This window comes from Chiloscyllium punctatum, chromosome 22 (genome assembly GCF_047496795.1).
Source record: "Chiloscyllium punctatum isolate Juve2018m chromosome 22, sChiPun1.3, whole genome shotgun sequence".
In the NCBI taxonomy this organism is placed as follows: domain Eukaryota; kingdom Metazoa; phylum Chordata; class Chondrichthyes; order Orectolobiformes; family Hemiscylliidae; genus Chiloscyllium; species Chiloscyllium punctatum.
In genome coordinates, this window is record NC_092760.1 from 68,704,210 (window position 1) to 68,848,388 (window position 144,179).

Below are 144,179 nucleotides of genomic sequence, written 5' to 3' on the forward strand. Positions count from 1 at the left end.
TAGGGATTCTATGTATCCTGCTGCCCCTGGTCTGCAGCATTGACCTTGTCATAGGGAAACAAAATAAACCAGTTGATCTTGCATGGAAGGCATTGGTCACTGTCTTGGTACATTTGTGGATGACTGACAGTGATATCCAACACAGGTCACCCATTGCTCCCTGCAAATAACCAGTTGCAAAGATGATCAAAAGGGCTATTACCTTCACAGACACTGGAAGCAATGTTTCCTCTAAGTTGCCCACACGTGCAGAGGTTCCATGTACACTGATCGGAATGATTGACGTACCACGTGTTGACATCCAGTTTTAGAGTTTGCTGCTCCACACTGACCTCGGAGTTGCTCACACTGAGAAAACAAATGAGGAATATTGACTAGGAGAAGATTGCCTCCCACTCCTGCAGCCCTCAGGCTCTGCTGTAGCATGTGACATAGCTCCATCACAGTGTCCTGGGATATGTATAGCCTCTTTCAACACTGCACCCCAACCATCCCCAGGAAATGGAGGGAGAAAATCTCAGGTCATTGTGTACACACTATGCATCCTGATGGACCCTGTGGATACACTTCTCCCTGAGCTCGGTGCCCCTTGTCCTCCATAACTGCCGACTGCTGCTTCTGGGCTTTGCAGGTTGCCCTGATCATTCTGCATTGCTTTCACCTTATTCAGAATGCAGCCACAGTGACCGATGTCCCACCAGCAGCTGAGTGCATGACTCTTGTTGGCAATGTCATAAGGAATAAATCAGGTTCTTAGCACTGAGAACAGTCAGTAGCGGTATGCCCTATAAATAAAGGCTGAACATACTCCTCCATACAGGCAGAATTTCAGCACCCTCATTATGAGAGCCATGACTCTGTCATTCATTAACTGCAATCTCAGCACATGCAACAATTTGGTGACAGTACTGGGCTGGCTAAGGAACCAACATACCATCATAAAGGAAATATCTGCTGTGTTCTGACTCCTTCGACCCACATTGACTGTGAAATATATCATTGAATTCAGAACAGTCCATTGTAAAACTTGGAGGACAGATGAAGAAGTGATTGCATCTGCCTCCCACAGCATCCTTGTAGGTCTCACAAGTTGTGCTTCACTATAGGACAGCATTCACCTTTTTCTAAGTCAATGCCACTAACTCCTACATCATTGGGTTCAATTTGCATAATGGCATTGTGCAAATAGACTTTGACAGCATTTGAACTCTAAGCACATTCACTCTGCATGCATTGTAAATTGACAATGAAATGATTGGAAATTATATTTGGCTGCAGTTTGCAAGAGTATGCTTCATATATTTGGTCTGTGTGCAGTACTATTGGGAGCAGCATCTCCTGACTGACAGTCGCCTCCCAACCTCCCTTGTCTGGACGAAGGACCAGCCCCTGTCTTGCTTCAGACGTAGCCATTTGGCTGAATGGATGTATAATGTGTTTGTCACACAGGCAGCTAGCACATTATCAATGTCAGATTGTTGTCTCGGTGTGCTATACAACAAGATGTCCTCCTCTCGCGTTCTTCCTCCAGGTGTCTGGTGGTGAGGGAGCGGCGGTGAAGGAGGCCCAGGACCTCCATGTCCTTGGCAGAGTGGGAAGGGGAGTTGAAATGTTGGGCCACGGGGCGGTTTGGTTGATTGGTGCGGGTGTCTCGGAGATGTTCCCTAAAGCACTCTGCTAGGAGGCGCCCAGTCTCCCCAATGTAGAGGAGACCACATCGGGAGCAACGGATACAATAAATGATATTAGTGGATGTGCAGGTAAAACTTTGATGGATGTGGAAGGCTCCTTTCCGCCTTGGAACACTTCAACCCCAGGGCATCAATGTGGACTTCAACAGCTTCCTCATTTCCCCTTCCTCCACCTCATCCTAGTTCTAAACTTCCAGCTCAGCACTGTCCCCATGACTTGTCCGGACTTGTCCGACCTGTCTAGCTCCTTTTCCACCTATCCACTCCACCCTCCCCTCCCTGACCTATCACCTTCATCTCCTCCCCCACTCACCCATTGTACTCTATGCTACTCTCTCCCCACCCCCACCCTCCTCTAGCTTATCTCTCCACGCTTCAGGCTCTCTGCCTTTATTCCTGATTAAGGGCTTTTGCCCGAAACGTCGATTTTGCTGCTCGTTGGATGCTGCCTGAACTGCTGTGCTCTTCCAGCACCACTAATCCAGAATTTGGTTTCCAGCATCTGCAGTTATTGTTTTTACCAAGTATGATAAGCAGCCTATCTGTGTGTCTTCCCAAAAGAGCAGATAAATATGGCAGCACTGACAGTCTTAGGCTCTAGCAGAAACATCAAAGTACTAATAGACGTTGCATGCCTGGCAAGACACGGATGCTGCAAGCATGCAGGTAGATGCTAAGTCAATGATCGCAAGGAGACCAAGTAAGCAGCTATGAGACACAGCCTGGTTAAATATGTGAGTTGGGTGCCTGACCCCATGTGCAAAGTTTTCTTACATGATCATTTCAATGCAAGTTGACAATGAGCCCTAAAATACAGGTTTTGATGGAGTCCAGAAGTGTATGTCCATGTGGATCCTGAGGGATTGGCAGTTGTCGGATGCCAATGTTTATATACAAGGGATGCACACACCTGGTGCCCATGGATTGTGGCCTAATATGCTATGGCATTATAACCAACATGGATGGTCTTTGCAGCCAGAGACAAGCTGATGTTACTAAGTATGCACTCTGATTTTGATAAGAGAATTCTGGGTTTTTAGTTTGCTCTTGGCAGGTGGCAGGGTAAGAAGTTGCACATTAATGAGGTGAGATGTGCAGTTAATATGGTCGTTAACATACAATAACCTCCATTAATAGGAAACTCACTGCTGCCTATTGAGAATTTTGCCTCGACACTTGAATCTTAGTTAAAAGGTGAGTTGCTCCTGATGTTGGGATAAGACCTCAGGTAATTCTGCCACATTTCTCATCATAGCTCACATCATTCATGCTCCTACATTATTCTACGTTTATGTCATCTTCACCACTTGATTTCAATCTAATTTTATGTCTCCTGCAAACACAGTGATAGTACATTTGCTCATCCAACTCTATAATATATATTGTTAATAACTGTGGCCCCAATATTGACCACTGTGGCTGTCCATAAATTAAAGGTTGGGACTCTGAAAATGACCCCTTATTTCAATTTTAGGGCGGCACGGTGGCACAGTGGTTAGCACTGCTGCCTCACAGCGCCAGAGACCTGGGTTCAATTCCCGCCTCAGGCAACTTACTGTGTGGAGTTTGCACGTTCTCCCTGTGTCTGCGTGGGTTTCCTCCGGGTGCTCCGGTTTCCTCCCACAGTCCAAAGATGTGCAGGTCAGGTGAATTGGCCATGCTAAATTGCCCGTAGTGTTAGGTAAGGGGTAAATGTAGGGCTATGGGTGGGTTGCGCTTCGGCGGGTCGGTGTGGACTTGTTGGGCCGAAGGGCCTGTTTCCACACTGTAAGTAATCTAATCTAATTCTTTGTCTTCTATTGGTTAGCCAAACCTCTATCCTTGCTAATATGCTACCCCAATTTATTATCTTATTTTATCTTATTAAGGAGCTTTATGTGCATTGGTTTTTCCCCATTATCTATCCTATTTGTTACCACTTTAAACAATTCTAATAATTTGTCATGCATGGTTTCCCTTTAATGGAGCCATGCTGACACTGTTTGGTTATAACAGTTTTTCTATATGCTCTGTTATGATGTACTTTATAAAAGACTCTGACAATGTTCCATTAACAAGCTGACTGGTCTGTTGTTGTTTGTTCTTTTAGGAGAAAGTGAGGACTGCAGAACCCTCCAACCACATGGGATGAATGCAGATTTCTCCAGCTTCCTCATTTCCCCTCCCCCCACCTTATCTCAGTACCAACCCTCGGACTCAGCACCACCTACCACCTTCTTGATCTGCAATCTTCTTCCTGACCTCTCCGCCCCCACTCCCTCTCCGGCATATCACCCTCACCTTAACCTCCTTCCACCTATCACATTCCCAACGCCCCTCTCCCAAGTCCCTCCTCCCTACCTTTTATCTTAGACTGCTTGGCACACCTTCCTCATTCCTGAAGAAGAGCTTATGCCCAAAATGTTGATTCTCCTGCTCCTTGGATGCTGCCTGACTTGCTGTGCTTTTCCAGCAACACATTTTTCAGCTTATTTGATCTTTTGTCTCCTTTTGTTTTTTAATATGCGAGTTGCATTGACACATTCCCTGTCCTCAAGGACTTTCCCAGAACCTATAGATCCTTGGAACATTACTACCACAACATTCAGTATCTGTAGCTATTTCCTTTAATACTCTAGGACGCAACTCATTAGGTCCAAGGTGTTTTTCAGTCTTTAGCTCCATTAGTTTCCCTAGTAATATTTTTCTATTGATGGCTATTGCATTGACTTCTACTCCTCGTTCTGGCACTTTGATTATTTAGTGTTTTTGAGATGAAAGTAGTGTCTTCTACCATGAAGAACGATGAAAAATATTTATTCAATTTCTCTCCAATTTCCCATGTTTTCTTTCTTCATTCATGGGATGCAGGTATCACTGGATGGCTTTGCCGAACCCTAGTTGCTCTTGAGTGGGTGGTGGTGAGTGACCTTCTTGGTGATGAATCACTATACTTCAGTGCTCTAGTGCTGTGGGTAGATAGTGAAGCAGGGAGTTCCAGTATTTTGACCCAGCTACACTGAAGGAACAATGCTATATTTCAAAGTCAAGATGGTGAGTGGTTTGGAGCAGTAGTGTTCCTGTTTATGCATTATTATTCAGTCATCCTCATCCTTTAAGGTTTTGCGTTAACTTTGGCTCCTCCCCTCTCTTTGTAGATATTTAAAGAAATTCTTACTGTTCATTTTGATATTAGTTGCTAGTTTACCTTCAAAGTTTATTTTCCCTTTTTTTTTTGGTTATCCTTTATTGGTTTCGAAATTTTTCTCAATCGTCCTGCTTATCACCAATTTTTCTTTCCAAATATTATTCATAACCTCCATGGTGAACCATGGTTAGCTTATTCCCTTCCTGGAATCCTTCTCTTTTATTGCAGTATAGCTTTGCCATACTTTCCTACATGTCTGCCATTGTTACATAGAACATAGAACATAGAACATAGAACACAGAACATTACAGCGCAGTACAGGCCCTTTGGCCCTTGATGTCGCACCACCCTGTCATACTAATCTGAAGCTCATCCCACCTACTATATTCCATGTATGTCCATATGCCTGTCCAATGACGACTTAAATGCACTTAAACTTGGCAATTCTACTACCGTTGCAGGCAAAGCATTCCATACCCTTACTACTCTCTAAGTAAAGAAACTACCTCTGACATCGGTCTTATACCTATCTCCCCTCATTTTAAAGTTGTGTCTCCTCATGTTTGCTGTCCCCATATTTGGAAAAAGGCTCTCCCTGTCCACTCTATCTAACCCTCTGATTATCTTGTATGTCTCTATTAAGTCACCTCTCAACCTTCTTCTCTCTAATGAGAACAGCCTCAAGGCCCTCAGCCTTTCCTCGTAAGACATTCCTTCTATACCAGGCAACATCCTAGTAAATCTCCTCTGCACCCTTTCCAAAGCTTCCACATCCTTCTTATAATGTGGTGACCAGAACTGTATACAATACTTCAAGTGTGGCCATACCAGAGCTTTGTACCGCTGCAGCATAACCTCCTGGTTCTGGAACTCAATCCCTCTATTAATAAATGCCAAAATACTGTATGCCTTCTTAACAACCCTGTCAATCAGGGTGGCAACTTTCAGGGATCTGTGTACATGGATACCGAGATCTCTCTGCTCATCTGCACGCCCAAGAATCTTACCATTAGCTGAGTACTTCGCATTCCGATTACTCTGTCCAAAGTGTATCACCTCACACTTGTCCACATTAAATTCCATTTGCCACCTCTCAGCCCAGCTCTGCATCCTATCTATGTCTCTCTGCAACCTACTACATCCTTCGTCATTATCCACAACTCCACCGACCTTAGTGTTGTCCACAAATTTACTTACCCACCCTTCTGAGCCCTCATCCAGGTCATTTATAAAAATGACGAACAGCAGTGGACTCAACACCGACCCTTGCGGTATGCCGCTATTAACTGGACACCAAGATGAACATGTTCCATCAACTACAACCCTCTGTTTTCTTTCAGCATGCCAATTACTGATCCAAACTGCTATGTCTCCCACATTCCCATTCCTCCGCATTTTGTATAATAGCCTACTGTGGGGAACCTTATTGAATGCCTTGCTGAAATCCATATAAATCACATCACATCAGCCGGTTTACTCTCATCTACCTGTTTGGTCACTTTGTCAAAAAAGTCAATAAGATTCGTTAGGCACGACCCACCCTTCACAAAACTGTGCTGACTATCCCTGATCAGATTATTCTTTTCTAGATGGTTATAAATCATATCTCTTATAACCTTTTCCAACACTTTGCCAACAACTGAAGTGAGACTCAATGGTCTGTATTAACCAGGGTTGTCTCTACTACCCTTTTTGAACAAGGGAACCACATTTGCTATCCTCCAGTCCTCAGGCACTATTCCTGTAGAAAATGATGATTTGAAAATCAATGCCAAAGGCTCGGCAATCTCTTCCTTTGCTTCCCAGAGGATCCTAGGATAGATCCGATCTGGCCCAGGGGACTTGTCTATTTTCACACTCTGCAGTATTTCTAATACCTCTTCCTTGTGAACCTCAATCTCTTCTAGTCTTCTAGTCTGGATGCAAGTATCTCTGTATCTTCCTTGCCAACATTTTCATTTTCTGTAGTGAACACTGTTGAAAAATATTTATTTAGTGCTTCCCCTATCTCCTCTGACTCCACACACAACTTCCCACTATTATCCTTGATTGGTCCTAATTTAACTCTCGTCATTCTTTTATTCCTGACATACCTATGGAAAGCCTTAGGGTTAACCCTGATCCTATCCGCCAACAAATTCTCATGTCTCCTTCTGGCTCTTCTGAGCTCTCTTTTTAGGTCTTTCCTGACTTCAAGTGCCCTAACTGAGTTTTCACATTTTGTCCTAACATAAGCCTTCTTCTTCTTCTTGACCAGGGATTCCACTTCCTTAGTAAACCACAGCTCACGCATTCTATATCTTCCTCCCTGCCTGACAGGTACATACTTATCTAGGGCACACAGGAGCTTTTCCTTGAATAAGCTCTACATTTTTAATGTGCTCATCCCCTGCAGTTTCCTTCCCCATTCTACGCTTCCTAAATCTTTCCTAATTGCATCGTAATTTCCCTTCCCCCAGCTGTAACTCTTGCTCGGTGGAGTACACCTATCCCTTTCCATCACTAAAGTAAACCTGACAGAATTGTGATCGCTGTCTCCAAAGTGCTCACCTACTTCCAAATCTAACACCTGGCCAGGCTCGTTACCCAGTACTAAATCTAATGTTCATCAATCATCTTTAAATTTCTTTCCCAGTCCACTCCAGCAGGCTCTATCGTCATTTCTTTGTAATCATAAGTTTAAAAAACACTTTAACACAGTTATTTCTCCTGCAACAAAAATAGAAATTGCTGGTGAAGCTCAGCTGGTCTGGCAGCATTGGTAGGAAGAAAAGAGAGCAAATATTTCAAGTCAAGTGACTTTTCATCAGAACTACAGATGGATTGCACAGAAGTCAGTTTCTCAATAGCATGGTTTCAGCACCTGTCAAGCATTCTGTTAAACAAAGAAAAAATGTTTTATGATTTCCCATCAGTTGGATTTATATCTACTTTGGACTAACTTTTGCCTCTACCAGGACATCCTTTGAGGGGAAGTGAAATAATGAAACACCATCTTTGCAGAATGTGGTTCTCCCAAGTGTTTCCGGTTCTCTTGTGACACAGAAAAAAATATTAAATGCACTGTCTGAGCCTGGAATACTTTCCTTTAAAAGTACCTTATACCTGTTAACACCAGCAGAAAATTCGAGGTCAAATGGATCACAATAGAAGCATTGAACACAGCTGTTGAAGTTAATGTCAGTTGGGTCAAGTATTTGGGTAGGTTTGTGCTGTAAGTACCAAACTCAGCCAAACTTTAAAATGCTTAACAGCTTTCAAGATAGAAGAGGTGTTTACTTCTTGGCCGAGTACTGAACTCACATTTATAAGCCCAAGTAGAGCTGTTCAAACCAGTCTGACAGCCATGTTATTTCATTCCACTTTCACAGAAATCACTTGACAAAACCACCCCAAAGGACCTAGGGTAAGTTTAAAAAAAAGGGCTCCATGGTGAACAACCTTAAAATTGGAGCTAGACCATTCAGGGATAAACATTTCCAATAACAAAATCAATAAAAATCAATAACTCAATACTTCCAAGATTCTGTTAAGGCTGATTGAAAGTTTCAAAACTGAGATTGATAGATTTTTGTTCAGTAATAGCATTAAGATGGCTCAGTAGTTTTTTTAACATAATTGGTGATATAATTGAACGGTGGAACAGACTCAAGGGGCTGAACATCAAATGTCGTTTCTTCAGATGTCATATTATGATTATTGATTAATAAAGTAAGCATAATGATAAATAATCTTATGTGAATCATGTGAAATGAAAGAAAATTGAACAGACTGCATTTATATTCCATATTTCACATCCCCAAGACATTACAAAGTGCTTCACCAATTAGCTGCTCTGTTACTGTTGTTTTCCAGACAAACATGATAATTATTTTGTTGGCTGTTAGGTTCTGCATATAGCTGATTTAAAATACTATTTAATGGGCAGAATTTTCTCATTTTCATTTAAAGTGTTTTGTTGAGTGAGATTCATGGTGCCCGATCCACCATGGCTTGGAGGCTGTTTTATCATTCAATCTTCTTCTCTTCACCTCATTATACAACTGGGCTCATGAGCATCATTCTTAGGGAATCCACAGCCACAGAGGCTTGCCTCTGCAGGGTCCTCCCATTGAACACATCTCTGGAGCTATATTCACTATATACACAAACATACACACATCTCACCAAGGGCGATGAGCTACAACTCTCAGTATTGCATGCAACATGTCCACTCAACAGTTGTCACCTACCTCATCTTTGAAGCTACTAATTATTTCTCTCCTCTGTTTTTCTTATTCACTCAGTAGGGACACCTCACCACTTCTCCTGTTCATGCATCACCACTAGTTGCTGATCTATTCGCTTCCAATATATTAAATCCCTCTTATTTGTCTCACTGCAGGAAGCATTGGCAAACAACTTCACTGAGAGATGTAGCGAGTGTTGGACATCAGACTCCTCATTCCCTCTGAAAAAAAATTCTGGATTTGGCCAGAGAAGAGCATGACTGCTCATATAGGGATAGAAAGATCTCAGTATGCAACTAATCCATTAAACTTCATTGTGAGATGAAGCTCTCCCATTACCACAAATATAACGTAATCAGCATGAGTTTTTATCCTTCTTGAAAACTAATTCCCTCTCTTAGATAAGTACAAACACTAGCCAGTGAATCACTGCGAAATGCCAGCACTAGAGATTCTTAGCTATCCTTCCACCTCTGAGGAGGAAGCCACTGAATCTTCAAAAAGATGCATCCACCTATTAGCCTTGGGAGCATTATCTGGTGATCCCATCAGTGACTCCAATGTCAATGTAAAAGATAAGGCTTTTTTAAATTTACTGGTTGGGCATCGCTGACTGGTCAGCATTTATTGCCCATCTCTAGTCGCCCTTGAAAAGGTTGTGGTGCAGTCCAACTGAATGACAGAGCAGATTTGATAGGCTAAATGGCCTATCTCTGCTACTACATCCAGTCCACGTGCTGTCAGTTGACCCACAATGCTCTGAGGGAGGTAATACCAGGATTTTGACCCAGCGACACTGAAGGAACATGATATATTTCCAAGTCAGGACAGGGAGTGGCTTGGAGGGGAATTTGCATGTGGTCGTGTTCCCATTGTCCTGGATGGTGTCAAGCTTCTTGAGTGTTATTGGAACTGCACCCCTCCAGACAAGTGGACAATATTCTATCACACTCCTGACTTGTGCCTCGTAGAAGATGGACAGGTTTTCAGGAGTCAGGAGGTGAGTTACTCTCTGCAGAATTCTCAGCATCTTACCTGTGATCTTAGTTTAGCTGACCTGAGAAATGAGATTTATAAACTTAAATCGCCACCTTCTCATCTGAAAGGTGGTTAGGAGGTGAAATAGTTGCTCTTTTTTTAAGATTGTAAACGGACTAGACAACATAGATGTAAGCAAGCTATTTTGTTTTGTCCAGACAGTAGAGTCAGGGGACATGGTCTGCATTAAAACAGGGCAAATTCAACCTAAATCTATACGAACATTTCAACTAAAGGATAGTCAGTCTATAGAACAGGGTACCCAGGGGAATGACAAAGGCATTTAGTATTGAATCCTTTAAATCTATTTCTTATGGCATCTTGCTGGCACTTTTTTCCAAGTTTAAGCACTAATGTATTTTCTGTGTCTTGTTAAGCAGATTACCATGAATTCTGTAGTGAATGGTTATAGGTCACAGTTGTTCTGAATGTGATGAACAGTCTGATTCAGGTGGTCACACATTAAAAATGGAAAGGACTGCAGATGCTGTAAATCAAAGACAAAGATAGAAATTGCTGGAAAAGCTCAGCAGGTCAGGCGTATCAGTGGAGAGAAATCAGAGTTAACGTTTTGGGTGGAGTGGCCCTTCCTCAGAACTCAGTTAACTCTGATTTCTCTCCCCAGATGCTGCCCGACCTGCTGAGCTTTTCCAGCAATTCTATTTTTGTCTTTGTAATTCTCTTGGTACCCTGCCCTATACACTGACCATCCTTTTGTTTAAATGTTGTTGAAACTGAGTTCTGAGGAAGGGCCACTCCATCCAAAATGTTAACTCTGATTTCTCTCCACTGATGCTGCTAGACCTGCTGTGCTTTTCCAGCAATTTCTATTTTGGTCACAGTCACATGTAGGATTATTCCTGAAATTCCAGTTATGGAAGAGGTGTGAAGTCCTTGTATAGAGGATTCAAGTCCTGTTGAGTGTAGACCAACAGATTGAGGGATGTCAAACTCTGAAGGCTCTATGTCTGTTAATTCCCCAGATATTTGCAATTGATTTTGTTGTCAGCCCAAAGGTTGTAATATTTGTTCTTTTTTGTGAGAAGTTGCATTGCTCAAAGCCTTGTCAGAACTCTAGAAAAGTTTGTGAAATGTGAGATTCATGTTTGGCATGTTTTGAAGATCTTCAGGGATTGGCAGTTCTGAGTTGTCTTTAATGCAGTTAAACTATGTCAATGGTTGTGTCCTCTGGTGCACATCATGAGATGGGATATTAGACAGGACAAGAGCCATTCCATCACTGATTATCGATATGTTCAGGGATATGTATAAGCATTTTGTGCGACTGCTCTGTCTGTGTGTACACAGGAGTAATATTCGGTTGAAAAGCACTCTACAACAATGTTAACAGTACAAAGATTGAAAATAAAATCAGAAATTGCTGGAGAACATTAGCTGGTCTGGCAGCATCCATGGAGAGAAGGCAGAGTCAACATCAGCAAAAGCATCACCAATGTGTGTCAATAGGAGATTTCTAGCTCACTTTTAACCAAATGATTGCTGCAGTGGGAATCATTGGCCACGGTCTTAATCAGGTTTGGATGGAGTGACCATTAGTTCAGATATTGCTCCATTATTTCTAAGTCCGAGGACAAGATGCTGTTGAGATCTTCAAGGTTGGTTGCTTAGATAGAATGGACCAGATAATTTTCATTAGCAAGAGGTTGGGAGGCATATTACTCACACAGATGAGAAGATTCGAGCAAAAACAGAATTATGAGGAACTCTACCATTGTGAGTCACTGGGGAACTTGTTCAGTTAAACCCTATATCGTTGTTGTTCAGCATTGAAGAAAGTATATTGTAGCCTGACACTGGGAAAATCTGGCACCTTTCAACAGAAGACCATATTGTCATATCATGTGATATGCTGGTGAAAGGTTTATGGGTGATCTCATTAAATGACAGAGCAGATTTAGAACATAGAACAATACACCACAGAACAGGCCCTTCAGCCCTCAATGTTGTGCTGACCTGTGAACTATTCTCAGCTCGTCCCCTACCCTATCCCATCATCATCCCTGTGCTTATCCAAGCTTTGTTTAAATCTCCCTAATGTGGCTGAGTTAACTACATTGGCAGAGAGGGCATTACATGACCTTACCACTCTCTGAGTAAAGAACCTGCCGCTGACATCAGTCTTAAATCTATCACCCAGGTAAAAACAATGACTGCAGATGCTAGAAACCAGATTCTGGATGAGAGTGATGCTGGAAAAGCACAGCAGTTCAGACAGCATCCGAGGAGCAGTAAAATCGATGTTTCGGGCAAAAGCCCTTCATCAGGAAGACAGGCAGAGTGCCTGAAGGGTGGAGAGATAAGTGAGAGGAGGGTGGGGGTGGGAAGAGAGTAGCATAGAGTACAATAGGTGAATAGGGGTGAGGATGAAGGTGATAGGTCAGGGAGGAGGGTGGGGGAAGGTAGCAAAGAGTACAATGGGTGGATGGGGGTGGGATGAAGGTGATAGGTCAGAGAGGAGGGTGGAGAAGATAGGTGGAAAGGAAGATAGGCAGGTGGGACTAGTCATGGGGACAGTGCTGAGCTAGAAGCTTGGAGCTGGGGTGAGGTGGGGGGAGGGAAAATGAGGAAACTGGTGAAGTCCATATTGATGTCCTGGGTTGAAGTGTTCCGAGGAGGAAGATGAGGTGTTCTTCTTCCAGGCCTCTGTTGGTGAGGGAGCGGCGGTGAAGGAGGCCCAGGACCTCCATGTCCTAGGCAGAGTGGGAGGGGGAGTTGAAATGTTGGGCCACAGGGCGGTGTGGTTGATTGGTGCGGGTGTCCCAGAGATGTTACCTAAAGTGCTCTGCTAGGAGGCGTCCAGTCTCCCCAATGTAGAGGAGACCGCATTGGGAGCAACGGATACAATAAATGATATTGGTGCACGTGCAGGTAAAACTTTAATGGATATGGAAGGCTCCTTTCGGGCCTTGGATGGAGGTGAGGGAGGAGGTGTGGGCGCAAGTTTTGCAATTCCTGCGGTGGCAGGGGAAGGTGCTCGGACGGGAGGGTAGGTTGTTGGGGGGGGCGTGGACCTGACCAGGTAGTCATGGAGGGAACGGTCTTTGCGGAAGGCAAAAAGGGGTGGGGAGGGAAGTATATCCCTGGTAGTGGGTCTGTTTGGAGGTGGCGGATGATTTGGTTTATGCGAAGATTGGCAGGGTGGAAGGTGAGCACCAGGGGGTTCTGTCCTTGTTACGATTGGAGGGGTGGGGTCTGAGGGCAGAGGTGCAGGATGTGGACGAGATGTGTTGGAGGGCATCTTTAACCACATGGGAAGGGAAATTGCAGTCTCTAAAGAAGGAGGCCATCTAGTGTGTTCTGTGGTAGAACTGGTCCTCCTGGGAGCAGATATGGCGGAGGCAGAGGAATTCGGAATATGGGATGGCATTTTTGCAGGAGTTAGGGTGGGAAGAGGAGTAATCCAGGTAGCTGTGGGAGTCGGTGGGTTTGTAAAACATGTCGGTGTCAAGTCGGTCATCATGAATGGAAATGGAGAGGTCCAAGAAGGGGAGGGAGGTGTCAGAGATGATCCAGGTAAATGTAAGGTCAGGGTGGAATGTGTTGGTGAAGTTGATGAATTGCCCAACCTCCTCACAGGAGCACGAGGTGGCGCCAATGCAGTCATCAATGTAGCGGAGGAAGAGGTGGGAAGTAGTGCCGGTGTAATTATGGAAGATGGACTGTTCTACGCAACCAACAAAGAGACAGACATAGCTGGGGCCCATACGGGTGCCCATGGCTACCCCTTTGGTCTGGAGGAAGTGGGAGGATTCAAAGGAGGACCAGTTCAGCCAAACGAATGAGAGTGTTGGTGGAAGGGTACTGTTGGGGACGTCGGGAGAGGAAGAAACGGAGGACTTGGATGCCCTGGTCATGATGGATGAAGGTGTAGAGGGATTGGATATCCATGGTGAAGATGAGGCATTGGGAGCCGGGGAAACTGAAGTCTTGCAGGAGGTGGAGGGCAAAGGTGGTGTCTCGAATGTATGTGGGGAGTTCCTGAACTAGGGGGGATAGGACAAGTCCAGGTAGGTAGAGATGAGTTCAGTGGGGCAGGAGCATGCTGAGACAATGGGTCGGCCAGGGTGGTCAGGCTTGTGGATCTTGGGAAGGAGGTAGAACCGGGCAGTGCGGGTTTCCCGGACTATTAGGTTGGAAGCTGTGGTTGGGAGATCTCCTGAGGTGATGAGGTTCTATATGGTGTGGGAGATGATGGTTTGGAGATGGGGGTTGGGGTCATGGTCGAGGGGGCAGTAGGAGGAGGTGGCTTCGACTTGGCATCTGGCTTCAGCGGTGTAGAGGTCAGTGCGCCAAACTAACATTGCACCCCTTTTATCTGCTGGCTTGATGGTGAGGTCAGGATTGGAGCAGAGGGAGTGGGGGGCAGCGCGTTGTGAGGATGAGAGGTTGGAGTGGGGGAGGGGGGTAGACAGGTTGAGGCGGTTAATGTCCCGGCGGCAGTTGGAAATGAAGAGGGCGAGGGCGAGTAATAGGCCAGCACGGGGTGTCCAGGTGGATGGAGTGTGTTGGAGGCAGGGGAAGGGGTCCTCGGAGGGTGTGCTGGAGTCCTGATTGTGAAAGTAAGCTTGGAGGCAGAGGCGGTGGAAGAAGTGTTTGACGTCACTGCGTGTATTAAATTCATTGATGCGTGGGCGGAGGGGGATGAAGGTGAAGCTTTTGCTGAGGACTGATCATTCGTCCTCAGTGAGGGGGAAGTCTGGTGGGATGGTGAAAACTCGGCAGGGCTGGGAGCTGGGATCTGGTGTGGGTGTGGAGCTGGGAGTTGGGGCGGAGCCCGTAACTGGAGTCGGTGTGGTGGTGGGGGGAATGGGGGTGGAGTCATGAGCAGCAGTGGTGTTCCTCTCAGGGTTCTGGGGGGGCGGGGATGGTGACAGTGGGATCTGTGGGGGGCATGTCAGCAGAATGGAGGTGAGTGGCATTGGTGGGGGTGGAAGTAGTGGCAAACACGGCAGTGGGGGCAGCGGAGGTCACTGAGCATGTGACATCAGCAATGATGTGAGGGACGGAAGTGATATCACGTGTGGTGCATGAGGAATTGTGAGGGGCGGAAGTGGTTGTGGAAGCAGCCATGATTGGGGCGGAAGTGACATCATCAATCTCCGTGGGGATGGTAGCTGCAGCAGCTGCATGGCTAATGGCATCCGAGCAGTTCCAGAGGCCGGGGGAATCTTCTGAAATGTTTGAGGAGTGCTATCACCCCTCAATTTGTAGTTATTTCCCCTCGTACAAGCTGATGTCATCATCCTAGGAAAAAGACTTTCACTGTCTACTCTATCTAATCCTCTGATCATCTTGTATGTCTCTATCAAATTCCCTCTTAGCCTTCTTCTTTCCAATGAGAACTGACCTAAGCCTTTCAGCCGTTCCTAATAAGACCTTCCCTCAGATCAGGCAACATGCTGGTAAATCTCCTCTGCATCTTTTCCAATGCTTCCACAGTCTTCCCGAAATATGGCAACCAGAACGGTACACAATATTCCAAGTGCGGCCGCACTAACGTTTTGTATAGTTGCAGCATGATATTGCGGCTCTGGAACTCAATCCCTCTACCAATGAAACCAAATACACCGTATGCCTTCTTAACAACACTATCATCCTGGGTGGCAACTTTCAGGGATCTACGTACATGGACTCCAAGATTCCTCTGCCCATTCACACTACCAAGAATCTTTCCATTGACCCAGTACTCTGCCTTCCTGTTATTCTTGCCAAAGTGAATCACCTCACATTTAGTTGCATTAAATTCCATTTGCCACCTCTCAGCCCAATTCTGCAGTTTATCCAAGTCCCCCGCAACCTGTAACATTCTTCTAAACTGTCCACTACTCCACCGACTTTAGTGTCATCTGCAAAATCCATCCACCTATGCCTGCATCTAAGTCATTTATAAAATGACAAACAGCAGTGGACCCAAAACAGATCCTTGTGGCACATCACTCATAACCGAATTCCAGGCTGAATATTTTCCACCAACCACCACTCGCTGCCTTCGTTCAGAAAACCAATTTCTAATCCAAACTGCTAAATTACCCTCAATCCTATGCTTCTGAATTTTCTCCAACAGCCTACCATTCAAAGGCTTTACTGAAGTCCAAGTATACCATATCAACTGCCCTACCCTCATCTACATGCTTGGTCACCTTCTCAAAAACCTCAATGAAGTTTGTGAGACATAACTTGCCCTTGACGAAAACCATGCTGACTATCTGAAATCAAATTGTTGCTTGCTAGATGATTATAAATCCTATCTCTTATAATCCTTTTGAAAACCTTTCCTACAACAGAAGTAAGGCTTGCCAAAGTGAATCACCTCACATTTAGTTGCATTAAACTCCATTTGCCACCTCTCAGCCGATAAGGCCTATAATTACCTAGGTCATCTTTACTGCCCTTTTTGAACAAGGGCACAACATTTGCAATCCTCCGGTACTAAACCTGTAGACAATGACAACTCAAATATCAAAGCCAAAGGCTCTGCTATCTCCTCCCTAGCTTCCCAGAGAATCCTCAAATAAATCCCATCCGGCCCAGGGGACTTGTCTACTTTCACTCCTTCTAGAATTGAGAACACCTCTTCGTAACTAACCTCAATCCTTTCTAGTCTAATATCTCGTATCTCATTCTTCTCCTCTACAATATTCTCCTTTTCCTGAGTGAAAGCCATTGAGAAATGTTCGTTTAACACCTCTCCAATCTCCACAGGGTCCACACTCAACTTCCAACTTCTGTCTTTGGCTGGCCCTATTCCTACTCTAGTCATCCTTTTATTCCTCACATACCGAGAGGAAGCTTTAGGGTTCTCCTTTATTCTATTTGATAAAGACTGTTTGTGTCCTCTCTTTGCTCTTCTTAACTCTCTCTTTAAATCCTTCCTAGCTGATCTGTAACTCTTCATTGCCTCATCTGAACCATCTTGTCTCATTAACACATAAGCCTCCTTCTGCTTAGCAAGATATGTAATTTCTGTGGTAAACCATGGTTCCCTTACCTTATCACTTCCTCCCTGCCTGAAAGGGATATACCCATCAAGGATACGCAATACCTGTTCCTTAAACCAGCCCCACATTTCCATTACCTACATCCCCTGCATTTTGCTACCCCGTTCTATGCATCCTAATTCTTGCCTAATCACATTATAACTGTCCTTGCCCCATCAATAACTCTTGACCTGTGGCATGTATCTATCCCTTTCCATCGCTAAACTAAATGTAACTGGTCACTCTCTCCAAAGTGCTCACCTACAACTAAATCAAACACCTGGCCTGGTTCATTACCAAGCACCAGATCCAGTGTGGCCTCCCCTCTTGTCGGCCCTTTGACATACTGTGTCAGGAAACCCTCCTGTACACATTGGACCAAAACAGATCCATCCGACGTACTAGAGTTATAGCATTTCCAGTCATTGTTGGGGAAGTTAAAGTCCTCCATAATGACCACCCTGTTCCTTTCACTCCTACCCAGAATATTTTTGCCAATTCTCTCCTCCACCTCCCTGACACTCTGTGGATGCCTATAAAGAACGCCAAGCAGTGTGACCTCTCCTCTACTGTTTCTAACCTCAGCCCACACTACCTCAGTAGACGAGTCCTCCTCAAAAGTTCTTTCAGCCACTGTTAAACTATCCTTGACTAACAAGGCCACACCTCCCCCTCTTTTACCACCTTGCTTGTTCTTAATGAAAGATCTAAACACTGGAACCTGTAACGTCCATTCCTCACCCTGTTTCTATCCATGTCTCCGAAATGGCCACAACATCGAAGTCCCAGGTACCTATCCATGCTGCAAGCTCACCTACCTTATTTTGGATACTTCTGGTGTTGAAGTAGACACACTTCAAACCAGCTTGCTGTCTGCCAGCACATTCCTGTGACCATGAAATCCTGTCCCTGTCCTCCCTACTCTCATCCTCCTGCACACTGCAACTACACCTCAGGTTCCCATCCCCCTGCTGAGCTAGTTTAAATCCACCCAAATAGCACCAGAAAATTTCCCACCCAGGATATTAGTACCCCTCTGGTTCAAGTGAAGACCATCCTGTTTGTACAGGTCCCACCTTCCCCAGAATAAGCCCTAATCTTCCCTCCTGCACCATCCTTGCAGCCATGTGTTCAGCTGATATCTCTCCCTATTCCTTGCCTCGCTATCATGTGACATGGGTAACAAACCAGAGATAACAACTCTGTTTGTTCTAGCTCTCAGCTTCCACCCTAGCTCCCTGAAATCCTGCCTTACATCCCTATCCCTCTTTCTACCTATGTCGTTGGTACATATGTGGACCATGACTTGGGGCTGGTCACCCTCTCCCTTCAGGACCCCAAAGATACGGTCCGAGACATCATGGACCCTGGCACCTAGGAGGCAACATACCAACCATGAGTCTCGTTCATTCCCAATAAACCTTCTATCTGACCCTCTAACTATTGGGTCCCCAATGACTAACACTGTCCTCCTTTCCTTCCTTCCCTTCTGTGTAACAGGGACAGGCTCTGTGCCAGACACCTGGGCTCCACTGCATACCCCTGGCAAGTCGTCCCCCCCCAACAGTATCCAAAATGGTATACATATTTTTCAAGGGAACGACCGCAAGGGATCCCTCCACTGGCTGTGTTTTCCCCCTTCGAATAGTCACCCAGCTTTCTTCGCACCTTGGAGTAACTACTTCCTTGTAACTCTTATCTATTACAGCCTCTGCCTCCCGAATGATCCGAAGTTCAGCCAGCTCCCACTTCAGTTCCCTAATACAGTCTTGGAGGAGCGAGAGTTGGGTGCACTTCCTGCAGATGTGCTTGGATGGGACACTAATGGCATCCCTCACCTCAAACATCATGCAGGAGGAACATTCCTCTCCCTGCACTGCCATCCATGCTAGCCTCCTTATCACAAAGTAAAAAAGAAGAGACGCTTACCTGACATATCCCTGGTCTTTAAGGTTTGAGGAGGTGGTTGGGTAGGAGGCTCTACAAAGGTAGGGTCTTGGGTTTAGAAAACACTGACTTATATAGCTGGGCGGAACTAAAAAAAAGTCCCTCCTTTCCCAGAAACCTCTGCTCTCTGATTTCAAATATAAAAGCTCAAATCAGCGACTCACAGTTCCCGGCAGGCCCCTGGTCCAAGCTCCCGCCCTTCGAGCTACTGCTGCTGATGAAAAACAGAAAAAACAATTTGATGTACTGAATGCCCCACCTCTGCTACTACATCTTATAGATCCTGTGTTGAGTGGGCATTGGTAGCTAGTCTCAGTGTGGCTGGCAACTCAGTATTTGGTATCAGCTCCAACTAGGTCTGAAACCAGCTTGCTCTTTGGTAAGTTTGGATTCAACTGGTGGAGAGAACCTGACCTGAAGAAGAAACTCAGCCTGTAAGAGGTACATAACAAAGAAATGTAGAATCATGCACAGCTCAATCATTCATTTGGCTTCATTTACTGTAGTCACATGTACCTAAGTACAGTGAAAAGTTTTGTTTTGTGAGCAGTACAGGCAGATCATAGAAAACAAGGACATACACCCCATCATAGGGTGCTTAGACAGAGCAAGGCACACAAGATTATGGTGGCATAGAAGGTACACAAAGTAAGATCAACATTAACAAGATCAACATCACTAGAGAGGTCCATTCAGCAGTCTAATAACAGCAGGGAAGAAGCTGTTCTTAAACCTGTTGGTGTGCGTGCGTGTGTGTGTGATCAAGCTTCTGTCTCTTCTCCCTGATGGATGATGTTGTAAGAGAGCATTACTGGGGTGAGAGGGGTCTTTGTTAATGTTGGCAGCCTTTTCATGGCAACGAGAAATGTAAATGCAGTCCATGGATGGGAGGTTGGCTTCCGTGATGGTCTGGGCTGTGCAGATAATTTTCTGTAGTTTCTTGCAGTCCTGGACAGAGCAGTTGCTGTTCTAGGCCATTGTGCACCTGGATAGAATGCTTTCTGGAGTACGCCTGTAAAAGATGGTGAGAGTCCATATGGTTATGCCAAATTTCCAAACCCACCTGAGGATGAAGTGGCATTGTTGTGCTTTCTTGACTATCACATCTACATGGGAGGTCCAAGACAAAGTGTTGGTTATTGCCACTCCGAGGAACTTGATGCTTTCAACCCTCTCCACCTCAGCTCCACTGTTGTAGATAGGGGTGTGTCCTGCTCCTTTCTTCCTGAAGTCAATGATCAGTTCTTTGGTTTTTCTGACATTGTGAGACAGGTAATTATCATTGCACCACAACGTCAAGTATCTATCTCCTTCCTGTATTCTGATTCATTGTTGTTTAATATCCTAACATGGCGGTGTCATCAGCAAACTTATAGATGCATTTGTACGGAATTTGGCTACATGTACCTAAGTATAGTAGGGGGCAGAGTATGTATCCTTGCTGGGTGCTAGTGTTGAGGGTTATCGTGGAGGAACTGCTGTTATCTATCTTCACTGATTGAGATTTATGGGTCAGGAAGCTCAGGGTCCAGTTGCAGAGTACGGAGCTGAGACTTGGGTCTTGGAGTTTTGAGATTAGGCTGGTCGGGATTATGGTATTGAAGACAGAGCTGTAGTCAATTAGTAGGAACTGGACATGGGCATCCTTGTTAACCAAATGTTCCAGGGATGAGTGTAGGGCTAGGAAAGTGGACCTGTTTCACTGGAGGCAAATTGCTGGGGATTGAGGCAGGCTGGGAGGCTAGAGGTGATGTGGCCCATGACCAGCCTCTGTAAGCACTTCAATATTATGGAGGTCAGAGACTCTGGATGGTCGTCACTGAGGCACTCAAATGCAAAATGTATGGGTTTCTTTCAGACACATAAAAACTATATTTTGGATTCCAGCCTATTAGTGACTGAGACACGTGGGGCAAATATAGTGAGGAACAAATGACTTTCGATCAATGGTTCCTAAAGTTCTCCCTCAGGTTTTACTCACTTCATCTCTGTGTCTGTTGTAGACTCGTTGACAAGAGAATGGTCGCTCTATCAACAACTTGTTGAATAATGTAACTCCTGGGGTGGGATAAACTGAATTAGACCTTTTTGTGCCTAATAACTCCTACTTTTTCTTTTGAAAGATTATCTTACATCTGTGGCATCATTTGAGATCTATTTTGCCTTATGCGGAACACGATATCCCAAGCGTCACAGAAAATGTGTATTAAGTGCAATGTTCTTTTATACATTGGCTTTTGTGGGCGTTTGAGCTTCAACTAAAGAATAATGAACATAACATTTTCCTAAATGGAAAGTCCAAAAAAACCTGAATGGCTCTTGTGATGGTAACATGAGTGCGTTAGATCTAAATAGTATTCCACAGTGAGCATGCAAGATCCTATTTCACTTTTATATGTGAAGATATGCTAAGGAACAAAAACACGTTGGAATACAGACACAAACGGTTGCATTCTAGATATGGGTTAAAGGAAATGCGTTAAAAAGTGATTGTCAACGAGATTTGCTCTTGCAGCCCTGCAACGTGGCGACTTCCAACCTCCCCCAACACGGTCACGCCCTCTCCCCAATCGGAAGCGCCTTAACAAAACGGCACTCTGCTTTCTAACCTGCAATCGGAGTGTTGAGTGGCTCAGTCCCACATCAAAGGCTGATACTTGAAGCGGAGCAGTGGGGGACGAAGTTAGCCGCTGGGTTTGAAATAACTTTGTAATTTATATGGGACAGAATCCCGTGCGTAGCTTAAAAGAAGCAGTCGCTCCACATATCACCGGGGATCGGTTCAAACAGGTATCTGAGATTTTCTTCCATGAATAAGAGAAAATGCAATGAATGAATGAAGCAGAAGTTTGTAGAGTTGTATTTTTTTTCTCTCTCTGTTGGTTGTATCTTTGTTACAGGTTGCATTTGTTCCAAGATATTACAACATGGGGAACCCACGCCTACTTTGTTTGCTGCTTCTCTGTGTGGCCGGGGGCTGCCCCAAGCCCACTTTGAGACACGAGCGGGTCCATCAAGAGCCACAGCTCAGCGATCAGGTACACGCCGACTCGGAAAACTTCCAGTACGATCACGAGGCCTTTTTGGGCAAGGAAGAAGCCAAGACGTTCGAACAGTTGACCCCGGAGGAGAGCGTGGAGAATCTGCGGTAAGTTTGGGATGTGGCTTTGTGATCGAGTTGAAACTGGGCGTTCAGTCCTCTCCGTCAACTGGGGCTGCCAATTCACCAGCTTAAAACACGCGGCCAAGGGCTGCATTTCAGCCCCTGTTAATTGCCGCGTATTCCACATATCACCACGTTTAAAGTTTTAAACTAATTTCTGAACAATTAACTTTACAGTAAAAGTGCAGGTGAGCTGTTGCTCACCAACCACAGTCAGATAGAAATCCTGCTACGTCAAACAGCGGCGCGACGTTAGTTTAAAACTCCTTTAGAAAGTTTCATTTTGCGATCTGCTGCTGTTAACACAATTCCCAGAAGAGCAGCAGGCAATGTCTTTGGAGAAATGTCTTGTTCACGCAGAAACGTGGCACTGGGCATCTGTCCAACGATCGACTGCTTCTGGAATGTAATTTAGGGCTCTCTCTCCTTAACTACAAAGACATCACATTTATTCATCGAACCCCCTTGGCCTCAGGATGCCCAACCACTCTTTACCACCAAGGGAACACTTCCTTGGAAGTGTAACCACAACTGTAACATAATTAAATACAGGACCCAAATGGCAAACCCCCATGGGCAGCAATGTGAGGACAATCCAGAACAGGTTAAGTGTAGAATAAATGCTCTCGAAAGCTCTGGTGATTTCTATACAGTATTTAATGTTTTGTCGAAAATAGGACATCTCTAACAGTGTAGCACTCTCGCAGTGTAGATGATGTGCTAAAGTCTTTAAAGCGGGGTTTGAACTCTCACTCTGAGGTTAGAGTGTTACAGCTGACACACTATAGCTACCTGGAGTAGACCTCCTCCCACCCTGTTTCCTGTAAAAATGCTATCCCTTATTCCCAATTCCTCCACCTCCACCACATCTGATCCCAGGAGGACCAGTTCCTCCACAGAACACAACAGATGGCCTACTTCTTGAAAGACTACAATTTCTTCTCCCACATGGTGGTTGATGCCCTCCAGCGCATCTCATCCACTTCGCCACCTCTGCCCTCGAACCCCACCCCTCCAACTGCAACAAGGACAGAACCCCCCTGGTCCTCACCTTCCACCCCACCAAACTCCGTATGCATCATATCATCCTCCCATTTCCGCCGCCTACAAATGGACCCCACCACCAGGGATATATTTCCCTCCCACCCCATCTGCTTTCTGCAAAGACCGTTCCCTCCGCGACTCCCTTGTCAGGTCCACGCCCCTCACCAACCCACCCTCCCCTCCCGGCACCTTCCCCTACCATCACAAGGATTGCAAAACCTGTGCCCACACCACCCCCTCACCTCTGTCCAAGGCCCCAAAGGAGGCTTCCACATCCATCAAAGTTCCATCTGCACTTCTACACATGCCATTTACTGTATTCGTTGCTCCCAATGCAGTCTCCTCTACATTGGGAAGACAGGATGCCTAAGTTGCAGAGCGCTGCAGAGAACATTTCCAGGACACCTGCAGTAACCAACACCACTGCCCCATGGCCGAACACTTCAACTTCCCCTCCCACTCTGCCAAGAACATGCAGGTTCTGGCCTCCTCCATCACCACTCACTAACCACCTGACCCCTGGAGGAAGAACGCCTCATCTTCTGCCTCAGGACTGTCCAACCCCATGGCATCAATGTGGATTTCACCAGTTTCCTCATTTCCCCTCCCCCCACCTTATCCCAGATCCAACCTTCCAACTCAGCATTGCCCTCATGACCTGTCCTATCTGTCCATCTTCCTTCCCACCTATCGGCTCCATCCTCCCCTCTGACCTATCACCTTTACCCAACCTCCATCCACCTATTGCACTCTCAGCTATCTTCTCCCTCCCCCCACCCCCAGTCCTACCCCCCTCCCATTTATCTCTTCACCCCCGAGGCTCCCAGCCTCATTCCTGATGAAGTACTTTTGCCCAAAACGTTGATTTTCCTGCTCCTCGTCTGCTACCAGACTTGCTGTGCTTTTCCAGCACCACACTCTTGACCCTACTGTTAATCCTTAGACAGCACCTTCCAAACCCACAAACACTTTAAACTAGAATGGCAAGGGCAGAAAATACAAGGAACACCACCACCTGCACTCTCCCCTCCAAGCCAGTCACTATCCTGACTTGGGCATCTGTCATCATTCCTTCAAAGTTGCCGTGTCAAAATCATGGAACTCCCTGTCTAACATTATTGTGGGTGTAGCCACACCACATGAATTGCAGCAGTTCAAGCTGGCAATTCACCATCACCACCTCAAGGGTAACTAGGGATGGTCAATGAATGCTGACCTGGCTTGTGATGCCCACATTCAATGAGTGAAGAAAATAAAGGGAATTGAACCTCATGCAGGGCAAGGAATGAGGGAGAGTTACTGAAAATAGTTTAGAGGTGCAGATTAGTTTCTGAATCTTAACTGCATTGTGCAATGAGATTGTTTCCTTAAAATTGCAATGTTCAGCAAAATGAATTTAATATCTCTGTGGGAGATCTGACACACCTTTTCCAGTCTTACATACAGTTTCCATATGAAATTGTAAGGTGTAAACCACGGCCAAGAAGATTGGAAACTTCTGAAGCCTGTCTGTAATTAATTTAAATCTTTAGTGCCACGCTGACATGCAGGCCACAGCATTTAAACCTGTACCTAAAAGTTAACTGGTGGGTGAGAAGTCATCATATACTTCTGTAGAACTTTGTCCTCCGCAACATTATTCATGTTTCATTTAGACAAACATCTGTCTCCAGTCCTGCCTGCAAACCTCATTATTATTTCCAGGGACAGACTAATTTAAATGGTTGATATCAGGAAGATCAAACATTGTTATTTTTTTCTCTAGAAATAACCTGATTCAATAGAGGATTTAAGAATCTGAAAGGATTTGATGTGCCCATAATAAATAGGAGCACAAGCATCTATTGGGCTCTTTGAGCTTGCTACACCCTCCAGTAACATCACAGCTGACTTTCTCTGTCAACTCCATTCTCTGATACTATCCTCCAATCCCTTCATTTACTAAGTATCCAAAACCTATGTGTGTCTGATTTGAATATCAGTGAGATAGATGTGGAAGGTATGTTTCTTTTCAAAACGAGAAACTAAAAGGACACACTTTGAAACATTGGCTTACAATTGGATATCTCTGAGATGCTCATTCTCCTTTCTGTGATTTACCACTATCTCCAAGCAATACATAATTTTTCATTTCAGCATGACCCTTTATTGCATAGTTAATAGAGAATTCCGTTCATGTAAAGAGTACATGACTTGCAATAAGGACTACACAATACATTACCATAATCTGCTAGTATGCCCCATGAAATTATTTACAACATTTCCAAATAAAACTTATGGTACATATGTATTCTATGACCTAGTTGGATCCAAACCTGATATCACCTCAGTTTAAAACTTCGCATTTCCATATTAAAACCTCTCTCTGACTTCATCCCTCCTTAGTTCCCTAATCTCCTCCAGTCCTGAACTTTTGCTAAGATACCTGCAATCCCCTTATTCAGATTTCTTGTCCATTAATGATATTTTTAATCAAGCTACCATTTGCAGCTGTGCTGTCAGCTTTCTACAATTCTACCCTATGTTCTACAATTCCATTCCCATACCTTTCCACCTATGCATTTAAGATACTTATATGAATCTGCCTCTTCAAACAAAGTTTAGTCATCCATTCTAGTACTTACATTGTATGCTTTATTACATTAAATGGCAGTCACAAAGTTGAGCCACGTGATAATTCAAACTGATAAACAAAAGATAATTCAGATCATAAGTCACACATTATAGACAATTAACAATGTTAATTGTCACTGCTTTACTTATTTTAAGTAATACTTCTCCGCTGAATACCTCATTATATTGTAAAATCTAGTGAAAGAATTGTAGCATTTTAAGTCATATAAACTGAGAAAGTAATTCATGCCCTAACATACAGTTACAGGACTAACTTGCCATGCTGAGCAACAAGAAGAAAGTAAACACAAAAGGATTAAATGCTTTAGGTCAGCAGGCCATTGCAAACACAGTAGGTACTGTTGCTGTTGTCACACTAGATGGTGGGCACTGGAAGTATGAAATTAGCAAACATTGGAATCTGAAAACTTGCATGTTATTGACTACGGGTCAAGATTAGAGTGGTGCTGGAAGAGCACATCAGATCAGGCAGCATGCTATTGACTATGGACTATTCAAGCAGTTTGAATGCAGATTTGTGTACAATAATTTAACAGTATCATATTTGGGTTTGACTCAAAAAATTCAGGATTCACATCCCTTAACAAAGATGTGAACACATAAGCCAACCTGACATTCCAGTGCAATGCTGTTGGAGTGCTGTCTAACAGATGAGATATTAAGAAAAAGGCCTCTTTGCCCTCTTGGTTGAGTGTAAATGATCCCATGGTACTATTTTGAGGAACAGGGGCATTCTCTCTGGTGTCCTAGTGGATAATTACTCCTTAGAAATAATATTTAGCTACAAATTATTTAGTCATTATCAAATTGCTGTTTTGCGAGCTTGCTGTGTGCAGATTGATGTCTCATGGAATAACTAAAGTGACTCCTCTTCAAAAGTCCTCAACAGCTGTAAAGCACTTTGGGATATCTTAAAATCAGGAAAAGCTTATCAATGCTATTCATTCTTTGCACTGATGTCATTACTGAACGACCCCTTAGTGAATCATGAATCATTCTTCTATCTGCTATTTTAGTGCAGGTGTTAAACCATTTCTGGATGCTACTACTTTTATAACTGTAGAAAAATTGTCTTCCTTTTGTGTAAAATTGAGTGATGTTGCTGAAGTCAATAGCTAGGAATGTTCATTGTAGAAACATGGAGCCAGTGCAGCATAAAATGAGGCCATTCAGCCCATTGAGTTCATGTCCCTGCTCTGTGCAGCAATCCAGCCAATCCCATTTCCCACTTTCTCTCCATAGCAATGCAAGTTTATTTCCTTCAAGTGCCTATCTAATTTCCTTTCCAATGGTATCATTGACATCTCTGCTTCTCCCACCCTTAAGTTCCAGGTCATTACCGCACATTATGCAAAAACAATTCTTCCTCGTGTCCCTCCTACACTCCAGAACCTTAAACCTGTGTCCCTAGACCTTGTACCAGCAGCTAATGAACGATGTCCCTATTTACCTTATCTGATCATGTCAAATCTTGAGATAGTTTTTTGTTCTACAATTGCAACATTTAAAAGGCACCTGGGGACGGGTATATGAATAGGAAGGGTTTGGAGGCATATGGGCCAGGTGCTGGCAGGTGGGACTAGATTGGGTTGGGATATCTGGTCAGCATGGACGAGTTGGATTGAAGGGTCTGTTTCCGTGCTGTACATCTCTATGACTGTATAAAATGTTCAATCTAATCTTGTAAATAAAATTCTCCCTCCCTGGAACCACTTTGGGAAATCTTCTCTGCACCCTCTAAAGGACCTTCTAAGATTTGGTAATCTAACATTAGGTAATCATCCAGTTGTAGCCTTACCAGACCTTGGTAAAGGTTCAGCATATCTTCCTTGCTGTTGTACTCACTTTCTCAACTTCCACAGATACGGCAGTGGTGTTTGCTGAAGTGGAGAGGTGGAACATTTAGGTTTTTGCAATCTTCTTCTGCTGCTTGCTCCTGACCTTCTTCTGAGCTTATTAAAGATAGTTGTCATCGTTGGCAACTTTGTGGATGTTTCTTTTTTAATCTGGGTGGTTTTAGCTGAGAGGTTCCCATGAATTGGTGGTGATATTGCATGTTTTCAAGGAGACTTTGAGGACCCTTTTTGAAGTGTTTCCTTTGCCCTCATCTGTGTCAAGAGCTCATTTTGTAAGTCTTGTGTTAGGCATATGGATGATGTAGCCTGTCGGCACAGCTCATTGATCGTAAGCTGTGCCTTGTTGCTGGGGCTATCGGTCTAAGAAACGATAGTGATATTAGAAGATTAAAAGATAATGCCTATCCTGCAGTGGTTTTGTATGACTTAATGGAAGCATTGCTGGAGTATCATCACCCTTGTCTTCCCACATATAGGAAGGTTGGATCAATTTCCCACTTACCCATAGATTAACTCCACATCAGCAGGAATCTTCAAGGGTATGAGGTGAAGTGTTGCAGCAAGGAAGATGGAGAAGAGTGTTGCTTTGATAACCCCAGTTCGTGCAAGTATTGGGTCTGTGGCAGACCCATTATTGATAGCTTGCATGCTGTTCTACAGCAGGCAGAGGATGGTGACAAATATCTGCAGGTGCAAAAATTTCATGAGGGCACTGCATCAGCTCTCTTGGTTGATGGAGCAGAACCATAGAATCCCTACAGTGTGGGAGCAGACCAATCTGCCCATCGAGTCCACACCAACCCACCGAAGAGCATCCCACTCACATCCCTACCCGATCACCCTGCATTTCCCATAGCCAAATCACCTAACCTGCACATCTTGGACTTCGAGAGGAAATCGGAGCATCTGGAGGAAACCCATGCAGACAAGGGGAGAATGTGTAAACTGAACACAGAGAGTTGCCAAAGGGTGGAATTGAACCTGGGTCCCTGGCGCTGTGACTGGATTAGTGGTGCTAGAAGAGCACAGCAGTTCAGGCAGCATCCAATGAGCAGCGAAATCAACGTTTCGGGCAAAAGCCCTTCATCAGGAATAAAGACAGTGAGCCTGAAGCGTGGAGAGATAAGCTAGAGGAGGGTGGGGGTGGGGAGAGAGTAGCATAGAGTACAATGGGTGAGTGAGGGAGGAGATAAAGGTGATAGGTCAAGGAGGAGAGGGTGGAGTGGATAGGTGGAAAAAGAGGTAGGCAGGTCAGACAAGTCCGGACAAGTCAAGGAGACAGTGCTGAGCTGGAAGTTTGAAACTAGGATGAGATGGGGGAAGGGGAAATGAGGAAGCTGTTGAAGTCCACATTGATGCCCTGGGGTTGAAGTGTTCCGTGGCGGAAGATGAGGCGTTCTTCCTCCAGGCGTCTGGTGGTGAGGGAGCGGCGGTGAAGGAGGCCCAGGACCTCCATGTCCTCGGCAGAGTGGGAGGGGGAATTGAAATGTTGGGCCACAGGGCGGTTTGGTTGATTGGTGCGGGTGTCTCTGAGATGTTCCCTAAAGTGCTCTAATAGGAGGCGCCCAGTCTCCCCAATGTAGAGGAGACCACATCGGGAGCAACAGATACAATAAATGATATTAGTGGATGTGCAGGTAAAACTTTGATGGATGTGGAAGGCTCCTTTAGGGCCTTGGATAGAGGTGAGGGAGGTGGTGTGGGCACAGGTTTTACAGTTCCTGTGGTGGCAGGGGAAAAGTGCCAGAATGGGAGGGTGGGTCATAGGGGGGTGTGGACCTGACAGCTGTGAGGCAGCAGTGCTAACCACTGAGCTACCATGCTACCCAAAGGTCTTTGTGAGGTCAAAGAAAGCAACATGTAGAGGTTGCTACTGCTGTCCGCACTTTTCTTGGATGTGTTGTTGTGAAGATCTTGGCCTATGCCTCTTGTTGGATGGAATCTGCATTGTGGTTCTCTAAGGATGTCTTCGTCTATTGCAAGGAGGTAATTGAGGAGATTTCTCACAAGGACCTTCCCCATGGTTGACAGCAGGGATGTAGTTACTGCAGTTGGCCTAATCTCCTTTCTTGAAGATCATGGTGGGTATACAAGCTTCCCTGTTGTGCTGTCCACCTCCTAGATGAGAGCTATGATGTTGTGTAAATATGCATAAAGTACTTTTTCACCATAACTGAATTGAGAAGGAAGTTTCACTGACTTTGGGTTTGGATCAAATGGGCATAATGAATAACAGAGAGCCAGACATATTCTTTAAGGATATTCATTTTGACACACTGGTTTTTCCAATATTTCTGATTCCTAGTGATCCAGTGAGGCAGGAATTAGATCTTGCAGTTTTTTTTAGTTATTTGTTCATGGAATATTGATGTCACTGGTTAGACCTACATTATTGCCCAGAAGGTAGTTAAGAATCCACCACATTGTTGTGAGTCTGCAGTCATACCTAAGTGAAACTAAGTAAAGATGGCAGATGTCCATCCCTGCAGAACATGATGGATTTTAATGATAAATGATGGTGGTTGTATGATTGCCATTAAGTTAGCTTTACATTCCAGATTTTAATGTATTCAAGCCAGATTTAAACTAATGTCCTCTGATCAATTGTAGATTACTGGTTCAGTGACATTACCATTTGGCAGTGCCTACACCCACTGAACTACCCCCCCACCCCGTTATAGCCTGTGAATATTCTTTTAAGATAAAAGTAAGGATCTGGATGCTCGCTAACCTGGAAGGTTCATTTTCAGATGTTTCATCACCATACTAGATAACATCATCAGTGAGCCTCCAGGGAAGCACTAGAGGCTCATTGATGATGTTATCTAGTATGGTGATCCTTAATTCATCCAGATCCTTAATTAATATTTTACTCCACAACTCAGATTGAAATGTGTCCAATGGTGAGGATGTGAAAACATTCAAGAGGATGCAGGAAAGATTTATGAGAATGGTCCTAAGGATGAAAGACTTCAGTCATGTGATAGATTGGAAATGCTCACGTTGTTCTTCTTAGAAATGAGAAGGTTGATGGATCTGGACACAATAGATAGGGAAAAACAGCTTTCATTGGCGACAGAGTTGAAAACCAGAGGGCACCAACTTAAGGTGAATGGCAAAAGAATGAAAGGTGACATGAGAAAAGATTTTTCTTCATAGTATATGGTTAGACTCTGGAGTGCACTGCCTGAGAATGAGATGGAGGCAGGTTGAACTGCGGTTTTCAAACTGGAATTGGAGAGTTATCTGAAAAAACAATCTGGTACATGGGGGCAGGTAGGAAAATACAACTAATTGACTTGCTCCTGCAGAGAGCTGGCGTGGATATGATGGACTGAATGACTTTCATTGTGTAACCATTTCATAATGCTTGATTTATATTCTGTAGAAAAAGCTGCTTAATTGGACATAGCTTTGAGTATGTTACTATTATAAGCAGGTACACCTTTTTTCCGAATGGCTTGAAAAGTTGGTGAGTTCCTCCACTAGCCTGTCTTCATGTTGGCATGTTTGTAATTCACAACCTGATTTTAGAAGAAAGCTTGCCACTGCATATATTTGGGATACTTGGAAATATATACACTTTACTTTTACTGCAGTCATCTACTCAGTAACAGTGTCCTATCCAGAGACTTAGGTTATATTGACACCAATTGTAAGCCAGGGTGAGATTTCAGTTGAGAACAAAATTGATTGGGTCTAACATGGAGTGAGACTAGCTTGTAATGGGGATCCCATCCTAGTTGTTCTGGACTCCAGTTCAGTAAGGATTTTGAATTTAAATTGTTTACTTGACTTAAATGTAAATTCGGACTGATACATGGATGAAACGTCAACAGTTCTGATTTCATGTACATAAACTTGAGATATCCTTCAAAGCAGAACACTTTGGTTAGAAGAGGATAGAAATATGAGCTTACAGTTGGAAGTATGGTACCAGTATAGCAAGATATTCTTGTGACACATGTGTTATGCACTCTGATTATTCAGCACTATGAGACTTAGAGCTGTATGTATTAGGTTACAGTAATCAACTTAGTGTCCTCAGCCAAAATGTAAAGCTCTTTAGTGCCTATTCTTAGTTCCATGTTGTTAACTCTCTAACGTCTTTTGCACGATGCGCAACCAACTTCATTCCTATCATACAATGCAATAAGTTAACCTTTATGTATCGATTTGTTTTGTGTGCATTTTGACACAGAACAAATCTCTAACTTTTTAATAATGAAGCTCTCTTTATTCCTTGACAACTTGATGCAGTTAAACCGATGGTTAACCTCTTTAAACCAATGGCTTAACCTCCAATATTTTTAGCATAAATGTTGACAATACAAATTAAGGCAATAGCTCATGTCTGCTATAGTGTACGTGATGCAAACAACTTTTGATTGGATTCTGACATTTTGATAAGAATTTTAATCCCCACTAACCCTTTCAAAATCTTATACACTCATACCCACTCCCTTGCTGCTGGCTGGATGGAGTTACAACTCCATTGTATGTGTTTACCCTTTTTGTTCCCTTTTGTTACTGTTATTGTTTTAAAGAAATAAGTTTGTTCCATTTCATTTATATTTCTGATTTTTTTTGCTGTGCTGATGCACTGGGAGAGTTCAAATCCTCACATTACATTAAACTCCTTCACATGTTTGATAATGATAAATACTTTGATTCCGATGAGTATAATTTCTAGAAGACTGTGCAGATATTCATTATGACAGACAAATTTGGGGATGACTAGTTTTTACTGTTCCTGGAGAGACCAATAATTTTTAAAAAGAGGCAGAAATATCTCACGGACTTATGCAAAGAATCACATGACTAGATTATACACTTTAAGATTTTTACTACTGCAAACAATCCAAAATCAATATCAACTAAACAGTATTTAACAGTATTTCCTAGGAGATTTTAACCTACTGCGAATCCTCTTGTAAGGATGCCTTCCCTGAAGAAGCTCTCTTCCTCCCTCTACAAGAATTAATTCCTGAAGAAGGGCTCCTGCCCGAAACGTCGATTCTCCTGCTCCTTGGATGCTGCCTGACCTGCTGCGCTTTTCCAGCAACACATTTTCAGCTCTGATCTCCAGCATCTGCAGTCCTCACTTTCTCCTAGAAGTATTTAACAGGCAGCTAATTTACAAAATTACAGAAAAGTTAGTTTCAACTAACTTCTGAACACCACTGAAAACCCACAGCCACCTTTTATACATTGTATCAAACTCTCTGCAGAGATTAGATTACTTAGTGTAGAAACAGGCCCTTCAGCCCAACAAGTCCACACCGACCCACCCATACCCCTACATTTACCCCTTACCTAACACTACAGGCAATTTAGCATGGCCAATTCACCTGACCTGCACATCTTTGGATTGTGGGAGGAAACCGGAGCACCTGGAGGAAACCCACGCAGACACGGGAGAATGTGCAAACTCCACACAGTCAGTTGCTTGAAGCGGGAATTGAACCCGGGTCTCTGGTGCTGTGAGGCAGCAGTGCTAACCACTGTGCCACCGTGCGTAGTCTTGTGATTAAAATCCAAAACTCCTCCTGGATTTAATATAACCTCTTTCCCTGCTTTACAAGAGTGAATATTCCAATGTCCTTTTTGAAGAAAAGTTCCCTTCAAACATCAGCAATTGACCTCTGTTGTAAAGTTCCCTCTGGGATTCTGTAGTCTTTAACTTTTCACACTCTTGCTTGCCTGAATTGAGTTTCCATCTTTCTTGTGTGGTAATTGACCTAAAAACAGACCTTGTTTCTGCCTGGCAAAGGACTGGTTATAGCTTTTCTTCCTCAAATTTCTTGGCCTGATTACACATTCAGGGCAGCAGTAAGGCTACCTTCATCCTACTGTTGTGAGCACTGTGTTCTTGATTCGGTTTTGACCTGGTCCCCCGGTGTCATGACAACCATGTCGTAAAGACATGTCTCCAGATAGATTCTGCAGGAGGTCCCATCCACCCATTTAATTTGAATTAACGGAGACCGTTCAAAACATCATCCAGCATTCTTAGCATTGTTTTGATATTCTCAAAACACCACCTGAGCAAAAGCTGCAATAATAGTCTGTATAATTCTGTGATCAGAAACATTGTAAATCTTGGTCAAAATTGAATCAAAGTGAAACTGATGGGAAATTATTGGCAGAATTTTAACACTACTTGCTTGTTGAAGAAACTGATGGTGTCAGAAACAATATTCATTATTTACCATGCCCAACTTTCAAAATTTTCTAATCAAAGCTGTTCAGTGATGTTATTAAACATGTTTGGAGAAGGTGGGACTTGAACCCAGGCCTTCTGGATCAGAGATAGGGAAACTACTACTGCACCACAAGAGCCCTTTTACATGCCTGATTTTATTCTTTTCCTGTTTAGGGGAGCTGAATATCATAGTAGAGCAGCATTAATTTCCTATTCTGAATGGCTGTGATTGGAGCAGTGAGAGACCACCATTTCAGAGAGTGTACACTTTGCTGTAAAGCTGAATACTAAAATGGCTAGATCAGATAAAGGTAGCTGCAGTCCTACCTCAGTCTGGTAGTTTCATGGTCTCCTTTACTGATACTAGCTCTTCATTCCAGATTTATTTGATTAGTTAAGTGTTACCTAGATGGTGAGATTTGAACCTGTATCTCTAAAGCCCTCAGCCAGGCCTTTAGATTGCTAACCCACTAACTTGGTTAAAACTGGCTTGCAATCTGCTTGGCTTCAAAGGAAATGGCTGAGGTTTGACATTGTTGCAAACTCCCCCTGTCGATTTTATGATTTAACAATTTCAACTGCCTTGGCTCTAGGTTTTGTATTTTCCTTCCTGAACCTTTTCTAAAATCTCTACTTTTCCTTCTATTCCTTAAAGGTGCTCTTTAAAACTTTCCTTTTTTTCTCTGGGCTCATAGCCATCAGTCCTAACCATGGCTTGTCACCTAATTTATTTTCAAGCACTCCTGCGAATTGGTTATGAAATTTAAATTATATATGTAAGTTGTTTTGTTGTAAATCTACTACTCACTGATTGCTGCTAGTGAAAGGAATTCTAAATTGCATAAAGTTATTTACAGCACAGAGGAGGTCTCTGCCCTTTTGTGTTCTTGCCAAATCTCTGCAGAGTAAACTAGTTGGTCTCATCCCTGCTGTGCATTTCTATCCCTAAAACTTCCAATTTCCTTTTGAAATCAATGATTGTGCTTTTAATTAATTTAGGGGACGTGGGCTTTGGCTGGGCCAGCATTTATTACATATCCCTAATTGCTCTTGAGAAGATGTTAGCGAGCTGCCTTTTTGAACTGTTGCAGTCTATGTGGCATGGGTACACCCACAATGTTGTTAGGGAGGCAGTTCCAGTTTTGGCCTGACGATCGAGAAGAAATAGTTCCATGTCAGGATGGTGAATTGTTCCATGGACATTGTTCCATGTCAGGATGGTGAATGGCTTGGAAAGGAACTTGCAGGCGATAATGTTCCTATGCAACTGTTCCCCTTGTCTGTCCAGAAGGTAGCAGTTATGGATTTTGGAAAGTGCTGTCTGAAGTCCCTAAGTGAATTTGTGCAGTGAATCTTATGAGTATTACACATTGTTGCTACAGTGAATCAGTAGTGGGGGAGTGAATGCTTGTGGCACCAATCAAGTGGCTGCTTTGTCCTGGATGATTTCAAGCTTCTTGAGTGTTGCTGGAGATGCATTCATACAATTGAGGAGTATTCTATCATACTCCTGACTTTAACGCCTTGTAGATTGTAAATGGGCTTTGGGTAATCTAGAGGTGAGTTGCTTAATGCAGGATTCCTGGCGTCTGATTTGCTCCTGTAGTTATAGTATTTATGTTGGTGGTCCGGTACAATTTCTAGTCAGTGGTAACTCCCATAGGTGTTACCAGCGGTCACTTTGGCGAGTGGTACCAAGCCATTGTAAAATTTATATCCTACAATTGTGATTCCAGGACAGTCCATTGCCCTATGGCTTGAGATTTATAATAATAATCATATTATTCACAAGTATTTTTGCTAATTTTCTTTTTTGAAAATTTGTGATCTTCCTATAGTTGTATTTCAAGTAGTCCTGTTGCCCAGTCAGGGAGATTGCTTATAGCAATCATTTAAACCCTTCCTCTGGCAGTGTAGCTCTATTGCTTCTGACTGGTTGTCACCTTTTTTTAGTACAAGTGTCTTACTTTTTATCTGCAAAGAGAGAAGACTGTATTCTAAGGTCACTGCTATTTTGTCAAATAGCTCAATGTGTAGCATTCTCATCTTCTGAGTCAGAGGTTGTTCATTCAGGCCCAACTCAGTGACTGGAGTACAAAACTCTGAGCTTATTTTGCATATGCTGATTTGATAGAGCGCATCACGCTGTTGGATGTGTCACCATTTGGATGAAATGTTAAACTATAGCCCTGTTTGCCCTCTTGGATGGAAGCAAAAGATTCAATGGCACTTTTTCAAAGATGATAATTGGAATTCTCTTCTCGATTTTAGATAATATTATCAAACAGCCAAAATCACTAAAGCACATTGCCTCGTCATTAATGCAGTGCCATTTGTGAGAGTTTACTCTGAACAAAATTGGAGGACACATAATGCCATATAACATTTCAAAGTACATCATTGGCAGTAGATTTTGAAATATCCATAGGTTGTAAAAAGAGCAATTGAAATGAAAGTTTGTTTTTGATAGTTTTACAATTCTGTTTCTTTTGCCTCCCTGATGTTAATTGTTTTGATTGCCTAGGTCTTATACCCTGAATTCTCTCCCTAAACCATTCCATCTCTACATTTTTTCCCTCCTTTAAAATGCTTCTTAAAATCTAGCTCTTTAACCAGATTTTTAGTTATAGAGTCATAGAAATGTACAGCACTGAAAAAGACCCTTCGGTCCAACTCATCCATGCTGACTGGGGATTCTAAATAAATCTAGTCCCATTTGCTAGCATTTGGCCCATATCCCCCTGAAGCCTTCCTATTCATATACCCATCCAAATGCCTCTTAAATGTTACAAATGTACCAGTCTCCACCACTTCCTCTGGCAGCTCATTCCATACACATACCACTTTCTGTGTGAAAACGTTGCCCCTTAAGCCTCTTTTATATCTTTCCCCTCTCACCCTAAACCTATGCAGTCTAATTCTGGACTTCCTGACTCCAGGGAAAAGACTTAGTCTATTTACCCTATCCATGCCCCTCATAATTTTATAAATCTCTATAAGGTCACCCCTCAGCCTCCGACACTCCAGTGAAAACAGACCCCACCTGTTCAGCCTCTCCTTATAGCTCAAATCCTCCAACCCAGGCAACATCCTTGTACATCTTTTCTGAAATCTTTCAAGTTTTACAACATCTTTCCGATAGGAAGGAGACCAGAATTGCATGCAGTATTCCAACAGCTCTCTTTATCGTTCTTTTTTCATCTGAAGTGATCCAAATAAATTCAGCACTGATCATGTCTCTGCAATACCAGAACACTTTTTTGCCTAGAGTATACTTGTTAGTGGAATCAAACTTTGTGTTGGACTATTCATTTTCAAGTTTTTCATATTCTCTCAATGCTATTAATGATGCTTTTCATCAAAGCAAAATCTAAGACTCTCCTCCCTTCCCTTGTTGCTTTAAATTTCAGTATCACAATATAATTCCCCAAGGTGATCTAGTACCTAAGCTTGTCACTGTCGAGTTATGGCTGCATGCTCCCGAAATGTTCACCTTCATAGACATGGTAGCTTCTGATCCAAGTTCCCTCAAATTACATTAACCAAACTGCCTGGTTCCATCATTCATAGTTCTTACAAAGTCATGAGCAGAAGTCATTCTTGAGAACACAGCTTGCTGCCTGAGATTAACAGAGATTCAAGCTGACCTCTGATTTAAATGTAAGAGTCAGTACCTGAAGCAAAGCACCCCAACCAGTTACCATAGTGAGATAATTGTTAATTGTTACACATTTGACATGGATATACTCAAAGTACAAAACTTTTTTGTCTGTTCTTTCAGAAAAATTGTGGAAAGGATAGACGCCAACCAGGATCAGTTTGTAACCACAGAAGAGCTGAAAGCATGGATTATACGGGTGCAGAAACGTTATATTTATGAAAATGTAGCAAAAGTGTGGAGGGACTATGACCTGAACAAAGACAACAAAATTTCCTGGGAAGAATACAAAAAAGCGACGTATGGCTACTATCTTGGTATGTCTGCTGTAGTCCAATTCTCTTGCCTGTTAATCTGTTGGGTACTGTCTGAATGGACATGATAAATATCAAATTTAATATAAGATTTGGATTAAGGGATATAATATATGATAGTAATTCTGGAATTCTATTGGGAGCTTATGGGCATGGAGTTAAATTTCCATTATCACCGTAAGTCTTTTTATTTAGTGATTTTAATGTAAGAAAACACTCCAAAACACTTCAGAGAAGCAATATAAATTAAAATTAGAAACTGAGTCTCTTAGGGTGATATTAGGGCAGATGGCCACAGTCTTGCTCTGAGAAGTAAGCATTAAGGAGAGTTTTAAACAAGAGAAGGTGAGAAAGAGGAATTTGCAAGCTTGGAGCCTAGGCATCTGAAACCCAGTCATCAAATATGGTGAGATTATATTGTGGCTTCTCAAAAAGCCAGAATTAAGTGAGCTTGGATGTGTCTGCAGGTGGCGGAATCGGAGGAGATTTCCGAGATACGGAGGGGTGAGGACATGAAAGTGTTTGAAAACAGAGATGAGAATTTTAAAACTGAAGCAGCGTTTGGTTGGGATCTACAGTCGGACAGAAAGCAATAATGGAACATGACTTAAAGTGACTTAGAACATGAGCAGCAAAGTTCAGATGATTTCAAGTTTATAGTGAGCAGAACATGAGCAGTTGCTCAGCAGTGTGATGGAACAGTCCAATCTAGTGATGACAAAGTATATGTACAAGTGTTTCATCATGTAAACAACAAACATCAACAAGAGCTTGGGACTGCTGCATTAATGCAGACAATTGTTAGTTGGGGCGGGCTGGTATTATGATATTATCTGTTTTACCATAGTTAGCCAAAACCAAATGTAGTATTTAGATAAAGCAGGGTTAGAGGGTGCGTAGTCCAAAAGGTTAAGGGTAATTAGTACAGAGTGCATGCCCATTATTTGGTATGCATTTCGAAGTCATATATTTTTGCCATTACGTTTAGATTTGCATTGTAAAGCAATATCATTGCTATAATTGCCAGGGTGATGCTCCTGGTATATAGTGCAATAAGCTGTTTCCTTTGTAAACCTGGGTGCAAGCATTCATATTTGTTGAATCAGGTGTAGGGGTCTGAAAGGGTTAATACTGAGGACAGCCTTAAGCACCACCCACTAGGATGTTGTCATGTACATTTACAGAACAGTTTGGATCTCAGAGGAGTCAGACCTGACATCTACATCCTTCTCATATTCTCTGTAGCAGTGTCTATCTTATCAATGTAAGCCTTAAGCCTTAACTAGTTCCTAGGTAAAAACAATGACCGCAGATGCTGGAAACCAGATTCTGGATTAGTGGTGCTGGAAGAGCACAGCAGTTCAGGCAGCATCCAAGGGCTTTTGCCCGAAACGTCGATTTCGCTGCTCCTTGGATGCTGCCTGAACTGCTGTGCTCTTCCAGCACCACTAATCCAGAACCTTAACTAGTTCCTGACTAGTTCTAGCCTCTTCACTTGAGCAAGGAAGTGGTTTTCCTCTACCACATGAGACCAAGCAGGCACTGTAGATCCCTGCATTTAATGTGGGTGCTGGCAGCAGACCAGTCCTTGGATATGGTGCAGGTATGGTTTAAGTGCACATACAATTTGGTAGGCAGTGGAGCTGCTTCATTTAGCTGTATGTCAGTATTATTAAAAGTTCGCAAGAAATGCAACATCTTCCCCACTTACTGCCACCAACCCCAAACCCCGTCAGCACTCCCTCCATGTGACTTCAGGGCTGCTTGCCCACTCACCCACCATCTGCACCAAAAGTAACAGCTGTGCCACCCAATAACATCTTCCTTAATACCCGTCTCTGTCTTATTCTTAGTGGAAACAGCCCCCAGTGGGACAGAAAGACTCTAGACGGGTGGTGAGCTGCCCCAGTGTTCAGTTCCTCACCTCTTATATGGAGAACATCCTGGCCCTGACTGCCCAGGGCGGCTGACTGCCCATTTTCAAGGCTCTGGACTGGTGTCTGCTGGCACTCCGAGTGAAAGCTATTCCCCTTGACTTGACTGAGGTCTGCTGACAACCATGACAAGTTCCTTGTCTTTGTATGCCTGGTAAACTGTCAGGCAAGACAGAGGTAACATAATTCTTGCATATCCGAGGGGGTAAGGGACAAAAAGGCCAGGTTGGATTGCTGTGAGCATTCAGTAAACTAACATTGAATGAGTGTTATCACAATGAGCAAAGAGCCTGGAGATGCAGCCTGGTCTAGTCTTCGAGCTGTGTGCACAGTGTCCTTGCTGCAGCGTTACAATGACAGTTTCCACTGCAGCCTGAGGTACAGCACTGAAGTGCAGAAGGATCCTGTAAGTGGATTAGAGATATGCCATGAGGGATTTTAGAGTCTGACACATGTTAGATGCCAGTGTTTGTCGATGTGAGGTGCATGTGGCTGGTGCCTATCAGACATACCCTAAGATGTTGATGCTAGATGTCCAACGTACAGCATCTTCAGAACCAGCAGTGAGCTGAATTCACTAGTACCCACTCTGGTAATAATTCTGCCGCTTATGAAATGTATCAAAGATGGAATGAGGCTTCACGATTAGCCTCAGCAGGCCCCTCACCCTATCGTGCCACAAATCTCACCATAGGCAACATTGCTGGGAGCCCTACCAATATCCTCAAAACTGGAAGAAGTTTACATTCAGACACTGTTGATACACTTGTTTAAGAATATTCTAATGCCTCATAGTTTGACTCCATTCTCCTCAAAGGTTTACCTTGAATGAATTTGGTCCTGTTCGTGTATCTGTATCTTTTGTACCAAAACCCACCATCACCTTGAACTCATATATGCCATATTCACTAAATTTGATGAGTCGTTTCCACTCATTAAAATAATGTTTCCTTTTAAAAGTGAGTAAACTGTGTTAGCTACAAGTCACGAGAACCAGCAGGAAGTCACTTGAGAATTGAATCTGCATCAGTGGAGATTCTTGTGTGTTGAAGTTGGACTGTGCACACATCAGTCACTGAAAAAGCAATAACATTTCCCAAATTTGAATATTAATGTTGAAAGTTGGTGATTGTAACAGCTGCATACCTATTATATTTTTAATGACAAAACTTTTTCTACTAGTTCAATAACTAGTAATTGAAATAAATGAGTAATGCCTGTGATAATATTGAGGACTCAGGAGTTCCATGCTTGTTAAACATTCAGTCGCTAATATAGTCAGCTGTAATGTTTAAGGAGAAAGTGAGGACTGCAGATGCTGGAGATCAGAGCTGAAAATGTGTTGCTGGAAAAGCGCCGAAACGTCGATTCTCCTGTTCCTTGGATGCTGCCTGACCTGCTGCGTTTTTTCAGCAACACATTTTCAGCTGTAATGTTTAGGTCTATGATCAGTAAAGAAAATCGCATGCTTGCTACTTAATTTCTTTTTAACAATGGGAAAGAATACTCTTTCATCAGGTATTTAATAAGGCAAAGCAACTACCATTCCTTCTCAGGAAAGAACTGTTGTGATATGTTTTCTTTCTCATTGCCTTGCAGCTACAGCTAGTCCACTTGAGGACAATTTTGTCCTACAGCACTAACTGGAGTTATTCCACTACTCATGTTTCAGGAATCCTACAAATAATAAAATCCAAGCCTGTTTCAAGCTTGAGAATGGGGTGATGGGGTAAAGAATGTTGACCAATATAGACTGTTATGACCAGATTCTAAATGAGGTTCTTCAAATCAGTACAGTTCCAGGCAAGTTACCCCAAAACTATTACGCTCCCAGTTGAGAAGGGATATACTGGCTCAACTTCTTTCTTTACCCACCCCCTCAGTTATATCCTTTCCTTGTGAATACCTTTCTCCCAGACCATAATGTACTTATGTTTTAAAAGGAGCCAATATAAGCAGGTTCTCAATGAATGAGTAAAAACTATGAATTTGTTAATTACTAACATGAGAAGGATTAGCTGGGTAATAGGATCTCTGATGGATAATTCAATTCCCAAAGACTTTGGCTACTCTATATGGGCCACTAAACTGGCCCTTTAAGGGTTCACCTGATTCTGGTCGGAATCTCCTGGTCAAAAGGTTTGGGCCCTGGCATGTTTATTTAATTTTTGTTCCAACACTGTTTGTGAGATGTTCAAGTGTTCTCGTGCCACTTTACAGACTCGTGAGAGTCACTCTCCGAACTCTGCTGTGTAATCAACCAAACAGAATTCCTTGTTTTGCTCTCAACCCTCCTCTTGATTCATTTAAGGCCAATACTTGGGGCCCTTAAACCAATTTAAATGGAGCAAAACTGGTGTACTAGGAGAAAGTGAGGACTGCAGATGCTGGAGATCAGAGCTTAAAAATGTGTTGCTGGAAAAGCACAGCAGGTCAGGCAGCATCAAAGGAACAGAAGAATCGACGTTTCGGGCATAAGCCCTTCAGGAGGGTGTGCCAAGCAGGCTAAGATAAAAGGTAGGGAGGAGGGACTTGGGGGAGGGGCGTTGGGAATACGATAGGTGGAAGGAGGTTATGGTGAGGGGGGGTGGGGTGGAGAGGTCGGGAAGAAGATTGCAGGTCAAGAAGGCGGTGCTGAGTCTGAGGGTTGGGACTGAGAAAAGGTGAGGGGAGGGGAAATGAGAAAGCTGGAGAAATCTGCATTCATCCCTTGTGGTTGGAGGGTTCCTAGGAGGAAGATGAGGCGCTCTTCCTCCAGGCGTCGTGTTGCCATGGTCTGGCGATGGAGAAGGCCAAGGACCTGCATGTCCTTGGCGGAGTGGGAGGGGGAAGTTAAAGTGTTCAGCCACAGGGCGGTTGGGTTGGTTGGTCCGGGTGTCCCAGAGGTGTTCTCTGAAATGTTCCGCAAGTAGGCGGCCTGTCTCCCCAATGTATAGGAGGCTACATCGGAGGCACCGGATGCAGTAAATGATGTGTGTGGAGGTGCAGGTGAATTTCTGATGGATATGGAAGGATCACTTGGGGCCTTGGAGGGAAATGAGGGGGGAGGTGTGGGCACAAGTTTTGCATTTCTTGCGGTTGGAGGGGAAGGTGCCGGGAGTGGAGATTGGGTTGGTGGGGGGTATGGATCTGACAAGGGAGTCGCAGAGGGAATGGTCTTTCCGGAACACCCTCCTCATTCCTGAAGAAGGGCTTATGCCCGAAACGTAGATTCTCCTGTTCCTTTGATGCTGTCTGACCTCCTGCGCTTTTCCAGCAACACATTCTTAAGCTCAAAACTGGTGGACTCTATGGATGAGGTCCTGCTGATGAACAGAGGAAAATTGAGTCCTTTTTCCTTGTCTAGGGGTACATCTGATCATTTTTGTTTTGGGTCTGACGATTTCATTCTAATGCAACCTGTGACTGTGGGCAATATGCTGAAGAATTCTGCTGAATCTGGCCCAGTTTACCCATGACTCCCTGGAGTATTTTGGACATGAAATTTGCGCCTTAGTCTGACTGGATCTCAATGAGCTGACCATAACAAGTAAAGAGTTGTGAACAGTCTGATATGGTTATCAGGGGAACAGCCTCTGGGAAATGGTTAACAGTATTCATGATGTTGAAGTCAAAAATCACGTGACACCTGGTTATAGTCCAATAGGTTTATTTTTTGACTTTGTCCATCCAGTCCAACACTGGCATCACCACATCATGATGTTGAGGGTCAATGAACAGACTGTTCAATTACCAATATCAATGCAAGTGGTAACTTCACTGCAACAGCCACAGTGTTCAATTAGCCACTCTTCATTAACAATTCAAAAACTGATCTATAGATTTTATTTAACTTTTATCTTTTGGTTTCACCTCTTCTCCCTAATCTGTGTGAACAATATGCATGTTACTCTCATTTTATAACTGACGGTTATTCTTGTTTTTAGAAAACTTGGCTAAATTAGCTCTTTTAAAAACTTTAATCTCAGAGTAAAATATCCACATGAGAAAGGATCAACTTTTAAAACAATGTAGTTGTGACCAACTGAGCTGATGGGTGAACTAGGATATTCTGTCTGCAACTGGAATAAATTGAGGGACTTCACAAGGGGTCTGGTCATAACAGTGTCACCTACAAAATGTTCAGGAACATTTAACCTCTATTATCTGAACAAATCCTTAAGGGCAGCATGGGACATGTTCGAACTTCTCTTATGAGTCACACACCATCCTGACGTGTTTGTATATCTCCATTCCTTCATTGTCGTTTGGTCAAAATCAAAGTGCCCTCCCATCTAAAGCATCTTCATCACAAAAACTTCAGCGGCACGGTGGCACAGTGGTTAGCACTGCTGCCTCACAGCGCCAGAGACCTGGGTTCAATTCCCGCCTCAGGCGACTGACTGTGTGGAGTTTGCACATTCTCCCCGTGTCTGCGTGGGTTTCCTCCGGGTGCTCCGGTTTCCTCCCACAGTCCAAAGATGTGCAGGTTAGGGTGAATTGGCCATGCTAAATTGCCCGTAGTGTTAGGTTAGGGGTATGGGTGGGTTGCGCTTCGGCGGGTCGGTGTGGACTTGTTGGGCCGAAGGGCCTGTTTCCACACTGTAATGTCATCTAATCATCTCATCTAATCTAAGAAGGCCCATCACCAGCATCAATTAGGGATTGAGAAATTAGCGCCAGCCTTGCCAGTGATGCCCAAATCCTGCGAATTATTTTTAAAAGATGATTCAGCTGGAACGTTGCCTCAAAACAGAATAAAGCTTAGAACAGGGATGAAAAACATTTTAATGAAGTCCCAAATAGATCTGTAAACTAAGCTACGTTAGTTGGATGATCAAGTTTAATTTAGTAGGCTGAATGGCCATTTATGTTCTTTATTGCCCATCATGCTTGTATTTTGTTGTTGTTAAATTTTGAAGTTTCTTTTTTGGGATTTTCTGTGTCCTTTAAGTGTTGGTCAATTTAAAAATATAAACAGTCACTTTATATAAGGTTTCAAGCTGAATTAATATTAACCTGACACTGCTTAAATAACCCATTCAATGCTTCCTTGCCTTAATTTTATCTCCATCGTTCACAGTCCCCTGAGATAATAGTTGATCTCTGTCTGGTTTTGAACAAGTGGTATCATAAGTACAAATCAAATGGAACATCTTAAATAATTCTAGTGTGGAGGAATCAAGCCTGTCACCAGAAAGCTGTGTCCAATTTGCAAACAACAGTCCTGTTATTAATGCCAGTTAACCCCATTTTATCTTTTGACACCCAAAAGACTTGCCCTTCCTTGGTCTAGAGGTTAAGGTCACAGCAAGTCAATTGTTGTTGGCCTCAGTCAGCCTGTAACTAAGATGATGATACCCAACACTATTCCTGACATTCTTTAGAGAAATTTCACTAGAGGGAATTGTTTTGATGCTAAGAAAAGCAATGAGCGTAACTTCAAATCATTTCTGCCTTCTATTCAAATTCTATCACTCCATTCATGCATTTCTATTCACTAATAAGGGGCAGTAAAAATCCATTATCCCTGAATGTCAAGATTGATAAATTTTTTTCTGCTTTTTTTTTGCAGATTACTAACTACAACCCCCTGTGACTTTATAAAACAAAAATTGAAAATGCACAAAATTAGGTCATTTGATGGATTAAAGCACTTCATCAGCAGTGCTGCAACTGAATACTGACTAGTTTTAGCATATTTCTTTGCATCTTAGACCAGTCCCTCACCTCACCCTTCCACCAGTAACATCAACATTTCTTTCAGTCTCTGCAACTACAAATTATTTTCTTGCTTTAAAATAAAGTGCTTTTATTAATCTGAAATGCGAAAAATGTGGCGGGAAGTAGGTCTGACTTTTGGTGGAGACAATTTGATGTGTCAGTGGAGGAGGGGTGTAATTTAGATTTTGTGGAATAATATGAAAGGGATAATTGCGAGTTGTAGCTTGTTTTCCATGTCTCTCGAGTTTTGTTTTTAAAGCACTTTGGGAAGACCTATATATTGTTTGGAATATGCTGTGCAATTATTATACTGCCTAATGCATAACTAGTTCACTTTGTGTTCATCCAGAAGTCTTTATAACACAAAAAGTGAGGGAATGTGAAACAGAACTGCCAGGATATTAAATGCCATTGATGACATTAAATATGACCACATCAGGAGACCAGTTCAGAGTCAGATTAAACATGTGCGTTCATAGATTAGATTTCATGTTACTTAGACTGAAACTTACCAAATCTGTAGATCAGTTCATGAACAGATACAGAGAAAATGCTCATTGAGTGATTTTTCAGATGGGGAGCTAATTAACAGAATAGTTGAGATGGTGATTATACCCAACTTGCCATGGAAACTTTCCAGAATGTTTTTCTAGACAAACGGAAAAACTGTGGAGGGATGGATATAAGATTGAAGTGAGCCTCTTAGGATTCCAGACGCTGAATACAAACAAGATGCTCAACATAATCATTAGCAAACCCAGGCATCACAAGACATGTAGAAGATACAGTCTTCAATGAAAGCCCAGCTTTCAACCAGTTTTGTAAGGTATGTGACAGAGAAGGCCATTAGCAGAAGCAGCACAAACAAGCAAAGGCTGATGCAGCTAAAAAGAGCAATTCACTGACCCAATTAACCATGGTTGAGGAATATCTTCAAGCTACAATACAAACCAACTGAACTCCCATTGAAGGTGGAATAACCAGAATCTGACAGAATACTGTGAGACTCATGTTTCTCATTGTTAGTCTCGTGGAAAACCTCAATGTTATCACACCATCTGACGTGTATTCAAAAATTTAAATGATAGAAGTGCCACAAATGGAAGCAGGCCATTCAGCCCATCAAGTCCACACCAGTCCTCCGAAGGGCATTCCACCTAGACCCAACCCATTATCCCCATAGCCCTGCACTTTCCATGGTTAACCCACGTAGCCTACGCATCCTTGGACACTATGGGCAATTTAGCATAGCCAATCCAGCAAACCTGCACGTCTTTAGACTGTAGGAAGAAACCGGAGCACCCAGAGGAAACCCACACAGACAGTTACCTGAGGGTGAAATTGAACCTGGGTTCCCAGCAGTGAGGCAGCAGCAATAATCACCGAGTGACCATGCCACCATTTGTTATCAGAACACTGGGACTGTTATTGGCTGAGATTAACACAGGGGCTTAACATTATCCTGTCCCTGTGAATTAAAAAGAAACCTGTGAATATACATGGATATGAAAGCCATGTCAAAACTAATGAATGTAAAACTTGCAGTGTACAATTCAACATGCAGGGTCAATAGTGCTGGATTGCAAGTACCATCAATTCTCCTGGAAGTTACTATGTTCTACCTCATAGACACTGTTAGACAGCAATTATAGATTTAACAATATGTTGTGACCTGACAGTAAATACAATCCATGGAATCTGTCAGAAATAATACAACTAATCAAGCTCAAAACCTTTCTCTATCAGTTCAATTCATGACTTAAGACTGAAATATCCAGAATGTCTTGAGGAAAATTGGCAATTTAAAGTGAGGTGCAATACTATAGTCCTTGTTTTTACCCAATTTAAAGAGAGGTGCAATACTGCAATTGATGAAGAACACAAGCCTGCCGAGTGATCCACCCCATAAGTTCAGTATCCACCCAAGAGATAAATTGCAGATCGAGCTAGACAAGATGGAACCATGATAAAAGAATACAGGAGTGCACAGACTGGTGTAGTCAAATAATATACGTCATGCTGAAGGATGGATCTTTGAGAATATGCTTTGATCCACAGCACCAAAGTGTTACAAAATAGTACTGTTAGAAGACACATATTTTGGCGAAGAAAATCTGGAATTAAGAATATTCTTACAACCATGAAACCATTGTCAAATGTCATCTGGCTCACTAATGTCCTTCGAGGAATGAAGTCTACAATCCTCACCTGGTCAGGCCTACATGTGACTCCGGAAACACAGCAATGTGTGACTCTCAACTGCCCTCTGAAATTGCCACTCTGTTGCATCAATTCCTTAAAAAGTCTCAACAAAGAAATGAAACCGGACGGACCATCCGGTATCAACCTAGGCATCGAGAAAGATGGCAGAAATGTATTTGCTGACTCTGCATTCTTTCTTACTAACATTTGGGGGCTAGTGCCAAAATTAGGAGAGTTATCTCACAGACTAGTAAAGCAACAGCCAGACATAATATCCTTATGCAATCATGCTTTTCAGATAATGTCCCAGAAACTATCATTAGCAGCTTCGATATCACCCAGAGAGTTACCCTAGGAGTCCTCAACATTTACTCTGAACCCCATGAAGTCTCATTGTTTGACATTAAACATGGGCAAGGAAATGACCACATATCGTCCTTCTTCAGCTGATTAATCAGTATTGCTTCACGTTGAGCAACATATGGAAGAAGTACTGAGGGTGGCATAGGTGCAATATGTACTCTGAGTGAGGGATTTCAATGGCTCAGCAGCAGCACTACTGATTGAGATGGTCAGGTCCTAAAGGTTATATATGATAGACTGGGACTGCGACACATGGTAAGGGAACCAACAAGAGGGAAAAATATACTTGATCTCAACCTTACCAATTTCCGAGTGGCAGATACCTATGTCCATGACAGTATCGATAAGAGTGACACATGCACACTCCTTGTGAAGATGTGGTCCTGTCTTCATATCGAGAATACCCTCCATACTGTTGTGTGTCACTGTCACTGTTCTAAATGGAACAGATCTCAAACAGATTTAGCAACTCAAGATGGGGAATCCATGAGGCGCTGTGGGCCATCAACAGCAGCAAAACTGTAATCCAGCACAATCTGCATCTCATGGCCCATGGCATATCCCCGCTCAACAATTAACATCAAACCAGGGATCAGCAATGTTTCAATGGAGAATGCCGAAGGGCATGCCAGCAGCAGCACCAGGCATATCTAAAAATGAGGTATCAACCTTGTGAAGCTACAAAACAGGACTGCGTACATGCCAAACAGCTTAAGCAGCAAGTGATAAACAGAACTAAGTGGTCCCACACTCCCACTCAGCCGAGGACACGGAGGTCCTGGGCCTCCTTCACCGCCGCTCCCTCACCACCCGACGCCTGGAGGAAGAACGCCTCATCTTCCGCCTCGGAACACTTCAACCCCAGGGCATCAATGTGGACTTCACCAGTTTCCTCATTTCCCCTCTCCCCCCCCCCCCCCCCCCCTCACCCCAGCTCCAAACTTCCAGCTCAGCACTGTGCCCATGACTTATCCTACCTGCTTGTCTTCCTTTCCACCTATCCACTCCACCCTCCTCCCCGACCTATCACCTTCATCCCCACTCCAATTCACCTATTGTACTCTATGCTACTTTCTCCCCACCCCCACCCTCCTCTCATTTATCTCTCCACCCTTCAGGCACTCTGCCTGTAGTCCTGATGAAGGGCTTTTGCCCAAAACGTTGATTTTCCTGCTCCTTGGATGCCGTCTGAACTGCTGTGCTTTTCCAGCACTACTCTAATCTAGAATCTGGTTTCCAGCATCTGCAGTCATTGTTTTTACCTAAGTGGTCCCACAACCAACAGATCAGATCTAACAAAAATATTGCTGAAAAAGCTCAGCATATCTAGCAGCATCTGTGGAGAGAAATCAAAGTTAATGTTTCGGGTCCAGTGACCCTACTTCAGAACAGTGATTTGTTTAAATAAAATTAACAGTTGAACTTAACTAAGGGATTGCTGAAATATTTGATATATAGGTGGTTCTTCATCTACTTTATATAGCACTGAGTTGCAGTGTAATGGCATTTGAATTGTCAATGGACTTTCACTTTTATTGAAATCTCGGTTGTTAAATGCAGTGTGTCAAATGCGGTTGGTCTAGATTGCAGCAACTCACTAACTTAGAACCTGGCCTTTTGTGGATCATAGACAATCCTGAAGAGTTTCTAGATGCAGCAGATCAGCTCAGCTTTAAGAAGGTGCTTCCTCGAGATGAGCGGAGATTCAAAGCTGCAGATATTGATGGAGACATGGTGGCCACCAGAGAGGAGTTCACAGCCTTTCTTCACCCAGAGGAGTTTGAGCACATGAAAGAAATTGTTATATATGTAAGTAAGAAGTTTCCTTTGTGCTGGTGAATGTGTGTATAGAATTGGACAATTGCAGCAAAGAGGAAGGTCATTTGACCATTGTGACTGTATCAGATCTTTGAATTAAAAGGTGAAATAGGCAAATGCTCTTTTGTTAAATAACCAGCAAAGACATTTTCGATATCTCATTTTCTGTGACCTTTGGAGTGCAGAATATCAACTCAAATGCTTTATTTTTCAAGAATTTTAAAGCATTAAATTGCTTAATTTGGCTATTGGTCTCATCTCATTTGGAAGGTGCTAACAATGAGTTCAGACTGCGGCATGAATTCTTGTTCAGAACTTATTTCCTTCTGATCCTCCTCACCAACCTCCAAAGCCTTCCCTTCCCACCCACAAAAACTAACACCCACATCTGTGCTGATTGTACCATGAGGGCTACTGTTGGTGGAACGTTTTCCATTTTGGGACATTCAGGGTGGTGCTAAATTGCCCCCATGTCACTTGACAGGAACTAGGCACCACATATACCCTTATTAATGATACCATTCTCAAAAGAACCTAACACGTGTTCCCATAAAAATAAAATAAACATTGAAAATACAGCAACAAAGCCCAGACTAAGCAAACAGAAACCTTAAACAAGAACTTGTGAAGGTATTGACCCTGCCTATAAATCAGGCACTTGCATTAGGTGGTAGTAGACTTTGCCTGCCTCCTATTCTTCCCACACAAACCTCATTGACAGCCTTCTTTTACCTAAAAGCTATTCTTACACTATTAACCTTGACTAGGTATGTGTCCCATCTTATCCAATGTTGACCACCAGATGGAACTTTTAATTGTGCAACAAATGTTCTGCTCAGAATTTATTTGCTAAGTGTATATAAACCACTCTTTTTCTTCTACATGATCCCAGTTCAGTAGAAAGGTCTTCTACTACAACAATTAATGGATCATTTCCCAACTGCTACACTTTATTTAATAGTTACATTGATTAAACCATGCTGCTTGATTGGAACAATTAGATCTTGTTGCTGAAGATATTCTTGCTACTTAACGATGGTAAGGTAATGACACCTCCTTGTTTTTCAATTGCCTATATGGTAAATGAAAGATAATTTTTTTATTATAGCTAGTAATTCTTAAACCGATAAATGAGAACAATTGTGCATTTAGTTTAACTAACATGTATTTGTTGTTGGACTAAATGGAAGTATGTAGCCAGATATGGCAAAGCAAGGTCTAGAGGGTTGTGCTTGATTCAGTCTTCAGATTCAGTCAATCTGAATCAGAGGCTTAATCTATGAGATTCAATAGAAATAATCCAAGTACAGAATTCTGAATGCATTAAATGTCTTTCTCCACCATTCTATAGTGTCCCTGGCGGGGACAACATTTGTGTATAATTCTGATCCAATCATTAACTGTGCTGTTAATCATCTTTCTCCTGCCTAAGACAGGCATGTAACCTTTCAGAGTTTGTCAGCTTTTAACTTAAACTTTCACTCAGCCAACATCATAAAACAAGGTTATCTTGTTGTTAACACATTACTGTCGCCACATTTGATACAAAAACAGGCTGGGAAGCAAGTTGCAATGAATAAATAAGAATTTTATAAATTGATATAGTTGGATGAATGGGCCAAAACTTGGCAGACAAGGTTTAACATTGATAAGTGTGAGGTATTCTATTCGGTCAGAGGAATATAAAGGAAACATTATCTAAATGGAGAGAAACCTCAGAATGCTTCAGTGCTGAAAGATCTGAGTGTCCTGACACATGAATTGCAGAAGACTATTATGCAGGCAATAGAAAGGCAAATGGAATTTTAGCATTTGTTGCCCTTATTTTTGAGGAGGAAGGCAGTTGCATTGGAGGTAGTCAAGAAGGTTCACTAGGTTGATTCCAGAAATGAGGAGTTTGTTTTATGAAGAGAGAGTGAACAAATTAGGCCTTTCCTTCCTGAGCTTAGAAGAATGAGAGAGGATGTAATTTAGATTGACAAAGTACATGTAGAAAAGATGTTTCCTCATGTGGGACAATCTAAAATGAGAGGTCATCGTTTTAGAAATAAGGAGTTTCAGATTTACAACAAAGATGAGAAGTTGCTTCTCTCAAAGAATCGTGAATCTGTGGGAATTCATTACCCATGAGTGCAGAGGGTAAACATTGAGTAAATTTAAGTAGGAGAGCAATAGATTTTTACTTAGTAATGGGTTGATGGGATGTGGAAAGCAAGCAGGAGAGATGGAGATGAAATCAACCATGATTTTGTTTCAAATGGTGGAACAGGCTTGAATAGCTAAATTGGCTACTCCTGCTCCGACTTTTTATGTTGGCTGTTGATTGTGGAAACTTGCTGTGCACAGATTGGCTGCAGCATTTCCTACAATACATTTTAAAACTACTTCATTGGCTGTACTGCACTTTGTAATGTCCTGAGTTCATGCAACACTGTATAGAACCACAGTAATATGGTTTTTAAAATACTAATTTGGTTACAACATTTTTGCATAATTATACTCTTAATCTTCAAGTTTGATATTTACCCTAACTTTTTTAGTTTCGTCTCAGATGGTGGGTCCTTTCCTTAGAATTTTTCATTATTATAGGAATATGCCTATTCTGATTATTCTGAAATATTCTCATAAGTGTCTAACACTGCTTCTCAATTGATCTATCCTTTAGATAAAAATCCCTAGTTACTCTAGCCAGGTCAGATTTCATCCACACGTAATGCCCTTATTTAAGATAGAAGTATTAATCATTAGGATCTTTATATGTTTCAATCAAGTCACCTTTTACATTTCTAAACTCTAGCAGATATAAACCTCCTCTCTTCAACATTTCCTTATAAAACAATGTGCTGTTCTGGCTGTTAGTCTGGTAAATCTTCTCTAAATTGCTTCCAATGGTTTACATCTTTCCTTAATTGAGATGACCAGTGCAGCACCTAGTAGAGTCATAGAGACGTACAGCACAGAAACAAATCCTTCAGTCCAACTTGTCCATGTCGACTAGATATCCCAACCTAATCTAGTCCCATTTGCCTGCACTTGGTCCATACCCCTCTAAACCCTTCCTGTTCATATACCCATGCCATTTAAATGTTGCAATTGTACTAGCCTCCATCACTTCCTCTGGCAGCTCATTCCATACATGCACCACCCTCTGTGTGAAAAAGTGGCTTCTTAAGTTCCTTTCATATCTTTCTCCTCTCACCCTAAACCTATGCCCTCTAGTTCTGAATTCCCCCACCCCAGGGAAAAGACCTCTATTTATCCTATCCATGCCCCTCATGAGTTTATAAACCTCTGTGAGGTCACTCCTCAGCCTTCGACACTTCAGGGAAAACAGCTCCAGCCTATTCAACCTCTTCCTATAGCTCAAATCCTCCAACCCTGGCAACATCCTTGTAAATCTTTTGTGAACTCTTTCAAGTTTCACAACATCCTTCCGATTGGGTGGAGACCAGAATTGCACACAATATTCCAAGAGTGGCCTAACCAATGTCCTGTACAGCCGCAATGTGACCTCCCAACTCCTGTACTCAATACTCTGACCAATAAAGGAAAGCATACCAAACGCCTTCTTCACTATCCTATCTACCTGCGACTCTGCTTTCAAGGTGCTATGAACCTGTACTCCAAGGTCTCTTTATTCAGCTACAATCTTTAGGACCTTACCATTAAGTGTATAAGTTCTGCTAAGATTTGCTTTCCCAAAGTTAAGCACTTAGCATTTATCTGAATTAAACTCCATCTGCCACTTCTTAGCCCATTAAACCATCTGATCAAGATTCCATTGTAGTCTGAGGTAACCTTCTTCGCTGTTCACTACACCTCCACTTTTGGTGTCAGTCTGAAAACTTACTAACTATACCTCCTATGTACATGTCCAAATCATTTATATAAATGATGAAAAGCCATGGACCCAGCACCAATCCTTGTGGTACTCCACTGGTCACAGGCCTCCAGTACTCCAATGCAGTGTCACCAGTATCATATACAACTGAATTTAACCTCCATACATTTGCATTCAATTTCCCCAACAGCAAAGGATTGCATTCTAATAGCTTTCCTAATTACTTGCTGTATTTGCGTTGTTTTTTGTAATTCATGCATGAGGACATCCAGATCTCTCTGCAAGTCAGAGCTGTGCAATCTTTCGCCATTTAGCTAATATGCTTTTTTATGCTTCCTGCTAAAATGGACAATTTCACATTTTTCCACATTATATCCCATTTGCCACATCTTTACCCATTGACTTAACATATAAAGAAGTTACATTCAATATCTTCAAATCTAAAGATTTTTAAAAATTAAAGCTGATGCATCAATTATCTCACTCACTACTTCTTTTAAGGTCTTTAAATTAAGTGGAACAAAATGACCAGGTGTTTCTTCCCCTCCCTGAATTGTCACAAAGTCTTCAACGGAGCACACCGAAGAATTTGCCTTGGATTGCTGTCAGTTCAGAAGCTCTCACATTCTGTAGCTGCAACACAATACTTTTGATGGTGTACTGATAGCTTAAATTTAATTTTTAATCAATCAAAATTGATAATTGCTATTCCTCGCCACAATATGGGCAGATCAGTTGCAGGTGGAATTTAACCTTGAAGAGTGTGAGGTGATACACTTTGGAAGAAATAACAGGACATGGTAATACTCCATGAATGGCAGGACATGAGGAAGCTTAGAGGAACAGAGGGCACTTGACCTCAAATCCCTTAAGGTGCTAGAGTATGTTAACAGGGTACTTAGGAAGGCACAGGACACGTCTTTATCAGTCATGACATAGATTTTAGGCGCAGGGAGGTTATGTTGGAGGTATACAAATCATTGATTAGACCATAGCTGGAATACTGTGTTCTTTTCTGGTCTCCTCATTATAGGAATAATGTGATTGCACTGAAGGGCATGCAGAAGGTATTCACCAGGATGTTGCCTTGGTTAAGTGACTTTAATTATGAAGAGAAGCTGGATGGGTTTGAAAACAAAAACAAAAGTTGCTGGAAAAGCTCAGCAGGTCTGGCAGCATCTGTGCAGAGAAATCAAAGTTAATCTTTCCGGTCCAGTGACCCTTTCTTGGAACTGTTTTCTCTGCACAGGTGCTGCCAGATCTGCTGAACTTTTCCAGCAACTTCTGTTTTTGTTTCTGATTTACAGCATCCACAGTTCTTTTAGTTTTTAAGTGGATATTTTTGGGTTGTTTTGTTTAGAACCAACAAGGCTGGGGGTGGAAGGGCAAATGCTTATTGAGATATATAAGATTATGAGGGGCATGGACAGGATGGATAGGTATCAGTTGTTCCCCTTAGTTGAAGGGTGAATAATAAAGGGGGGAGGATTTTAAGGTGAAAGACAATAGGTTTAGAGGGGATTTGAGAAACAATGTTTTCACCCAGGGGCTGGTGGGAATCTGGAATGCATTCATTACCTGTGAGGGGAGCAAAGGCTTTCTAGCTAATGATCAAGACCCCTGTCACCTCCATTAAAAAGCCTCTAACCACAGGAGTTCTTTCTGAATTTCTTTATTGTATTACTTAGTGACTATCTTTTATTTGTGATCTCTGCTTTAGGTCTCCCCAAATGTGGAAAATTTCAATGTTTACATCAAAACCATTCATATTTTCAGCCTGCTTATTCCTTCCGATCATTGTAACTCCCCTTGCAACTGCCCTGTTCAGTTGCAGATTGAGTGTTATAACTGTGAATAATAGTGTGCATTCTCCATGACAGTGCCTCTAATAATCAGAATCCACCAGCCAAACAATCAGCACTCTCTTTTCATGCATTTTTAAATATTGGTTTTCTCCTTGAATTGGTATTTCTTGTGAATTGTCCTGATGAGTGCATGAGAAAAAGCTTTGACAAAATGTATCTTTTTAAAAATATTCCAGTTATGTCACATTAGACAATGATATGACCATCACAACAGTGACCATAGAGGAGTCTATGGTTGGCTGCTGTATCACTTACATTGACTTGTCATTAGACTGTAATGTATGTGATGTTTGGAAACAGTAATAACAGCTTGCATTTATATATTACCATTAATGTAGCAAAACCTCTGTAGATGCATTTTGGTAGTAGGTTATCAAAATTTGATACTGAGCTATATAAGCAGATTGGTCAAACAGGTAGATATTAAGGAATGCCCCTTAAGGGAGAATACTGGCAGAAATGCAAAGAGATTTAGGGAGGAAATGTCAGTGTTTTGTGCCTAAGTAGCTGAATACAACAATCAAAGGTTACAAAGGTAAAGAGGGATGAGGCCACTGAAAATAAAGTGCTTTGCAATTACCTGATATTATGAAATGTGCAACATATGACATCCTCCGAGCTCTCAATAGTGTGCTGTGGGAACAATGTTTCCTGTTGTAGGAAAAGCTATAATTTAGCATCACTTTCAAAACAAAGGATTGACCTTTTTTAAGACCGATATAAGGAGACTTTCTGAGCATCATGAGTCTTTGGAAATCTGTTCCTCAAAAGGCAGTGGAAATGGTGTCTGAATATTTTTATGGATTAGCAAGGAGATGAAAGGATATAGAGAGTAGGCAGGAATGTGGAGTAACAAATAAGCCATGATTTTATGGGATGGCAGAGCAGGCTAGAGGGACTGAGTGGCCCACATCTCCTAATTTGTGTGTTCTTATGAATGCAAGTTTTTTTCTATGTATCATCAGTAACTGTACTTACAAAGTGCTTTTATTACTAGGAAACACTTGAAGATATTGATAAGAATGAAGATGGATTTGTTGATGAGGATGAGTACATTGGTAAGCAATGATGCTTTTTGAATCACTTACTACAACCCTGATTATTAGACTCTGATGATTTTCGTAGAATCACGTGTAATCAAAATGAAACATAACGGTAACTCCTGGAGGGTGTTTTTTCCCCGATGTAGCAGCAGTGCCCTCTGCAGTAATGGGAGGAATGGCAGACTCCAGATTTTTTTAAAAATTGAAATTTCTGTGCTTCTACATTTCCTTACCGACAATTTCAGCAGCTGACATTGGACAAAGCAAACTGGGGGAGATTAGAGATTTTTAAAAATTGCTTGTTGTGATCTGAATGTATGGAAGAGGGCTGGAAGCAAATTTAATAGATTTCACCAGGGAATTGAATAAACCTCATTGAAAGGAAAGTCATTGCAGGGCTATGAAGGAAGAACAATGTGTAGAAATAACTCCATGGCTTTTTCAAAGGGCTGACAAAGGCTCATTAGCCAAAAGACTTCCATCAATGTTGCATCATTCTGTAAATTCCAGCAGTATCATAAAGGTTTAGACTACAATTAAATGACTAAAATTTACACTTTCCATCTATGATTGAAATCAACCTGACCGATTTACTAGTTTTGCTTGTTGTGGTTTAGTGAAACACAAGCAAGAACTCCATGTTCGTTTCTGAACACATTGAAAAATTTCACTGAATACATTTTGAAGGGTTTTCAATGAACAGTAGTCAGTGTCTGATGAGTTGCGTATTCAGTGTGACATTACATTCAATAGCTAACATAAATACAAATGCCAAAAGAAAGAACTGGCATTTATGTAGCACCTTTCATTATTTTAGTGTTCCACTTTTTATAGTATAGTTCCTGTTGTCATGGAAGAAACATGACAGTAAATTTGGGCCCATCAAGGTCCCTCAAGTGACAAAATGACAGAAACAGGACAATATGCTATAATAATGTTGATTGAAAGATAATTATATTTTAATATTGTATATACATAAATAAAGGAAAAATGAATTATTTTGACTTTTGACTTGGCTGATGAATATTTCAATTTGTGCTGACACTAGTTCTCTATTGAAGATTTGAAGTAAAATGCTGTTCTTAGAGCAGCCTGGAATATCACTGAAGCCACTTCAGTTTTACTGAGACCTTTATGGCCAAATCTTATGGGGTCACAGTGACATAGTGATAATGTTGCTGGACTTTGTAATCCAAAATCTCAGGCCTGTATTCTGGACTCAAGGATTTGAATCAAACTGTGCCAGATGGTGAAATTTGAATTCAATAAGAAGTTGGAATAATGGCAATCATATAATTACTATCAATTGTTGTAAGAAACCATCTGGTTCATTAAAGTCTGTTGAGAATGAAATCTGTTGTCTTACCTGGTCATGACTCCATACCCACAGCAACTGTCCTCTGGGAAAATAAGGATAAAAATTAGAGTGAAATCTGGTCAAAATTAAAAAAAAGGATTGGATTAAGAGAGAGAGTGAAAAAGGGATAGAGAGTTAAAGTAAGAAAGGACTAATAAATATATTTCCAAAAAAAAAGTCAAAAAGGAAAGTAAAACATTACATTTGGTATTTTTAGACTTTTTTTACCAGAGGATCGCAACTTGAAAGAATGAGACTTCGTATACAATTGCAACTTATTAACAATAGACATGTTTTTAACAGGTACTTGTTTTAAGTATAAGCCTTACATGTTATGGTGAGTTTAATTGAACACTATCAGCAAATCTAGCCCAAATTCTTAAAAATAATGAAGAGACCACTTTTAGAATACTGCATACAATTCTGGTTGTCCTGCTATAGGAAGGATGTTGTTAAACTTGAGAGGCTGCAGAAAAGATTTATAAGGATGTTGAGTCATTTGGAGAGGCTGAATAGGCTGGAGCTATTTTCTCTGGAGCCTTGGAGGCTGAGGGGTGACCTCAGAGAGGTTTATAAAACAATGAGAGGCAAGGAGAGGTGACTAGCCAAATTCTTTTTCCTAGGGTGGGGGAGCTCAAAACTAGACAGCATTGGTCTAAGGTAAGAGGGGAAAGAATTACAAAGGATCTGAGGGGTAACGTCTTCACTTAGAGGGTGGTACATGTATGGAATGAGCTGCCAGAGGAAGTGGTGGAGGCAGGTACAATTGCAACATTTAAAAGGCATCGATAGGGATATGAATAGGAAGAGTTTAGAAGGATATGGGCCAAAAGCTGGCAAATGGGAGTAGGTTAGTTTGGGTTGTCTGGTCGGCACAGATGAGTTAGACTGAAGGTTCTGTTGGATTAGCAATTCATTATATATAGCTTGTTTCCCTGACCTTGTTGGGCAACTTGTTAATAACTGTGTGTTTGTTTCTATCCTAATATTTTTAAAAGACAAATTTGCCCATTGTTCTTGGTTGAGTTAGACCCATGAATTCCTCAAAGGCCTTCTGTTGGCTACCTTGACTGGATTTGCTGCGTGAGGTCGGCAACGGTTTAACACAAGGCACCAAGAATAAAGTGAATTTCGCATTGTGTAGTAAATTGTTAAGTAATTGTGATTACCTCTCAATAACAAAGAATACCTAAAAACATTGATTTTACTACATACATACATATGTAGTAAACCTAACCCTCATACATATAGCACCATAAAAAGGAAAGCATCCTAAGACACTTCACAGGAGTGTTATCAAACAAGTTCAGACACTGAACCCGATAGGGAGATGTTGGGTTAAATGACAAAGAATATTTTCAAAGAACTAGTTTGAAAGTAGTGTCCTAAAGGAGGAAAGTTAAGTTTAGGGAGTGAATTCCAGATGTTAGGGTTTTCAGCAGCTTAAAATGCAGCCATTGGTGGATCAGTGAAAATAGCTTAAAGACCAAAATTTGAAAAGTGCAGAAATCTGTACCAGGATGACAGGAAGCTGCAGGTACAGGCAGGATCCAGGTAATGGAGAGATTTGAAAATTAGGAGGTGATTTTAAAAATTGAAGAATTGCTGTAATGCGAGTCATTCAAATTCGCGAGCACAGGAGTGATATGTGAACGATCCTCAGTATGAGTTAGAATAGACAGTGATTTCACATTAATTAATTTCACAGTAATTAAATTCCATTCAGGGCCATTAGCTACCTGTAATTGCTCCGTAGTTGTCATCAGGTGCTGAAATGTGAACAGTGGTGGCTGCTTTCTTTCTATGAGTGTGCAGACTACCTTCATCCCATACATACTGAACATATTAAACATATGCAGCAAAATGAACCAATCTAATGGAGCACATCAACTTAACTTATTTTTACATTGTGAAAATGCTTGATTTTAATTAATGGAACAAATTAGAATGTAAAATCTCTCCCAAGGTTTTTTTTCCCTTCTCTTGTTTCTAAGGTATAGAACCAGACTTCCCAAACCGTACCACTAACTCAATGAGTAATTATGTACTGGTTAGTCAGACACTGACCCATTCAGAGTTATTCATTCTTAGAAAGAAAACAATTCTATTTAGCACAAAAGTATTGTAGTATTCGCTGGTGAAAGATATGTTGTCACACAAAGAAATAACAAAGGCTGAAATTAACAGCTCGTGTTTTCAGGGTGCTTTTATTTTTTATTAGGAAAACTATTGGCATAGTCAGCTGTTGGAGCATAATCTTGTAGCTGCTGATAATTATAAAATAATTTATAATTATTTTATAAAATATGAATTACACCAACCTTACTTGCTAGCATCTTCCTGATTTTGCCCTGTTGGTTTTGCTGTGGCTTAAATGATTCTATGACTGTGAAGGGGGAGGATACACAATAATTGCCCAAGTCCTATTCCTACTTAGTAAGAGTATTATCAAAAAAACATTTCACATCGACTCACCAAAGGAAGTATTGGGATAGGTGACCAAAGCTTGGTGAAAGGTGGGATTCCCATCCTAAATCTCTCCAAGTTAAGGTTTTAGGCAGCAATTAGGGCCACTAAGCATGAAGTGACTAAAAGTGGAACCTAGAGGTTCTCGTGGAATAATGATGGTGTCCCTACCTCTGAACCAAGAGATCTGGGTTCAAGTCTCACCTGCTCCAGGAGGTTGATTAATAGTACTTAAAAATGGGGTTGGGAGTGTTTGCAAGTTGAAAAATAGACTCTTGTAACACAGTATCAGTGTCCCTATCTCTAAGCCAGATGTCCCGGGTTCAGTTCCCACCTGGTCCAGATGTGTATAATAACATCGCTGAACAGGTTGATTAGAAAATATCTACAATTGGACCAGAGTGAAGGTGTGCAGATATCTTGGATGGTTACAGGAAAGCAAGAGATTTCAGAAGTGGAGAGGGGCAAAGCCATGAGGAACTTGAATACAGGGATGAAAGTTAAAAATTAAGGCATTACTGGGCCATGAGCCAGGGTAGGTCAATGGGGACATGAGTGCTGGAAGAACAAAATCTCTCCTGCATGCACATTTTGAGCTCGATGGCCCTGGATTCATGGGGCTGCTCAGTCTCGTTTTCCTACTCTTTCAGCTGATATGTATGCACAAGAAGAAGGTGTTCCTGAACCTGAATGGGTCAAAACTGAGCGGGAGCAGTTTTCTGATTTCCGTGACATAAACAAGGATGGAAAGATGGACAAGTCTGAAATCAAACATTGGATCCTTCCGGAGGATTATGACCACGCACAGGCTGAAGCTAGACATCTCGTCTATGAATCTGACAAGAACGGAGTGAGTAAAAATATATACCTGTACGTCTACAGTGGCTCTACACTTAAGATCATAGAAGTTTACGATACAGAAAGAAGCCATTTGGTCTATTGCTCATGTGCCAATTCTGTGAAAGATTTGCCCAATTTAACTACTCATGTCCCTTATTCTTGAAAACAACTTATTTAACAACTTATGTCCCTTATTCTTGAAAATTAGTCTATTTCAAGTACATATCCAGTTGTTTTTTTAAAAGCTCCCATCTCAAAACTCATGTGTATGCACAACCTTCTTTTCAATTTCCCTCTAATTTTTTTGCCATTTAGTTTTATGCATGATTTTGATTACCAACCCACTTGCAGTGGAAATAATTTTTCTCCTGACTTGCTCCATCGAAACCCCTCATTATTCTGAAAGCCTCAATCAAATCACCTTCTTCACCTTGTCTGTTTCAAAGTGACCAATCCCAGTTTCTCCAGTCTCCCCACACAACTGAAGCCCATTATCCCTGGTATCATGATGGTCAACTCTGCTAACCCTGTCCGAGGCGTTTACACACTTGCTAAAAACTTATGCCCAAATTGAACTCCTGTCATGGCTGAGCCAGTGAGTAGTAAAAATTTAATATGACTTTCTTGTTTTTGTATTCAGTGCTGCTGTTTCCACAGCCAGGTTTCCAATATGCTGTCCTACCTGCCTTATATACCTGCCCTTCAAACTCAAAGACTTATGAATGTGTTCCATTTGATGTTCTTGTCGTACGGTCAGAGAGTCATACAGCATGGAAACAGACCCTTTGATTCAACTCATCCATGCTGACCAGGTTTCTCAAATTAAAGTAGTCCCTGCATTTGGACCATATCACTTTAAATCCTTCATGTTCATGTACCTGTCCAGATGTCTTTTAAATGTTATAACTGCATCTGCATTTAGCACTTCCTCTGGCAGTTCATTCCATATGTGAAGCATACACTGTGTGAAAATGTTGTCCATCAGGTCCATTTTAAATCTTTCTCCTCTCACTTAAAATAAATTCTCTTGTTTTCAATTCCCCCACACTAGGGAAAGACCTTTGCTGTTCACCTTATTTATGCTACTCATGATTTTATTAACCTCTGTAAGGTTGTCCCTCAACTTCCTATGCTCCAGGGAAAGAGTCCCAGACTATCCAGCCTGTCCTTATGACTCAAACCCTCCATTCCCTGCACAATCCTTGTAAATATTTTCTTCACCCTTTTAAGTATTAATAATATCCTTCCTATAACAGGGCAAGCTTAACTGTAGCTGGTACTCCAAAAATGGCCTCACTAAAGTCATGTATGGCCGCAACGTGACATCTCAACTTCTTTACTTAATGGTCTCACTATCTTCACTATCCTGCCTACCTGTCGTGCACTTTCAAGGAAGTATGCACCTAAATCCCTGGGTCTCTCTGTTAGACAACACACCCTAAGTCCCACCATTAACTGTACAAATCCTGCCTTTGTTTGACTTACCAAAAAGCAACACTTTGCATTTATCTAAATTAAACTCCATCAGCCACTCATCAGTCTATTGGCCAAGTTGATCAAGATCCTGTTGTACTCTTAGATAACCTTCTTCACTGTGTGGGCATCACGGTGGCACAGTGGTTAGCACTGCTGCCTCACAGCGCCAGAGACCTGGGTTCAATTCCTACCTCAGGCAACTGTCTATGTGGAGTTTGCACATTCTCCCCGTGTCTGCGTGGGTTTCCTCCCACAGACCAGAAACTTGCAGATTAGGTGAATTGGCCATGCTAAATTACCTGTAGTGTTAGATGTAGGGGAATGGGTCTGGGTGGGTTGGTGTGGGCTTGTTGGGCCGAAGGGCTTGTTGGGCCGAAGGGCTTGTTTCCACATTGTAAGTGATCTAACCTGTCCACTATACCAACATTTTTGGTGTCATCTCCAAACTTACTAAAGCATGCTCGTCCACATTGTTTATATAAAAGACAAAAGCAATGGACCCAACACTGATCCATGTGGAACACTGCTGGTCACAGGCCTGCAGACCAAAAAACAACCCTCCAATACCATCCTCTATCTCCTACCATCAAATCAATTCTGCATCCACTTGGCAATTTCTCCCTGGATCCCATGTGAGTTAACTTTACTAAACAGTCTACCATGCAGAACCTTGTTAAAGGCCTTACTAAAGTCCATGTAGACAATGTCTACTGCTCTGCCTTCATTTATCTTCTTGGTCATGTCCTCAAAAAAACTCAATCACGTTTGTGTTGTTCCAGGAATAATGAGCACCAGTATGTAACTGTAAGGCATTAATCCAATTGAAGTGTTTGGATGATATCTGAATCTAAAAGGTTTGAATTGCCATACCACCTTGTGGTTACAAAAGTCCACAACAATCAGTTAGCTTGGAATTATCCCATTGCTTTTGAAGTGTGAGGTCAGTGTGTTGGGTGGTGACTAACTTGCCGCCCTAACCACTGAGGAAACACACCACATTGACCACTAGTCAGTTCATTAATTGCTGACCAACTCACTTCCGTGAGTTTCTCAAGTTAATTACAAGCTTCAGTATTGGCATTCTGGGTCACCAGAAGCTGCTAACAAGTCAGTGGCCAGGATCTTCTGGATCCGAAAGTCTGCTGGTTGAGACTGGCATCTCAGGACTGGGGGTGGGGGAGGTGTGTGTGTGTAATGTTCAGAGACTATAACTGGTGGTGGTTTTTTACGGACCCCTTACAACCAGTCCAAATACTCCCAGATTGGAACAATTCAAAACCCTCACGCAACCTGGCAGACCAGTTGCCTCAGTTTTACAGTCGGGAAAGTAGACACTTTGTTTAAATAAAACAAAGAACTGCAGTTGCTCAAAATCTGAAACAAAAAAAAATTGCTGCAGAAACCCAGGTCTGGCTGAGAGAAAGCAGATTTAACATTTTGAGTTCAGTGATCCTTCTTCAGAACTATTCTGAAGAAGGGTCACTGGAATCGAAACATTAACCCTGATTTTTAACTACTTTTCTTGCCTGTCAAGTAGCCAGGTGATCAAGGAGGTAAGTAGTCGAGGTCTGTAAGTGTTCATTAATTAAAGAGTGTCTACTTAAAGGCCTTAATTGATGGCAATTCAAGAAAGACGTTAGTTGGACACTGTCATTATTCCCGTCCCATTATTTTACCTTCAGACCCACTGCAAGGAGGGGAAATCATACCCTTAAAGTGAGGCAGGAATGGGCTGTTATGTAGTGAGATATATGTCTGCTTATCATTGCAGTTCCTTATCATTGCTGTCTTATGTTGTTATTAGTAGGAACTGTCATTAGTTGTGTTTTTTTAATTAAAAAGCCAGATGGTGTGGTTCTCATAGTTTATTGTGGTATATTTAAATACCACTGTTCCGAGCCAGAGTAGTGATGACTGGGCAATTTCCCGCTAATCACTTTTGAAATTTGCTGTGTTTGGTTTTAAGGAAATCATTTGTGTTCTTTAACTGTCCTCTATTTGCTGCATCTTACTGGATGTACATGGACAAGTTGGTGCAGTTTTTAAACACAATTTCAATCAGTTTGTGATGGTATCTGTTTAAACAGACTCTTTAGGTTGACATTTTTTGCTGAGTAAATAGACTGCAATAAGTCCTTCCCTAAATCTCATCCCATTTCCAAGTAGTTTGCTAATACAAAAGAGTCAATAGATATGCTTTCCATTATTGTTACTAACAGTTATTACCCTGTGGACATTCAGATCCTTAAGAGAGGTCATTTTTATGAACCACGAACAGAACTGACCTCTGCTGTGACAAACATCATTGCCAAAAAACCTCAAATAGGTGCAAATAGAACTGCTACACAATTCCATTCTGCAATAAACAACATTGCTGGATATCCTTCAATGACTAATAGGATATAATCAAATCAAAAGATAATATCAATGTGATTAATGCTTGATAATCAATACTGGATGATTCATCATCATAAACTGTAAATCGTAGTTAGCACTGCTGCCTCACAGCGCCAGAGACCCGGGTTCAATTCCCGCCTCAGGCGACTGACTGTGTGGAGTTTGCACATTCTCCCCGTGTCTGCGTGTCCTCCGGGTGCTCCGGTTTCCTTCCACAATCCAAAAATGTGCAGGTTAGGTGAATTGGTCATGCTAAATTGCCCATAGAGATAGGTGAAGGGGTAAGCGTAGGGGAATGGGTCTGGGTGGGTTGCGCTTCGGCAGGTCGGTGTGGACTTGTTGGGCCGAAGGGCCTGTTTCCACACTGTGAGTAAATAAGTAAGTAATCTAATAGACACTACATTGTGTTGCATAGCCAGTTAGATGTTATTTTTATGTGTACTCGAGTACAGGAATACAGGAGTACAGTGAAAAGTGCACCGAGTCACCACTCTCCGGCACCATCTAAGTACACAAGACAGGATTAAAAACAGAAGTAGATAGAAAAGATACCGCCAAAAGAAAAGGAAATGTCCAGATCTCTCCTCTGCATGAGTCTTCACCGCCAGAAAAACAAAGCCACAAAGTCCTTCCCTCAGTGTGCAATCACTCAGGTGCCCTGAGTCCTCGCACGCTGCAGCAGCCAGAACATCACCATCTCTGCCTTCAGGTACCCAGGCCCAGCCATATCCTGGAGCCACACCATATCCACTAAAACTGTTATACATGTTAAAGAATTATGCAGGATAAAAGGAGGCCATTTAACTCATGGAGCCTCTGCCAGATCTTTACAAGAGCGATCCAATTAGTTCCAATATATCTGTCCTTTCCTATAGCTTTGCAATTTCTTTTCGTATCCAAATCGTTTTTCAAAGTTATTAGTGAATCTGTTCCATGATCCCTTCTAGCAGCATATTCCAAATCATAACAACTCATTCGGTGAAAACATTTCTCATCATTTTCATTCTTACTTTTTTGCGAGTTATCCTAATTCTGCGTTCTTTGATGACCAACTCGCAAGCTAGTGGAAATAATTTCTTCCTGCCTATGCTATCAAATCTCATAATTTTGAACACCTCTATTTAATTCCCCAATTAAACTATTCTGCTTTGCTCTCAACACAACAATTTCTGTTTGTCCAATTTCTGTATTTCCCCATCTCATATGTAATTAAAATAAAGTGTGCTTTGTCACACAAAAATAATTACCTACCATCAACTTAATCACGACTTAGATTTTTACAGCCCTGTAAAAACCCATTCATCCCATCAGCACTATGCTGGATACCTTGAAAGAGATGTCTAATTTAGTCACTTTTCCCCCTAGCCCTGCAAATATATCTTTCTTAACATATGTACACTTGCTCTTTGAAAGTTCATCTACATAAGAACTAAATATTGATAGGATACAGCTTGCTCCATTTTTGTCCCAAAACATTTAATGTTCTGTATTTCTTTATTTTAATAGGATAAAAGATTATCAAAACAGGAAATTCTAGACAATTGGAATATGTTTGTTGGCAGCCAGGCCACCAACTACGGGGAAGATTTGACTCGAAACCATATTGAGTTGTGATAGCAACAAAGAAACTAAAGTTGACGGTGTGATACTTCTCTCACTTATAAACAATTAGCATATTTCTGTTGAAGACACAGGAGCGGACTAATGGACTGCAAGTACTTACACATATGTAACGTGACTGAAGCTGTTACTCCAATCTCACTTTCTTAATGTAGTCCATTCTTTACCTCATTAACTCATGGGCTACCTTAGTCCATATGTTTGTTTACACCATTGGTGAGTGAGGGCTAATCCATGTGTATAGTGTAGAGCCTCTATTTCAATACATAGTATAGTTGTATAGTTTAAAATGCTGGGAATGTTATGCACATTCATTTATTTTTCCTTTCGCATAGGATTTAAAATGTCAGATCATTTCCACCCAATTACAAGAACTGTTCTTGTAAGTAATGAAACACCAGCCAGATCTTCCGCTAAGAAGTGTTATCTGGTTGTGTTCTGAATTAATACTATATGTGGTGCTATTATGACCGTGTGCATTTCAGAAGATAACATATTCAGTTGATTTTAAGATTGGCTTCCAAAACTGTGAATGCCACCGTTTAGAAGGAAGCAATCATCAGGTATTTGGGAACGTCAGTGCACATTCCCATCCAAATCACACACCACTCTGATTGGAAATATATTGCCATTTCCATCAAGGTCACTGGGTCAAAATCCTGGGTCTCCCAACCTAATAGCACTGTGGATGTACCGACACCATACAGCAGTTCAAATAGATTGTTGCCAGTTTCTCAAGAACAAATTAGGGCTGGTTAATAAATGCTGGTTTTGCCACCAGTGCCTGTGTCCTGAAAAATCCTGCAATCTGTCTTTTTGAATGGTATTAATTTTTCATTGCCTTTTTTTTTAGTTCTATACTGATAATGTTTGAAATAATTGAGCCACCATACTCATCGACCTAATTCACATGATGTTTTTTTGTGCATTTCCTGGTAAACTAAACTTTTTCAGTTGGTATGTTCCAAATGATGCAATGGGTTGTTCTGTGTTGGGTCATCTGAACAGGTTACCTGGGCACCTAGATCTGAAAAGGAGGGACAGTGAAAAATTAGTAAAAAGAAACAGACTACCAATGGTTTATGGCACCAATTTGAAATAAATTAGTTTCAGTGTTGACAGTCAGATTTATTCAACAGTTGTTAATTATTAGATTTAGATTTGGTCATTCTTTTTAGGTTGGTTGATAAATGTTGTGTTGTAGACACAACAAAAACTTGCATTTATATAGCATCTTCAAGAGGAAATAAACAGCAATAGTTGGAAATGAATGTACTAGACCTCCAGTAATTTGAAACTTTAATAGTTATTTTTTCCATTGGGACTGTTATGAACTATGAGATATATTGTGACTAGTCTAAAGATTGGGTCAGGAAAGTAGCTTTTAAGACAAGTGGGAGGCTTTAAGAAAGGAATTCTAAAGTTTGGGCCTGGGCAGCTGTAGGTACTGCTGCTGATGGTGTATTGATTAAAAGCAAGCTGAGAAAGAGGTTAAAATTGGAGGAGTGCAGAGATTGTCGAGGAGTGTAGAACTGGTGGCAGTTACACAGATAGGAGTGAGGTCATGAACAGATCTGTACAGAAGGATGAGAATTTTAAAAATGGATTATTGACAATTGCTTCCATTTCTTAGAATAGTTTGTTGAAGGAAACTTGTGCCAAGCAATCTGACAAATCAGAGAAACTGTATGTCAGGAGAGGTGGAAGTGAGGTAGAGCTGACTGTGATAACTGAACATCTGGAATGCACTTTTTTATGATGTTGTGTAATGGCAGCATGTAAAAAGTGACTCCAAGGATAGATCTATGGGGGAATTCCTGAAGTAAAGATGTAAAAGTGGAAAAGGAAAGCAGGTGATTCTCTGCCTGCAGCTGGATAGTTAGATAATGTTAGAATTAGAAGATGATTTCAAGTAGAAATGGGGGTAACGGAGTTAATTAGCACTTTTGCACCTTTTGAACTGTTATGTCTGATTATATCCACCATTTCGACAAATAATATCATTTTATGGGATTATAATCAGACTGAGAGCCAAGTGATATGGAGTACTTACATTTCAGACTTTTTTTTTCTGTGGACACATAGATGGATTCTTTCATGAAGAATTTAATTTTGTTCAATTCAACTGTACATAACACAGTTCAGTGATGTGGTGTTGGCCTGATACTAAAATTCCTTGTGGCACGAAATGATGTGTGATAATGTGTAGGGACCATTTTGTGTTAAATCTAAGTCCACTTGCTTCACTTCTGGCACTTCTTGCACTTTCCAAATCAGAGGTGAATGCTCCTTGGTTTGGTGATCACCTTCATCGGCTATCTAAATTCTCCAGAATAAACGTTGCCAATGATTCTAGTGAAATACACCAAAACCAACTACCTTACTCTCGAGTTCTTGTGTTAGTTCACATTTCTGTATTCTTTTTAAGGTAAGAAAACATCCCAAAGCCCTTCAAAGGAATGTGATCAACCAAAGTTTGTCATGGTGTTGCAGAAGGAGATTTAAGGACAGATGACTAAAGGTTTCATTAAAAAAAACCGTTTGATCATCAAAAAAGAGAAAGAAAGAGAGGTAGAGAGGTTTAAGGTTGGAATACCAGAATTAAAGACCTAGGCAGTTGAGGTTACAGCCACTTCAACAGATTAAAATTATAAAGCCCAAGGGCATAGAATTGGAGGAATGTCAAACTCTCAGAGGGCCAAATCACTGGAGGAGGGTCTGACCATGGTAGGGAGTGGTGAAGCCATGGAACAATTTAAATACAATGTTATATTTTAAAATCCAAATGTTGCCTGGGAGCCAAAGTAGACCAGCAAACATAGGAGTGATGGATGAATGCGACTTGATGCAAGTTGAGGTGCAGACAACAGAACTTTGGATGAGCCAAATGGCAGTGAATATGAAGCAAATCAAGTGAAAGAACTTAAAGATTGTCTTGAATGGTCTGAAGTTGCCAGGCTGGATTTGAAGCATTGTGCTAACGCTACTAAAACCCTAATGAAGATGTATTGCTTAAAAAAAAAGTGAGCTAAATAGTATTCCCACCATGGGAGTTTGGACATGGGGTGCTTTATAAGTAACTACTGGGATGGAGACAGCAACATCACTTAAAAGGGAATTGGACAAATATTTGAAAATGTACAGTTTAAAAGGATAGAGGGAAAGGCCGAGAATGAGATGAGAATGGATATTTAAATTGAAGATCACTATTACAATGATCAAAGAACCATCAACTATAATACAGTTTTTATGATTTTATGCAGCACCAAACATTTACAAATCTTGTTATATTCTTTTTTTTGTCCTAACTGCTACGTTAACATTTTAAATGTATAGTATAAATAATATTTATAGATTGGAACAAAACAAAATGTTTTTCAGTAAGTAGCTTTCAAAGATACTGTCAGTGGAGCTATTACCATTTACATCATTCATTAAAATAAAACACTTTGATATAACGTTTCTGAAATTCATTGTCTTTAAATAAAATTAAACTCCATTATGGCTACAATGATGGGTTGATGATTATTAAGGCTGATGATTGGTGTTTTAATGAGCTTATGTCAACCTACTAATAGATGGTCACCAGTTGTCTTGTACGAGTTACTGAGCCAGGTTGCTGTGTAGGTGGCTGAAACTCCTCATTTGAAAATTTTATGCAAAATATTTAATTAATAAAAGGCATTATTCAATGATGTTCCTCTTAAAGACTACAGCATCATAAAATACAGAGCAGTTGTGGCATTGAATTAAGTGTCTCATTACATCACTATGTGCTCTGTGCTCTTGTACATCTATAAAATATGAAGATGCAAATCTCATTGTGTAACAATAAAGTTCATGATTTTGTGACTCATTGGGGTTATAGAAAATTACTGTAAGTTAAGTAATACAATATCAAGGCAAACATGACTGAGCTGCCAGCCTACCACACATGTAGTCCCACAGAACAACAGGGCCCACTGATGAAGGAAACTCTATGAAATGAACAACTAGTTTCTTAGTCAAGGGTCAGTGAACACCGCAAGGCAGCAACCTAGGCAGCTTTGGTCCTCTTACTTACGGAAAGATATTACTTCATTGGAGGGAGTTCAGAGAAGGTTCACTAGGATGATCCCCATTATGGAGGGATTGTTTTAAGAGCAAAGGTTAAACAGTTTGGAATTTTACTCATTGGAATTTAGAAGAATGAGAGGTGATCTCATTGTAACGTTGTTGAGGGCCTTGACAGGATAAATATGAGAGGATATTTTGTTTCATGGGAGAATCTAGGACCACAGGGCATAGTCTCAGAATTAAGGGATGCCAATTTAAGACTGGGATGAGGAGGAATTTCTCAGAGGGTCGTGAGTCTTTGGAACCCCTTGCCACAGATAGATGTGGGGTCAGAGTACTTGTGTATATTTAAGGCTGAGTTAGATAGACAGATTCTTGATCAGTAAGGGAATCAAGGATTATGGGAAAAGGCCAGGAAACTGGATATGAGAATCATTGGATCCTAATGAAAGGTAGAGCAGGCTCAAGGGGTCATATGGCCTGTTCCTGTTCCTGTTTCTTATGTAATGAAGACCCACTGAACTACGATTGCCAATCCTGGTTGAACATTATCACGGGTATGGATTAGAAATCTCACTAGTGTTTCTGCTAAACAGAACAAACAGGCAGCATCGTTATCATGCTAGCAAGAGTAGAGAGAATGGTAGACAGTGGAACTTAATTATGTGTGAGATCAAAATTCAACTTCCCAACCATGGGATGAAATTCTCTTACTTAGAGCATGATTACCTCGGAGAGTGGCGAACCTGTGGAATTCCCTGCATCGAAAACAGTTGAGGCCAAACAGTGAATGTTTTCAAGAAGGACTTAGATTTTGTTCTTAGGACTAAAAGGACTTGGAACTAAAGGGACCAAAGTATATGAGAGAAAGCAGGACCTTGGTACTAAATTGGATGATCAGTCATGATCACATTGAACTGCCAAATAGCCTATTCCTGAACATATTTCCTATGTTTCTATGTTTACCTTTAAAGGTGAGTCAAGCGTCCTAACAGCAAGCACAAGGAAGCCCCTTTTGCATGTATCTGCACAAAATGCATTCTCATTGAAAAGCTGTCTTGCCAGAATGATCAAATGTAGTTGTACTTATCGCTGTTATGCAATAAAACGTTTTTTGTAATAACTTGTATCTCCCTCTGTAGATACTCTGGAGATATTTATCTTCTACCGTTAATAATAAAGGTGAAGGCAAAGTAAAGATAATACAGAATTGGTGATAATGAACTATCCTGAAACTACCCTTACTCATTACCACATACTGATACGGGGTAAAATATCTTAAAGGTGTGGTCATCCAGGGAAATAACACATCAACTAAGCAGAGCAATGTGAAGCCAGTAGAGCACCTACAACAATTCAGAGTGAACAGCCAGAGGACGCAGTCACCGCATTGCTCCATGTCCATGTTGCTGGGGAGAGAAAGCCTCATTAATACCAAGCCTGTACAGCCATTAATGTGGACAGCTGGAAGAACACAGTAAGCCAGGCAGCATCAGGAGGTGGAGAAAGAAATGTTTCGGGTATAACACTTTATCATGACTAGATGTGGGGGTGGGGGAATTACAGTTAAAGGGGGTGGGGTGCAGGGAGAGTAGCAGAATAGTGATCCCTACTACCTCACCATTCTGCTACTCTCCCCACCCAAACACCTCCCCTCTTTATCTGTAGCTCCCCCTACTTCCACATCTAGTCCTGGAGAAGGGTTATACCGGAACATTGACTTCTCCACCTCCTGATGCTGCCTGGCTTGCTGTGTTCTTCCAGCCTCTTGATGGTCTACTTTGGATTCCACATCTGCAATTTTTTTTGTCTAATTAAAACAGACAGCTGCACAAATATGACAGAGAATTGGAAAATGGTACACTGCTGCAGAAAACTTGCATTCTCATCGAATAAATTAAAGACAGACTAGTTAGATCAAACAGTATCTAAGAAATAAATGATACAGGTGAACATTAAGTGATTTTTTTGGGTTAGATCACAAAATTCAAGGTGAATTTTGGAATACTGACATTAGGGTCAATGGGCACTGAACAATGTTAAATTAAACACAAGGAAAAGTGTAGATCCTTTCTGACAGTACAGTGAGTGAAACCTGATTTTCACTAGCCATCAGTTATAATACCTCATGGTTGGAGTGTATACAGTTGAAACAAATAGGCAGTTGCTGGTTACATTTCAATGTAAGTGAAAATAAATTACAGAAACTCTATGTTATTCAAAATCAGGAGTGCCCTTATTGAGTTGGACGGTTGCCCAGAATTTGACACTTATCTAGAAGGTGAAGGAGGTAAACTATCTCAATAAAGTAGAAAGATTTAAGTTAGAATTTCCAAAACTAATCACAAGTGTAGGAAAGCCCTAAATGCTTACCATATTAGACTAAGGTCAGGTGCCAAGCCACTCTTCTGCACCAACTCTTGAAAATGGAGAGACGATAAATTGAATTCAAGCTGGACTGGGAGTAATATCACGGTGATACAATGCATTTACTACAGGCATGATTCCTATACCCAAGCCTAACAACTCAATTTGCATCTATATCGTGCTCATGCATTTGAACAAGGCTCTGGAAAGTGAGATTCTGGATTAGTGGTGCTGGAAGAGCACAGCAGTTCAGGCAGCATCCAAGTAGCTTCAAAATCAACGTTTCGGGCAAAAGCCCTTCATCAGGAATAAAGGCAGTGAGCCTGAAGCATAGAGAGATAAGCTAGAGGAGGGTGGGGAGAAAGTAGCATAGAGTACAATGGGTGAGTGGGGGAGGGGATGAAGGTGATATGTCAAGGAGGAGAGGGTAGAGTGGATAGGTGGAAAAGAAGATAGGCAGGTAGGACAAGTCCGGACAAGTCAAGGGGACAGTTACTGAGCTGGAAGTTTAGAACTAGGGTGAGGTGGGGGAAGGGGAAATAAGGAAACTGTTGAAGTCCACATTGATGTGCTGGGGTTGAAGACAAACAAAAAATGTAAGCCGTGAACCTCTGGAAAGTGAGGCCTACCCCATGCCATGTGTGGATGACAGCCTCAATAAGCTCACCCAAGCTCAAATAAAAGCTAGATACTGCTGATGCTAGAAATCTGATACTAAAACAGAATGTTGGAGAAACTCTGCAGAGAGAGGAACAAAGTTAACGTTTCAAATGCAGTATGATTGTTCTGAAGAAGAGTTATACTGAACTTGAAAAGTTAGCAGTTTTTCTCTCCACAGATGTTGCAAGATTTTATGATTTTCTATAGAAAACCCTGTGCTTATTAGTACAAAGATTGATTTTTACTGAGCTGGATGTGTACAACAGCTTCTTGTAGCTAGTTAGGTAAAAAGTCAAATTATCATGCCTCTTGAGTGGTATTTCTTCAATCATCTACTATTTGGGATTTGCCTTGGCACCTGAGATTTTTCAACATCCCATGACCAGCATTTTAGAAGAGTTCAAAGGGATCAGCTGTCACATGGATCACATCCTCATTCCCGGATCTGACACTTTGGAGCATGATGCTGAGGTCAAAGCAGAATTGCAATTCTTGCAGGCCACAGGCCTTACACTTAACCACAAAAGTCAGTTCTCTAAACCCAGTATCAACCTTTGATGCCTTGTTGATCTTGCAACTGTTGTCAAAGCTGACCCCCAGCAATCCACAATCAACAAGGGCTCACCACCACACTTTAACCTTCCGACACTTCAAGGATATGGTCAATCAGTTAAGGAAGTTTCTGCCCAATTTAACACATATTAACAAGCTATTGGCGGTGCTCGGACCCGACGTAGTGCACCAGTTGGAGGACGCTCAGGTGTGCGGTGGGATCCCGTCCGCACTCACCCCGGCCCGGACGGAATTTCACATTGGCCCCAAGGTCCCGTACTTCCCGCGGGAGCCTGTGCCCCACAACCTGAGCCGCCTCCAGAATTTTAATTTTGTCCCTTTCAGGGATATAAAAAGGAAGGCCCTGTATCGACTGCTGCTGCACACCGTCCACCTCTTCTCTCTCATCCACCGTCCGGACACGCCTTGGCGTGCCCATTTGCCACCGGGCGGTGGGGATCCCCAGTGGAGGGCTGGAGTCCTCCCCCTTTCTCTCGGGGATCTGGGGTGGAGGGTGCTGCACGCAGCAGTCCCCTGCAACCGCAGATTGCGGTGGTTCACGGACTCCCAGCCCAACTGCTTGTTCTGTGGCGCTGTGGAGTCCGTGGACCATGTATATATTGGGTGTGGGCGTTTGCACTCCCTTTTTGATTTTCTGAAAAACCTCCTCCTCTGTTTCTGGCTGCACTTCAGTCCCAAGCTCCTGATCTTCGGGCACCCGGTACGGAGGAGGGAGGGCAGGTCTGAAGACCTCCTCGTGGGTCTGCTCCTGGGCCTGGCCAAACTGGCCATCAACAGGTCCAGGCAGCGGGCCATGGAGGGGGTCGTTAGGGCCGACTGCCTGCCCCTCTTCCGGGGTTACGTTAGAGCCCGGGTGTCCTTGGAGAAGGAGCACGCGGTGTCCACCAACACCCTGGAGTCGTTCAGGGAGAGGTGGGCGCCGCAGGGAGTGGAGTGTATTATTTCCCCGTCCAACTCTATTTTGATTTAGTCCCTACCCTCCCCTTCACTGTTTTGATCACACAGCATTGCCCTTTGATGTGAAGGGCAGTGCTTGTCACTGGCCACTCGGGTGTTTTTTCATATCTTCCTGGTGGTGGAAATTGAATAAAGATTCGTGCACTTTGTGAAAAAAAAATAAAAAAAAATTAACAAGCTATTCATGACATCTAACTAGTACTGAGATGAGCATCAACAGACTGCATTCACAGAATCATGGAGTTGTTCAAGTCAATGGAAATAATATCCCTTTCCAACCCAAACTTACCATCGTTGCCAGGGCCTGCAAATCAATTTGGTGCCAGGAATCACCAAAGATATTGAATATGTGGTTTTCAGTTGTATTATTTGTGTAATCTATTGGCAAGACCAGAAAAAAAGTTGTGGGATCATTATTCTCACCTTGACAATGGTGACTTTATTGATACTGTAACCCCATATATCAATGGGTTGAAATCCCCTAATTATGAAAGTTAATGTTTCTGGCCAGTAAATACTAACTTCGACTTTCAATGTCAAATTCCTATGAGATTTTGTAATCCTGCATATTGTTAGTCATTCTGCCCAACTAAGTTTTATCAGAACTGGTAGATTTATCTGCTGTGTTTTCTGTTTCATTTTCTGTTTTCTGTGACATTCCAATGTGTCCTCACAGGCTTTAAAAATAACATTTCATTTAAACCTTATTCGTTGTCAGAAACTTTTTGAAGTACTTTATTGGTAGATATCAGGAAAACGTAAATGAATTGTGCATTTATAACTTTACAATGCTTATTTAGCTATGATAATAAGCACACAGTATCAGCATTAAAAGTTAAAATGAAATTAGTTACCATTTAGTACATTAGTAAAGACAAGCAAAATATTCAGCCATGAAAAATGATTACAATTACAATTAAATCAGTAATCACCTTGACCAGAGCCTCTCAATAACTCAAAGAACATCAACAGCCTGGAAACAAATACCCAATCCTAACCTAAGTAATGATCCACATTAAAAAATGGTGTCAAGGCCTTTTAATTAACAAAGGCAACCACCAAGAGAGAACACGAGAGATGTAAAGAGAGAATAGCTGCATGATTCAACAATCCCTCATAATATCAACGGCTAACAACCAATATTCTCAATGTGTGGCAGTATGCAAGATCAAGACAGAGTTCATAAGCCATCTCTGAAACCACAGCAAATGCTCACATCTCATTTAAACCCAACCATCTGAAGGAAAGATATTTCTCAAAGGGAGGGATAATCAACCTCTACAAGGTCACCGCTAAGCCTCTGTCATTCCAGGGAAAATAGCCCCCAGTCTATTCAAGCTCTCCCTCTATCTTAAACCCTCCAACTCTGGCAATGTCCATGTAAATCCTTGTAAAAGAGAGAGGTGATTAGGAAACTGTAGGGCAAAAGATCTTAATTTATTGAATCATTCCAGAATTTCCCATAGTATCAAGAAATTGAAGATCAATCTTTACTGTGAGCAATTCAGGAGAAAAATCAGAGGGACAGTCAAGTGCTTTTCCTGATCACACATGAAAAGTATCAGGGATGGGTAAAGCATATGGTTTGATTGCTCATGTCATCCAATCAGCAAGTAAGAATCCATTCATCTGCAATTAATATGGTGCATTGTGAAGATTGAGAGGTCAGGTAATTAATAGCAGAAGTGCTGTTGGAGGTGCTAGTCATGTGACGAAACCTGAGGAAAGCATCTCACGAAGTGGGCAATCCTGGGCTCTATCTAATTAAATAATGAATGGAAACTTCAGCTTCCAACTTCCTGATATGCATACCACTCTACCTAAACAAGGATGTAACCTCACATCTGTAATAGAAACAAAGAAGATTTGTGCAGGAGTAGATCATTTGATACCTCCAAGCTGCTCTGCCATTCAATATGATCATGGTTGATCATCAAACTCAATACCTTAAACATGCCCTCCCCTTATATTCTTTGATCCCTTTAGCCAAAGGAGGTATATGAATTTAGGAGGTATGGTTAGTAAGTTTGCAGATGATACCAAAATTGGTGGTGTGGCAAACAGAGAAGAAGGTTACCTCAGAATACAATAGGACTTTGATTAAATGGGGAAATTGGCCAAAGAGTTGCTGATGGAGTTTAATGGGGCGACACAGTGACTCAGTGGTTAGCACTGTTGCCTCACAGTGCCAGGGATCCTGGTCTGATTCCCACCTCAGGCACCTGTCTGTGTGGAGTTTGCACATTCTCCCTGTGTCTGCGTGGGTTTCCTCTGGGTGCTCCGGTTTCCTCCCACAATCCAAAGATATGTAGGTTAGACAAATTGGCCTTGCTAAATTGCCCATAATGTTCAGGGATATGGAGGTTAGGTACATTTGTCTAAATGTAGAGTAGTAGGGAAATGGGTCTGGGTGGGTTACTCTTCAGACGGTTGGTGTGGACATGTTGGTCCAAAGGGCCTGTTTCCACACTGTAGGGATTCTATAAATTTAGATAAATATGAGATGCTGCATTTTGGAAAGACAAATCAGGTCGGGAAGGTAAGTGATTGTTATTAGAGTGGGTGTGTTCTAAACCCCAGGTCCTACAAAGTAGGGTCTCCCTCCCTCCCTCCTCCTCTAACCTTAATTAAGAGTCCACAGACTTGCCATAGGAAGAGGGTCTAAGGAAGTTTAGATCGAAGAGTGAGGCTTCAGCTCAGGAATCTTGATAAGGAGGTTGAGTAAGAGATTACGCCACAGTTGAAGAGGGTGAAGACATGACTGCTCAGCTGGTTCAGTGCGCTACGTGTTTGATGTGGCAGGTCAACGACTCTGGTGTGTCTGGCTCGTATATGTGTGGAAAGTGTGCGCACATTCAGCAATTGACCGAGCATATTGCAGCACTGACGAAAGAACTCGAAGACCTTAGGCTCATCCGAGAGAACAAGATCTTTCTGGACAAGACCTTCAGTGATGTTATTACACCAATCATGCCAGAAGAGAGCAGAAGAGTGCAGACGATGAGGAAGGCAGAGAGGAGACAGGTGCAAGAGACGCCGGGAGAAGTACCTGTCAGGAACAAGTTGAAGCTGTTGGAAACAGTAGAGTCTGATGACACTGCCAGTTCGAAAGGCGGCTATGTTTGTCAATCAAAAGTTGCCGCAGAAGCAGAGCAGAAGAGTCGGACATCGCACAGAGCCGTGGTAATAGGGGACTCCATCGTGAGAGGAACTGACCGGGGTTTTTGTGGCAGCAGACGGGATTTAAGGATGGTGTGTTGCCTTCCTGGTGCTAGAGTGAAAGACATCGCGGACAGAGTGCAGGACATCCTCAAGGACGAGGGTGAAGAGCCCGAGGTGGTGGTACACGTCGGCACAAATGATGTCGGGAAGAAGAGGAGGAACATACTACAGCGAGACTTCGGAGAACTAGGAAGAAGGCTAAAAAGCAGGACGTCCAAGGTGGTTATCTCCAGTTTGCTTCCAGTTCCTCGGGCTAGTGTGGCCAGAAACCGGGAGATAATGGACTTGAACGGGTGGTTGGGGAACTGGTGCAGGAAGCAAGGTTTCAAGTTCTTGGATCACTGGGGTATATTTTATGGTAACCATAAATTCTACAAGAGAGACGGCTTGCACCTTAATAGATCAGGGATCAGCATTCTGGCAGGCAGGTTTTCTGCTGCAACACCGCTACATTTAAACTAAGTAGCGGGGGGGAGGGGACAAGCGGGATGTTTAAAAAGGAAATTGAAGGGGTAGTTAGAACAAGAGAAGTCAAGAAAGACAACTGTATCAAGGAGGCAGAAAACTGGAAAAGGCATCATGCTGTAAAGTTGAGTGAAATAAGGGTTGAGGGGAAGGGTGAGAGCAGTAACAAATTAAAAATTCTATATATGAATGCACGAAGCATTAGACACAAGGTGGATGAGCTTGAGGCTCTTTTGGAAATTGGCAGATACGATATTGTGGGGATAACTGAGACGTGGCTTCATGGGGACAGGGCCTGGGAAATGAATATTCAAGGCTACACATGCTATCGTAAGGACAGACTGACGGGCAGAGGGGGTGGGGTGGCCTTGTTGGTAAGGGAGGATATTCAGTCCCTTGCGCGGGGGGACCTAGAGTCAGGGGATGTAGAGTCAGTGTGGATAGAGCTTCGAAACACTAAGGGTAAAAAGACCCTCATGGGGGTCATCTACAGGCCCCCAAACAGTAGTCTGGATGTCGGATGTAAGTTGAATCAAGAGCTGAAATTAGCTTGTCGCAAAGATGTTACTACAGTTGTTATGGGGGATTTTAACATGCAGGTAGACTGGGAGAATCAGGATGGTATCGGGCCTCAAGAAAGAGACTTTGTGGAGTGCCTCAGAGATGGATTTTTAGAGCAGCTGGTGCTGGAGCCGACCAGGGATAAGGCGATTCTGGATCTGGTATTGTGTAACGAACCAGAATTGGTCAGTGACCTCGAAGTGAAGGAGCCATTGGGAAGTAGTGACCATAATACAATAAGCTTCAATCTGCAATTTGAGAGGGAGTGGGTACAATCGGAAGTGACAATATTTCAGTTGAATAAAGGGAAATATGGAGCTATGAGGGAGCAACTGGCCAAAGTTCAATGGTGCAATACCTTAACAGGAAAGACCGTGGAGGAACAATGGCGGATATTTCTGTGTATAATGCAGAAGTTGCAGGATCAGTTCATTCCTAAAAGGAAGAAAGATCCCAGGAGGAGACATGGGCGGCCGTGGCTGACGAGGGAAGTAAAGAAACATATAAAGTTAAAAGAGAAAAATTATAACTTAGTGAAGATAAGTGGGAAAACTGAGGACTGGGAAGCTTTTAAAGAACAACAGAGGATTAGTAAGAAGGAAATACGCAGAGAAAAAATGAGGTACGAAGGTAAACTGGCCAAGAATATAAAGGAGGATAGTAAAAGCTTTTTTAGGTATGTCCAAGGCAAAAAAATGGTTAGGACAAAAAATGGGCCCTTGAAGACAGAAACAGGGGAATATATTACTGGGAACAAAGAAATGGCAGAGGAATTAAATGGGTACTTCAGATCTGTGTTCACTGGGGAAGACACAAGCAATCTCCCTGAGGTAACAGTGGCTGAAGGACCTGAACTTAAGGGAATTTATATTTGCCAGGATTTGGTGTTGGAGAGACTGTTAGGTCTGAAGGTTGATAAGTCTCCGGGACCTGATGGCCTGCATCCCAGGGTACTGAAGGAGGTGGCTCGGGAAATCGTGGATGCGCTGGTGATTATTTTCCAGAGTTCAATAGAATCAGGGTCGGTTCCTGAGGATTGGAGGGCGGCTAATGTTGTGCCACTTTTTAAGAAGGGTGGGCGAGAGAAAGCAGGAAATTATAGACCAGTTAGTCTGACCTCAGTGGTGGGAAAGATGCTGGAGTCTATTATAAAGGATGAAATTACGGCACATCTGGATAATAGTAACAGGATAGGACAGAGTCAGCATGGATTTATGAAGGGGAAATCATGCTTGACTAATCTTCTTGAATTTTTTGAGGATGTAACTCGGAAGATGGACGAGGGAGATCCAGTGGATGTAGTGTACCTGGACTTTCAGAAAGCTTTTGATAAAGTCCCACACAAGAGGTTAGTGAGTAAAATTAGGGCGCATGGTATTGGGTGCAAAGTACTAGATTGGATAGAGAATTGGTTGGCTAATAGGAAACAAAGGGTAGTGATTAACGGCTCCATTTCGGAATGGCAGGCAGTGACCAGTGGGGTACCGCAGGGATCTGTGCTGGGACCGCAGCTTTTTACAATATATGTAAATGATATAGAAGATGGTATCAGCAATAACATTAGCAAATTTGCTGATGATACAAAGCTGGGTGGCAGGGTGAAATGTGATGAGGATGTTAGGAGATTACAGGGTGACCTGGACAAGTTAGGTGAGTGGGCAGATGCATGGCAGATGCAGTTTAATGTGGATAAATGTCTGGTTATCCACTTTGGTGGCAAGAACAGGAAGGCAGATTACTACCTCAATGGTATCAAATTAGGTAAAGGGGCTTTCAGAGAGATCTGGGTGTTCTTGTCCACCAGTCAATGAAGGCAAGCATGCAGGTACAGCAGGTCGTGAAGAAGGCTAATAGCATGCTGGCCTTCATAACAAGAGGAATTGAGTATAGAAGCAAAGAGGTGCTTCTGCAGCTGTACAGGGCCCTGGTGAGACCACACCTGGAGTACTGTGTACAGTTCTGGTCTCCAAATTTGAGGAAATGCATTCTGGCTATTGAGGGAGTGCAGCGTAGGTTCACGAGGTCAATTCCTGGAATGGCAGGATTGCCTTACACGGAAAGACTGAAGCGACTGGGCTTGTATACCCTTGAGTTTAGAAGACTGAGAGGGGATCTGATTGAAACGTATAGGATTATGAAAGGATTGGACACTCTGGCAGGAGGAAACATATTTCCGCTGATGGGGGAGTGCCGAACCAGAGGACACAACTTAAAAATACGGGGTAGACCATTTAGGACAGAGATGAGGAGAAACTACTTCACCCAGAGAGTGGAGTGGAATGCTCTGCCCCAGAGGGCAGTGGAGGCCCAGTCTCTGGATTCATTTAAGAAAGAATTGGATAGAGCTCTTAAAGATAGTGGAGTCAAGGGTTATGGAGATAAGGCTGGAACTGGATACTGATGGGAAAGATCAGCCATGATCATATTGAATGGCGGTGCAGGCTCGAAGGGCTGAACGGCCTACTCCTGCATCTATTGTCTATTGTCTATTGTCTATTGACTCCCACCAACAACTTGCCCACCACCAATGTCAGGTGCACCAGTCTATAGTTTCCTGGTTTGTCCTTACCACCTTTCTTAAATAGTGGCACCACATTAGCCAACCTCCAGTCTTCTGCCACCTCATCTGAGACTATTGATGATACACATATCGCAGCAAGAGGCCCAGCAATCACTTCCCTAGCTTCCCACAAAGTTCTAGGGCACACCTGATCAGGTCCTGGAGATTTATCCATTTTTATGCGTTTCAAGACATTCAGCACTTTCTCCTCTGAAATATTGACATTTTTCAAGATATCACTATCTATTTCCTTACATTCTATATCTTCCTTGCCCTTTTCCACAGTAAACACTAATGCAAAATACTCATTTAGTATCTCCCCAATCTCCTGCAGCTCCACACAAAGGCCGCCTTGCTGATCTTTGAGGGGCCCTAACCTCTCCCTAGTTACCCTTTTGTCCTTAATGTATTTGTAAAAACCCTTTGGATTCTCCTTAAATCTATTTGCCAAAGCTATTTCATGTCCCTTTTTGCCCTCCTGATTTCTCCCTTAAGCATACTCCTACTGCCTTTATACTCTTCCAAGGATTCACTCGATCTATCCTGTCTCTACCTGACATATGCTTCCTTATTTTTCTTAATCAAACCCTCAATTTCTTTAGTCGTCCAGCATTCCCTACACTTACCAGCCTTTCCTTTCATCCTAACAGGAATATATTGTCATTTATATTCAAATCACGTTTACAGACATCCAACAAAATTATTACACAGCAGACGAATATGGTTGGCAAGATCAATTTTTCACAAAACCCAATCTACAGTTGCTTCTTTGCCAAGGCTTTAATGTGCTCTTAAAGGTAAATTTGGCTCTGAGCTGGGAATGAGATCTTCAATTCCAGCCGAAGCTGCCAAGAGGTTGTGAATGCACAAGGAACCATCAGTGGTTACTGAACTGGAGAGATTTCTCAGGTAACTTTCTAACTTGGCAGCCGTGAGCAGATGCTAAATTTACCTTGCAAGAGGGGGTGATCACACTTATTAAAGCATTTGATTGGCAGCTCTTGGCTGCATTAGAATCTTTTCAAGTTGCTTCCGGAAGTGTTCGGGCAGCTCCTTTGGTTTCTCGCTGGCTGCATCTACAAAGACGTGCGTGGATCTGGCCGTGGTGCAGGCCAAGGTCTCAAACCCAGCCAGTAATGGACTACCTGAGTAGCACCCGTCGGAGAGGACGTTGTAATCCAAGGGCAGCGAGATTCGGCCACGGCACGGCTTGAAGAGAGCTGCCCGGTAGGTCACACTGGTTCGGCCAATCTTTTCCACCCCCAGAGCTGCCAGTGGGTTCTGAGGGAACATCATGGGTGCGTGGAACGAACACTTGCAGCTCACGATAAATCCCACCATTGACGAGGTCTGGCGATTTGCATTTAATCCGCAGTATCTGCAGGGCAAAAGGATACTGCAACGTTACAAACTCTATCTTTAAGATATTTTCCTTACATGAAATATCAGTCACTTCAACATCGGCTTGCCACGTCAATTACCTCCCCACCCCCAACCTAAGGGGTTGTCTAGGCCCTAGGAGCTGGAATTCCTTTCCTTAGTTTTCTAACACATTCTCCTCCTTAAGTCACGCCTGAGAACAATTACTAAGCTTTTTAAACATTTCCTTATGTGGCTTGGTACATTTTTTATTATCTGATCACACTCTTGTGAAGCACCTTTGGATGTTTTGCTATTTTCAGGATGCTACATGAATGCATGAATGTTATCAGTTCAAGCAAGTTCCAATATCCTAGCACACAATCCAAGGCTTTGCCTCAGTGCAGTACTGAGAGAGTACAGCATTAATTGTACATAGACCATAGGATGATACAGCACAAGAATGGATCCTTCGGCCCACAATGTTGTGCTAAACATGATACCAAATTAAACAAATTCATTCTGCAGGCCTTTGGTCCATATCCCTCCATTGCTTGCATATTCATGTGCTTATGTAAAAATCCCTCAAACCCCCCTTTCTTATCTGCTTCTGCCACTATACCTGGTAGCATGTCCGGACTCTTATCACTCTCTGTGTAAAACATTGCCCCTCACATCTCCTTTGAACTTGTCCCCTCTCACCTTCATTGCGTGGCCCCTAGTATTAAGACATTTGAACTCTGGAAAAAATGATTCTGACCATCAACCCTATCAATGCATCTCATATTGTAGACTTGTTGCACCTTTTAAAGAGATCTACAACAGAGGCACCCATCAGTCTATTCAGGGAGGAGAAATGATCTCACATTTGATATCCAGTCCAATATTCTCAAAATAGATTTAGATAGAATCCCTACAGTGTGGAAGCAGGCCATTTGGCTCATCAATTCCACACCAACCCTGCAAAGAGCATCCCATCCTGACTCAATCCCTTATCCTATCCCTGTAACCCTGCATCTCTATTGCTAATCTACCTAACCTACACATCCCTTGACACTATGGGCAATTTATCATGGATAATCCACATAACCTGTACAGTTTTGGACTGTAGGAGGAAATTGGAACATCTGGAGGAAATCCACAAAGACACGCGGAAAATGTGCAAACTCCATGCAGACAGTTGTCCAAGACTGGGATCGAACCCAGGTCCCTGGTGCTGTGAAGCAGCAGTGCTAACCTCTGGTGCCTCACAGCACCAAGATCCCTGGTTCTCCCCATGCCTGTCTGGGTGCACAATCACATCTCAATTAAACTCCAATGCTACAAATAAGTGGCCTGGGAAGTGCTGAGTAAACTTTATTATAAAAAACTTACTTTGCACAGCAATGAAAACATTGCTGTTAAAGGAACTTCTTAAACTATGAACAGGAGCAGGCTCTCTCACACCTGATGTTCGTTAGTTAGATTATCGTTGATCTGCATTTTAACTCCATTTACCTTCCCTCTACCTACATCAAGCCCAGGTTTGAGATTTTCAGTTGAATCGCCCCAGTCCCACCCCAGCCCAGCCTCACAGCTCTTTGGGATAAGGAGTTCTAATTTCCACTATCCTTCATGTGAAGCTTGGCTTCCTGACATCATCGCTGAAATCTAGTATTCAGGTTATGCCCCCTCACTTCATGAATATTTAATGTAAGGAAATAACTTCTATCCACAATTAAGTCCTTTGAACATCTTTGATACTTCAGTGAGATCACCTTATGACCTTATGCCTTCAGTGGATTACAAACCTAATCTATGCAACCCTTTCCTCATAATTTAGCATTTTAGTCCTGTTTTGCTGTCACAAATTGGTGACAACATTTTAATACATGCCAATCAGTCCACTTTGAGAGGGACTGATGTAAAGATGTAGCAATAACAGAGATTTTTGATATTAGTTTGAAAGGCCACACTTCTTTGAAAAAAACTCACATGCAATTCACAAAAGGTCAGTTTCACATTCAGATATGTTAAAGTTTAGCTCTTCTTACAACAATGAGAATCCACTGATAAGAAAGAACATGCACTCAAAATATGCACACATCTTCCTTTAAAACCAGGAAAACACCACTAAGTAGTGATTGATAAATATACTGCATTCAGTTGGTAAATTTTAAAACCTTAAAGCAAGCCTTGAGACATAGTAAACACTTTGACCTAGTTTGATTCTTTATCAAGACTCACTTCCTTGGAATTTGAGAGGCTCAGGAACTATGTAGAATTTGACAGTTACATAAATGTCTTTACAATTGCCGAGAATTGTCATCCAAGGGAAATTGACTGAGCAAACCAAATTTGGTGCATGAAAAGGAGAGAACTCATGAGAATTGAGAGGTCACACAAATGCCTAAGATATTAATTAAGCAACTCAAAGGCACAATAAGTCAAAAGGAGCAAACTGGAAGACAAAGACTAATTAGGTGTCAAGTTCAATCAAATAGTTTAAAGTGTCTCTTACACATTGGGGCACTAAGGTAAATATTACTTTAATATTAGGTGACCATTCTAAACAAAATATTTATTCGAACAATTGCAATTTAAAACTGGATGTCCTACTAAAAATAAGATTATAGTTTCTCTGTTTTTTCCAGGATCTATTCAATGTTTACTATTTCCATCAAAACTTGAATTTGATGTTTGATTCTTTTATAAACTTTAATTATATTTTAAGGCTTCTGTTGTCTCACATAATTCATTGCATCCCTAACGTGAGAACTATGATAGGGAATTACATTACTGACCCCAAAGAATATTTGGGAAATTACAATTTGATTTTAATTTATCAAAAAGACCATTTAGAGGACAATGGTAACTTCAGCTGATGCTTTTACTTTGGGAGAGAAATGCCATTCCTTTAGATCTATGTAAACATCTTTGGAATCTGACTTTCTGTCAAATTGAGTTATCTGAGAGGTATGCCTGATCTGGGCTTCTCCAAAAAATGGGGCTAGGATTACAAGTCAACACAGAAGTAATTTATTGCATGCAAATGACTCAGCTATTTTGGAGGAATTGTAATAATGCTCAGAACCTTTTCTTTTCAGAACTGAGTTCATACAGTCAGCTAAATTTGCTATAGGCATGGCCTGTTGCAAATTCCAAAAGGCTTGCTGCACCACCACAAAAAGAAATAGTGCAGTCAAACTCTGGCATGCTCTCATTTAACACCCACTTTCTAGAATGGGATCACTGGCTAGTAATTGGAGGAGATTGTCCTTTACTTTGCCGTGTTGTAACTCTGGATAACTTATAGTCTTCCGGTTAAGCTCAGCATATTACCCAACACCTCAGAAGGTGTTCTGTGTTGAAGATATGCAAGTTGATGTCCGTCTGGCTTAGTTTCACTCAGAACAACGCAATTCCTAGTTAAGCTACTAGACAAATTGTTAATGTGTAATTGAAAGAATGGAATGATTAAAGTGGGGAAGAGTGCTAAATGCAAGAAAGGTTCTCACTTATAGAATATTTTATAGAATCCCTACAGTGTGGAAACAGGCCCTTCGGCCCAACAGTTCCACACTGACCCTCGGAAGAGTAATCCACCCAGACCAATTCCCATACCCTATTATCCTATACTTATCCCTGACTTATGTACCTAACATACACATCCCTGAACATTATGGGCAATTTAGCATGGCCAATTCACTGAACCTGCATTTCTTTGGACTGTGGAAGAAAACCGGTGCACCCGGAGGAAACCCACGCAGACACTGGGAGAACGTGCAAATTCCACATGGTCAACTGAAAGTGGAATCAAATCCAAGTCCCTGGCACTGTGAGGCAGCAGTGCTAGCCACTGAGCCACTGTGCTGCCCCAATATGTATAGACAAAATTTATCTCAGGATGATCAATTACAGAAAAACTATATTTTTCACACCATCCATTGCGTACCATCTTCATAGTGTCACCTCCCTCATCTCTATCCAAGGCCCTAAAGGAGCCTTCCACATCCATCAAAGTTTCACCTGCACATCCACCAATATCATTTATTGTATCTGTTGCTCCCGATGTGGTCTCCTCTACATTGGGGAGACTGGGCACCTCCTAGCAGAGCGCTTTAGGGAACATCTCCGAGACACCCGCACCAATCAACCAAACCGCCCCGTGGCCCAACATTTCAACTCCCCCTCCCACTCTGCCGAAGACATGGAGGTCCTGGGCCTCCTTAACCGCCGCTCCCTCACCACCAGACGCCTGGAGGAAGAACGCCTCATCTTCCGCCTTGGAACACTTCAACCCCAGGGCATCAATGTGGACTTCAACAGCTTCCTCATTTCCCCTTCCCCCACCTCATCCTAGTTTCAAACTTCCAGCTCAGTAACTGTCTCCTTGACTTGTCCGGACTTGTCCGACCTGCCTATCTTCTTTTCCACCTATCCACTCCACCCTCTCCTCCTTGACCTATCACCTTCATCTCCTCCCCCACTCACCCATTGTACTCTATGCTACTCTCTCCCCACCCCCACCCTCCTCTAGCTTATCTCTCCACGCTTCAGGCTCACTGCCTTTATTCCTCATGAAGGGCTTTTGCCCGAAACGTCGATTTTGCTGCTCGTTGGATGCTGCCTGAACTGCTGTGCTCTTCCAGCACCACTAATCCAGTACCATCTTCATACTTGAGTAAAGAATAATGGGAGAACTGCAGTGTAAGAGGTGCCACAATTCAGATGAGATGTTAAAATGATGCTCCATCCTCTCAAGCAGACATACAAAATCGTCAGGCACCACTCAAAGAACAGCAGAGAATTTTTTCCCAATATACATTCAATTCTGGTCTCTCTGCTATAGGCACAATGTGGTTAAACTTGAAAGTGTTCAGAAAAGACTTACAATGATGTGACTAGGATTGGAAGATTTGAGCATTCAAGAGAGGCAGAATAGGCTGAGGCATTTTCTGCTGGAGTGTCAGATGCTGAGGGGTGACCATGTAGAGGTTTATAAAATCTTGAGGTGCATGGATAGGGTGAACAGCCAATTTCTTATTCCCGGAGGATAGGAGTCCAAAAGTGGAGGGCATAGGTTTAAGGTGAGAGGGGAAAGATCTAATAGGGACCTGAGGAGCAACTTTTTCACACATAGGGTAATGTGTGTTTGGAATGAGCTGCCAGAGGAGGTGATGGTGGCCGATACAATTACAATATTTAAAAGGCATCTGGATGGGTACATGATAGGAAGTGTTCAGAGTGATATGGGCCAAATGCTGGAAAATGGGACTAGATCAGTTTAGGGAATCTGGTTGGTGCAGACAAGTTTCTGTGCTCTACAACTCTATGACTATCGCTCTCAGACCATTCATTACTCGACCAAAAGCATTAATCTGATTATTATTACTATACCACTCACAACAGCATGACGGCTGAATACTGCCGAGTTTTCTGAAGAATTCAACCTCAAAGCTGAGCAAGACTTGTCATTATATTTTACCAGACATGTTGTATTAGCTACTAACATTGCCTCATGATATCCCTCACACCTGATTCTGGCTTCATTTTACCACACACTGCTCCAAGAACAACTCGTCATTCAGTGAGGATCTCTAAAGGAATGGCACCCATTATGCCTGTGCCGTCTTTGAACAGCTGCTAAGGACATGTGTTGGCAATCTGACATTGTCCCTATCACTGACTGACCATGGACTGAGTGCAGACTGTGCCTGTGACTGTAGGTATCAGGACTCCCTGACTGACAGCAGCCACCCCTTGACTCAACTGAGGTCTATCCACCACTATTTTCCAACATTGCTGTTTGGAAGGATACACATGTGGCGTGTTTTCCATGCAGGCAGCTGGAACATGCTGCAGGTGTTAAATTGATGTCTTGATCTGCCATACATCAAGATGTAGCCCTTGCCCTGGTCAGTTCTACTGACAAGTATGAAGAGCAGCTATTGTATGTGTCCACAGTAAGAGCTCCTCAATACAGTAATACTGATAGTCTTTGGCTCTGGCTGAAGCAACAATGTGCTAACAGGCATAGCATGGTAGGGAAAGTTAATGAAAGGCATGGATGCAATGAGCATGCAGATAAGTACTAAGTTACCAAACATTAAGACAGCAAGCAAACATGCTTGAGATGTAGCCTATTCCTGTCCTTTAGTTAAATGCTTATTCCTGTGTACAGTGTCCCCGCTGCAGCCTTTCAGTGTTGGTTACTGGTGTGCCCCGCATCACCAATGTCCATTGGTGCAGAATATGAATCAAGCTGCACTTTAGTCACATGCAAAATGAAGGTCCTTCAAAGCAAGCAGCAACTTGAAGCCACGAGGTACCCACTCTGGTTTCCTCAATATTTTGCTTATTTGGTGAGTTTGATAATATAAAAAGCTGAACATTGAGAAAAATTGGGTTATCCTCAAGTCATTTAAAAAACAAAATCTCCCTAACTCGCTGCTGCCGAATGAGAAACCCACCACGTCACTTGTGAGAACCATAAAAGATGGAGTGAGTTGCTCCTGATATCAAGACAGTCGGATTCTGCCACGAATCTTGCCATTGCCCACATTGCTCAGAACCTAGAAGATTCCAGCCATTGTTTTACATTCTGAGTTTAATCAAATGCATTGTAACTCAAGTTGAACACCAAGAGTCAGTGAACAGAATGGCCATCTAGCTATCTGGGATTGATTGAACATCAGACAGCCAAATACTACTGTGTGTTAGAATTAAGACTCTGCCTTTCCAGTGACATGCACTCACATTATAGAATACGACTGCAGCTGCTGCAAAGGGAGGCAGTTTTACTGCATTAATTTATTATGGAATTAAATTACTGAAACAAAGTTCCTTCCTGGTTTTGACGCAATGAGAACTTCAATTTTGTCCTTATCAGATTACATATATTCACTAATGCATCGTGTGTTCAAAGGCAGAAGGTTAGCCCTCAATAAAGAGCAATGCACTGTATTATCTGCACAAGCTTCAGTCCTTGTCTGGAAGCAATATGCTCCTGGCCTTTCATCAGCTGGAATTATATTCAGAAAGAACACACAAGATTTTCTATATCCCAAAATTGCTGGCCATGCCTTCAGCTATCTCAGCCCTAAGCTCTGGAATTACCTCCATAAGCATTTTCACTCTCTCACCTCCTGTAGCACATCCTTCAAACTTACCTCTTTGACCAAGCTTTTGCAGCCTGTCCTAGAATGTCTGATAAAATGCAATTGAATGGCAAAGTTAAATCCATTTCCCTTTCTATTTGCATTATCAAATCTATTCAGTATTTGTAACATTTTCATCTTTTTTTAAAAATTTCAGATCTCCAGCATATGTAGTACCTTGATTTCTAGTTCCTCCTTTGTAACACAGTGTTAAACTTTGACTAATACAATCAATCTACTCCCAGGAAGCACCATGTAACATTCTACTTTATTAAAATGAGTTTGCCATGAACAAATCATTTGTCCACCGGAGTCTTTTGTAAAGCACATGGATACGTCAGTGATGCCTGCAATGGAGTTACAAAGGACACAAGAAAAGCAGAAACACTTAAGTTCCACTCTGCAGGTCCCTGGGATCTAAATGCTCAGATTAAAGTCATAATGAAGAGAAACTTTCCAGTGGCCAAAGGATGGATAACCTGATTTTGCAGATTTAAGGTGACTGGTGTTGTGTGTGCAAATTCCTTTAAACCACAAATGGTATGGTGCAGCTGAGGATAGCCACCGTTCTGCCCTAACTAGAGGAGTCGTGTTGAGTGCAAAATAGGAAGCTTATTGCCTTACTGTAAACATTTGCAGGTTACATGAATACAACCTGCATTGTTACATAGATTGCTAGGAGCATAGTTGCAGGTCTATCTCCTCCCAAACCCTTTCCCCTTCAAACACATTTTTATGGCATCAGCACAGTCGGTTGTGTTTATTACATTCGATAAAGTATTATGTTTATCAGACCAGGTCAGACCAACAGAAGGTTCAAGTCCCACACGTACCAAAGGTGTGTCAAAACATGTCTGAACAGGTTAATTACAATAACTACAACACTGGCACAAGAACCTAATGTGGCAAATTAGTATAAGGCATAAGGTAGTAGAGATACAATGGCAAACATTTCAGGGATATTTCAGAATGTACAGAATAAATATGTTCCAAACAGAAAAAAACTCTAAGGGAAAGACCAAGGGCCATGATTAATTATAAATGTTACTGACAAGAAACTTTAAAAGAAAGGCCTGTGGTGACAGGTCAGAAGATTGTACAGAATATGTAAAAGTGTCTAAAAAATTAATAAGAAGGGAAAAATAGAGGCACGAAAGCTATTTAGAAATATAAAAACAGTAAGAGTTTTTATAGATAGCTAACAAAAAGAAAGAAATTTACAAAGTAATGATTTGACCTCTAGAAAGTGAGTTGGAAATTAATTATTGAAAATAACAAGATGGAAGATGAATTGAAAAGGTATTTTGTATCAGTCTTCACTTGGAATTGCTGGGTCTGTAGATTGTTAAAGGGGCAGAAATGGCTTTTGGTAAAGTGATATGCTCTTCCTGTTGGATGTGGGAGATCAGGGAGCATTTGAATGTTCCTAGAGACTATGTGGGCAAGAAGTGTGTTTGGCTGTGAATCCAGCCGGATCACATACATCAGTTGGAGTGGTAATAGGAGGCAATGAGGAGCTGGGGATGTGATAGAAGGCAGTTTCAGGAAGGTAGCAAAACTGCAGTAACACTCAGGTAGAATGTTACTGCTCGGAAAGATAAGAGAGGTAGGCAGGTATTGAAGGAGTCTCCTGTGGCTATCCCCAACAAGTATACTGTTTTGGATACGGTAATGGGGATGACCTCTCAAGGGAATATAGCACTGACAAGCCATGTTTCTGGTCCCCTGACTGGCTCTACAGTAAAGGAGGGTAATGTTAGGTTCCAAGCAACTGATTTTGATACGGGATTCTCTAGTCAGGGGCAATACAGGTATTTTGTGGCCTTCAGCGAGACATCAGAATGGTATGTTGCCTCCCTGGTGCCAGGATCAAGGATATCTTGGAACAAGTGCAAAACATTATGAAAGGGAAGAGTGACCAGCAGAAGAACATTGTACATGTTTGTACCAAAGACATAGATAGAAAAAAGGATGAAGCTCTGCAGAGACAATCCAGGAAATTAGGCAGGTGGTTAGTAATATCTGAATTACTCCTAGAGCCATATGCATAGGAATAGGATGGTAACGTAGATAAATGTGTGGCTGAGGAGTTGGTGTAAGGGGTAAGGATTCACATTTTTGGTCCTCTGAAATATCTTCTGGGGTAGAAGTGATCTGTATAAGAAGGACAGGTTGTACCTGAATTGGAATGGACCAACATCCTGGTGGGGAGATTTGGTAGTGCTACTTAGGAGGCTTTATCTAGTAGACTAGGAGGTTGGGACCCAAAGAAATTGTGGGAAAACAAATAAGTCTGAGGCTGGTAACTAGATAAGGGGAGCAAATTAAATAGTCAAGGCAGAAAGAGCACAGCAAAGAACAAGGTAAGACTGATGAATTAAGTTACATTTATTTCAATGCGAGAGGCCTGACAAGTGCAGCAGATGAACTTATGAGTATGGTTGGGAACATGGGACTGGGATGTCACAGTTATTACAGAAATGTGGCTCAGAGCGGAGCAGGACTGGCAGCTTAAAATTCTGATATAATGAAAGGGAGCCAAGAAAGGAGGGGGAGTGGTGTTTTTGGTTGATGGTAACACTACTGTTGTTCTTAAGGAGAATATTCCTGGGAGAATGTCCAGTGAAGTTATATGGGTGGAACTGAGAAACAAGAAAGGGATGGTCACCTTGTTGGGATTGTAGCATGACCCCAATCGTTAGCCAAAAATTGAGAAGCAAATTTGTAAGGAAATCTCAGATATCTGTAGGAATAATTGGGTTTTAATGATAGAGGATTTAACTTTCCAAACATAGACTGAGAATGCTATCGTGTTAAGGACTTGGATGGAGAGGAATTTGTTTAGTTGTACAAGAAAATTTTCTTATTCAACATGTGGATATACCTAATAGAGAAGGAGCAAAACTCGACCTTCTCTTAGGAAATAAGACTGGGAAAGTGATTGTGGTGTCCGTTGGGGAGCACTTAGGGCTAATTGGTCATAATCTTATTAGTGTTAAAATAGTGATTGAAAAGGATGGACCTGATCTAAAAGTTAAAGTTCTATATTGGAGGAAGGCTAATTTTGATGGTATTGGCAGGAATTTTCAAAGTTGATAGCAGGATACTGTTCACAGGTAAAGGAATGGTTGGAAAGTGGGCGGACTTCAAAAATGAGATAATGAAAGTTCAGAGGTAGTATGTTCCTGTTGGTGTTTTGGGCAAGAATGGGAGTGCAGGGAATTCTGGATGGCTAGAAAAATTGAGGCTCTTGTCAAGAAAAGGAGGCATATGTCAGGTATAGACAGCAGGGATCAAATGAACCTCTGGGGGAATAGAGCAGCAGAAGTATACTTAAGAGGAAAATCAGGAGGACAAAGATGGGACATGAAGTAGTTTTGGCCAAGAGGTTTAAGAAGAATCCAAAGAGCAAAATGGTGACTTGGGAGAGAAAGGGCCCCTTAAGGATCAATGAAGCTGTCTATGTCTTGAATCACAGGAGATGGGTGAGATACAAAATGACTATTCAGTTTTAATGTGGAGATGCATACTAAAATAGGGGAACTTGGGGAAATAAATAGTGATGTCTTGAAAAATGTCCATATTTCAGAACAGGGGGTGCTAGAGGCCTTAAAACACATAAAGGTAGATAAATCCCCAGGACCGAATCAGGTGTATCCGAGAACTTTGTGGGGAGCTAGGGAAGGGATTGCTCAGCCCTTTGTTGAGATATTTGTTTCATCGACAGCCACAGATGAGGTACCAGAAGACTTCAGGTTCGTAAATATGGTGCCATTATTTAAGAAAGGTGGTAAGGAAAGTGAGGGAACTATAGACAAGTGAGGCTGATGTCACTGGTGGGTACGTTGTTGCAGCAGATTCTGAGGGACGGGATTTACATGAATTTGGAAAGGCAAGGACTAATCAGGGATAGTCAACATGGCTTTGTGTGTAGGAAATCATGTCTCACTAACTTTATTGAGCTTTTTGAAGAGGTGAAGGAGAAAATTGATGAAGTGGTAGATGTTGTCAACTTGGACTTCAGAGAGGCATTCAACGAGGTTCCACATGGTAGATGGGTTAGCATGGTTTAATCACGTGGAATCCAGGGGACTTAGCCAGTTGGATACAAAATTGGCTGGAAGATAGGAGAAAGAGGATAGTGGTAAAGGTTTGTTTTTTGAACTGGAGGCTGGTGATAAGCATTGTGCCACAAGGATCGGTAGTGGGTCTGCTGCATTTCCTTCATTTATATAAATGATTTAGATGTGAATATAGGAGGCATGGTTAGTAAACATGCAGATGATATCAAAATAGGTAGTGTAGTGGACAGTGAAGACGATTATCTCAGAGTACAATGGGACTTAGATCAGATGGGACAGGTCAGGTGGGCCGAGGAGTGGCAGATGGACTTAATTTAGATAAAAACAATGACTGCAGATGCTGGAAACCAGATTCTGGATTAGTGGTGCTGGAAGAACACAGCAGTTCAGGCAGCATCCAAGTAGCTTCGAAATCGACGTTTCGGGCAAAAGCCCTTCATCAGGAATAAAGGCAGTGAGCCTGAAGCGTGGCGAGATAAGCTAGAGGAGGGTGGGGGTGGGGAGAAAGTAGCATAGAGTACAATGGGTGAGTGGGGGAGGGGATGAAGGTGATAGGTAAGGGAGGAGGGGGTGGAGTGGATATGTGGAAAAGGAGATAGGCAGGTAGGACAAGTCCGGACAAGTCATGGGGACAGTGCTGAGCTGGAAGTTTAGAATTAGGGTGAGGTGGGGGAAGGGGAAATGAGGAAACTGTTGAAGTCCACATTGATGCCCTGGGGTTGAAGTGTTCTGAGGCGGAAGATGAGGCGTTCTTCCTCCAGGCGTCTGGTGGTGAGGGGGCGGCGGTGAAGGAGGCCCAGGACCTCCATGTCCTCGGCAGAGTGGGAGGGGGAGTTGAAATGTTGGGCCACGGGGCGGTTTGGTTGATTGGTGCGGGTGTCCCGGAGATGTTCCCTAAAGCGCTCTGCTAGGAGGCGCCCAGTCTCCCCAATGTAGAGGACACCGCATCGGGAGCAACGGATACAATAAATGATATTAGTGGATGTGCAAGTAAAACTTTGATGGATGTGGAAGGCTCCTTTAGGGCCTTGGATAGAGGTGAGGGAGGAGCTGTGGGCACAGGTTTTACAGTTCCTGCGGTGGCAGGGGAAAGTGCCAGAATGGGAGGGTGGGTTGTAGGGGGGCGTGGACCTGACCAGGTAGTCACGGAGGGAACGGTCTTTGCGGAAGGTGGAAAGGAGTGGGGAGGGAAATATATCCCTGGTGGTGGGGTCTGTTTGGAGGTGGCGGAAATGTCGGCGGATGATTTGGTTTATGCGACGGTTCGTAGGGTGGAAGGTGAGCACCAGGGGCGTTTCTGTCCTTGTTACGGTTGGAGGGATGGTGTCTGAGGGTGGAGGTGATGTAAGGTGTTGCATTTTGGTAAGGCAAATCAAGGCATGGCTTACATTGTTAATGGTAGGGTCTGGGGAGCTTTGCTGAACAAAGGGACCTGGGGGGCACAGTTGTATAATTCCTTGAAAGTGGAGTTTCAGGTAGACAGGGTGGTGATGAAGTCATTTGGCATGCTTGCCTTTATTGGTTAGTGTATTAAGTATAGGAGTTGGGAATGTCATCGTGCGACTGTATAGGATATTGGTGAGGCCACTTTTAGAATACTGGGTTCAGTTCTGGTCTCTCTGCTTAAGGAAAAATGCTGTTAAACATGAATAGCTTCAGAAAAGATTAACAAGGATGTTGCCAGGATTGGAGAGTTTGAGATATAGGGAGATGCTGAATAGGCTGGGGCTTTTTTCCCTGGAGCATCAGAGGCTGAAGATTGACTTTATAGAGGTATATAAAATCATGAGCGACATGGAAGAAAACAGAATACAGGAAACTAAAGACCAGTAGCTTAATGTCTATTAGAAGTCATTATTAAAGACACTATAGCAGAACACTTGGAAAAGTACAATGTAATTAGGCTGAGTCAACATGCTTTTGTGAAAGGGAAATCATATTCAATCAATTTATTGGACTTTTAAAAATAGTAACATAGTTGGTGGATGAAGGAGCCCCGGTGTACAATTTCCAGAAGGCATTAGATAAGGTTCTACATCAGAGATTATTGTGGAAAATGCTCATGGATTTGGGGTTAACTTATTGGCAAGGATAGAAGATTGGCTGGCTGACAGGAAACACAGTCGGCATACACATATTATAAAATAAAAATTGTGGAAGCTGGAAATCTGAAACAAAAACAGAATGCACTGAAGAAACTCAAGAGGTCTGGTAGCATCTGTAAAGAGAAAAACAGACTTAACATTTTGAGTCCAGTGACCCTAAATGTTTTTTGTTTGGTGCCAAGATCTAATGAATGGTGTGCCATAGGGATCAGAGATGATTTTCAACTTTTTACAATTTGGATAATTGACTTGGGATGTCGGAACCAAAGAAATAGTTGCTAGATTTGCTGAAAATACAAAGGAAAACAGGTAATGCAAAGGAAATAAGAGGCTACAAAAGGATATAGACAGGTTATATGCATGGGCACACATTTGGTAAATGTGGGAAGGTTTGAAATTGTCCTGTTGGCAAGCATGTTATCTGATTAGTGAGAGACTGGATCTCCCAAAGAATTGACATAGGCTTGATGGACTGAATGGTTTCCTTCTGTGTTGCATTATGCTATTACTTTATAACTCATTGGAACAATAAGAGCAAAAAGAATGGGTTTCCTGAGAGGTACAGATAGCCATTCTCCAAAGCTCACTATAATCAATGGGCAGCACAAGAAGATGTCATAGCAAAAGAACATTTGGCCAGCACTCAGCTGTACTGCACTCTTTCTTTATAGAATGAGAGCAGACCATTTTCATACAGTAATAGAATCTCTACAGTGTGGAAACAAGCCATCTGGGTCAACAAGTCTATACCAACCCTTCAAAGAGTATTCCACCCAAACTCATCCCCCTACCCTATTACTATACATTTCCCCTGACTAATGCACCTTACCTACACATCCCTGAACACTACGGGCAATTTAGCATCACCAATGCACCCAACCTGCATAACCTGGACTATTTTTGGATCTTTTTTGAATCTTTGGATTATTTTTCTACTACAAGTGAGGAGTCTATAATGAAGGGGATCTTGTGTTTCAATTTCACCCCCTCAGGTCACCACATGTCTATGCAGACAACCAATAGATTAGATTAGATTACTTACAGTGTGGAAACAGGCCCTTCGGCCCAACAAGTCCATACCGCCCCGCCAAAGCGCAACCCACCCATACCCCTGCATTTACCCCTTACCTAATACTACAGGCAATTTAGCATGGCCAATTTACCTGACCTGCACATCTTTGGACTGTGGGAGGAAACCCACGCAGACACGGGGAGAATGTGCAAACTCCACACAGTCAGTCGCCTGAGGCGGGAATTGAACCCGGGTCTCTGGTGCTGTGAGGCAGCAGTGCTAACCACTGTGCCACCGAATACTACTTCTTCAGTTGGGAAAACAGTGACTTCTTAGCCACATCCACAAATAAAGTAGATAATTTTACAGGAATAAACACTGGATTGATTTCTAGGCTAAGGTTACCCTGTGAAAAACTTTGAGTGGAATGGACCTTTATTTTCTGGATTTTAGGTGGTCGATGTATCACAATTTAACTTCTTTGAGGGTTTGATTTGATTGACACTGAGAGGCTGAGGACTTTTGTACTAGTCGTCACAGGATAGGGGGTAAGCTGTTTAGGATGCAGATGGAGAGATTTATTTTCACTCAGAGAATATGAATTTGCAGAATTCTCAAATCAAAGGGCTGTAGATGCTCAGTTGTTGAGTCTATTCAAGGATCTGACCATTAGACTTTTGGGATGTAAGGAAATGGGTATATGGGGATTAGGCAGGAAAGTGAAGTTGATGTGAAGGTTCGGCAAAAGGTTCAGACCAGGCTTGAAGGACTGTAGCTACTGCTGCTCCTAATTCTTATGTTCTTAAATATGACAGTACAAACAATGCTTTTAGCATCCGAGTAGGCTAAGAGTGACTGTACACTATGACGGCATCCGAATGGCCGGGAGATGCAGCCTGGTCCAGTTCTGAGCTGGATGTCCCTGAGCACACAATGTCCTTGCTGCAGCTTTGAAATCAAGACTACCCTTGTGTCCTGAGGTGCAGCACTGAAGTGCAGAAACTTCTTGGAAGTGGATCAGAGATGTGCCACGAGGATTCTTAGAGACTGGCATATGTTGGATTCAATATCCGTGAATGTGGGCACATGTGACCAGCACCCATGGAGTGTGCCCTGATATCTTGGTGCCTGGCGTCCAACAAAGTAGTTCTTTGGATTAAGCAATGAGCTGAATTTGCCAGGTACCTGCTCAGATTTCCATGTTGAGTTTTCTCAACACTCAGATTGTTGGTGAATTTGGCAAGATTGAAAGCTTAAAATGAATGAAGTGAGTGGGCTGTTAACTCATTACCTCCTGGGAATTTCACAAGGCCACTTATACAATGCAAAAATGGAGCAAGGTGCTCCTAACGTCAAGATGGATTGCCACACCTTGTCTGATTCTGCCGTTAGTCGCACAATTGCCCAGCCTGCTCAGACCTCTGTAAGATTTTATCCGACCATTGTACAATGAGCCTTGTCATGAGGTGAGCAATACATGGGTGGAGTAAAGTTTTGGGAAACAAGGAGCTAGATTTTACATGCCCCCAATGGGTGTGTTCAGCCACAATGGAGGGAGTAAATAAAAAATGGAAGGTGTCTACCCACACTGATATATAAATTGAACTTGCTAAAAGCTCAACTGCCCCACCTCTGCCATACCCATGTACTATGGCATTGGCAGTCTGTTTTTTAGGAGATATTGAAAAGGAGGGAAGAAAGGGAGCTGTTATCCTTGGGGGAAGGTGTTTCTTTTTGTGCACATTCACTCTGAAAATTGTCCCATCCCTTCCTTTCCTCCAAGCATGGAGGTTAAAAACCCCTCCTCCAGCCCACTCACCAACTCTCTAAGATCATCAAACCCTCCCCATTCAATGCTGCAACATACCTGCATCTAGGGTTCAACTGGGGTCTTCATTCTGGAATGGCTTATGGTGCAGTGGAACACCAACAGCCTCCAACAACCCCCTGAGGTCAGTTCTATCCGGCGGCTGCTAGAGCTGCCATTCACATTAACCTAGTGTGGCACTTTAAACACAAATTTGAGACAGATTTGTCAACACAGTACTCAGCAAGTGATGGACTGTCAGAGGAGATGGCAATGGCCTGTGACTTCTCAAATGGATGTAAAAGGTCCCATGGCATTATTTCAAGGAAGAGCACACGAGTTCTCTCTGGTGTCCAAGCAAATATTTATCCTTCAAACAATGTCACTAAGAAATAAATTATCTGGTCATTTACTGCATCGCTGTTGGTGGGAGCTTTCTATGCACAGATCAGCTACTGTGTTTTCTACAACCACACTCACTTTGGGATGCTTTGAGTTTACAATAGGTGTGATACAAGTGAAAGGTCTTGTTTTAGGAGGAATGAGCGGGGTATCCTCAGCTGTATGAAGCTATCAGACACGTGGAATGTAAAAGGTTAAGGGCTGCTGTCTGTTCAGACTCTCATTTACCAGAGAAGTCTGGCAGCCTCAGCAAAAGACCTGCTTAATGATATAAACTGAACATATAATACATTAACCTATTATGCTAGTCTGTTTCCTCCCGCCCATTAAAAATGACCAGGTTATCATCAGGACAAGCTACGAATGAGTTCTTCCGAGTGAAATACTACCTTGTGTTCAATGTAATTACTTTAATGCTATTTTTTAATATCATATCAGCAAATTACATCAAGTCCCCACGGTGACACTTGTGTCTCAGGGAAAATTATCCCATCGCATTCTGGTCCCCTGGGAAAATCAAGTGACACAATTGGCTGTAGTGCGCCAGCAATTAGCTCCCTTGCCACTGAAACAGAATGAAACCCCACATTGCTCAGATATGCCAGTGGAATACACTGCCATGATGCCCTAGGCTTTAGCACGTATCTTGCTTATGATACACTTCAAAACTATAGAGTGTCAGTTTAAGAATTATAACTAAAAAGAGTTTATAGAGAGACAACTGCACAAAAATAAAATGTAATTGAGCTGTAATTGAAGCCCCAGTGCTTCTTTGTTGATGCCTTTCTCAGTAATCTAGAATCAATATATAGAATAAAGTCTTTAGAAGGAGGCCACTCAACCCATTGTGTCTGTACTGTGCCTTTGAAGAAATTACTAGAATCCAAATTGCTACATTGTGGAACAAGGCCATTTGCTGCATTGCGTCTGCACTGGATCTCCAAATGAACATTTCATTTCATCTCATTCTCCTGCTTGTAATCCAGCCTATTCTTCCCCTTAAAATCTAACTCCCTTTTGAATGCCTCAATTGAACATTCCTCCATTATACTCTCTGGTAATGCTTTCCATAACTTCATGGTGCACTGCATAAAGTTTTTTAATCACTTCACCTTTGCTTATTTAGCACACATTTAAAAAAAAAATCGATGCCCTCTTCTTCTCGATCTTTTAATGAGAGAGAACAATTTTTCCCTATCTACTCTCTCTAAGTTGTTCCAAATACCTGTTCTTTTCCCACAGCCTTGCAAATGTTACCATTTCAAGGAAAACAATAAAAAGCTCACTTTATGAGAGGCTGCACAATTCCATATTCCGAAAGCTTTGGTCAGGTTCTCCACCCCAGACTCCAACTGCCTCAAGCAAGACTGCCTCTTCCTACTGGGATTGCAGAAATTCCCATTCAATCCTACAAACTGAGAAACTGGAGTCAGTCGTTGAGACCTTTGAATTGAAGAATATTGGAGCAGGAATGGAAAATTCAACTCAACAAATATACTTTAGTATTCAGTTAGATTGTGGCTGATCTGTACCTCCACTCCATTTAATGTCTTGTCTCCATATTTGTTCATACCCTTACCCAAGAAAAGTAAAGCTCCAATGATTCTCCAGCAATCACAACCCTTGGGGAGAAATATCGACTACTATTCTTGTGATAAAATGGTTCCTGACTTCCTACCTGAAAGGCCTCACTCCAATTTCAAGATTAGGTTCCCTCGTTCTTGATTTAACATCAATGGAAGTAGTCCTTCTGCAACATCTTTAATCATTTATTTAAAATCATTCATTTATAATGTAAACATCGATGGCAAGGCCCACGTTGTTGTATGTCGTGCTTATGGGTATATTCACTGAGCTGGGAAGTTGATTTGCAGACATTTCGTCTCCTGTCTTGGTGACATCTTCAGTGCTTTGGAGTTTCCTGTGCAGTGCTGCTGTTCTTTTCTTCTGGAATGTATTTGGTTCTGTTTTTGCTGCTTCCGGTAGCTAGTTCCGGTTGTTTGTTGTAGTGGCCAATATATTGGGTCTAGGTCAATGTGCTTGTTGATGGAGTCCGTGGCTGAGTGCCACGCTTCTAGAAATTCTCTGGCTGTTCCCTGTTTAGCTTGTCCTATGACTGTTGTTGTCCCTGCTGAATGTGTGGTCCTTGTCATCTGTGTGTATGGCTACTAGGGATGGCTGGTCATGGCGTTTAGAGGCTAGTTGGTGTTCGTGGATGCAGATTGCTAGCTATCTGCCTGTTTGCCTTACATAGTGACAAGGACCACAAATTCGACTGGGACAATACAACAATCGTAGGACAAGCTAAACAGAGGACAGCCAGAGAATTTCTAGAAGCATGGCACTCAGCCACGGACTCCATCAACAATCAGATTGACCTAGACCCAATATACCAACCACTACAACGAACAACCAGAACCAGCAACCAGAAGCAGCAGAAACAGAACCAAATAAATTCCAGAAGACACAGAACAGCAGCACTTCACAGGAGGCTCCAAAGCACTGAAGGTGTCACCAAGACAGGGGACGAAACATCAACAAATCAACTTCCTAGCTCGGTGAACATACCCACAACCATGGCAACCAGCACCCGAGCTACAAATCTTTATGCAAACCTTGAATTATTGCACATCCCCAATTGACCTGAGAAGGTGGTAGTGAGCTGCCTTGGTGGCTTGCTAGGTCTTTCCATACTTAGGTTAATAGCTAACCATATTAATGTAGTAACATATGGACCCAAATTAAGGATGACTGTACCTTTCGTGAAGTGTATAAGAACTAATTTGATTCATACGTTGATTCAACGGTTTTATGGTCACTGTTTCTAGTTTTGTTTAATTTATTTCACCAAATTCTCAAACTGCTTTGTCAGTTTACGAACTCTCTTGTCTGAATTAGTATTCTAGAATCTTGTGTAATCAATCTAGTGACTATGCTACTACATCCATACCATGTATCTGCACTTGAGATTCATTTTAAGTTTTAAGATACCTTCGTACCATATCTTAATCTTTACAAAAAAAATCATTTGTGGGATGTAGGCATCGCTGGCTGGCCAGCATTTTATCACCTGCCCCTAGGTGCCCTTGCGAAGGTAGTGGTAAGCTGCCTTCTTGAACCACTGCAGTCCACTTGCTGTGGGTTGACCATCAGTGCCACTTGGGAAGGAATTCCAGAATTTTGACCAGCAGCGGTGAAGGAATGGTGATTATATTTTCAAGTCAGGACGGTGAGTGGCTTGGAGGCGAACTTGAAGGTTGGTGGTGTTCCCTCAAGTAATCTTCCAAGCACTCACCATCCTGACTTGGAAATATATCACCATCAATTGTATATGTTCCAGAAATTACAAAAGAATAGCCAATGCCAATTTCCATTTCAACTGCTGAAGACTTTTTAAAAAATGTACTTTCTCATGGGATAGGGGCATCATTGGCCACAGGAGCATTTAATGTCCTTTGAGTAGGTGGCAGTGAGCTGACTCCTTGCACAGCTGCAGTACATGTGGGGTAGATACACTGACAACACAGCGAGAGCTGGACAATATGCAGGCTTGGGCTGACAAGTAGCACATAATATAAATGCCAGGCAATGATGATTGCTAACAAGAGAGAATCTAACCATCTCCCCCACCAATGCTTAGTTACATCTGTGTGCTACCTAAAAGATATGCTGCAGAAATTTACCAAGGTTTCTCTGGCAGCTCCTTCCAAACCCACAACCACTACCATCTTGAAGGACAAGAGCAGCAGAGACATGGAAACACCACCAGTGGCAAGACCCCCTCCAAGCTACTCATATCTCAAATTGGAAATCTCTGCTATCCCTTCGGTCATGCTGGGTAAAAGTCCCAGATCTCCTGCCCTATCCTCACTGTGACTGTACCTAAATCTACCTGTTAAAGAAGACAAGTCGCCATCAACTTCTCAAGTGTAACAAGAGGTGGGCAATAAATGTTGGCCCATTATTGTTAAAGACACAATTGCTGTAAATTTCTTTAAAAAGGCCACAACCCATCAAAGATAAAGCAAATTAAAAGCAAAATAGGAAAAGATAAAAGGATAGTACAGCAGACTAAGTAAATGAAAGGAACAAAGAAGTCCCGCACTCTACTTCAACAAAACAAAAAGCTACAGGCCTTCAATAAGAAATAAAAGGCAAACATTTTATTATGGACTGGGCAGAGATTCATCTTCACTGTATTACAGCTATTTAAGCAACAAATATAGTTTTACTTCACAGTCCAAAGATATGCAGGTCAGGTGAATTGGCCATGGTAAATTGCCCACAGTGTTAATGCATTAGTCATAGGGAAATGGGTCTGGGTGGGTTACTCTTTGGAGGGTCGGTGTGGACTGGTTGGGCCAAAGGGCCTGTTTCCACACTGTAGAGAGTCTAATCAGATCATAAATGAACCCAAAGAGATCACTGAAAATTCTTCTTGTTATCAGAAATGAAATTTGCAGAATAAATTAATCTGTGTTTTTGAGGTTGATTAAAAATGATTCACAAAAGATACTGAGAGTACTCGAAGACCAACCAAAATCAGCTTCCAGATGAGAACACTTCAAGCTATGTCATACAGATGGAAACCCTGATAGTTTACCGATGATTTTATTGCCAGATGTCACAGCAAAGGCCACGAGTGTGATTTTCCTGAAGAAGAGCCGCCAAGAGGCTAACTGGATTTGAAATTGCTTCTACCCTAGTCATGTTCATCAGGAAAAACCTACTTGGTAAGAAAAAGGGCCATAGCACTGATGCCTTTCTGGAAATGGATGTCAGCGTGAAGCCAAGCTCAATGACATGCTTTAGGTGAAGCCAGCACAATTACTATGGTTAACAAAGTGTACCAAACCAGCAAGATCTGATATTGATGCAGTTTGTTGCACCCAAACAGAAGTTGTCCTGAGTTTCTTCATATTTGCAAATCATATAGCAGCAAAGGACATTGGGCATAGATGTTCAGAAAGTTTGGTATCAAAAGCCAAGACAGACCACAGAACAAGACCCAATCGACAAACAAGGTGGCATTACATAACAGCATGGAAATTTGTCCATACATACACAAATATCAACAAAATAAACAGCAAATAAACCAAAAAATAAACTTTGGAAAATGACCAAGTTTTTCACATTGTGAACTTCACACACCACTTCAACATTGAAATAACTCCACAGAGGCCAGTCACCTATCACCAAGTCACTCTTTATTCGCACTGTATTTATGTCTGACACTACTTCCTTTTCTTGGTTTTTTTCATAGCAGAACCTCTGACACTCCTGTTTTTTTAAATTTATTATTTTTTTCTTCTTTCTCTTGCCCCTGCACTACTGCCTAACTGTGGTAGTGCTTATATTTTCCCCAGCACCCATGCTGTGTGTGTGTGCAGGTGTGAGACACAGTGAAAGACACAAGGTGTGCAAATCTTTATTTAATTTCCACCACTAGGAAGCAAAGAAACACACAAGTGGCCAGTGACAAGCAATGCCCTTTTCACGCAATATTGCGTGATCAAACAGTGAAGGGGATGGCAGGGATTAAATCAAAATAGAATTGGAGGGGAAAATAATACACTCCACTCCCTGTGGTGCCCACCTCTCCTTGAACAGCTCAAGGGTGTTGGTGGACACTGCGTGCTCCTTCTCCAGAGACCCTTGGGCTCTAACATAACCGCGGAAGCAGGCAGGCAGTCAGCCCTAATGGCCCCCTCTACGGCTCGCTGCCTGGACCTGTTTATGGCCAGTTTGGCTAGGCCCAGGAGCAGACCCACGAGGAGGTCTTCAGACTTGCCTTCCCCCCTCCGTACTGGGTGCCCAAAGATCGGGAGCGTGGGACTGAAGTGCAACCAAAAACAGAGAAGAAGGTTTTTAAGAAAATCAAAAAGGAAGTGCAAGCGCCAACACCCAATACATACATGGTCCACGGACTCCACAGCACCACAGAACAAACAGTTGGGCTGGGAGTCTGCGAACCACCACAATCTGTGATTGCAGGGGACTGCTGCATGCAGGGTGGAGTCAACCAATATCTGGCAATGACCTTTGCTCTGGACAATCACTCTTATTACAATTATTATAATGTCGTCCTCTACCGTGATTGGTCTCTCCGGGTCCAAAATGGTTTCAGTTCTGATTGTGACAGCCCCTTGGTTTCCCCCATCAGCACCAGGTGTTTTAGTTTTGCCAGGACTGGATTTTTCTGCGTCCAAAGTCTGATATTGTCAGCTGTTACTGGAAATATGTTCAGAAAATTTAAAATTATTGCAGACTCTTCCAGTACTACTGCCAGTGCATCTGCCAGTGGGAGGCAGCTCAACGCGTCCACATTTGCAACTTGACCTCCCAGACAGTGTTCCAACTTGTAATTATATGCACTTAGTATAGCTGATTTGGCCTGAAACTATGGGTGGCACTGCCTTGTCCTCTTTAAGTAGACGTAGCAGGGGTTTGTGGTCTGAATTATGCTCTGCATTAGCCAAAGTCCTGGATGCATATGCCATTGGGTGTTCCTCTCCATTGGGCCATCTGTGTGCCAATACTACCCCAATGTTGTATGGGGAGACATCACATGTCTCACAGATCATAGTTTGCCAACACCTTAGAGGATGATAGCCATCTCTTCAATTCCTTAAAAGCTATAGCTTGACTATGTGACCATTTCCAAAGTTGACCCTTTTTTAAGAGTCAATGCAAAGGTGCCGGGATGGAGGCCAGGTTCTGTGTGAATTTTCCATAATAATTCACCACCCCAAGGAAAGATCTAAGCTCCGATGTTCGAGCCAGGGCACCTTTGATCATCTGTATTTTATCTTCCAATGGGTGTACCACAAACTTATTGAATTTGAAGCCTTAGTCGGCCACTTGGGGTGCCTGAAACATGTTTTCCCCTCTATGGCATATGCTTGCCTGGGAGAAATACCAAAGGACTATGTCCAAGTTCTAAGTGCTTCTCATTGCTCTTTCCTGTTATTAGCACATCATCTAGATAAATAGCAACCTAGAGTAAACCCCATAAAATGTACTACATCATTCATAGGTTGATGATACCCCAAATAACAATCTTATATATTGGTATAAACCCTTATGGGTATTAACTGTAGTACACCACTGGGAATCCATACCTAACTGCAATTCCAGATACATATGGTTCATGTCCAGCTTTGTGAAGGACAACCCCCCTGCCAGCCTTGTGTATAAATCCTCTGTGCGAGGGATTGGGTATATATCCAGATGCAAAAAGTGGTTGACCATTTGTTTAAAATACCACAAGGGTGAACTCACCCATCAGGCTTCACAATTGGTATTGCCCATTTTGTAAACTGGATTGTTTTGGCAATTCCTTCACCTTCCAGCCTTCTGATTTCTGCCTCTACCTTTGCCCGTAAGGCAAATAGCACTGAGTGGCCTTGCAGAGTTGTGGAATTGCTTCCTGGTCAACAGGCAAGGTGGCCGTAGCTCCTTTGATAGTCCCTAGGCATTCCTGAAAAATTTCTGGGTATTAAATTAGGACTTCACTCAGGCAGCTATTGTATAATTGAAAATGTTGAGCCAATCAAGGTGAATCTTTGTCAACCAATTTCACCCCACCAAGCTTGGGCCCAAGCCTTTTACTACAATCAGTTGTAACTGAACCAACTGCTTCTCATAAGAGACTGAAACCAAAGCTGTCCCCTTAATCTGTAAAGATTCCCTCAGTCTAAACGAGGTCTTGCGTAAACTTAAGAGTTGTGGTCCAGAGCAAATTTCATTAAAGACTGTTTCTGTGATCACTGAAATGGCTGCTCTTGTACCTATTAGAACCAGATGACCATTTAACCATGCATTTATATTTATCGTTAAGCAATTTAACTGTTCAAATCAGATGTAAGTGGGCTTTCCATGGTGTGCACTCTCCTGGATACTGCGCAACGAGTTCTCTTACTCAATTTAGGTCTAGTGGGACTCTTTTACTGTCTCAAGTCCAGATACCAGCAGCAACTGCGATGGCTTGCTGGCCCAGATCCTGAAGAAACTTCTAATCACTTGACTGACATTTGGCTTTGTTTTGGGGTTTTCTGTGGGCTGATCTAGAGTGCCTCTGTTCAGGATATATCCTGAGTGAGGCTGTGCTATTGCCTTCACCCAGGTAGTGTTCCCCAAGCTCAGTCAGATTGGTGAGGTGTCCACTTCCATCAGAAAACCTGCAATTCATATGTGCCACTTGCTGCATTTTCCAGTGACAAAGCCAGTTCTAATGCCTGTTTGAAGTTCAGTTGGGTTTTAGCTAGTAGGCATGCTCACATGGTTGCTTCATTAATGCTAAATACCCAAATGGTCTCTCGGCAACTCATTAAAGGTTAAACCAAATTCACATCTCTCTGCCGGTCATCTTAACTGATTCAAAAATTCCAAGATGGATTCCCCTGGTTCTCAAATTGCTGAGTACAAATGATAGGGACTCAGAATTAGAGAAGGCTTGGGGTTACAATATTACTTAACTAAATCCATCAGGTTTTAGTATCCAGTGCCTTAGGGAAAGTGTGACTCTTACTAATCAAAAAACGCTGCAGGTTCATTAGGAGAATTACTCATTGCCTTTCAGTCGTTCCAGTGTCATTTGACTGGAAAAATAATGCATTCTTTCCACATACTGGGCCCAATCTTTGGTGGCACGATCGAAAAGTCAAGCTTTCCAAATAACGGCATGATGCCAGAAATGCTTATCCCAACTCAAACGTGACTGTTGCAAGTGTAATTCTTCAGGAGCCTGCTTTGCTCTCATTACCACTGCAATAACTCCACAGAGGCCACTATCCCGTCACCAAATCACCCTTTATTTACACATGCTTGACACTAATCCAGCTTCCTCAGAGCCAACTTTCAGAGTGTCAGGATGTCTGACACTCCTGTTTTTATCTGTTGGTCAGGGCTTCCAGTTTGGACCAGATTAACTGCCTCAACCACGGAACTCATATTCTATGAGCTTGACCTGGCTGACTTTGTTAAAATCACTGCGAACATTATAAGATGAACATTAACTTCGACACAATCAACATCAAACTTCCCCAAATGGCAGGTTGACATATCCTGAATGTCAAAATTGATAGAGGACAAAATCATAGAATCCCTACAGCATGGAAGCAGGCCATTCTGCCCACCAAGTCCATACCGACCCCCCGAAAATGTCCCACTGAGGTCCAACACCCCATCCATCACCCTACATTTCACATCTCTAATCCACCTAACCTGCTCAACCCTGGACATTATGGGCAATTTGGTGTGGTCAATTCACATGACCTACACATCTTTGGACTGTGGGACGAAACCAGAGCACCCGGAGGTAACCCACGCAGACACAGGGAGAATGTGCAAACTCCACACAGACAGTCACCCGAGGCTGGAATCAAACCTGGTTCCCTGCCGCTGTGAGGCAGCAGTGCTAACGACTGAGCCACCATGCTACTCCTTAATGCCAACATATTACTATTATGCATTCTACCAAGACATTTACCCCAAAATGTGTGCTCTAAGTACACCCAACAAAAGACCATCTTACACCTTATACCAAACCACCAATTCCACACATAGGCACAATCACACCACGGTCCAAATTTAGCTTAGATTCCTGAAATCTTCTACCAGCTGGACACCAATGGGTTCAGCACTAGCAAGATTACCAATATTCACAGATCTCAGCATTATAGCCATTTATGAGATTCAAACCATCTTCACACTAGAGAGTGAAACAGCCATAGGACATTCCTCCTCAATGACAGAAGGAGAATGAAGCAGATATACCACCAGTGAGCAGGTAGAGAATTCCCATAACTGGGCACCAGGGTGGAAGTCAGCAACCCATGTCTGTGTAATTGTTCAATTGACAGTGTTTGGGATTTCTTTCCTTTGGAAAAAAAGGATTGTTATGTTATATCTCACAGCAGATGTGTGGTATACCTTTAATGGACATGTTAATGATGCCATCAATATATTATGGCATGTGACCTAATGGTATAAAGTACTCAGTCAACATCTTACTGAGCTCTGTCCTCAGCATGACATGTTGAAGGAACATACTACAGCACATCTAAATTCTCAGCTTGAGCACAGACACCCACTTGCCTGTCATTTCTGTGATTATATGTAGATCTTAGGAGATGTAATAAAAGTTAATTGAATTCTTCAATACCATGTGACCCACATCTCCTATTTATACTATGGGATCTAACATAGGTATCAGATCATGATAGTCATAGATAATCAGTTATCACATCATATCACACCAGTGGTGTTCCCATGTACTTATTGCCCTTGCCCTACAAAGTAGTCAAGCCATGGATATGGAAGGTGCTGTCAAATGCGCTTAGGTGAACTCATGATGTGTATTATGTCAATAAAGCACACTGCTGCCACTATGTGCTGGAGAGGGAGGGAGAAACTGCTTTGTGTGATGGATGGGTTCCATTCATGTGGCTGTTTTCTCCTGGAAGTTGTTGAAATTATTGAATGCTGCTTGAATTGCATTCATCCAGGCAAGGAGATAGAATTCCATCACACTCCTGACTTGCACCTTGTGGATAGTGGACAGGCTTTTAGGGAGTCATGAGGTGTATTACTCATAACCGAATTCACAGCCTTTGATCTGTTCTTGTTTATGCAGTTCAGTTTCAATCAACGGTTAATCTCAGGATGATAGTCATTACTGATACTTGCGTGGCATTTGCATTAATTGCCACTTATCAGCCCAAGCCTGAATGTTGCCCATGTCTTGCTGCATACCAACGGCTTCACTATCTGAAAATTTGTGACTAGTGCTGAACATCATGTAATCATCTGTGAATATCCTTACTTCTGTTGTTACAATGAAGGGAATGTCAGTTCTCTCTGTTCCTTCATTTCTGGTCTGTTACGTATTGCTGACTTAAATTGTGCCACCATTGGCAAAGCTGTCTTCAACTCTCTGAATCCTAACCTCCGGAATTCCCTCCACTAGGTATCATCTCCTCTGATTCCGTTAAAATGATCCACATTATCCAAGCTTTAGTCAAGTGTTGTAATACTATGGAAACATTACAAAAGTGTCAAATTTATATTAGAATGGGCCTGACAAATGGCCTGGGATGGTTCACTGTTACAATTATATAAATGCAATTTGTTCTTGTTGAGCTTTGCAGACTAGATTTGTGCACAAGATTAAAGACACTCCAATATTTTAAGATTGTGTTTTAGTTCTAAGAGTGCAATGCCTGCAGTCACAGATTATCATAAATAAATACATAGCATATATTAAACAAAATCTAAAACAACAAAAATTATTTCATTCAACTGTAGTCTATATGAAAATGTATCTTTAGAAAGAGAAATCATAATTGTTGCCCTTTAATATAAAAATAAATTGGTGGCAATTCTGGGTGGCACGGTAGCACAGTGGTTAGAACTGCTGCCTCAGGTTCAAGTCCAGCCTCGGGCAGCTGTGTGGAGTTTGCACGTTCTCCAAATGTCTGCATGGGTTTCCTCCGGATGCTCCGGTTTCCTCCCACACTCTAAAAGTGTGCAGGTTAGGTGAATTGCCCATAGTGTTAAGTACATTAGTCAGAGGGAAATGGGTCTGGGTGGGTTACTCTTCGGAGGCTCAGTATGGACTTGTTGGGCCAAAGGGCCTGTGTCCATACTGTAGGGAATGTAATCAGCTTAAAATGATATGTATTTAATAATGCAATTACAGTTATATCTAAGCTGAATGCCTTCTGTTAAAATGTCTTAATTATATATCCCATACAAGGCACTGACAAAGTGGAAATGTGCCTTAAATCCATTGCTTCATAAGTGCCAAACTATAAGGTGAACAGTGACCATTTCTAACTTCAATTGATCATAAAACATAATTCTTTAGTCATTAGGATTATCTCTCCATTCATTTGTGCTCTTTTAATTTGCAAAAGTAAAATATCTTTGGTGTCATCACAGTTAGTTAACAAAACTGTTTTTCTTATATGCATAAGGGTTTTAGCCATATAAGCTGCTAACAATTTGAGATTCACTCCCTAAATGTCTCTGCCTCCCCACCTTTCCTGCTTTGAGGTTTTATTTTTGAAGTTATCTCTCCAAAATGCTTTTCAAACTGCAGAAAATATGTAAATCCTGAAACATATTAGATGTGAGCATCAAGGGAACTAGTTATAGACACACAAATGTGCCGTTTATAAGTGATCCCATCAGGAGTGGCATATTTGACTCTGCGTAAAATTGTTGTGAGATCAAGATAATTTCCCTGAACTTTAGCATATATTCAATGCAGCACTGAGGGAATGCATCACTGTCAAAGGAGCTATCTTTAAGATGATATGATAAATCAAATTCCCATTTTTTTTTGGGAAGATGTAAAAGATTTCAGGGCATTATTCAAAGAAACATTGGCTAACACTTACTACCCAGACAACATTGCAGAAAATAGTCATTTGCCTCAATACTGTGACCCAGAACATTATTAACTGTACACAGATTGGCTGCTACATGTAATTGCAAGGCAATAGTGGCCTTACTTTAAAAGTAATTCATTGGTTGACAAGCACTTGGGATGCCCTTAGGTTGTGAAAGGTGCTATCCAAATGCACAATTTCTTCTTTTAATTTGTTTGAAGTGTAAATTTTGTAGAGAGCAGCACCATCTTGTGGAAGATTAGGGGATAACTTACAATTGGACTGACTGCAGTGTCCAAATCCCACTTATTACATCATGAATTTTGATAAGCACATTAGACAGTCATGTAGCCAGGAGGAGTAAGCTTTAATTTGATGACTACACAATGAGGGTAATATATTTTAATTTAAGCACTATAAACCCATTGAGTGCTTAATTAACTTTACCCGTCTTTAGGGGAATAAAGGCAATTTTGATAGGGTCAAAAGGACCTGTTTCAATATCAAACAGTTTTACAGAGCAAATCCTTTTATCCAGCTTGGAGCCACTGATTAACACACAAAATTAACATGTTAGTAAAATTCATTTCCATGTCACTGGGGAAATTAAAATGCACATGTACAAAAACATGATTACCTCAAATATTGTCTGATTACGCCAAAATAATTTAATGATTTCTGTTTCTAATAACTATAAAGTTGAAAGTTTGTGATGCGATTGAATTTAATTGTGCCAGGATTTGTAGTAGCAATGTAAATTTTCACATGATGTGCAACCCATACTTATTCAAAACATTTAAAATGAAAGAGTAAAGAAAGAATTTGCATTTGTATAGTGCCTATCATGGGTCAAAACCCTCAATCCAGAATCTGCACTGTCAGAAGAGCTGTCCTTTGGATGAAAAGTTCATCTCCAATTTGTAATTATCATGGAATTTCACATTCCAAGGAAGTTCACATAGGCATTAGAAAATTTGATATCAATCCACATAAAGAAACGTTAAAGCATATGACCAAAATTTTTATCAAATGATTTAAGAAACACCTTCAAGCAGGACAGAAAGGTAACCAGACAGAAAGGATTAGGGAGGAAATTTCAAAGGTTAGGACCTTGGTATTTGACAGCATGATCACCAAAAGGTAAACATGATGATGCTCAAGAGGGCAGAATTGGGGGAAGCAAATGTTTTTGGATGGTTATAGAAGTGTTTGAGATTATAAAGATAGGAAGGAATCAGGTCAAGGAACTGTTTGCCCGATCAGTGAGACCTAAAACAATCCACAGTCGCTCTCTGAAGAAGAATCAAAGGCTTGAATTTTCCCTCAGGTGAGTGGGCTACCCAATGCCATTTCTGCCAATGATGTAACTGGTGCAACAGCAGGCAGCTGGGGATTCAGTCCCACTGTTGAGAAAGTATGAAATCCAGCTCATTGTGTACATTGGATCCATTGTGGAGGTGGGAGTGTAGTGCTGGAAAAGCACAGCAAGTCAGGCAGCATCCAATGAACAGGAGAATTGACATTTCTGATGAAGGGGTTATGCCCAAAACATCGATTCTCCTGCTCCTCAGATGCTGCCTGACATGCTGTGCTTTTCCAGCATTACACTCTCGACACTGATTCCAGCATCTGCAGTCCACACTTTCTCCTCTATTAGTGGAGGTGTTCAATATCGTGACTAAATTCTGCTGTAATCTTGTAAGCGTGCAGGGTACGGTGGCACAGTGGTTAGCACTGCTGCCTCACAGCGCCAGAGATCCGGGTTCAATTCCCGCCTCAGGCGACTGACTGTGTGGAGTTTGCACGTTCTCCCTGTGTCTGCGTGGGTTTCCTCCGGGTGCTCCGGTTTCCTCCCACAGTCCAAAGATGTGCAGATCAGGTGAATTGGCCATGCTAAATTGCCCGTAGTGTTAGGTAAGGGGTAGATGTAGGGGTATGGGTGGGTTGCGCTTCGGCGGGGCGGTGTGGACTTGTTGGGCTGAAGGGCCTGTTTCCACACTGTAAGTAATCTAATCTAATAACTGGTGTAAATGGGCATGTACTATGCTGGGTTTTTTTTGTGGCCTGTAGACTTTTCACATGACAAGGAAATAAGAATCTGTCTAGATTACATCTTCTATTTGTTAGCCAATTGCAGTGTCACAATTGTATTTTAGCTCCAGAATTCTGCGGCTGTCTGAATTTTTAAAAAATGATTTCTTCCTGCACAAAACAAAGTCTGCCCAGGACAAGACATTATTGTTTCTAATTAATTGACCCTGGGCATTCCCCTCTCAATAGAACATATTCTTGCATGAATTGTTCATCACATTTACATATTTTAAACCTGTTGTTTTCTTTAACTTGTCACAGTTGATTTTGTTTCACCTTGCTATCAGTTAGCAGCCTCCCACATGGATGAGTAACTGTGTGGAATTAGGTACTTCTGCCTTACTGCTCAGTTAGGTTCACTCTAACCTCTGAGTCAGAACATTGTGGGTTTATGCCATATCCACAGCACTGAACATAAAAACCGAGATTGACACATAAGAAAGAGAATAGTAAGGGAGTTCTGCAAGTTTGGATATACTGTCATTGAATAAAATGTTAAAGGAAAGCGTTATGCATGATAATGTGGATGTAAAGGATCTTGTAGCATTATTTTGAAGAACTGCAGGAGAGTTCTTCCTTGTGTCCTGGCTAATATTTGTCCTTCATGTCACCAAAATAAATTATTTAGTCATTATCACATTGCTGTTTGTGGGAGCTTGCTATATACAAATTGACTGTCACTTGTCCTACATTACAACAATGTCTGTACTTCCAAAATCATTTAATTGACTTTAAATCTCTGGGATGCTCTGAAATGGTACTTAATGCACATTTCATGCACAATGGTACATAAATACAAATCTTTTCCTTTTTATAAATTCCAATTGAAATACACATCTTGACTGCCATTTTGATTACAGGCAGCAAAACAGGCTTCATCTGAGATGTTAGCTGGAGCTCAGATTACAAAAGTACTTCAGTAGCTGAAAACAACCAAGACAATCTGAGGGTATAAATGGCTTTTACTTCTTTAATCATTTGCACCGTTAGATCTATTTCTGATCTATTTCTATTTCACTGTATGTTGAAAGAGGAAACTTCATTGGCATAGTTGTGGTAGACTCCTGGTAAGGAATGAATACCATGTGGGCCCTCGTGCATAAATCAGGTAATGCGCAATCCACCTTCTTGACCAAACAAATAACCAAACAAGAACAGGAGATTTTGAATAACGGATTGAAAGGTTTAATACTAAGGAGATCCTTAAACACTACCTCTTGTGATGATGTTATATAGACTTGGGTGCTTAACAGTTTTGGATCTCAACAGGATAATAAAATCTGAAATCCAGATTCTCCTCACAGTCTCTGTGTATCATATCAATGTAACCTATAACTAGTTGCTGATGTGCCTTAAACTATTCCTTGTTCAATACTAGAGCTTCTTTTATTTAAACCAGTAAATGGTTTTCCTCTAGCATAGCTGCAGAACCCTACACTTTTAAGAAGATGCTGACACGAGACTGACAATATGGAGAGTTGCAGACTCAGTTTAGCCGTAATTTCAAGTTGAATTCCTTCTCAGTGCAGTTTCCAATCTGAAGGACAAACCAATTTCACAATGTAGAGAGGCCACAGAAACAATGGATGAAATGAGTAATATTTTGACATAAACTCTCTTGATTGGGTGGGTTGAGGGATGATCTTTGGCCAGGCCACAATTCCCAAGTTTTCTTCAAAATGATTAAATCAAGTATTCTAAAAGAACAATGGTCCTCAAAGGCATAAATTAATGAATGGCGGCTTTGGCTCAGCTTAGATGTGGGTTTGGTCATTCATTTGGCAAACTGAGCAAAGAAACATTTATTCCATTGACAATCAAAAAGTTGGTACCTGAAATAAACATGTTTTAATGTAGATGTTAAAATATTCTAGGTATGATCATAATCCACAATCAAGAGGATTTGTGTAACATCCATGAATTGGAATTACTTACTTCTGATTTACAGATAATTCATGCCACATGTAAAACTACAAATTACTCTTGATGATATTAGGGACTGCTTATTAATACACTTATTTATATTCTTCTATCCACTAATCACAGAAAAATTGACCTTAAAGGACAGAAGGTGACTGTTCAATACATTGTGCTAGTATTTTAAAGAGCTCGCCAATTGTACCCATTTCCCACCTGTTTTGCACACAGGCCTACTTCTTTTTCTTACATACATCCTATTCTCTTAAAATTTTCAGGCAGTGCATTCTGTTATTGTTATATGTGGTGTATGTTATACTGGGACAGTGTCCCATTAAGAGGTGAGCCATGTGACTCTGATGAGTCATGAGGCAATGTTCATGGCCTTGTTCAGATTTATTTCTAGCTTTACAAAGGGTACAGCTTCAGAACAAAAGCTTCTACCTGGATTGCAACAATGTGAGTCATGGGTTCTTTAGTTCAGACTGGACCCTAGTAACTGCCCAGTACAGAATATTCCAAATTACAACTCATTGCATTAAACACTTCACATCTTCCTTGTGGTTCTTTATATTGGCCTGTCAAATCACCTCCTACTGGAATAGTTTTGTGTTGTCAAAGCCCTTCCTAATTTTGGACACCTTGATTAAGACGATCTTCAATCTTCTTTGCTCCAAAATGGCGTGATCAAATATGGAGGTGCCAGTGTTGGACAGGGGTGGACAAATTTAAAAATCACACAACAGGTTAGTCACACAAAGGTAGACCAACAGGTTTATTCAAAAGTACAAGCTTTCAGAGCACTGTTCCTTCATCCGGTAGCTAGCTACCTGATTTCCTGGGCTCAAGCACTGGAGTGAGACTTGAAAACCCTACAATAAGAGACCAGAGTGAGAGTGCTGTCAATGATTTATTTAGCACTTTACATGACTTCCAAATGCCGTAAACCAACTTACAATCAATGAAGTACATTTGAAGTGTGTGGTTACTGTTCTAATGGAGGATACACAGTGTTAATTTTCACACTGAAAGTTCCCACAAACAGAAATGTAAAAATGACTATATTTTAAGATAATATTGATGGAGGAATAACATTGACCAGCACTCCTCAGATAATTCCCCCAGTCTTCTTTCAAATGCTTAACGTTTCATTGAAATATAGCATAGCCTACATTGCAGCACTTTGTCAGTACTACAGTGGCACGTCAATTTATAGTACCTTTACCATGAATTTCAGCTCCAAGATGCTTCACAAGGACGATTTACAGAACTAGCCAGCTACCTGACGAAGAAGCAGCACTCTGAAAGCTTGTACTTCGAATAAACCTGTTGGACTATAACTTGGTGTTGTGTGAATTTCAACTCTGATAAAATGTTTCAACAAATCTTAAAGTGGTACTTGTCTTTATATAGCACCTTTCATGATCTCAAGACATGTCAAATGCTTCACAACTAATGAAGTACAGTCACTATTGTAATGTAGGAAATGCATCAACCAATTTGTGCACAGAAATTCCCATGAACAATGTGATGATGAACAAATCGACTGTATATTTTGTGATCTAGATTGAGAGATAAAAATTGGTCAGAACACAAGGGATACCTCCCTTCCTCTTCAAACTTGTGTCTTAGGCTATCTTGACTCATTTTAACATCTCATCTGACAGACAAAATATAGCATATAACAATGTAGCATTTCCTCAACGCTACACTGGGCAGCCTTGATTTCCTGGGCTCAAGCACTGGAGTGAGACTTGAAAACCCTACAATATGAGACCAGAGTGAGAGTACTGTCAATGATTTATTTAGCACTTTACATGACATCCAAATGTCGTAAAACAACTTACGATCAATGAAGCACATTTGAAGTGTGGTCACTGTTATAATGGATGAGACACAGTGGTTTATTTTCACACACAAAGCTCCCATAAACAGCAATGTAAAAAAGACCACTTTTTAATATAATATTGATTGAGGAATAATATTGACCAGCACTCCACAGGTAATATCCCCCAGTCTTCTTTCAAATGCTTAACATTTCATTGAAATATAGCACCACCTGCAGTGCAGCACTCTGTCAGTAGTGCAGTGGCACACCAATTTATTACACCTTCAAAATGAATGTCAGCCTCAAGATGCTTCATAGGGATGATCTTACAAAACTATGATAGTGAGTCACAGCAGGAGATATTAGACAGTTGAGCAGGAGATCGGTCAAAGAGGTATGAGCACCCTAACGGAGGAAAGAAAAATAGAAAGTAGGAGAGATTTAAGGAGGGTAATCCACAGCTTAGGGTCCAGACATCTGAAGACAAGTCCACCAATGGTGGTGTAATTAATATTGTGAACATTCAAGGAACAGAATTGCAACAGCTGGAATTGGAGATCTTGGAGAGAGTTGTAAGGCTGGAGGAAGTTAGGAGGTGTGGAGACCATTGGAAGAATTAAAATCGAGGCGCTGCTAGACCATGAGTCAAATTGGGTCAGTAAACACAAGGCTAATTAGTGAATGGGAGTTGGGCTAGATTTTAGATGGTCATGTTAGTCCTGGAAGCCACAGCCAGATGTGAGGGGGTGCAGCTAGTTTATGACCTGGGGTCGTGTCTTCTACACCCCGCACCCCCCCCTACCCCCCCACCAGGAGGGAGAGAGGCTATAATGTGCCAACTACCAATGGAAATAGTTTTGTATTGTATAATCATTCCTAATTTTGGATACCTTGATTATGACCACCTTTCAGCTTCTCTTTAATCTATAATGTCCCACATCCAACAGATGTTAACCAATCAAAGGGCTGGCCAGCTGTTCAGACCCAACAGCACCACCACCAGCAGTGGCTACTGCTTGAATTGCAGTCAGTCTCCCAAGAGGAGATATGGACCAAGCTGGAGGGACAGGCGAGTTGGATGAACTTGCTGGGGATGGATGGGTGTAGTGATCAGGGCACTGGGGGTGGACATGGAAGGGTAGTTCAAGTAGATGCAGTCTTTTCAAGAGGAGGGTGGTGCTTAACAAGGCACATGGTGGTTCATCAGAAAGCTCCCACCCCCGTCCTTTCCTATCCTGCAGGCAAGATGCCAGAATGTAACTGATCGCCTCATAAAGTGGTCAGGGTTTCCCTTCTCACCTCTCCCATTCGCAGCCACAGGCAGTAAAACACAAGTGCTACCTGGAGAAGACTCTTCTGTGGCTATCACTTGGCTGTTTCAGGGCCTCAATTGCAGAAGAATAGGCAGGGTGCCTAATGCCACCCCCATCTGTATATTTCTAATTGAGATGGGTAGATAATGGGTACCATGGTCATGCCATCCCATCCAATTTTATCCAGCTCCTGTCTTCCTTCTGCTCTAGGAGTAGTTTGTATAATTCCAGCCTTGGTGCGAATTAGGATATCCAATACTGAGAATAGAAGGTGAGATGTTTTTGTACAGAACAATATAGGATAGGGATGCACTAGAGAGTAGTTCCTTCTTTGCTGATGCTGATGTGTGCTGAGCTGAGAGACTGTTCAGAGAGTGCAGGCAAAGTGCTCTATTGGCAGCACCTCTTGCCACCAGACGGCCTTTCCTTGCTCAAATGCAATGAATTGACTGAACTCCAGTGCATGGCTGAAGTATCCACAGCAAGTGATATTCAAACTCAAAGCTCGTACAATGTTGCACATCACACAGATTTTAAGTGAGCTTCTGAAAATGCTGTCAGGTCAGAGTGTCAGTTATGAATTCGGTAAGTTGTATTCTTGTTTCGGAGTCTTGTTTCAAGACTCATTCCACTGACTTGAGCACACAGCTTGACATACACTCTTGCTCAGTACTGAGGGAGTGTTGTGCTGTCAGAGGTCTTATTTCCACAGGAGTTGAAGAACTGAAGCCTAATTTGCCCTCTCCAATGGACATTCTATGGTATACTTTCAATGAAGAGCAAGGAATGTTGACTATTCTGAATCCCGTGACCAACAGATGCCAATTGCATGCTGTTTGTTGGAGATTGTCACACGGAAATTAGATGCCATGTTTCCTATAATACTATAGCAATCAAGTTGTAGTTATTTATATAATGTGAAGTGTTGAGGTTGTGAAAGCTACTACATCAATTCTATGTTTGCCACATCGCTGGGTCAGTAAAAAAAAATGGTTAAAAGGGAAAGTAGCCCTTTTTGATGATCGACGATTGTCAATGCTCACAACTAACACGCCTCAGGTTCAACCCTCCTCCTCCTCCTCTTCTTCCTCCATTCCTCCCTCAGGGACATACTGCTCATCTCAACTTGGTCACGTCTCTTTTTGCACCGTTGAAGCGTATCGTGTGTTGGGTCAATCAAGGAACAACATTTATAGAGTCCATGGAGACGTCTGCGAGTCGGCTTGTCCCGCCCTCCGAACCACAGGCTGGTGCAAGCGTTTTATTTCAGTTAACTCCGACGGAGCAAAGGGAGGGGAGAGGAGACAGATACAAAAATAAACCAACAGTTTTGCAACTCTAGCTAATAAATTCCACCAAATGCCTTAATTAAGACTAAAGTCCCCCGATGACATGAATCAACAAAGACTTGAGACGCGACTGGCAGGTGTCATAGTCTAGTCCTGCAGCCACATTAAACCCTATCTCTCTTTTAAAACAAACTTGTGATATTTTGCAAACAAGTTGGGTGCACATGTAACATTGCTGCATTTCATCATTCCCATTAAAGCCAGCTATGAAAAAAAGTGTTTTTTCTTTCTTAAAAAAAGGCCTCCTATAAATGACGTTGCCTCCCAACACAAACAGTATTCAAAAGACCCAATGCAAATGGAGATGAATGGTGCCCCAGCCGCTGAGGTAATTAAAAATGTATTTTCCATCTTTGAGTAATTGAATTGTGTACAATCTGCAAGTTAATGAGGTCATCTTCGCTTACGTACCGACAGGAAACCAGGAATAATTATCTCTCAATTTTCCTTATGTAGCAATTAATTTTAACCATTCTACTCTAGCACCCCCCCTCCCCCACCAAGCCTTTTTTTCTCCTCACTTCCCTGGCCCACTCAGTCAAAGGAACGGCTAAACCAAATTGACAAGCCGATTGATAGGACAAGAGGCACTGGAACTGTCTAGGCACACAAGGCAATCAAGGGGCTCCAGCTGTTCCTGGAAAAGCATTTCCAGGTGATTGTCACCTGGGATTTTGCATCCTGCCACTCCGGAGGGCACAGGACGTGCAGCAGTTGCTGACAGCACATCTGGTGCCAGGTGGGCCCAAGGAGCAGTTGAAGGGGGTGGTGGGGAAAGAGAGAGAGAGAGAGAGAGAGAGAAGGAAGAGGATAGCTAACCATGAATCTTTTTTCTGTTGAAGCATGGGGGAAACGATGAAGTGCAAGGAGAAATATATCCTCTCTCCCAGTTTCTGCAGCTGTGAAAGAAAGGGGTTAACTTAACCTCACATGCCATTTAAATAAACTCACATTGGAAATGAGTCGAGAGAGTGTGGTGCTGGAGAAGCACAGCAGGAGAATCAACATTTCAGGTATAAGGCCTCATTGCTGATGAAGGGCTTATGCCTGAAATGTTGATTCTCCTGCTCTTCGAATGCTGCCTGACCTGCTGTGTTTTTCCCAACACCACACTCTCGAATCTGATCTGCAGTCCTTGCTTTCTCACATTGGAAATGTGCTGTTTTACAGTCATCCCATTTCTGTGTAAGTCTAGGAGTATCTGTGTTTAAAAAAAATGGAAACAATCAAACATCTGTAGGTACAGTCATCACAACACCAACCAGCAAAGAGAGGTTTTGAGTCTTCTCTCCAAATTCACTCTTGGCCAGCAAAATATCCATCCTGAAATGCACTTGAGAAGGTGGCAGTGAGCTGCTTTCTTGGCTTAGTGGTTTGCTAGGCTATTTCAGAAGGTGGGAAAATACTGGGGACTGGGTCAAAAGTGTGGAAATATCAGAAAGGGAAGGCTTTATGATCTGTTGGATTCCTGAGTACAATATCCAGGAAGGACTGAACTGTCCAAGTTGCCTTGCTTCAGATGAGCTGTCGACCCAAGGTTCCATTTGAAACATCCAAGGTACTATTTTGAAGAAGAACCAGGTTTGTTTCCTGGTGCCCTGACTGCCCTTAACAGAAATCACCAAAATCAAATTATCTTGTCATTATCACATAATTTCCACAAACCAGCAACATTTCAATGCAACTATTGGTGTCCTCTTCATTGGCACCTGATTGTTACCGCTTAGAAAGACAAAGGCAGCAGGTGTAAGGAAAACAAGTTCCCCTCCAGGTCAATCATTATCCTATTTTGCCTTCACTGTTACTAGGTCAAAATCCAGGAACTCTCTTCCAAATAATGCTGTAGATGTATATATACCAGATGGACTACAGCAGCTCAAGAGGTGACTCATTACTACCCCCCCGCCACCCAAGACAATTAGGGATGGGCAACAAATTCTGCCCTTGTCAGTATTGTGATGCTCATACACTAAGAACAAATAAAGAAGAAAGTTAATAAATAAGTAACCTTTGAAAGGCTGCAAAGCACTTTGAAATGTCCTGAGCTTGTGAAAGGTGCTTTTTAAAAGCAAATCTTTCTTTTCTACAAATTCATACATTGGGTCAAGGCAGGACTAAAAATTAGTCTTTCATCCACCAGCTGAATCAAGTAGCCTCTTGACTCCAGTGACTTTGACTCAATGTATGAAGGATAGTCACATTTCTATAAGGAGTGGCTGCTTTTCTGACAGGAAACTGACCGTCTAATAGTGTTAATGAGTCGTTGGTTTGAGATGCCAATTTTTTCATCACTTGCTGTTCAATGAATTCTGCCAGTTCAACAAGTTTACTCCTTGCATAGAAAAAAACCCAATTTGTTTTGATGCAAAAACCTGTTGTAAAAATGAGCCTGTGAACAAATGCTTAACCTGAGACTGATTGTAGGGAAGCTTGTGGTACTCTGATATAGGCAGAATGTCATTCTATTCAATGGAGATATTCACATCACCTTCCAGATGCCAGTTCACAGCAAGTCTTCCACTTCACCCCACCTTCCTTCATATATAAGGAAAGCAAAGTCACCACAATCCTTTGAGATTCCTCTCTCATTAGAGAGAGAACCTACTGGTGAGTTTAACTTGAGACTCACCTCAAGCAATGGAAGAGGTTGAGAAGGAAAGTCTTTCATAATAACCTAGCCAGTGTGGGAATCGAAACCACTCTGTTGGCATCACTCTGCATCGCAAACCAACCAACTGAGCTAACTGACATCCACTACCATGCAACCATCCAACACTTCTTCCCTGCCCCTTTTGACATTCCAATGGGAATATTCCCATTGCAATACCCTGGTTCAATCCTCAGTCTCAACACCTCTCTCCTTCCCACCATCCCTTATCATGTAAGTATAGAATTTGCTTTTCCATCATCTAAGGCACAAAACACTCCTCTTACAATTTAGTTGAAAGTGGCCTCCATTACACTGGGGAAACCAAGTTGTTTTTGTGCAACAAATCCCACATTGGCCTCTGTGTTCTGTCTATGTTTTACATTGTTCCAATTAAGCCATTTGAAGCTTGAGGAACAGTATCTCATCTTTCCATTAGGCATGTAGCAGCCTTCCTAACTCAACATTGTATACAGCAGTTTCAGATCATAACCTCTCATATTTTTCTGACTGCAGCCATTGGTGATTATTATGTATTTCCCAATTATATCTCCCCTAGATTCATCTTTTATTTCTGTATTTTTCTCATTATCATGCCCATTTGCCTGCAATATTGCAGCATTGACTATTTTGTCATTAAGCTTGCGAAGGTTAGAAACATGGAAGAAAAAAAACTTTGGATGGATTTGAACATGATTCAACACTCTATCAGCTGGTACAAAAATAACCATGGAAGGAATGTTCCAATTGCTTTCTGCCAGACTATAATCCAACAACAAATCAGATGAAATAGAAGCTGGAGAAGGTCATGTTTCCCCTTGACCTTGGTCTGCCATTCAGTAAGACCTTACTTCATGTTTTATCTCAATTTTTTTTGTCATTGCATTCCTAAATCCCTAATTCCCTGAGTTTCCAAGAATACCTGTGGGTCTAGAAGATGGCTGATAGCTTTTTTGCCTCTTTGAAGCCTAGCAATCTTAAAATCAAATTCAAATAATTCTACATTTGAGAAATGGTGACCATAACATGATAGAATTTTACATTAAGTTTGAAAGCTGTATAGTTCATTCTGAAACTAACATCTTAAATTTTAATATGTTGTTAAACTTGAAAGGGTTCACAAAAGATTTTCAAGAACACTGCCAGAGTTGGTGGGTTTGAGCTACAGGGAGAGGTTGAATAGGCTGGGGCTACTTTCCCTAGAGCATCGGAGGCTGCAAGGTGACCTTATAGAGGTTTATAAAATCACAGGGACATGGATAGGGTAAATAGACAAGGTCTATTCTCTGGAGAAAAGACTAGAGGGCATATGTTTAAGGGGGACAGGAGAAAGATTTAAAAAGGACCCAAGGGGTAAACGTTTTCACGCAGAGGGTGATGTGTGTATGGAAAGCACTGCCAGAGGAAGTGATGGAGGTTGGTACAATTACAACACTTAAAAGGCATCTGGATAGATATATGAATAGGAAGGGTTTAGAGGGATATGGGCCAAATGCTGGCAAATGGGACTAGATTTATTTAGGATATCTGGTCAGCATGGATGAATTCAACCAAAGGGTCTGTTTCCATGCTGTACACCTCAATGACTCTATGTGGGTACCTGACCTGCTGTGCTTTTCCAGCACCACACTCACAACTCTGATCTCCAGTATCTGTGGTCCTCACTTTCTCCTACTTACCAGTAGCCAAATATAATAGCTAGTAATCTTTACGCAGCAGATCTATCCCTGCTTCTCTAAATTCTACTGTGAGCATGAAGCATAAACCATGGACCATAGGTACAAAGTAACTCAAGCTATTTTACCTCTTCACCAGGAGATCTTGAATTGTAGTGTCAGGGACTGTAGTCTGTAGGAAGGACAGTGAACCTGTTCTCAAATTTTGGCAATGAAGAAGTAACAAAGAGAATTGAGGAGGGCAGAGCAGTAGATGTGATCCATATGGAGTTGAGAATGTGTTGCTGGAAAAGCACAGCAGATCAGGCAGCATCTGAGGAGCAGGAAAATCCATGTTTCAGGCTGTAGCCCTTCTTCTATATGGACTTCAGTAAGGCATTCAACAAGATTCCACAAGAGAGACAGGTTAGCAAGGTTAGATCTCATGGAATACAGGGAGAACTAGCCATTTGGATACAGAACTGGCTCAAAGGTAGAAGACAGAGGGTGGTGGTGGAGGGTTGTTTTTCAAACTGGAGGCCTGTGACCAGTGGAGCGCCACAAGGAGCGGTGCTGGGTCCACTACTTTTCATCATTTATATAAATGATTTGGATGTGAGCATAAAAGTATAGTTAGTAAGTTTGCAGATTACAGCAAAGTGCAGTGGACAGCGAGAAAGGTTACCGCAGATTACAACAGGATCTTGTTCAAATGGGCCAATGGGCTGAGAAGTAGCAGATGGAGTTTAATTTAGTTAATGTGAGGTGCTGTATTTTGGGAAAGCAAATCTTAGCAGGACTTATACACTTAATGATAAGGTCCTCAGGAGTGTTGCTGAACAAAGAGACCTTGAAGTGCAGGTTCATAGCTCCTTGAAAGTGGAGTCACAGGTAGATAGGATAATGAAGAAGGTGTTTGGTATGCTTTCCTTTATTGGTCAGAGTGTTGAGTACAGGAGTTGGGAGGTCATGTTGTGGCTGAACAGGACATTGGTTAGGCCACTGTTGGAATATTTCATGCAATTCTGGTCTCCTTCCTATCGAAAAGATGTTGTGAAACTTGAAAGGATTCAAGGATGTGGCCCAGGGTTGGAGGATTTGAGCAATATGGAGAAGTTGAATAGGGTGGGGCTGCTCTCCCTGGACCGTCGAAGGCTGAGGAGTTACCTTACAGAGGTTTATAAAATCGTGAGGGGCATGGATAGGATAAATAGAAAAGTCTTTTTCCTGGGGTGGGGGAGTCCAGAACTAGAGGGTTTAGGGTGAGAGGGGAAAGATATAAGAGAGATCTAAGGGGCAATTTTTTCATGCAGAGGGTGGTATGTGTATGGAATGACCTGCCAGAGGAGGTGGAGGAGGTTAGTACAATTGCAACATTTAAAAGGCATCGGAAGACTAGGAAGCGTTTGGAGGTATATAGGCCAGGTACTAACGGTAGGAATAGATTGGGTTGGGATATCTGGTTGGCATGGCCCAGTTGGACCGAAGGGCATGTTTCCGTGCTGTACATCTCTATGACTCTGTGACTATAATCTAAATACCCTAAGATCATAAGAAATAGGACTGGAAGTGTCTGCACTGTCACTTGATAAGGTCATAGTGATATGATGTTGGCCTTAAATCTGTTCCTGCCTGTCCCCCATAACCCTTAACTCCATTTGCAATCAAATATCTGCCTAACTTAGTCTTGAAAATGTTCAATGACCCAATATCCAATGCTCTTTATTAACGAGAATTGTAAAAGATAATGGTCTTCTGAGCAAATAAATTCTTTTCATCTCTGCCTTAACTGGGATCCCCTGATTTTTAAAATGTGCCCCTTAATTCTAGATCCCCTCATTCAATCAAATATCTTCTGTAAGAAAATCTTGTTTCAGTAGATCACCTCTCACTTTTCTAAACCCCAGTGAATATGGACCCAACCTGCTCAACATTTCATCACAAGAAAAACCCTTCAACCCAGTGAACCTTCTCTGAACCATTTGCAAAGCAATCAGTACCCTCCTTAAGTAAGGAAATCAAAACTGTACACAGCATTCATCCTCATCTATGTCTTAAATGTGCGATGCACTATCCTGAGATTATACCATCTGGTCCAAGACTCTCCATTAACGTGAAACAACCTTCCTGCAAGTACCCCATCAAGTCCTGTAAGAATCTTGTCTGTTTCAATGAAGTCGCCTCTCGTTGTTCTTTTTTCCAATTAGTACTGACCCAATCTACTTAACATCTCCTCTTAAGAGAGTCCCTCCATACTTGGTATTAGCCTAGTGAACTTCTCTAGACTGCCTCCAATGCCTGTATGATGATGATGAATTTCTTCTGTCAGAGGGTTGTGAATCTGTGGAATTCATTACCACAAAGGGCTGTCAAGGCTGGATCATTAAGTATACTCAAGGCTGACATAGACACATTTTTAATCTCTAAGAGTACAAAGGTTATGGACAAAAGGTAGGAAAGTGGAGCTGAGGATTATCAGATCCACCATGGTCTCATTTAATGGCAGAACAGACTCGATGAGCTAAGTTTCTTTCTTCTCCTCTTAGGTCTTCTGGTTTTATATCTTTCCTTAGATGATTGACCAAAAATATTCACACTATTCTAGCTATAGTCTGACCAATGCCTTGTGTAGTATTAGCAAACTGTCTACTTTTTTACTGCATTATGTTTTTTAAAAAAGCCTTCACTTCTACTCACTGAACCTGGATGCTAGCTTTTGTACTTAATGGATGAGGGCTCTCAAATCTTTCTGTCCTGTAGCTTTCTGCAGTCTTTCTCCATTTAAATAATATTCAGTTTCTATACTCTTCCTGCCAAAATGCATAACCTCACATTTCCCCATATCGTATTCCATCTTCCATGTTTTTGCCCACTCACTCAACTGTCTATATTCTTCGGCAGGCTGTTTGTGTCATCCTCACCACTTGCATTCCCATTTATTTTTGTGTCACCCTCAAACTTGCCTATGGTACACTCATTTCCCTCTTACAATTTAAGAATGTATATTGTAAACCATTGCGGCCCCACACTGATTCCTGTGGCACACCACTAGTTACAGGATGCCATCTTGAAAATGTCCCCCTTATCCCAATTCTCTGTCTTCTATTAGTTAGCCAACCCTCTATCCATGCTAATATACTACCTCCAACGCCATGGACTCATGTCTTATTAAGTATCCAATGCCTGATACTTTATCAAAACATTTTACATCTATTGCTCCCCCTTTAACTATCCTGTTTGTTACCTCCTCAAAAAATTGAATTAAATTTGTCAGGTATGATTTTCACTTCATGAAGCCATGCTGACTGTGCTTTATCGCATTACATGCTTCGAAATTCTCCGCTGTTATAACCTTTATTATGGACTGATATTTTCCTCATAACAGGCATTAAGCTAACGGGCATATAGTTATTTTGTTTTGACCCCTTCCTTTTTTAAATAAAGGTGCAACGTAGGCAACTCTCTGGGACTTTTCCAGAATATCAGATTTGCTGGAAGATTACTATCAGTGCATCCATTATCTCTGTAGCTATTTCCTTTAATATCCAAGAATACACCCCATTAGATGCAGGAGACTTATTGGAATTTAGCCCCATTCAATTCCTTTACATTTTCTCTATAATGACTGTTATTGTATTTATTTCCTCTTCTCCTTTAGCCCCTTGAATATTTTGTAATTTTGGGATGCTATTAATATCGTCTACTGTGAAAACAGTACCAGTGTCACTAGAAGTCACATCTTGGGCCAAATCTATCCCAAGGGATGTGAGTGCTTCCTGGGTCAAAATGTTCAGATGACTCCAGCTGCAGACACTTTTTATTGATTTGGTTGCTGTGAACAAATTTGGTACCAATCAGCTCCTTGCTAAGGCAGTTTAGAACTCTTAGAACAATCAATTCCCAAAGCACTGTGCTGGACATCTTACCACTATTTGTCGGTATGCTAATACTATAACAATTATATATTGGTACTGAAGGGCCCTACAGGCCCACCCGAACTTGTTTTGTGCCCAGCCTGTGGAAGATGGCAGGTGCATAGTTTGGGGAAGAGACATAAGAACTAGGAGCAGGAGTAGACCATCTGGCCCTTCGAGCCTGCTCCGTTATTCAATACGATCATGGTTGATCTTTTCGTGGACTCAGCTCCACTTTCCATCCCTCTTATTGTATCCCTTAATTCCTTCATTTTTCAAAAACAAAATCTAGCATCAAAGAACTAGAGGGCATAGGTTTAGGGTGAGAGGGGAAAAATATAAAAGAGACCTAAGGGGCAACTTTTTCACACAGAGGAGGTGTGTGTATGGAATGAGCTGCTAGAGGAAGTAATGGAGGCTAGTACAATTGCAACATTTAAGAGGATGGGTATATGAATAGGAAGGGTTTGGAGGGATATGGGCGGGTGCTGGCAGGTGGGACTAGATTGGGTTGAGATATCTGGTCGACATGGACAAGTTGGATCGAAGGGTCTGTTTCTGTGCTGTACATCTCTATGACTCTATAATTACTTCTCTGAGCAAGGAATTCCATAGATTAACAACAGTCTCAGTGAATTCAAGAGTCGTGAAGTGGTGTTGCAGCTGTACAGGACCTTGGTTAGGCCACATTTGGAGTACTGTGTGCAGTTCTGGTCGCCTCACTTTAGGAAAGATGTGGAAGCTTTGGAGAGGGTGCAGAGAAGATTTACCAGGATGTTGCCTGGAATGGAGAATAGGTCGTACGAGGATAGGTTGAGAGTGCTAGGCCTTTTCTCATTGGAACAGCGAAGGATGAGGGGTGACTTGATAGAGGTTTATAAGATGATCAGAGGAATAGATAGACAGTCAGAAACTTTTTCCCCGGGTACAACAGTGTGTTACAAGGGGATATAAATTTAAGGTGAACGGTGGAAGGTATAGGGGGGATGTCAGGGGTATGTTCTTTACCCAGAGGGTGGTGGGGGCATGGAATGCACTGCTATGGGAGTGGCAGAGTCAGAATCATTGGCGACCTTTAAGCGACAATTGGATAGGTACATGGATGGGTGCTTAAGCTAGGACAAATGTTCGGCACAACATCGTGGGCCGAAGGGCCTGTTCTGTGCTGTATTGTTCTATGTTCTATGTTCTATGTTTAAAAAGCTTCTTCGCAATTCAGTCCTAAATCTGTTCTCTCTAGTCTTGCGGCTATGCCCTCTTGTCCTAGCTTCATCTGCCAGTGGAAACAACCTCTTTACTTCTATTTTATCCATTCCCTTCATAATTGTATATGTTTCTATAAGATGCCCCTTCATTCTTCTGAAATACAATGAATATAATCCCATTCTACTCAGTCTCGCCTCATTAGGCAACCCCCTCATCTCCAGAATAAATCTAATGAACTTCCAGTGCCAGGACATCCTTTCTCAAGTAAGGAGACCAAAACTGCACGCAGTATTCCAGGTGTGGCTTCACCAGCACCCTGTACAGTTGCAACATTACCTTTTAGCAATGAAAGACAAAATTCCATTTGCCTTCCTATTTACTTGTTGTACCTGCAGACCAACCTTCTGTGATTCATGCACAAGGACACCCAGGTCCCTCTTTATAGCAGCATGCTGCAACTTTTTACCATGCAAGTAATTATCTTTTTTACTGTTACTCCTACCAAAATGTATGACATCACATTTATTAACATTGTATCTCATCTGCCAGACCTTTGTCCACGCACACAATGTATCTATGTTCCTTCGCAAAGCTTCACAGTCCTCTGCACACTTTGCTCTTCCATTTATCTGCAAACTTTGACACCGTACATGTGGTCCCCAACTCCAAATCATCAGTATAAATTGTAAATAATTGCAGTCCAACACCAATCCCTGAGGCACACCATTAGTCACTGACTGCCAGCCAGAATAACACTTATTTATGGCCACTCTTTGCTTCCTTGTTAGTCAACCAATCCTCTATCCATGCTTATACTCTATCCCTAACACCATATATCCTGATCTTATGTAGCAGCCTCTTGTGCGGCACTTTGTCAAGGCCTTTTGGAAATCTAGGTACACCACATCTACTGGGTCCTTGTTGTCTACCTTTCTCAAAATCTCCGCATAGAATTCCAAAAGATTTGTCAAGCATGACCTGCCCTTCGTGAGCCCATGCTACGTCTGTCCAATGGGACAATTTCTTTGAGATGCCCTGCTATTTATTCCTTGATAATAGACTCAAGCATCTTCCCCACCCCCCCCCACCCCCAGAGAGGTTAAGCTAACTGGTTTATAATTCCCCATCTTTTGTTTACCTCCCTTTTTAAACAGTGGTGTCACATTTGCTGTTTTCCAATGTGCTGGGACTGCTCCAGTGTCCAGTGAATTTTGAAAACTACTGCCAGCACACCTGCTATTTATTCTGCCATGTCTTTTAGTGCTCTGGGATGCATTCTTTCAGGGCCAGGAGGCTTATCTATCCTTAGGTCCATTAGCTTGACCAACACTACCTCTTCCATAATAATGATTGTTTCCAGGTCCTCACCTACCTTTGTCTCTTTGTCACTTACTGGCATGTTATTAGTGTCCTCCACTGTGAAGACCAATACAACATACCTGTTCGATGCCTCGGCCATTTCATCATATCCCATAACTAAATGCCCCCTCTCGTCCTCTAAAGGACCAACATTTACTTTAGTCACTCTTGTTTTGTTTTATATATTTATAGAAAGTTTTGCTATCTGTCTTTATATTCTGTGCTAGTTTTTTTTCTCATGTTCTATCTTTCTTTTCTTTACAGCTCTTTATGTGGCTTTCTGTTAACCTTTAAAGTTTTCCCAATTTTCTACTTTCATGCTGTTTTTGGCCACTTTCTATGCCTTCTCTTTCAATTTTCTAACCTCTCTTATTTCCTTAGACACCCATGGCAGATTACCCCTCTTCTTACAGTCCTTCATTTTCACTGGAATATACTTTTGCTGAGCACTTTGAAAAATTTCTTTGGAAGTCTTCCACTGCTTGTCAACTGTCCCACCATAAAATCTTTGTTTCCAGTCTAGCCAGATCCTCCCTCATTCCATTGTAGTCCCCTTTGTAAACACAGGGTCCTGATATTGGATTTTATCTTCACACTCTCCATCTGTGTTCTAAATTCAACCATACTGTGATCACTCCTTCCAAGAGAATCCCTAATTATGAAGTCATTAATTGTTCATGTCTCATTACACAGGACCAGATCTAGGATAGTTTGCTCCTTTGTCGGTACCATTACATATTGTTCAAGAAAACTATCACGAATACACTCAACGAACTCCTCCTGTCTGTTACAAGCTTCAGGTACTAGAAGAACATAATCAGAGCTATGAGCTATCAACAAATATGCTTCAGGAGAAATAGGCCAATTGTGACACAAATAGCTACATGGACATTATGTGAAAAGCAGCATGCTTTACAATTGTGAACAGTATAATCCAATACACCTTATTCCTACACGAAAACTTTGCCCGTGCACTTTTGTTAATTATTTCCACTAATAAACTAATTACAGAGTGATTACAACCTGTTTGAAATACAGACATACAACAAGAAAATGCATTTATGTAGCACATTCAATGTTGGATTATGTTTAAAGGTGCTTCAGCAGAGCAATTATGAGAAATTACCTGGCACTGAGCCACATACGATGATACTATGGCTGTGGCTAAAGTTTTGGTCAAAGAGGTAAATTTTATGGAACACCTTAAAGGATTCCAAGAATACTGTTGAGAATTAGGGAGGGCACACCAGAGCTTAGAGTTTAGGGAGCTGAAGGCACAGCCACCAATGGTGGGACAGTCAAATTTATCATATAAACATAAAAATGAAAGGAGGGTAAAACAGGGGATGAATTGCATACGCTTTCCCTATTACAAGTATCCTCAATGCTAAATTCCTCACAGTTCAGTATAATCCTTACCCTTTACCTACAGCACACAAGAGTAAATAGATATATGTATTGATATTGATGAAATATTTTAGAGTGTAAAAGAGGCAATAAAAAAAAAGAAAGCACAGTAATAATAATCCAACTCTCAAAGGACATCTTTTAAACTATTCAGAAACTAAACAAGCTCTAAATGGAATCATTGTGAAGGCAAATCTAACTGGCAATAACATGCTGTCAGACCATGATTTCTGAGAAAAGACATTTATTAGGTCACTCTTGCTGAGACAACTGGACTGATTGGACATAGATCATTTAAATGCTAGTTCATTAGAATCCCCTCCCCTGAAGTAATTTAATTTCAGTGGAACAGTGGAGTATATTCCTCTATGTTAATGGTGATCTGAATTAAATTACAGCCCCACAGGAGAAACCCAGCTTGAAAGACCCATGACCTTTGCCATGGATTTTTACACTGTGTAAAAATTAATGGTCACAATTTTCCACATATTTCTATGTTATTCAATTGTGAGAAGGACTGCACCTCCAATCATTGTCCTTTTAAAGACTTTCCCCTGCATTGGTTCTTTCCAAACTATGTCTGAATTAATCCTCTTCTCACCATTCCAATTTAAATGAAATATGCTCAGAGCAGGGCTACAATTACCAGGGTGCTCCACAGTTAATTCTTTGTTGTAAAAAGCATTTATTGCGTCAACAATATGGGAAGAAATTTCCCCGCAGTAATTAAGAATGATGTGCATTCAACCCTGAATTTTCAGGGAAATAATGGCCTGGAAATCCGATTGACTTTCACTTCATTCTGTAACAATTTATTTGAAAAAGGTACAAGACACAATAAATTTTCCAGATGAGACATAAATGTCTCATTAGTAAAAAGGCTTCAATGCATCTTCACATGCTTTGAGACCAGCTTTGAGACACTGAATAAAAGCTTGACAGTAAAAGCATTACAACAATAGAGGCAAGCCACTCTCAGTTTGTAAGCTAACAGTATTTCCTATTCATAAATGAATCACTAATTTTTCTGTGCTCACAGAATCCACCAGAGGCATCCCAGTACTCAATCTCCACCCTGTTGTTTTTTTCATGTGCTCACTCAACATCAAAGCTGAGAGCCTTGATTCAGTTGGTCACTCTCTTGCCCCGATTCTGAAAGTTCTTGGTTCAAGGACTAGTACATAGCACACATGCAAATATAGTCTTCAGGGAGCACTGCAGCAGCCAAGGTGTTGTCCTGCATGTGAGATGTTAAATATATGCTCCATTTTTTCCATTATGTGTGTATAAAGGGTCATTTGGCATTATTTCAAAGAAAAGCAAAGGCATTTTAAAAAAAAATTTATGGGATGTGGTCATTGCTGGCTGGGATCCCTGACTTGCCCATGAGAAAGTGATGTTGAGCTCCATAGAATTCGGCTACTAAATAGTTGGAAAAGCTAACACATCCACCCGATTCTTCCCAATCATCAGTAAAGTAACAGAAGCAATCATTATGACCATTAATTGACACCTATTCACCTCTAACGTGCCTGTCAAAATGTAGTCCATGTTCCATCACAATTGTGTAAATGCAGACTTAGTAACAACAATGTTTTTCTGGATTAGTGGTGCTGGAAGAGCACAGCAGTTCAGGCAGCATCCAAGTAGCTTCGAAATTGATGTTTCGGGCAAAAGTCGAGTATTCCCACCTCGGAATACTTCAACCCCAGGTTACTTTCTCCCCTACTTTCGGCTTTTGCCCGAAACATCGATTTCGAAGCTACTTGGATGCTGCCTGAACTGCTGTGCTCTTCCAGCACCACTAATCCAGAATCTGGTTTCCAGCATCTGCAGTCATTGTTTTTACCTCAACAACAATGTTTTGTCTGGGGAGGGGGTGGTGTGGGGGTTAGGGTGTGGTATCACCTGTGAAAATGCTTTTCTTATGCTTTCACTCACCCTCTTCCATGATTAAATAATCAATATCATTTAAGGAACAATTGTTGTTTTAATTTGCATAGTTGTCTGTGATACGTTATTCTGGATTAGTGGTGCTGGAAGAGCACAGCAGTTCAGGCAGCATCCAAGGAGCTTCGAAATCGACGTTTCATCAGGAATAAAGGCAGTGAGCCTGAAGCATGGAGAGATAAGCAGGAGGAGGGTGGGGGTGGGGAGAAAGTAGCATAGAGTACAATGGGTGAGTGGGGGAGGGGATGAAGGTGATAGGTCAGAGAGGGGAGGGTGGAGTGGATAGGTGGAAAAGGAGATAGGCAGGTAGGACAAGTCTGGACAAGTCATGGGGACAGTGCTGAGCTGGAAGTTTAGAACTAGGGTGAGGTGGGGGAAGGGGAAAAGAGGAAGCTGTTGAAGTCCACATTGATGCGCTGGGGTTGAAGTGTTCCGAGGCGGAAGATGAGGCGTTCTTCCTCCAGGCGTCTGGTGGTGAGGGAGCGGCGGTGAAGGAGGCCCAGGACCTCCATGTCCTCGGCAGAGTGGGAGGGGGAGTTGAAATGTTGGGCCACGGGGCGGTGTGGTTGATTGGTGCGGGTGTCCCGGAGATGTTCCCTAAAGCGCTCTGCTAGGAGGCGCCCAGTCTCCCCAATGTAGAGGAGACCGCATCGGGAGCAACGGATACAATAAATGATATTAGTGGATGTGCAAGTAAAACTTTGATAGATGTGGAAGGCTCCTTTAGGGCCTTGGATAGAGGTGAGGGAGGAGGTGTGGCCGCAGGTTTAACAGTTCCTGCGCTCTCAGGGGAAAGTGCCAGGATGGGAGGGTGTTATTCCACAGAGCACTAATAATTTACTGTTTTAATTTCACCCTTTTTCCTTTATTTTGGTCCCTTTCCTTTTCACTGAGGGGGTGCTGTGCTGTCGGAGGAGCTGTGTTTGGTTTGGACATTGGCCCAAGATCCTATTTTCACTCCCAGGTAGACATAAAGGATCTCATGGATTAGTGGTGCTGGTTTCCAGCATCTGCAGTCATTGTTTTTACCACCATAAAAGATCTCATGACATTTTTTTCAAAGAAGGACAGTAGAGTTTTCACCAGTGTCCTGGCCAATTTTAACCATCAGACAATATGTAGAAAAATGATAATTTGGTCATGATCATATTGCTATTTGTGAGAGCTTGCTGTGCACAAGTTGGCAACTGCATTTCCTATATTACAACAATTGCTACACATCGACAGTGTTAATTGGGAAGTCCCGCAATCATGAAAGGCAGAGCAAATTCCTTTTGTAACCCATGACTATCCTCTATGTTGAATGATTCTTTTAGCAACAACTATATGCAGCTCTTACAAATATTAATTATTCATTTATGAGACATGAATGTCACTGGCTGGGCCAGTGTTCATTATTCATTCTTATATGTTCTTGAGAATGTGTTGAGCTGCCTTCTTGAACTACAGTAGTTCATTTGGTGTAAGTAGACTCACAATGCTATTAGTGTATGCCTGTGGGCAGAGTTCACAGGAAATCTCATCCTTCTTCTCAAAACTCTATTTTGCCTTTTACTACAGGCGACAGTTTAAAACATTACTGTGTTATAAAGTTCAGCTTTCATAACACAACCCATGGTATACTACCATATTCAAGGCAGCTGACCCCATATCCAATTACTTCTAATGGAAATTTATCCAGTGGAATGACTGAGGAATTTATGAAAATTAAGCAGTTTAATAACTTCATTAGATCCTGTTGCATGAGAGCAACTGACTGTCAGTAAATTAAGAAAATACAGATATCAACAAAATATACACAAAAAGCCAAGTTTCAGGAAGTGGGCTTACCATGTCTAAGGAAGTGCAGTTGAAAAAGAGGATTTCATTAAGGATGCTGGTATAGGGATTCCCTACAGTATGGATTGAAGGAAAAACAAAGGCTTCAAAAGTGAAGTACTACTGAGAACACTTCCTATCCATTTTGATATATCTATTTTAAATTAATTAATTTGTGGCACATAGTCATCAACTACACATAATGCAAATGAACACAATAAAGATCAAAAAGTAGCATTTCTTGTATTTCTTGTCCAGTTTCATCATATCTCTAGAAATAGGGTTGAGGCTGAGAAAATTGCAGTCAGTCCATCAAACCGCATTCTTCAAATTTCAATAGTCTCTAAAGTTTTGTGTCGCAACCCTACAAATGCTGATAAACTTCCTGGGACACCTTGAATTAACTGACACACTCCGAAGGACACCCTGTAGTAACTGACACATACCCAGGGATCCCCTAACAGATGCTGACACACTCCTGGGACTCCCTGTGAATATGAATGCATGCCCAGGGATCTCCTGCAAATACTGACACATTCCCATGGACAATCTGCAAATATTATCATCACAGAATTCTGCTGAGATCAAGACAAATTGCTGCTATTACTTGGATTTTAAAGCACTTAATCCCCTTAATAAAGGCAATTTCCTAACTGCTCAAATTTACTTCTCACAAATTTCTATTTATATTTTTGGTTGATTTTCTTGGAGTATTTTAAAATGATAATCTGGGTTTACCATACCAATAACATTTATGTGCTCTGATTCAATAACTTGTTCCCTCCACTTAAGTACCCCGTCTCTAGACTATAATGTTCAATCTCCTCTATTATCTCTTGTCAAATCAGACCCTTTACAATAACTTGTACATGTGCAGTGTATTTAATGTAAATGAAATTGAAAACTGCTTCATAGAGGCTGAAGGAGCTTGAATGCTAAACCAAAGACAAAAAGGTCAGGTTAGATGATTAAATGCTTGGTCAAAGCAATGCATTTTAAGGAATGTCTTTAAAGAAGTGAGTTGGTGAAGAGTTTACTACAAATGTTGGACATTACAATCTGGACAAGTATTAAAGTTTTATCTGATTATACAACAAATGCAAAAGCGGATGTCCTGAGTATGTGAAAGCAGCAGGGTGCTATCAACAATAACTTAATAGAGTTAAAGCTCCAGAGATCATCTGCTCTTTTATCATTGGTTGAGATAAAGCAGCTTGGCTTTAGTTCCATATTGTATTTCTGTTAACCTCTTTTACAGCAGAGATTTATAAAGCATTTTTCACACTCTCAGGATGAGTGTAATTTGTGCACAGCAAGATTTCATAACCCGCAATGCAATGAATCATTTTGATTTTGGTGGTTGGTAGTACTAATTGAATGTATAATATTGTCTAGAGCAAAAATAAAATGTGCTCAGCTTTCCTGCCATAACTGGGATCCTGTACTCACTCTGTCAGGCGTCCTCTGGTTGGACATATTTCTGGAGGCTTCATAATTTGGCTTTCCATTTCTTGCTGCCCCAACATTGTCTTTATCACTAATATTTTAATCACTGTGCATAAACATTCAATGTAAAAGACACGTTTGATTTTTCTCCCGGACTTGGTCACAACAGAATCCAGGTGATTTATCTTTAATTCTTGGTCAATCCTGGTGAGTGAGTCAGGCAGACATCTAAACCTTTGTTCATACAGTAGATGTAAACTGATGCGAAAAAAGAGAGTGAAAGATATGAATGGTTCTCCAATGCAGTGTTTGTCTCCTAATTTGGTTCTAAGTAGCAATTTCATTCAGACAAGCCCAAAGATAATTAGTGTGCAAAATGACATACTGATGCAATCGGGAAAGTTATTTTGGCGCCAGAGCATATTGCTCAGGCAGAATCAAGGAATCATTCTGTACCTGATTTAGGATTATTTGATGAGTGAAAGTTTGAAAGCCTGACATTCCAATTCACAATACCAACTTCCCTCATCTCAATGAGCTGTAAAGGAAAAGTTTGACTTTACTTTCTAGCTCTGTTTATTGGCCTATAACCTCTCCTCTATATTTGCTATGATTGACGGAACAGAATGTCATAGCAAAACTGAGTGAACACAAACCTAAATTCAATTAGTACAATCTTTCAAATTCCCAACTGATGCCTTCATCATTTCTGAATGGAATTCTTTCAATATTTAAGGCCATTTATTTACAGCTAATATTATGCTTGCTTGGTGATGCTTGCTACAAAAATCTAAATATTTATAAAGTTATTGAATAAAAAGCACCGTTTATTATATTTTTTCCCTTATCTTTTTTTCAACTCAGTATCAAACAAGGTTTTCACATGACTTTCTATTGTTTAACTTTGAGTATAAAATCTCCAATTGACCAGCAGTGACCTTGTTTGTTTTGCTAATGACTTCTTATTCAACTGAAGAGCAAAAGTTACACATCTCAGCTGATTTATGAAAGTGGTTGACACTTAACGCTCCATCTATCTGGAAAATTTTTGGTTTCCCTGCAGTCCCAAAACCGACACAAAAGCACAAAGAACACAAAAGGGGTCAGCGATAAAAGGGTATGGGTAAGGTTCACATTAAGGGCAGATTCTGCTGGTGAATCCACTCCCAAGGTCTACATTTCTATGATGCAAGCTATTCACAAGAGCAAGCCAGGCAGCTTGAACATGGGGCCTCCTGTGGGAAGCAGGTTAGGCCCAAACTAGGCCTTTGCAGTACCTCCTCCTCAACTAGACATTAACACAGGCCCCAGCTTTCTGACAGCTGTTTTAAACTCTTCATCATCATCTGAAACAGCAGCATGCATTAAGAGGGTAGTATTCCCTTTACAAAGGTGATAATTAGATAACAAGCTGAGATTAAAGTAATTACAGTTAGACAGCTGGCAAGCCTGTATCGCCATGTTGTAATATTGTTGATCCTTCAGCATCTGGTTCTAATAACAGTACAAGCAAGAAGATTTTACATTAATTACACCAAATAATTTATTATAAACACATTTAATTACAACTGATAAGAGATAAACTGTTCAAAAGGATTAACCCTTCTATGTCACTGATAATAAAGCTTTTATTTTTGTGTCACATTAAAACCTTTACTTCAGCATCATTAGATGGAGCTAAGTGTAAATAACAGAAATTCCATACCTGATAAGATAATGGTTGATTAAAGTGTCGAAGTATCCGTGATACACTATGTTGTTCACGTGGCCATACTGATCATTGTCTTGCCAACGGGTCTGAATTGGCAGAAAGTAAGGGTATGCCTCTTGGTGCCGGTAGGTGTTCTCAAAGTCTGAGGTTTGAGATGTGACAGAATAATGTTTCACAGCAGTGACAAAGGAACGCAGCATGCCAAAGTGTACCAGCGGTCTCATGGTCTGTCTCCTAAGGCAGTCGGACAATCTGAGAAATTAAGATACCAATTATTCGGTTGAAATATTTCTCAGTCATTGTATTTTTCCACCATTTGGATGACCATTTTGGAGAGTGGCAGCTTTGACTCAGTTTGTAACATGGTCAGTCAGATGTCCCCGTGTTTAAGACTCATTCTGGACACATGAGTTTGCGTCCAATGCTGATACTTCAGCCTATATTGCTGAGGGGGTGCTGAGTTGTCACAAGTGGCATCTCACAGATCAGACATTGCACCAAGGCTACGTCTGTCATCTCAGTTAAAAATCACAAAACACCAGGTTATAGTCCAACAGGATTAATTGGAAGCACACTAGCTTTTGGAGCACCGCTCCTTCATCAGGTGGTGTTGTCCACAACCACCTCATGAAGGAGCGGCACTCTGAAAGCTCGTGTGCTTCCAATTAAACCTGTTGGACTATAACCTGGTGTTGTGTGATTTTTTTACTTTGTACACCCCAGTCCAACACCGGCATCTCCAAATCTGTCATCTCAGGAGACATAGAAGGTCCAGAATCAAATTTCAAAGAAATGTTTTCCTGGGGTTCTGGCAAACATTGATCCCACAATCATTACCCAAACAATTGTCTAATTATTTACAGGCAGTTCCCAAATTGCAAATCAGTTCTGTTCTTGAGTCTGTTCACAAATTGATTTTGTATGAAAATCAGAAGAAAATGCAGAGCAATATAAAGTAACAACATATAAATATAGGAAATTATTTTATGTTGGATCTTTAAACGTACCCTCTGTATGTTCATAAGTCGCACATTGATAAGTCAGGGACCCCTGGATAGAATTTCTGTTTGTGGGAGCTTGTTTTATGCTAATTGACTGCACTATAATCCTACATGACATATCAAAATTACTCCATTAGTTATAAAGCTCTTCGGAATATCCTGATATTGTGAAAGATGGAAAATAAATACTGTTTTTCTAACCCTTTAGTTTTCTCAAATTGATCGTGAGCCTAGAAGAGACATCTTTGCTGAAAGGTAAATTATTTCATCTATTGTACATTTACACAGACCATGAAGCATCATAGGAGGATGCCCACTAGCTGTGGCATGCTTCAGATCAGCCAGCTGGATATCATGTCTTTTGCAGTTCAGTGCCCTTACAAAGTCCCATTCACGTAACAGTAGCCATTGCATCAGAGAGCAATGAGCCTGTAGGCCAAGGTATCAGCCACCTCTGACCCTGATACAAGTCTTGTCAGAATAATCACAGCTAAAGGTAGGCAGGTCTCCTATCCTCCTTGAAGCTCTCTATCACTACTGCTGACCTAGAGAATCATTAATTAGCATAATACATCAACAACTGGTGCACATAATTCTCCAGTGGTGAACAAACCTACCCACAGAACAGAATAAATCTGTAAATATTAAAACATTGAAAATTGGTCCGTAAACCATGGTGGAGATAGCCATTATTCTAACAGTTTTGTACACATCTATCTGTTTTCTATGTATCCACAGTATATTGTGAATTCAAAATACATTGTATTTATTAAAGCTATATTAGATCTATCTAACACGAGAAAGATAAATCTTATACACTGCAGAAACAAATTTTTTGAGCAGGCCAAAATAAAAGTAGATAAAATATAAATATAAGTCACAACAGCACTTTCATCCCTGATCTGAGATTTGTGTATTAAGACTGATTTCAGGTACTTGAATGCAAAAATATAGCTTGCTACTCCAGCGCAGCACTGAACAATTAAGATCCTGTCTTTTGGTGAGATGTTAAACTATGGTCCAACTTACCATCTCAAGCAAATGTTAAAAAAATCCATGGCACTAATGTATTTCAAAGAATAGCAGAGGAGTTCTCCTGGGTATCTTAACAAATATTTATTCCCAACCATCACTACAAACAGACAGATTATATGAATATAAGAAAAAGGAGGAGCAGTAGGCCATTTGACCCTTAAGGCATGCTTGGCTATTTAATAAGATGATAGCTGATTTAATTGTAACCTCAAATTCACACTCCCACCGATCTCTAATAACCTTTCACTCTCCTTGTTTATCAAGAATCTATCCACCTCTGACAAAAAAATATGCAAAGACTCTTCTTCCACTGCTTTTTCAGGAAGAGAGTTCCAAAGAATCATGACCTTCATATAAGAAAGAATTTCACCTTATCTCTGCTTTCAATGGGCAACCCCTCATTTTTCTATGTAATGACCCCAAGTTCTTAATTCTCCCACAATAAGAAACATCCTTGCTACATCCCTGTCAAGATTGCTCATGGTTTTATGTGTTCTTAATCAAATCACCTCTTACTGTTCTAAAGTTCAACAGATACTAACCTTTCCTCTAAAAACAAACCATCTATTCCAGGTACTAGTCTCATAAGCCTTCTCCAAACCACTTCCGATGCATTTACATCCTTCTTTAAGAAAGGTGACAAATACACACCCATGCACAGGACTCCAAATGTGGTCTCTACCAGTGCCCTGTATAACTCTCTACTTTCCCCTTGCAATAACTTATAGCTATCCATTAGCTTTCCTAATTAATTGGTAAGGCTGTATATTAATCTTTTGTGATTATTGGGATACCCAGCTCCCTCTGCATCTCAGAGCTCAAAAAACTCTTACCATTTTGATGTTCTTTTGTGAAAGACTACAATGTGCACAAATTGGTTGCTCTGTTTCCCATATTATACCTGTGACTGTACACTTCAAATGTATTACAGTAACTAATGGACAGTGAGACCATTCATTCTATATAAAAATAGACATGGCAGGTAAAAGAAATAAGGCTTGCATGACATTAAATACCACGATGACTAACAGAAACTAAATATGACCAACTGCTGCAAACACAAGAAATCTAGGCTTTAACACCCTCAGGTAATGACAGCAGAATAATTCTGCTGGTCTTCCAATGTCAGCAGTTGCTCCTTGTTCAGGTTCATGTTGAAGTCTCTATCAGTAGAAATGTATGTACATGTCATTTTATAATTATAGCAGGACGTAATTTTTCTGAGACCAATCGTAAGCTCACTGACCTATCTGGTCTAAACACCCATTATATTGTTTTTGCAACCCTCTTATTAAAGATTTTGGTTACATGTCTCATTGTATCTGTTCCTTCTGGAATGTAAGCAATAGCACTGATGCACTGTGAGTGAAGATCATTTTTGATCCAGTTGCCCATACATTCTTGCTTGCTTCTCTGAAAAATTGCCTTTGGTTGCCTCAGATTGAAAACATCAAGTATACCCTCAAACAATCATAGGTTGGGATGTTGTAGATTGAGGCAGACTAATATTCAAGTTACAGATTCATATAATGAGTCCTTACTGTTTCTGCATTCTGCAGAAACTTTGTTAAGTACAAGAATACTTACAGAGCATAATAATCTTATCGTATGTATCTTGATGAAGTCAGCAACTGGGGAAAATCAGGGGCTATTTTTGCTGCTGGTCATGGTTGAGGTGTATGTGGTTGGCTGGGAAAATAACGCTATCCCTGGAAAGGGGCAATTTACAGAATATTCATCAAGGGTATTGTAATGTGATATTCCTGTTGCTAGGTCAACAATCCAAAGGGAGAGGCCATGGAATGACAATCCAGAGAACTTGAATTCAAATCCCACCGTACCAATGTGTAACTTCAAATTCAACTCAAAGGTCACTGGAAATATTAAAAAATACAGTTCGTATATGTGCCTTCATCCTGTACAAACATCGCTGAGTCCTAGTGTCCTCTGAGTGAGCTGCAAATCATCATCTTAAGACAAC

The 144,179-nt window shown here is 41.7% G+C and overlaps 1 protein-coding gene across 1 annotated transcript; it reads left to right on the forward strand.

Annotated features, from left to right (window-relative positions):
* Positions 1–21,666: 21,666 nt before the first annotated feature.
* On the forward strand, positions 21,667–70,287 carry rcn1 (reticulocalbin 1, EF-hand calcium binding domain). The gene is made up of 7 exons (XM_072592604.1): positions 21,667–21,820; positions 21,931–22,178; positions 37,714–37,907; positions 49,737–49,915; positions 56,628–56,688; positions 61,147–61,346; positions 66,716–70,287. Exons 1-7 carry the CDS (start codon positions 21,749–21,751, stop codon positions 66,821–66,823), a joined length of 1,062 nt encoding a protein of 353 aa, XP_072448705.1. The 5' UTR covers positions 21,667–21,748; the 3' UTR covers positions 66,824–70,287.
* The last annotated feature ends 73,892 nt before the right edge of the window (positions 70,288–144,179 follow it).

Coding starts and splice junctions, on each gene's coding strand:
- rcn1 (XM_072592604.1), top strand. CDS start 21,749: ATGGGACAGAATCCCGTGCGTAGCTTAAAAGAAGCAGTCGCTCCACAT. Junction 22,179..37,713: donor GAGAGCGTGGAGAATCTGCG/GTAAGTTTGGGA, acceptor CTGTTCTTTCAG/AAAAATTGTGGAAAGGATAG. Junction 56,689..61,146: donor TGATGAGGATGAGTACATTG/GTAAGCAATGAT, acceptor CTACTCTTTCAG/CTGATATGTATGCACAAGAA.